This window comes from Ammospiza nelsoni, chromosome 4 (genome assembly GCF_027579445.1).
Source record: "Ammospiza nelsoni isolate bAmmNel1 chromosome 4, bAmmNel1.pri, whole genome shotgun sequence".
NCBI classification, from domain to species: domain Eukaryota; kingdom Metazoa; phylum Chordata; class Aves; order Passeriformes; family Passerellidae; genus Ammospiza; species Ammospiza nelsoni.
In genome coordinates this window covers 2,238,732-2,381,328 of record NC_080636.1, presented here as the reverse complement: position 1 = coordinate 2,381,328, position 142,597 = coordinate 2,238,732, and the positions used below count along the sequence as shown (strand labels likewise).

Below are 142,597 nucleotides of genomic sequence, written 5' to 3'. Positions count from 1 at the left end.
ATCTCTCCTCACCCAGCTAACCCACTCTTTTGTAGCACTCATCCTCACTGGACACAGCTGTGGCCTGTTAAGGGCAGGCCTGTTCCTAATCTTTGGTGATTAGCACAGCTGCAACTCCTCAGGTGTGAGATTTCCTTCTGCACTACCTTTATTTTCTTATATTCTATCCCTCCACATGGTGCAACTCTGAGCAATCTCCCTGAGGTTTTTAACTTGAGCAAAACTCTCAGATTCCACTTCTAGGAAAATATCTTGTTTGTACCTCAAGTTCAAGTGGGACAAGCTGACAAATTCCTTTAGAAAATTGAAAGAGTTGCAGAATTTCTGAGTCAAGAAGTTTTCCAAAATTGCTGGCATTCATTTCAGGTCAATTCAACACTAAACCAGACTCACAGATACACAAGGAGAGAGAACATCCTGAAGTAACCTCTCCCTAACAAAGGAACCTAACAGGTTCTAATTCCTGTATCATGGAATCACCTCCATCACACATTCAGTCCCAGGGCTCTGTGGCTTATCATTGACCCCAGGCAGGAAAGGAGGAAGGGGCAGATAATTTCAGGGTTGTGCATTATTTATTTACCCTACATTATGAAATACTCCCACCACTCACCTCAGTCAGCCTCTGTGAAGGCTCCTCAGAGCCTCGGGCTGCACAGAGCAAAGGCTGGATGCAAATCAAACAGCAATTCCCAGATATGCTCTTGCCTGTAGCCTTAATTTAACTGCACTCCCCTGTGCTGGGGCATAATCTCTGACAGAGAAATACAGTTTTAACCCCTTATTCAGTAACTCAGGAAAAACAATTATTTAACAATATGTCCAGTAGCATAAACCTAATTTAATTGCTACCGGAGTACTACAAGATGATGGCCAAGAGACTTTTGGGCCATCAATTTTTGTGTTAAAATTTCTGTGGAAGGCATCAAACCTGGACTTTTCCCTCTTCACCAGCTATTTCTAGCCATCCCAAAGCCAGAGGCTGTCTCAGCACCCCCAGCCCTGCACAGATGTTGTTGTCATCTTATTGTATTTCATATTTCTGGAGTCCCATCTTAAAGTCCATACCTTCTTGCTGGTCCTATTATGCAGCTCCTCTCTGCAGCACAGTTCCTCATGGCTTCCATAGGGGCTCCTTTATAACAATACATATATTCAGGCCCCTACATTTCCCCCCTTTTCTTTTAATAATTTTTCAATTACACAGTTACAATATCCATATCTGTCCCAGCTCTCAGGCTGCCACAGCTCTCAGCTGTCCTATCTTCCACTGTCCCAGCTCTCCGGCTGCCACAGCTCTCAGCTGTCCTATCTTCCACTGTCCCAGCTCTCCGGCTGCCACAGCTCTCAGCTGTCCTATCTTCCACTGTCCCAGCTCTCCAGCTGCCACAGCTCTCAGCTGTCTTTTCTTCTAGAGTCCCAGCTCTCAGGCTGCTACAGCTCTCAGGCTGTCCTATTCTCCACAGCTCTTCAGGCTGTCCTATTTTCCACAGCTCTTCAGGCTGCATACCTCCATCACGTCGGGGTCACCAATTGTTGTTGTCATCTTATTGTATTTCATATTTCTGGAGTCCCATCTTAAAGTCCATACCTTCTTGCTGGTCCTATTATGCAGCTCCTCTCTGCAGCACAGTTCCTCATGGCTTCCATAGGGGCTCCTTTATAACAATACATATATTCAGGCCCCTACACACAGATGCTCCAGGAGGAGCAGCCCACTGTGTACAACCCCCAGAACTGCTGCTGCCAGGCATCCACAGCAGCAGCACAGCTCCTTCTGCCACCCTCCAAAACCACCTGCAGGCTCCTGTCCTGTGCCAGACAGCCCTTCCCAGGAACAGCTGCCATCTAATCCTGACCAGCACCAGGCAGTGGGAGAGGGAAGGCAAAGGGAAACTGAGCACATAGTTAGGTTGGAGCACAAGATTTAATTCCACACTTTCAGCAATATTAAGGCTTTGGACACCACAAGTTGGGCATTGCCTTGAAACCACCAGCACAGAAGGCAGGCTGAAGTTCTTATTGAAATGTATTTCTCATGGTTCAGATCCTGGCATCTTCTGACACAGTTTGCATTGAGACCAGGAAATCCAGTCACTAGAAAGTGTTAGGGATCATCCAGAACCAAGTATTGTCCAGGAAGAGGAAAAAACCTAAGGGGCTCTACATCCTTCTCTCTTTGTTGAAGAAAATCAGCATGGCAATAAATTTCCCTGACCAAAACGAACTTACAGAATTCACCTCTCAAAAGTCAAAGTGATTTATGGATTGACACCACAATCAAGTGTAGATCAAGAAACACAAAAATGACTATTCCACAAAATATGGAAACACCAACATTGGCAGCATTTCTCTTGCACATAAAATCTCCCTGGGTTATACCTGGTTATAATTATCTAGGTTAACTACTACGTTATAAAGTAGCAACTGCTTTAAGGTTCAACACTAATTTAAGTTTTGCCTTTAAAAAAAGAATAAACAAACAATTTTCCAGATCAGATTACTCAAAATATTTATCCACAAGAACATATGGTACTAAACAGATGTGAACTTTTTCCAAAGAGATGCTGTCATTAATTAGCTGATATTTGTCAAGTGCACATTTTTAGGCAGGAAGAAAAAACTGTGCAAAGCAAAACTTTCTATCAAAGGTCAGGGTCCTTCTCCATCCTGAGGTGGATCAGTGCCAGGTTGGCACAAACTGTTGCCCAGGCTGGAGCAGATCCAGCAGCTGCTGAGGGACAGCCCTGGACAGCTGCAAACCTCAGAACCAGGGCTGGATTGCTAAACCCAGCCTCAGATCTCAAGGCAGAAGGAAACACTTTGTCAGGATGCAGCAATCATGGGAGTTTATAGCTGTCTTCCAAAATAGCTGGTGCCTCTAAAGGAGCAATCCCTAGCAGGAAACTCCCTCCACCTCAGCTGTCCTGGAGGAGCACCTGCTACAGGGATGAAATTCAGGCAGTTCATCACAGAGCACTGCCGTGAGTTACTCTGATTATCAGGCTCATAAGAATGCCTGCAGTTCCCTGACACTCAGTGCTGAGGAACTGCACTCTTGCACAGACTGAGACAATTTAGCAGTGCTGTCTCTAAGGGGCACCCATCAGTCATTCTGCTCCAATTAAAACAAGCACCACCAGCAAACTGAGCAGATCTAGTAAAAAACCCTTCTCTGCTGTCACAGGCTCCACCAAATGATGTACTGCTCAATGCTGCTTTCAGCTGCCCAGTGACAGGGTGTCAGGTTCATTTCAGTACATCTTGCCCAGGTGAACAATGCAGCACCTGTGTCCCAAAGCTGGAGCACCTGGCTGGTGCCAGACCGCACATCAAGTGCATGATTACACCTTTAGTGTGCAGAGATGTGACCTGTCCCTCATGCACCTCACCAGAGCTGCAAATGTCAGTAGTGACACACCTGCTTGCTTCAGGAAGAGAAATTCCACAGGGATTTATTTGAGTAGGAAAACCAAGAACAGTTTTAAATAAATAACAACGCAGGTTTTCGTAACAGCACCTTTATGGGACACAAGGTTAGCTTTAAACAAGTGCCAGCTTACATGAACTTTCAGTCCTCTACATAAAGCAATCTGGGGTTTAATCCATCCTGATGAAACTTGCAACATTTATAGGCACAATACTTGGGCTATATCCACAGTAAAAAAAAAAGGGGTATCCATTACAGTGCTGGGAGTGGTTAACAAGAAAGTTACCTTATTATGTTCTTTTCTAGAGAATAATAATTGTTCTCTATGTCCCATTGTTATTTGCATTTCAGAATACAAGCAGTGCAATGCTAGTTAAGATAAAAGTGGAAATCAGGGTAAAGTCAGCTAAAGACCAAATCACCTTAATAGTTACAGACAATTTTGAATATATATTTTGCATGAGAAATTATATTAATTTTTATCAGTAACAATTCCATTTTATACACAACAAACAGAACTCCTTGGCAGTAGAGGACTGCACTGTGCATGGCTAATCAGCCTTGAAGAGAAAGTCTGGACCTCAGGCATCTCCAGCTACGTGGATCAACACCAATCCCTCCAGATCCAGCAGCTTTGGTTTAATGGACGGAAACTTTGGCCTATTGTTCAAAGGTACTGGCCAGCAACCAACGAGCAGGACTGCACTTCTTAAAAATAAACCAGTGTGGTATGTGCATAAAGTCAGTGCCTTGATCCTTAAAAGCAGCCCTACAAGCAGCTTCACCTTAAAAAGGGGCAGTGCTTAAGTTACAAAAGATTTTGTTTATGATGACCGAAGAAATGGCTCTGCTTCAGGAATTCAAAGGATGGATCAGATTTAGTAGTAGGTTTATTAATTTGCTGTGATTTACAACAGGGTGACAATGTCTGAAACAAGGAGACACCAAAACAGGTTTAGCCAGGAGGTTTCTGGCTTCCCAGTCAAATTCATTGACCAATGTCAAGACATTGGGGCAACTGAAGATTAGCAGACAGAAGGTAAGCGGAGGCTGGGTGCTGCACTGGTGTTTTGGAGAAAGTATTCCAAAGTGTCTTCTCTTACAGCAATTTCCTTTTCTCAAACTCCTGCAAAGAGCACACAGATGTTACCAGCAGGGAAACCAGAAAATGCTTCTATTATTCTTTTCTATTTCAAATTACTTTGTATGTATCTTAGGAAACATGATGTTAAGAATTAAAAATTGGTATTAAAAATTAAAATATAAAAAGCATAAAGTGTGCAAGTTAGGGGGAAAGGAAACTGAGCATTCTCCCACCTCACATTAACAAGCCAGCTCTGGAAAGCCAGACTGTAATCACTGCCAGACTGTAATACTGTCAAGGAACCATTTGCACCCAGAAACAGCATAACAGGCTTGAAAAACACCAATTCTGCATCAGAACTGCAGCAGAATCCTTACAGTAAAGGACTCAAGCCAGGGAAGCAACAAAATCAAGACTTTCATTTCAGTAAAGAAAAAGCACAACAAAAGAAGGGAAGAATCCCACAGCAACCTGTGGAGATGCTGTACTATACAGTCACCACAGGAAACAAAAAATACCTAACAGAGCTGAATTATGCATCTCCTCTAGCTGTGAAGCAATCCCCTTTTTTGGATATGAATTAAGTAAAATGCAAATAATCCCAATTCCACACCTCAGTTTTTCAGCAGCATATATTCAACCATAACTCTGAATTATATACCAAGGCTCTTCTTCCTTCAATACCCTATTTAGAAATAATGTTCTCATATTTTACATTAATTCAGACTCTTTGCACCCAGACAACAATTTCGACAAGTAGCTACATTTGAAACAGAATGCAATCTCTATTTTGCTATGTTTACTTTTCTATAAAACAATATTAAATAAAACTGTGTGCAGATATCTTTATGTAATAATTTCAGCTTGTCCAGCCAAGAGAGTTTTTATTTTGAAGCAAGCTCAGAGCAGCAGTGTCTGGGTAAGAGATGGACTCCCAGCTCACATTCCCTCAGAAGTGGCTTCCTGCTCTAGATGAGCCAATGCCAGAGGAACCAACCTTGTAGATGGTGGTGCCCAGCTGAGCAGGGGACATGCTGACCACAACCCCTGCACTCTGCAGGGCTGCAATCTTCTCCTTGGCTCCCCCCTTGCCCCCAGCAATGATGGCTCCAGCGTGGCCCATCCGCCGGCCCGGAGGAGCTGTCAGGCCAGCTATGAAGGACACCACTGGCTTGGCATTGGGGCCCTGGAACAGATAAATGTGTTATGTGGAGGAGGGTGAGAGGAAAGGCAGTTCCAGGTGGCAAATTGCTCATTTTGTTCATCTTTATTTTGTTTGTTTTTTATTTAAATTGTTCATTTTTTTGTTTAAATACCAACTCGCCAGGCAAAGTTATTACACAGCTCACACAGCACAAAGAAATGTGAAGTACTTCCTCTCCTGATAATCATCATAAACCAGAAGCAAACAGAAACTTTAAGTCTTTCTACAGACCCAAGCATACTACAAAAAAAAAAAACACTGTGAATATTGTTACAGGAATAAAATTCCAAAGTTGACAATGCTCTCCCCTTCACAGAACCACAGAATATGCTTAGAAAGACCCCTAAGATCATTGAGTCCAACCTTGCCAACACTCTTAATTTCAACTCTTTTTCTTTAAAAAACCCATGACTGTTTGTGGTTTTTGTAAATAGAGATGAGAGACTGAAATGAGTTTTCATTGATGAGGCAAAAGAAGCTGGCTAACTTGTCCGGAAACAAGGTGTTTTAAGACTTACAGAATTATTTTCTTTTAAAAATGCTGCTGCATCTTCTTCAGCATTTCCTCCAATCTCCCCAATCAATATGATCCCCTCAGTGTGAGGATCCTTCAGGAAGACATCAAGGCAGTCAATAAAATTAGTGCCATTGAAGGGATCACCTCCAATACCTACAAAAAATATTAAAACCATAAGAAAAGAGTAACTCAGGATAAAGATATTGCACTTACAATAGAATTTAGAACTAAATTTCAGCATGAGGAGTATTCCCACAGGCTCATAAGACAGGCAGCTCTGAAGGCTGTACCCAAGTCAGAGCATGCCAAATTCCTGTTTCAAATACCTCCCCCACAATTCACACAAAGCTTTGATATCTGAGTGTTCACCTTTCAAACCATAAACAAAATGTTATGAACACAGCAGGACCAAGATGCCAGCTCCAGGATTTTGGTGTATGAAAACTAATTCACTTAACACGCCCAACTAAATGTCTAAGAATGCCCTAATCTTTGATAACTAAACTTCTTGGGACAGTCTGTTTCCAAATGCACATCATATTTGCTGGCAGTTCTCTGTTCAAAGCTGGTTTTAAGGCTTTTATTAACTTGATGTGGAAATGATAACACTTCACAGTACACAGGGATCTCACTTCCCAACACAACTGCCATTCAGCAAATTCTACACTTGCAAAAAGGAATTATTGTGGATTTATATTTGTGAAGGAAAAGCAGATTAGTCTAGGTGCAAGAGGCTGATTCTGAGGGAACCTACCAACACAAAAAGACTGCCCCAACCCAACTTGTGTTGTCTGATGAACAGCTTCGTACGTCAGGGTTCCAGATCTTGACACAATACCTTGAGGAAAGAAAAGAAGACAAACTTACCACTAACACAGCACATAACTAGGGGCAGCTGTTCTTTTAGTAATGAAAATCACCTCAGTAAACAACATGAGATTCCAGGTTTTCCAGCTGGCCTTGCCAAAACACTCTGTAAGATTCTTTCTGTACTATTTCTTGGTTTTCACCTTTTGACACTTAACTGTCAATGGACTAAAGCTGCCCAGAAAGTAAATAACATTTTTGTCATGATAAAGCCTTACCAGGAAAGAAAACTGAAAAGCAAATAAAAGAAAATACTTCTTATCTTGTATGTGAGTAGCTGATGCACTGTCTTGAAACAGAGCTGCAGCTGAACAATTAACAAAATAATTCTATTTATCACATCCCCAGTATGGCCAGGCACACAAGAGATCTTCCAGAATAGGAAAATGCTGCACAAATGCAAGTTATCACTATTAAGGTATTTGTTGCTTCTCTACACAACACACCTGGCATTTACATTACAATATCACAAGAGACCCAGTTTTACATTAAGGATGGAAGGTAGCACAGAGCTTTGAGCAGGGGAAAAATATTTGCATGGCTTTTTGTTCATTTTTTCAAGTCAAGACTTCTGTTAACACTACAAAAGAAAAGGTTTTCAAGAAAAACAGACAGCATCTTCCATCTACTTCAAGCCATACAACAAGGAATATAATGCACATTGCATGAACAGAGGAAACCTTAGCTTTATCAACTATTTATACTTTTGTAGAAACAGTAGAAACCTTAGTTTTATCAACTATTTATACTGTTGGCCAGCTCAGACGTGCTCTAGCACAGGGTTTTTTCCTTGCTATGTTTGAAAAGGCCTCCCTGTTTACCACTAAGATCAGATTGCCTCACAGGAGCTACAGATGAAAGTCCAAAAACTGTGGCTATTTTTGTACCTTGCATCACAGAATATTCAGATGATTATTGGATGCCTCACAGTAAGAGAAAGCTGGAGAGCACATCACCAAAGGTCACACGTTAGATGAAACTGGGAGGGTGGCAAATCCACATTTTTATTCCTTGATTCTTGGATCACCAATGAAAACATTTCCAGCAATGGCAGAGCTACTGGATTCAAGATGTTAAATATTCTTTTGCACTTGATGTGCCTTGCATTTGGATTCTAATAACTTGTGGCTGCAACACATTTCTTGTGTATATTTAGAAAATCAGAACAGAACTTTGATTCAGAAGGGAGCTCAGAGCAACAGTGGCTGATGTTCCCCTTGACAGCCATAGAGCAATGTCTCAGTGATTTTTACAAAGGGCATAATTGCAACCATTTGATTTTTCAATTCCAGGTTTATGAGTACTTGTGAAAGTTGGAGGTGGAACGTGAGTGCTAACACATCTTGGAGCATTCCTTAGGCGCAGTCTAGTCTCAAGCCAGAAGTGATTACATAGCAGAGGGAGCTCCTCATGCTAAAAAAAATGCACTGAGTCCCTGTAGTTCAACAGCACTGAACAGGCTTTCCCACAATAAACACATTTTCCACCCCAAAAAAAGGTAATGCTGCAAAGGGTACTACTGTGCACAAGTGAAACTGGTTACCTTGCTGACAGGCAACAGCAGTATGTGCTGTCTACAGCAATGTTTCTGAAGCTCTAAGTACAAATGGACATTTCAGAAGAAATTTCTCTACAGCTCTTGAACTGCATTATTTGAAAATAAAAAAAATCAAGTTGTTGTATCTATAGTTTACAACAAGGAGCTGACAGAATCAGGACAAGAGACTTGCATGTAACAAGGTGTGTAACTCATTACACACAGGGAGTGTGATTAACATTGAACAAATCACTGCCTTCCTGCCCTTTAGCACACTGCCTGAATATTGGGTATATTTGACACTTCCACTTGTGATGGTTTCATAGTTGTCTAAATTACGTATAAACTTCTCTGTAGTCTCTTCTCTTTGGTGTAGTACTGAGATCACCACAAGAGTAGGATCCCAGTCCCAAGCAGCCAAGCTGTTGGAAGGAATAATGTTGGAGAGCTTAATGCTCTCCAATTCCAAGGAAAATGGAAGTTTCCTCAAGGCCCTCCTTTGAAGACACCAGTCAATCACATTACCTACAGGAATTTCCGACTGCTTTGCCTCCACCATCAGCACCCAGTGTCTACTATGGAAAAATTCCTGATTTGGGCCTTCAGGATTGATAATGCTAAAATTCATGTACAAACTGAGGACAGACAAGCTGTAGCCATGATATTTTCTGAAAAATCCTTTCCTTAGGATTTTTTCTCCTGAGAAGCCGAGAGGCCTCAGGAACAAAATGTAAACATTAATTATCTGCTGCTGTGGAATGCAACAGGTGCATCTGGGATTGGTCTCATGTGGTTGTTTCTAATTAATGGCCAATCACAGTCAGCTGGCTCAGACTCTCTGTCCAGGACACAAGCTTTTGTTATCATTTCTTCTTTTTCTATTCTTAGCCAGCCTTCTGAGGAAACCCTTTCTTCTATTCTTTTAGAATAGTTTTAATATAATATATATCATAAAATAATAAATCAGCCTTCTGAAACATGGAGTCAAATCCTCATCTCTTCCCTCATTCTAAGACCCCTGCAAACACCATCACAACAAGCTGTCCCACAGTGTTATCAACTCTCTCCAGGGCATGATGTGCCTTGCCTCACGAGGAAAAAGACTAAAGCACCAAACTTGTGTTTTAGATGACGCATAAATATTCAAAAACTCACCAATTCTTCCTTTCTTGTGAATGTGACCAGGCATGATACCAATTTTACATTCTCCAGGCTAAGGAAAGAGTGGGAGAAGTCAGATGGACCATTGAAAGCAGCACTAGGAACAGCTGAGCCTTGGCCCAAAGGCAGAGCTCACTCACATTGATGACGCCGGGGCAGTTGGGGCCCACCAGGCGGGTCTTGTTCTGCCGCAGCAGGCGGTGTTTGACGCGCACCATGTCCTGCTGGGGGATGCCCTCGGTGATGCACACCACCAGGGGCATCTCTGCATCGATGGCCTCGTTGATGGCAGCAGCAGCAAACGGGGGAGGGACATAGATGACAGTGGCTGAAGCACCCGTTTGTTCTTTGGCCTGCAAGGGACACGAGAATAACACAGCGGGCGTTTAGCGGGGCTGAGGAGAAATCGACAACAAGCTGAAGAGAAACTGGCATCAAGGCATTTAAAATACAGCCATTCTCAGGCATGAATTAAGGATACGTATACCTCAATTATAACCTAAGCAAGTGTTAAATTCCCTGAAGATGGAGCATAACCAGGGAGCTGAGAACTGACCACTGTCTGGGAAGGATCTGCCCCGTGATCACCATCATGAATACTCTTACAAAACAGTTTGCTAAAAATTCATCGTGCACAGCAGAATCAATCAGAAACCAGCTGCATTCATAAAGCAAGTGTAGCCAGGCTCTGTGAACTTCACAGTGGAAGCCAAACTGGTGCCTGGGCACTCTGAATGCTCCCTCTTTTACAAGGCTTCTGTTTCACTCTGTGCCCAGGGACATCCACGGCTCAAATATTGTGAGCAATGAAATAAGGAGCCCTTCAGTTTTAAACTCTGTGCCCTCCAGTCACTGCTGCAAATTACCTCCTTCACAGAATTAAACACAGGCAGACCTAGATGAGTTTTTCCCCCTTTCCCTGGAGAAATTCCTCCAACTAGATTGGTGCCATAGTCCAATGCCTGCTGGCTGTGAAAGGTGCCCTATGAGAGAGAAAATAAGTAAAGTTAGAAGGCACATAATAGCAAATAAACTTAACCAAAAAGTTTGATGCTATCTATAATTCTGAAGGCAATTTATGTCACTGAAATTTGCAATAAGAAGGGAAGTTTTCAGTACACACATATATATAATCAGATATTTTGGAGAGTGCATCCACATGTTTTATATGCATTTGGAATATGCTAATATGTTCTTTTTGTTTTTCAATCATAGCACTGTAGTTTCATGCCCAAGGGTATTCTGTTGTGTGCTGCTAACACACCTGCAGACAGAGTTTCTTTCCCACATCAAGTCTGGCAGATGACAAACACTAGAGTGACAAACACTACAGTGAAATAGAAATTAGCATGCTCATCCATGACTAGCTCATAGTTTCACAAAAGCAGCCTTCTCTGCCTGCAAATGTGTAAAAGAGTGAATCTGAGAAAAATTATTAAATATCCTGAAATAAAACCAGAAATTTAGTTTATAGGCATTGATATTGACATGCATTTGTGAAAGAAGCACTTTGAAAATGGGTAGGTTTTTGCAGTTTTTTTGCAAATAGCCTTTTACAAAGAAACCCTTTCAGCTCTATACAATATGAAAAACAAAAATGAAAACCAGTATAATAGAGATGACTCAAAATTAACTTTCAAGCTTGTGCACAAGTATTTGGGCCAAAGAAACTACAGTGTAGTAAACTGTAAACTACAGTGCTGAAGGGACCTTCCTGATCGTGAAGGAAACCTATCAACACAGACAAAGGCAGTAGATAATCCATTTCATATATAACTATACTTCCTGAGCAATTAACTTTCTGACTGAAAGGCTGATAGAAAGAATAACTTCTAGACATACCTGTTTGCCTGTAAAACCCTGACAGATAACCTTTGTGTTCTTGTTAACATACAGGTTTTTCCTGGATGCTGTGTAGGAGCAGTGTCGGACTCCATTCTGTGGAACTGGAGAGAAAAGAGAAGAGAACCATTAATCCACTCCTCTGGTAGACTGTGAGTCAAAAAATGTCCCACCAAGTAAGTGCATAGCAATCAATGCTTGTATCAAAAAATCATGAGCAGCTCATATTTTCAGAAGCCTCATTCAGTGCTTGTCAGGCTAAGACATTAAACACCTGTAGCTCACCTATTATGCCAATTACTCCATTTACTAGAAATTAGGAGAAGTTTCTCATTTGAGTACTCAGTATCAGGATTCCTCCTGACAGACAGAAATACTTTCTTAAGTACTGCTTTTATTTGCAAACAAACACGTTTTTATCTTCTCAGTCATTCTGCAAAGTGACAAAGCAGAGCCAAAATCCTGATACAATCCTGAGGATGTTACAGTCCTGGTACTGTGTGACACCTCCTGTGAACAGAGCACAGTGCAGAGCAGACAATGAGAGACACTGAGGAGCTCGAGGGTCCCTCAGCCCAGAAAAACCTGATGCTATGTAAGACAGCAAGAGATCTTTTCCCAACAGATTCCTAGCTATGGCATCACATTTGGGCTCGAGAGGAAACACAGCTCTCCAGATACTCCACTAGAGTGATTTTCAATTTAGTTCTCACAGTTCTGGTGCTGAGAGAAGAAAACAAGACAACACAATTGTAGAAAAAGAGCACAGAGTGTGCTGGCAACAAAAAGCTGAGAGGAATGACTGCATCTGTGCTGAAGGGGAAGGAATGATGACAGCAAATGCACAGAATGTTACCACAGAAGAAAGCTTGAGATGAGAAGAAAATGCTTCTGATATAAATAGGATGCACACCTACATTTATTGCCATATGCTTTTTCACACACCACAGTTTTGAGGGGATCAGAACCAATTTATTCCCTGCAAGTGTTTGACATAAAAACCCTAATTTACACACAGAGTGACCCTGGGAAGGCACAATTCTAATACAAGATCTCCAGTGTATACATCAATATGTTACTATTTACTCCTTTAGCTCTTTTAAAACTTCAGCAACTAAGACTTAAGGAAGTAAACAGTGCATTTGAAATCAAAATAACAGATCCTGAATCATGGTCCCCAAAATATTCCATATACATACTCAGGCACATCTGAACAAAGGAATATTTTCTCCTTTTTCTATTTTTAGGAAGACAGTAAAAGCTTTTAAGGAGAAAGAAGCAAAGTATCTTTATGATAATGCACAGATTTTGTTAAGATGCATTATTAAATTATTATAGTAACAGCATTTCTATGAGTTAGTAAATATTCAGAAACTTTTTAAGATCCATATACACACACATTTCCATCAGAGCTTCAGGGCTCTCTCTTGCCAACTAAAGTTTAGTGCTACACTGCTTTTATGCTTCAGTTGTATTCAAAGGAGCGAGCAGAAAAACCAAACCATGCCAGAAGCAGCCTACACACATCAGTGCTACTGCTAAACATGAAGTCCTTACTCTGTTCTTAGAAAGTGCTGGCAAAGCCAGGGTTTAACTCCAGCCACCTTCTGCTGCTCTCTAAGGAGCTGCAGCAAATCCTCAACTTCACACAGACACAAAGTAAAACTCCATACAGAAAGGAACAGACTAGGATGCAGCAAACTTGTGAGCAAAGTGGCAAAAGTGGACTTGAGTTTAGTGACCTGCAGGGTTTTAACCTAAATCAGCCCAAATACTGCTGCAGAACTCGTGATGTCAGCAAATACAAAGCAGTGACAGACAAAATCCATGTGAAATCCTTAGGAAAAGCCATAAAAATGCCAATTATTTCCTGGGCTGCATCCAAAACAGCACAGGCATGGTGAGGGGGGTCTGCCCCTCTGCCCCACTCAGGTGAGACCCCACCTGCAGGGCTGTGTCCAGCTCTGGACCAGCACAGGGAGGATGTGGAGCTGCTGGAGTCAATCCAGAGGAGGGCAGGAAGCTGATGAGAGGGATGGAGCTATGAGGATGCTGTGAGGAAAGGCTGAGAGAATTGGGATTGCTCAGCCTAGAAAAGAGAAGCCTTTGGGGTGACTCCATTCCCTCCAGTACCTGAAGGGAACTTAGAGGAAAGATGGAACAAGACTACTGACAAGGGCATGTAATGACAGGACAAGGGGAAATGGCTTCAAAGTGAAAGAGAGAACATTTAAATTGGTATTAGGAAAAAAAAAATGTACTGTGAGGGTGGTGAGGCCCTGGCACAGGCTGCCCAGAGCTGTGGCTGCCCCATCCCTGGAGTGTTTCAGGCCAGGCTGGATGGGGCTTGCAGCAACCTGGTCTAGTGGAAGGTGTCCCTGCCCATGGCAGGGGGGTGAGAACAAGATGATCTTCAAGGTCACCTTCTAAGCCAAAGTATTTTGTGATTCTATGATTTTATGAGAATATATCTAAGGCTGAGATTTAATGAACAAGGCTACCAGGCTGGCTGTGGGAGAGAGAAGCCACTGCTACAGAAGACAGCACAGGATGGTCTTTGTCCTAGGCTGAGGACTTGGTCTTCCTAGGCAGGGCTCAAAGGCACATCTGGTGAGGAGCAGCCTGCCTCCAGCAAAGGAGAGGCAAAACAAAACCAGGAACAGCTGGAATGCTGGTCAGGAGAGCAGGGAATTATCTGCCTGAGCCCAGCCATTCAGGCAATCCCTCACTAGCACAAGATGTGCCTGGTGACACCCAACCCTGAGCACAGCAGAGGATGATTCCCCTTGAGAAGGAGCTGTTACAGTCCTTACCCCTAGTGAGGCCTTGGGGAGAACACTCCAGGCTCCCAGGAGAATGGCAATGACTGTTTGAAAATGGGCCTGCAAGGGGAAAGAACAAACAGGCAACAGAAACTGACTCAGATCTAAGTTTTACAAATCCTGTGCCCAAACACTGACAAATCCACCTGCAAAGTAAGAGAGGGATGGATGCTTGCTGGCCACCTATTGCCACTGAGCAATTTCAGTACTTTGGAAAAAATTAAAATCACAGAATGGGTCACGCTGGAAGGAATTACAGTGGGTCAGCTGGTCCAACCTCCCTGCTCAAGCAGGGTCATCCCACAGCACATTGCACAGGATTGTCCAGATGGTTCCTCAGTATCTCCAGTGAGGGAGACTCCACAATCTCTTTGTGTGTGCTGACAAACTGATAAATGTTTCTCTAGACCTTACAGCAGTTGCACACTCCCAGTTCAACTGTTCATTCCAGATCTATTCTCAGATATTTGTAACATTGCACAAGAATGTTTCTGAAAGCTCAAGTTTGCCAATCCTCCATTTTCAGAAGACAGCATTAATATATTTTTAAAGGATGAAAAGCTTTTGAGCATTTTCTAAATAATCAAAAAAAAAAAAAAACTTTAGGCACTGATATCTACACAGCAGCTTAACGTTTAAGCTTTGTATGGATTTACCCTTGAAAACCATGTGCTTCTTACATTACTGTATGCCCTTCCTTCAGAGAAAGGTTCCAAAATCCTGGCTATGGATTTGAGCCCTTTGCTGTCTCCACAGGCAGGCAGCTTGGCAGTTGTCTGGAGAGCAACATATTTTTGACGCGATTTATGGACAAAAACCCTAAAAATCACCTGGCAGTCTCTGGGCTGCATAAGTCTGAGTTTCTGGGGTTTTTCAGATGGCTTCATACAGCTGTGTGCTTGTGACACAGCTGTGTGCTTGTGCTCCTGCCCTGCCTGCTGCAGCAAGGCTTGCCCCAGTTATCAGCAGAGGGGGAGCAGCAGGGCCATGGGTCAGGATGAGCTCCTGCCCCACGTGGCACAAACAGCAAGCCCTGGGTGCCAGCAGCTGGCAATCCCAGTAGTTAAGACAGATACAAGATGAGAAGGAAACAGGTGGAAAGTGGAAATGGCATGCCCAAGTTCACAGCAGGTATGAGTCAGAAATAGAAGCCAAGTCTCAACTTCCACCCAGGACCTGCTTCACAACTTCCAAACCAGTCCAGACAATTGATTTTACTACCAAAACTACTGGGTGCTCAGGTGTAAATGCATGCTGCTTCATGAAGACTGGAGGAAAAAAAAAATTAAAAATGCTCTTCAGCTGTGAACTAGCAAGGCCAAACCCACTGGTGATGCTATTTTAATGCTCACATCTAAATTACAGGCCAAAGGTGAAGGCTGCAGATGAAGTCTTAGAGCATGAGGGCAATTCTTATCAAATCCAACTCTTCCCAAAAGCACAGGGAAAATGTTACATTTTGTCAAGTCAGAGTTCTAAGATAACATTAGAATTCCATGTCCAACAAAGGCCTGTAACAGACCTTTAACAAAATGTATTAAAAATAAAAAAAGAGACTGGACAATCTTTTCCAGGCACAATGTTCATTTCTGCCCCACCCCTGCTCAGTTTGTGGTTTAAAATAAAGTTATACAAATAACAAGATTATTTGTTTTGGCTTTTCAGTACTTTAATTTCTAGTTAGCTAAAAAGTGAGATGTGAGTACTGTGGCAAGAGCCTACCTTGGTCCATTGTACAGAAACACAGTTATGAAAAGTGCTCAAGTACCCAACCCCTGCTGTCTCAGGGGAGATTTGAAAAGCAGTCTCTAAATTTAGCAGTGGGGCATAAGCCTGTATGTGGAACAGCAGCTGTTTTAGAGTCAAGAAACCTCATTAGAAACTCAGGGACAGAGTCCCTCCAACACCACACACTGCTGCTGGCTCCTCTGGCATTCCCAGGCAACGAGGCCCCAGCCAAGAGCAGAACTCACTGCAGTACAAATAACTGGAAAATCCACCTCATTTACCTCTTAGGAAAAAAATCTCACAATCCCAAGGCTCCAGCAGGACTTAAAGCTCACATGTGCATTACAGTTAACAAGGCTTTCTAGAAAAATACTCTTATTATTTATCATGGAGTCCAAACAGGAATTTACATGTTAAAAAGAAAAGTGATCCATTTACAAGGTATGTTAAAGCACACAGGGTATTTAAATACCATTTACACTGAGCTTTCAGGCCCTCCTTGAGCAGCAACACAATGCACAAATGTCATTTGTCTCAGGCACAAATGTAATTTAAAACAATGCAACCCAAGCTGGATTTCATGGAATCACAGAATGGTTTGGGTTGGAAGGGACCTTTAGAGGTCATCCAGTCCAAGCCCTTCTCTATTTGGGTTGTGCAAACCAGGTGACAGCACAGAAACTAAAGGCTGAATCTCTTCTTCACCCAAAACATACAAAACTCAAAACTTCCTATTATCAGGACTTCTTGTAAGTTTTCCTATGGACACAAATCCAATCAAAGTGTCTCCTCCTTACCCATATTTACCCCAAACAAAAAAAAAGGAAATTTGGAAGCTGAGATAGCATCTGAGGCTGCTCATAAAACAAGCCCAGTATAAGAGGAAGGTGAAACAGCAGATTCCTCTCCACAAAGGGCTGAGCTGACACCTACATTGCCAGAAGACTGAAATTCTTCCTCTTTTACTCCTTGAAATACCCACAGAACTTGGAGACGAAGGAAGAAATTCCCTTTCTTTTCTATTACCTATTTAAGGAAAGAAGAATAAGTGAAATTCTTCCTCTACTGCTCCTTGAAATAGCCACAGAACTTGGAGATGATGGAAGATACTCCTTTTCTTTTCTATAACCTATGTAGGGAAAGAAGAAAGCCTTAGAAATCACAGGAGCTCCAACATAAGTGAGGAAAATGGAGGCCAGTGCAGGGGAAGCTCAGGGAAGAAGAGAAAAGGGAGAAAAGGAAAGAGGGAAAAAAAAAAGAGGGAGAAAAGCACTTTATTTTCCATTGTATGAGGAGTGCTACTTAAAATGCTCTTTTTTCCACACACACATCCCAACCCCCCCTCTTTATGTCCCATCAGTTATGGGCCTTCAGCTTGCTCCTCAGAGTTCCTTCCAATGTTTTCTACAAGTTTAATTTACATTTTGATGACCATCTCTCCTTCCTCTGCCAACAAATGCAAGGCCTGAGGAAGACACAAGAGGAACAGCTCTGGGGAGCTCCTGGCAGTGCAGAGGAGCAGCATAGCCCCATTCCCAGAGCTCACCCTGAAGTTTTCAGTTACATCAGCAGAAGGTGCTCCTGGATGACAAAGAAGCCTTCATGCTGTTGAGGGATTGTTCCAAATATCCTTTGTGTGAGAGGATTGTGCACTCCAGGATTCCTGTTTATCAGCCCCCAGGTTCTCTTCTCTCACCCTCCCCTTGCCAAATTCCTGTTAATGATGGAAACCCAGATCTGTGACCATGAAATAGGAGTTAAGGAATTAAGTAAATGAATCAGGCTGCAAAGGGCAGATGCAATGCCTCCACTACAGCCATCACATTAAAACAAATCTACAACCAGTGGGAAATGACATCCAGAGAAATTTCAGTTCTTTCAACAAATCTCTCTCTCCTAATCAGTCTCTCCTCAGCACAAATCCAGTACTTCCTGCAAGCCAAGCTGCTTTTCCCCAGGTATCCTCCACCAAGAATGTGAGCAGGTAAAGCTTTCTGAGCTTTCCTCCCGCCACACTGTTGATACAAAAACAATTAAGGAATTCTTCAGTTTGGGTCGTTATTTCTGCAGCAATCCTTTGCCACGCTTACTCACATAATTACTGTAATCTTTTAATCTAAGAGCTCTCCAAAGCCTTCTAATACATCCAGGACATAGAACCCCTAATCCTGACTCTCCAGTCAGTTCAGATGCCTACAAAAACTCTCCAAGGGTATGGACAAGCACAGGTCTCTCCTGGTCCTGTCCATACACCAGCTCTGAGCTGACCTTTGAACAGCACTCACCATTTATTGACAGATTTCATACTGCATTTCCACAGCTTCCCAATCTCAGCCTTAGGGATACACACCCTGCATGTTTCCCTCAGCAATGCACCAACAAAAACAAGGTTTGCATCTTTTTTGCAACAGAACACACTGGACACTCAGGATATCAAATCGCTCAGAGAAGCAGATGTTAATTGTTAGTGAAAATGTACATACAAAACCCAAATTTAAGGTTTCAGCAGTCTTTAAAGGGTAAAGAGCATCAAACCAATGATTTCCAATGAAGAACTATTTCATCTTGCAGGAGTTTCTGTAAAAGACTTCAGCAACAGCTGCCAAAAGACACTTCTTGAGCCATTTCCTCTTTTTTTTTTTCACTTTTTCCTTTCTATCCCTCAAAATGACTATTTTAATAACTATTCCCTGAATCTCTTACTGCTACTTGTAAAGGGAACAATGTGGAGTTTTAACACATAAAACTGCACTCAAGAGAAGCTTTGCTGGGTGTATAAATTAAACTAAATTGGAAGGTGCTACATTCCCATCTGTTCTACTCCATCAGAACCAATTCTTATTGGGCCCAGGGGAGCCAATTCAAAACGCTGAAGTGGCAGAAATTAAGAGCATAAATAGTTTTCCATTATCCTGCTTGTGGAGAACAAGAGGCAGGAATGGATACCCACCTGGACAGGAGGTATGCCACAGGAACCACTCAGACCAGCCTGGGGTTGTAAGATCACATTACCTGACCTGTAAATCACCACCTCACTGGACAAAAACACACTGTGTGCAGTCAAATGAGGAACCTTTGAGTTTGTTCATTCATTTTCAGCTACAAGAACCACAATAATGCACAAATTTCTCTGTTTACATTCCTAGTATCTCCTTTGTGCCTGGGCATACCCACACTGATCTCACAGGATGGTTTGGGTTGGAAAAGACCTTAAAGATCATCTCGGTCCAACCCCCTGCCACAGGCAGGGACACTTTCCACTAGCTCAGGCTGCTCCAAGCCCCATCAACCTGGCCTTGAACGTGTCCAGGGATGGGGCAGCCACAGCTCCTCTGGGAAACCTGTGCCAGTTTCCTCACTGTAAAGCATTTCTTCCTAATATCCAATCTAAACTTACTCTCTTTCACTTTGAGGCCACTATCCTTTTTCTATCACTATAAGTCTCCTTTTCAAGAGGATGCAGCCAAAGAAAAAGCACACTGGAAAAAAGAAGGAAAAAAAAAAAAAAAAGGAGGGAGAAAAGCATTTTATTTTCCATTGTGATGTTCAGAACAACACACATTAAATGTTTCGAGCTGAAGTACCAGTCTCAGACTGCTCGAAATCTCCAAAAAGGGAAATTACAACCTTTATCTTGGCAACAGAAGGAACTTTAGCACGCTGTGCTGAAACCACAGGGTAATTCAAGGCCCTCCAGAGGGCCTCCAGCCCCAGCTCTAGGGGCTCCCTCCGGCCCTTGCCCTTTGGAGCCTTTCCGGGGCTACGAGGCCGAGAAAACCAGAAACCCTCCCGGTGCCCCCACACGTGCGGCCGCCCACCCGGCACGGGAAACTTCCTGTCCCATTTACAAACAGCTCCCTCGCAGCCAGGCGTGCCCCTGCCCCGAGCGGGGCGATCCTGCCCCGCTCGCAGCGCCCAGCGATGCCGGAGCAGCGGCGGCAGCAGCGCGGGTTCCCCCGGGCACAGCCCCAGTCCCGCCCCGCTGCCCGCGGGCCGAGCGCGCCCGGCCGCGCTCCGCCGTGACCTTGCCCGGCCCCTGCCCTGCCCGGCCCGGCCGGGCCCCGGCGCTGCCCGCGGCCCCCGCGGCGGGGCCGGGAGGGCTCGTCCCGGTACTCACGGCGGAGGAAGCGGCCGAGCAGGCGGGCGGCGGCGGGGCTGCAGCGAGACATCGTCCCCTCCGCAATGACGGCGGCGGCGGCCCCGAGCTCGGCCCGCCCCGGCGGCGGAAGCGGCTCCGCGGGGCCTTCTGGGTGTTGTAGGCACGGGAGCCATGAAGGTGGGGAAGGACTCCGGGATTAGGGAGTCCAAGCCGCCACCTGGCACCGGTACGGACGCGGCAGTCTGGCCTCAAACACCGCCAGGGACGGTGACTGCGGGGAGCTGTGGACTCCATTAAAGGCAGGGAGGCCCTGCAGAGAGACCTCAGCAAATGTGAGGGCAGGGCAATCACCCACCATGTGAGGTTCAACAGGGAAAGTGCCGGATTCTGCCCCTGGGATGGAGCAGCCCTGTGTGTACGGACAGCCTGGGGAGTGCGGGGCTGGAGGGCAGTGCCAGGGAAAGGGACCTGGGGCTCTGGGCAGGGGAAAGCTGAAGGTGAGCCAGCAGGGCCCTGGCAGCCAGGAGGGACATCCCTGTGCTGGGGACATCAGGCCCAGCATGGCCGGCCGGGCAAGGCAGGGATTGTCCCGCTCTGCTGGGGCTGGGCCGGCCTCACCTCCAGTGCTGGGGCAGCTCTGGGTGCCACAAGGTAACAAAAACATCAAACTGTCAGAGAGTGCCCAAAGGAGGGCACGGGGAGGGTTCAGGGCCCTGAGGGGAAGCCGTGTGAGGAGAGGCTGAGGGCACCGGGGCTGTTCAGCCTGGAGGGACAGAGAGGAGACCTCAGTGCAGTCACAAATTCCTCCTGAGGGGAACGGGAGGGACAGACGCTGATCCCTGCTCTGTGGTGACAGTGCCAGCACTGAGGGAACGGCCTGAAGCCGTGCCAGGGGAGGTTTGTGTGCGATATCAGGAAAAGGTTCTGCCCCAGAGGGTGGCTGGGCCCTGCCCAGGCTCCCCAGGGCCGTGGGCACAGCACCAGCCTGGCAGAGCTCAGGGGGTGTTTGGACAATGCTCTGGGCACAGGGGGTGACTCTGGGGATGGGGCTGCGCAGGGCCAGAGCTGCACTGGATGTCCTTGGGGGTCCCTTCCAACTCTGCTTGTTCTGTGATTCTGTGACTCCATCACCTAACAGGACGGGTCAGGTTGGGAGGAACCACAGTGTGTTACCTGATCCAACCCATGCCATCAGCTACCTCCAGAAACATTCCTGTAAATATAGCCAGTACAAATAATTGTGTATTTATGGGCATAGATGGGGTGGGGAGGGCTATGGGAGTGGCTGGGAAGAGACAAAGTATTGCTTCAGAGCAAAAATAAACAAGCAAAGTCATACTCTGATTTCTTCCTGATTTATTCATTAATTGTGTCCCTAAAAGTGAGGCTGGAAGGAGGCTGTAATGAAGCATCCAAATGTTAAGCTTCTCATGAAGTATCCCCTTAGGAGGACACACACACACTGATTTTATAAGGAACATCTTCACTACTAAATGATTCATACCTGGATCCATTTCCAAATCAATTTTTCCTTGAGGCTTTCACTAAGACTCTTGGAGAGATTATGGAATTTGAGTTAGCTGCCAATGCATCGCCATTCTGTATAGAGAAACATTTCACTTTTTTAGTGTTTTTAGTAGGATCATGTCAGATGAGGGTAGGAGTTGTTGGTTTGATGGCTTGGTTTTTTTAAACCTCAGTAGCAGAAACATTTCTTCAATCCTTTGCATTCAAAACCTTTCAAAACCGATTGTGTATAGAGTCTTGATTCTGTAATTAATATCAATGCAAGGCATCGTCACTGTAACTGTTGAAGTTTCAGGGTATGGAAACAAGCTGTACAATATCTAATTGGCCAGACATACATGGAATTGAGGAAAAATAAACTTATTTTCAATTTTTTTAATGCTGTGGTTTGGTTCCTGTCAGAGAACACTCTGTCCCACCAACATTAATTTTGCTGATTTATTCAGCTGCCTAGAAAGAAACCATTCAGCCCAGGGAGAAACAATGCAGCAATTATCAACACTCAGGTAGCAGTGACAGGGGCTGCCTCACAAAGCTCAGGTCAGACCCAGTTCTAGTGGCCCAAGGACTGCTCAGTGTCCTAGGACTGCAGCCCCTTATGCCACAAACATTGTGGTGAGTTTCCCCGTTGAAGTGAGGGGAGACGACCATCCTGTAATGCATCGAACTCTGATTTATTGACTGATCAGTCACTTTAAATAACAGTGTTAATTAACTTCATGCATATTCCAAAATCCAGGTTTACGATAGGCTAACAGAGAAAACTCTAACCACTCCTTTTGTTTTACAATACCGTTGATTGTTTACACAAAACAAAACCAGTGTTCCCACTGTGATATGAGAGGTTCCCAAAACTTCCACATCTGTTCCCAGGGTGCCATCTTTTGCCAGAGAGGGTGTTTCACTTGTTATGGGAAGACTGCCTGAGAACCTTATTGTTTATAGAGTGATGCCTGAGAGAGTCTAATTGTTTATAGTAATCAGGCTGGGAACTGCTTTTGGAACTGCTTTGCAACTACCTTTTACTTTTCTCTCAATTGCATGGCTTCATGGCCTTTTTCTTTAAGCCATGCTTGAACTAAACTCCCGACATTTCCCTCCAGGCAGAAGTCCTTCAGGATAATCTTGTTGCCCAAAAAGCTGTGAATTCCCCATCCCTGGAAGTGTTTGAGACCAGACTTGATGGGGCTCTGAGGTCTAGTGGGAGGTGTCCCCACCCATGGCAGGGGTTGGACCTAGGTGGTTTTTAATGTCCCTTCCAACCCAAACCAATCGATAACTGTGTGGCAGGAGTCACCCACTTGATCCATAACATATTAAAAAACTTCAGGTTGTGTTCAGCCTGGCATCTGTACAAACTACACAGTCAGTACAGCCACAAAATTGGCTTTGTGGGCAGGTATTTAACAGCATCAAAAACACCCCTGGATTTCCATTCAGAATCTGAAGCAGGTTTCTCCTGGTGCTGGCCAGAGCTAAAAGACATCCCATCGACCAATGCAGGTTCCACAGGGAGGGTTTAGCAGGAAGGCCATCCTTGGAGGGGAAACCTGTATTTAGGGAATTGCTAAACCAGGGACAAGTTCTTGAACTGCTTTAGCCCTTACTCACCTCAGTGATGACTCTGGACCTACATTTCTGGCATCAGCTGATGTCTGATTGCTGTCTGATGTCTGATCTGAGCTGATGTCCAATCTTACCCCCAATAAAACATCCCAGCAGCCTGAAATCCTCATGAGTCTTGTTAACTGTTAACTTCACCACCTCCTATCACTGGAACTTAGGGATGTGCAAACAAATTGGTCATTCCCCACCATCTCCCTGGAATCAAGGCAGGAACCCAAGTGTGAAGCTAAACCCTGGCCTCACATCTATCCAGCTTCCAGCAGCTGAGGGGAACTGACCTTTCTGAAAACAGAAAAGTTTGTGGGTTTCTATACTTTAATTTATAGGCTGTAAGTAAAAATAATCCCAACATCTCAGCCCTGGAAAGTGACTGGGAGGAGCTGGACCACTGCTCTCCTTTCCTTTGAAAAGGGCACAGAGAAATTCAAAGCTGAGGATTCCCTCTGGAGGGATCAGCCACACTTGTGCTTTAACCTGCTTTATTTTTAACCTGCAGCCTGTGGTTTTCAGTAACAGAGCTATGGCTGAGAGCATCTGCTAAGGAATTGGTTAGAAATTAACTTTGCAGGGACTTCTGTAACTCCAGAGAGCAGAGATAAGGACCAGTGGAGAGTTATAGCAGGGAGGGTGTAGGTGGAGCAAGAAAAGGATCATCCAGCTTGCTCTGTTCTGTGCAGTCCCCATTATGCTTTCAGCAAACAAATTCTATATTTCGCTTCTGAAAAATCCTGCAAACTTTTGTGGTACTATTAGTATAGTTTGGAGGGCTCAATATTATTAATGCCAAATGAAAATAAAGCACACAAACCCTACCCCTCATCCCCTGAGCTGTGGCTTGGTATTTCTAAAGAGGCTGACATTTCTACAGTGCTTCACAAACAGGAGATCAGATTTCAGCTTGGCACCAACTGTGGTCACAACATCAACATCAGAAGCACTTCAGTGAGAAGTCCCAAGGATGGACACCTGCAGCCTGTCAGCCCCAAAATGATCCTTTCAGGTCCATCGTGGCTTGGATTTCTCCTGGAAGGGAGATGCTGCCAAAGACTTGTGGTGATCTTCATCTAAATGAGTTTTTTTTCCTTTGCTCTGTGATTTGAACCAAGTCTGGCTCTGTCACATATCAGAGGCTTATCAGAGCTTACTCATTTTATTCAGGAAATTCTGCCAGAAATGCTTCAGCAGCTCCAGGTCTTAGAGAAATACTTGACATTTGATGGGGTTTTGTGGCAGTTCACTGGGCTGCAGCCATTCACCTCTCACTGCCTTTGTCCCTGCTGGAGACAGAGCAGCCAAGCACAGCGATGTGGTTTATTGAAAACAGGGGTGTCAGACCTGGGGCTGCCCCACAGAGCTGGGAAAGGTCACACCCTGGAGACCTGCACGTCCAGATCATCAGGTTGCACTGCTGGTAACGAGGAGTGAAGCAGACCTGAAGATGGGAGGGGTTCACAAAGGGAAAACAGCAGATTGGGACAAATTCTGTTCTCAGAGACCCTGCATGGGGTTTTCCTGGTGTTGGAGCAGGATACAGGATCCTGCAAAGCCTCTGCCACACTGGAAGAAGCAGGAGCAGAATGGGATGCAAGTGCCTTGAAATGCACCTGCCAGAAAAGCCTCTGGCCATGGCTTGTCCCCCTGCTCTCAGGAAATGAGTTTGGCTGTTAATTATTTCATAGAATCATGGAATGGTTTGAGTTGGAAGGGACCTTAAAGGCCATTTAATTCCAACCCTACCTCTTTGCCCTGAAAAAGACTCCACTGAATACCATTGAATCTCTGTGTGATAAATAAACTCAAGTCTTCTTCCTGGGAGGCCACATTGGTTTTTAAGGTTTTGGGATTGTGGGGTGCATCTCAGCAGGAGTTAAGCTGAAAGCTGATAAATCCCTGACATCTAAGGGCCAGTGGAAATCAGAACATTCCTTTTGACCTCAGCATCCCTTAAATGCTGTGGTTCATGTGTCTGTACATAATTAGTCATGGAGAAAGGATTTTTTTTACCCCTGGGGGGTTTAAGAAAGCCATAATTGTGAACATGAGCATCAGAAAATAATAGAGTGGTGAGGACTGGGAGCACCTAAAAGCCACAGCCAAGAGGAAAGTCTCAAGCTGGCTAAATGTAGCACAGCCTACAACAGATCAGGTCTGGTCTGGTCTGGTGTCCCCAGAAGTCACAAACACATGGAACAATGTGTTCACCTTCAGCAGGGAGAGCAGTAAATCCAGTTCCTTCCCTTCTGCCCTGTTCCCCCATCACTGTCATCAGCCATTTCATAGGGAGATTGGTTGGGCCACTGCAGGACAGCTGGGCTGGGCTGGGCAGGGCTCTGGGCTCCTGCAGCAGCAACTGTGGCTTTTCTTATCCCCAGGTGACGAACTTGTCCCTCCAGCAGTCTCCTGGGGCTATTCCCTGAGTTCCAGTGATGTTCACCCACCTCTCCTGGAGACACACGCACAAAAGCACAAAGAGAAGCTCGGCTGCAGCTCTTATTTAACTCTGCATCATAGAGCCACAGAATGCTTTGGGTTGGAAGCAACATTTAAAGGCACTCTAGGCCAATTCCCTGTCATGAGCAGGGACAGCTTGCACTAGACCAAGTTGCTCAGAGCTCTGCCCAATCTGAATATATGTCAACACCTTAAGAAATGCTGAGCTGATAAATTACACATTTTTACTCCCTTTTACTGGATGCCATCAGCTTATTTTCATGGTCAGACAGGTCATGTGCAGTCTGGAAATCCCAGCTTCACAAACACATCTGTTGGAATTTTTTACACTAAAATTGCTTTTCTTTTCAGGCACTGTGGGATTGATGAAGAGTAGAAGTTCTCCAGAATCCACCATTTCTCTGGAGGCTTAACAGCCCCAGAATAAAATATGAATATAGGTTTATTCCATGGCAGGATTTGTCTTGCACCTAAAGAAAAAAAATATATTTGCTCTAATTTGTTGTTACACCAAAGCCAGCTTTGTCCTTGCAAAAGTAACTGACAACATTAAAAGAACCCAGATTCTTTCTAAAGGGAAGAGTTTTATTTGAGGTTTTTAATTTTGCAGAAATTGCAGAAATTATGCTGACACAGCAATGTCAGGGTGCAAAGTTCTGCAGGACCAAGTTAATGTTCCACTGAAATCCTTTGCTTCAGGACTAGTTCTTGAAAGTCTACAAAATGTATCCAAATGTCTAAACTAAATCCACAGGGGCTAATCCTCATTTCACATCCTTGCAGTTAAAGTTGGAGCAGCAGGGGTGAAGGCACTGCAGTGGCAGCACTTGGGAGCTTTGTGAGATCCCTCTGGCTGTTTATCCTTTAAAGCACAACATCAGTTTTCACTAAGTATACCTATTTTTCATTTTTAGTATTATTTAGTGTATATTTTTCATTGGCCAGAGAAGCTGTGCCTGCCCCATCCCTGGAATTGTTCAAGGACGAGGCTTTGACCAGCCTGGTTTAGTGGGAGGTGTCCCTGCCCTTAGCAGGGGTTAGAACAAGGTGATCTTTAAGGTCCCTTCCAAGCCAAACCATTCCACGATTCCCGGGTTTTTCCGTGCATTGTTACAGCCACAAACACCACTAGATGTCACAGCTGCTTCACTGTTCACAGAATCACAGAAGTTCAAGACTGGAAGAGACCTATAAGATCATCAAGTCCAGCCGATGTTCTAACTGTTCAGCTCCCTCCTGAACAGCCTCGGCTGAAGAACAACTTTTGCAGGTTTAACTAAGGAGCAAAATACAAAGACAACTAAGCAAAACCAAGGTTTTGTCCTCAGGAAGTGCAGGGTGCTATAGGACACACTTTGCTTAAAAAAAAAAAAAATCATGTGTTTATCAAATCCTCTGATTTTGGGCACAAAAAGGCTCTGCAGTTTGTTCAGTAGGAAGGAAATTAGTGTGCAGGACCACCCTGACCCTTTGAAACTACAACAGAAAGCTGTGGAGAAGAAGTGGATGTGGGACACAAACAACTGTGCTGGAGGCAGGAAAGCAAAGTGACCACAGGATATTATTTTTGCCTTTATTCTGATAATTTTGGTGCTGGCAGTGACTTTCCTGCACTTTCCCTGGGTGTAGCATATGGCATTTGTGTTGTCACTGTGGCTGTTGATGCTTGATGGTCCTGGAACACACAAGCAGCCACCCACCTCCTCCTCCTGAAATAGTGAAGAAATAGCAAAAACATCAACTGAACTTAATCAGGCCAAACTCGAGGTGTTTTCTGTTGCAGGAGCTAATTTTAGATGCCAAACTGCCACAGAGGCTGGCTCTATCTCTGCCCTATTTTAGCAGCTCGTGGCAGAGAGGCAAATGATTGGGAGGTGAAGGAGCAAGCACAGTTCCTTCAGCCCATGTGAAGGTCAGGGAAGATTATTCTTCCTCTGTTCCCAAGGCAATCTGATTTCTGTCTCTGCTGGTGTCATCCACAGGAACTTGTTCATCCTCAGGTCTTGGCACTGAGGTTGCCACAAAAGAAAAATGCATTGTTTTCAGGGGGAGGTTCGGACTCATCATCTCCCACAGGCTTTTGGAGAATTTTTCTCCCTCCCCTAAACACACTGTAGTCAGTGCACCAGCCTGTGCCATCATTATGTGCATGAAAATAATAGCAAAGCTGAAGATAATTAATTCATTTATTCACTCTCTCATGACCAGTAATTGCTCCTGTGGATTCCTTTTTCACTCCAGTGACAACAATTATTGCAAACAAAACCAAAACTGAATTCCTGTGAAATTGCTGTTAAAGCATTCCCTGAAGGTGAAAAAACAAAAACCAAAACTTAAAACCAATAAAAAAGTAAAAAGAAAAAGAAAGCAAAAGTGATTGTCAGAACAACAGCACCTTACAAGAAGCAGTGAGTATCTTGGTGGGAGTGTTCTCACTGTGCTGAATTGTGGAAAAACTTCTTTTTGAGGGGACACCACTTCAGTGGGTGCCACAGAGGAGTGTTAGCTGTCTGCTCTCACACTCTACTGAAACACCCAGGCACGTTTACCCTCAAACTGAAATATTTGCAGTGTTTAAATTCACTGGGATTATTGACAGGTTTAGAATGAGACAAGCCCAGGTCCTGCAGGAGACCACAGTGAAGCACCACTCATACACCTGTGTGTGACAAAATAGGATTTTTATTAGATTTGCCTGTGAGAAATATTTGAAAGGTGAGGTTTTAAGTGGCTGATTCTGGCTGTGCTTCCTCCACTTTGGGGTGGACTGCAGAGGAGGAGGTGGATCACGGAGCAGGGGTGGGCCATGGGTTAGGGCCCACATCTCTCCCCTGTAACAGGAACCCAGAGTGGCACAAAGGTGTGTGAGCTGCCTCAGGCCTGGGCAGAGGGTTCCCAGCCTCTCCACTTTCACCTAATTTGCATGACTTGCCCATCACAGGATTAATTATTACAGTGGCTTTAGTCAAATTCCTCTTCCTCACTTGAAAGCAATGTTTTGTTCATGTGATTCAGATGCAGCCTAAAACCAGCTGAGGCCAGTGAGTGTTCAAGCTGACAGGCTTTGCTAAATGAGCTTCTCTGCTGGACTCAGTGGTGCTTGCTTTTGAGATGCCACCAAACCACAGCTCTCCCAAGCCTGATGCCAGCTCCCTTTGTGACTGGAGGGAAGAGAAACTTTGCCCACAGTTTGCCTGGGAGAAAAGAGGGGAGAAAAGGGAGTAGAGAAATATTTTCAATCAACCCCCCATCCTCAATACGTAGCCCAGCTTTTTCTAAATCGATCTAACAAATCCTAGATGAAAACATTAATCATAGATATGATAGATATATATAGATAGATATAGATATATTAGATGTAGATAGATATAGATATAGATATAGATATAGATATAGATATAGATATAGATATAGATATATAGATATATAGATATATAGATATATAGATATAGATATAGATTGATAAAGAGATATAGCTATAGATAGATATAGAATATATAAATATAGATTAGATGTAGATATATAGATTAGATATAGATATAGATTAGACATAGATATAGAGATAGATAGATTTGATGTAGAGATATAGATATAGATATAGATATAGATATAGATTGATATAGATATATAGCTATAGATATAAAAGATATATATATAGATTAGATGTAGATATAGATTAGATATAGATATAGAGATAGAGAGATAAGATGGATAGATAGATGATAGATAGATGATAGATGGATAGATAGATAGATAGATAGATAGATAGATAGATAGATAGATAGATAGATAGACAGATAGATGATAGATAGATGATGGATAGATAGATAGATAGATAGATAGATAGATAGATAGATAGATATAGCCCCTCCTCTGCCCCATGTCAGCACCCTGTGAGACCCATGGAGGTTTCCTCCCTTTGGTGAACTTCCCAAGCTGTGCCCATTGGACCAGCCCATCCTCAGGGCTTGGAGCAGAATCAGAGATGCCCCAAGTGCTCATCCTCAAGACACCAAAGGTTCCTTGTGTGTTTTGCCTTGACTGTTTGGGCTGACCTCCCCCAGCATTGCATATGTTTGTCTGGAGAGGCCTTGCCTGTTTCCAGAAAAACAGGATGGTTTCAAACCATCTGTTTATCAGCAGGGGTGACAGCTACTATTGCCAGGTGAAAACTGAGACGCTCATCTCTTTTGTCTTCTTGGAACTGTATTGAAAAACAAACAGCCCCATGGCTGGTCAGGTTTGGTCACAGCCCAGAAATTCTCTTCAGCAACCTGGCTGCTGGCACCTGGGTGTGTTAAATCAGACCTTTGTGGGTGATGAAGGCAATGACAGGGCTGATATTGGATGTAGGGAGTGACTGGCAAACAGCCCCATCCCCAGCACAGCCACTGTCACCATCCCTGTGATGAGGAGAGAAACAACACAAATTTGAGTGTTTTTGCTTCATCTCACTCTTCAAAAATCACCTGCTGTGTTTCTGCAGTGACCTGGCTGGTTCCCAGAAAGCATCCCCCACTCCCACACATTTCCATGGAATTTTTCAGCACATTAATCTCCATTTCCTCCCCTGATCACACCTCTGCAGAGAACAAGCTCAGTGAATGTGTTCCATCAGGGATCCTTCTGTGAAACACCTGGATTTTTAAAGCTGCATTTCACTCAATCTTTCAAAACATCCTTCCCCTCCATCTGGGAATCCATCTGCAGCTGACAGTGATTTCTGGTTCATCAGCTCCACCCTTTCACTGGAGCTGTTCCTGCTTGGTGAGGAACCCTCACCATGGGTTGTCACCCTCTGATGAGAAGCCTTTCACTAGATCACGTTTTCCTAGCAAGTAAGCAACAGCTTGAGCCAAGGTACTTTGTATGCTTGAGCAGATCTGAAAAAATCTCTCTGCATCTTCAATTGAATATTCTGAATTCAGGAAAACCTTGTAGCCATCCTTTCCGCTTCTACACATTCCTCCTAGAATCACATTTTCTCCTCTAAGCAATGCAACACTTTGCTCAAATGTTATTACAGTTCTCTGGTGTTGAGAGACTTGTAGGCAGGAGGGGATGTGGGTTGCTTTTGTCTGGGGTGGGCTGCCCCAGGAGGTGAGGGGTTCTGCCTAAAATAGATGGGGTGAATCCATTTTGCTCTTTCCATAAGACTTCAGGTTTGTCCAAGCTTGTGTAGCTTTTGAGTGGGAAGTTATATGAGATAAATCCTTTTACTGATGTGGGAAAAGTAGGAATAAGTTGTTCCTGGTCCTGCTCTATCCATCTGTTTGATCAGCAAAATGGGTGCAGAGATGGATCAATAGACAAATAAACAAATTATAGCAGACAGCATTTGTCTGTGCTTGGCCAGCCATCTGGCTAAACAGCAATATTGATCCTGTAAATAATGACATCCCTGAAATACCTCACTTAGTCCTCAAGCAATAAATACAGGCCTTAGGGTGTGAATTTCTCCAGTGAATTTTTCTTGGGGAAGGCAGCTATCCAACACAGAGTAACTGCAACATGTGGATTCTCTTTCACACATTGGTTTTATCTTATCTATTTCTCTTAGATTAGTCAAATGAAGACTAGAAAGCATCAGGCTTTTTTTCTGCCTCATTTACTGAATATTTGGTAAAGAAAAAGCACCAGCTTTTCTTTCTGTCTCATTTACTGAATATTTGGTTTGGAGCTCCGAGTATTATTACTTATTACCCAATATTTGGTTTGGAGCTCCGAGTATTATTATTAGTACTCAATAAATCTTTGAGTTTTCTAAGCATTCATCAACTAAACAAAGCTTATTTTCCCCTTTGTGACCAAAATATTCCCAAACTGGATGACCGAAATAAGCTTCAAGAGCTCACATTAGGCACTTGGTGACTGCAACACTTTTGGGCAGCTGAGTGGGGGAGCTGAGTTAAAAGACAGAACACCTGCAGGAATGATCCCCTATGTGAGCTGCCCCCATCAAGGCTTGCAGAGGAAACAGGCTCAAGGCCAAGTCAGTCCTGATCCAGAGGGATCCAGGAGTCCAGAGTGAGGGTCTGGTGGGATCAGACCGGCCAGGGGCTCTGAGGGGAGAGCAGGGGCTGGCCGGTGCTGGGTGGTTCTGTAGTTGCCGGGGTGTCCCTTTGTGACAGTGTCCTTTGTGTCCCTCTGTGACAGAGGCATGTTCCAGGGCTCTTTGTGACACAGGGGCCCTGCTGTGCCCAGAGGCCATTGTGACCTCTGGGGGGTTTTTGGGCACAGAGGCCTGGGGTGCCACTGCCCCAGAGCGCCTTTCTCAGGAGGCAGCAGCGGCCTGAGAACCTCTGCAGGACAGCACGACAGACACACCCAGCAGGGAGAAGGTGAATGCCAAAGCCTTGCCCACCCAGGGGCTGCTGAGCCTGAAGAGGGGAGGAATGAGCAATTGGGTAGGATGGAGAGGCTGGTGGTGGCACAAGGCTGGGCTGGAGCTGTGCCGAGACAGCCCCTCCACGCCATGCCTCCTCTGTCCCACAGATGGAGTTCAGGCAGCCCAAGAACGAGCCTAGAACGAGTGTCCCTTTGTGACAGTGTCCTTTGTGTCCCTCTGTGACAGAGGCATGTTCCAGGGCTCTTTGTGACACAGGGGCCCTGCTGTGCCCAGAGGCCATTGTGACCTCTGGGGGGTTTTTGGGCACGGAGGCCTGGGGCGCCACTGCCCCAGAGCGCCTTTCTCAGGAGGCAGAGAAAGGTTCTCAGCCTGAGAACCTCTGCAGGACAGCACGACAGACACACCCAGCAGGGAGAAGGTGAATCCCAAATCCTTGCCCACCCAGGGGCTGCTGAGCCTGAAGAGGGGAAGGATGAGCAATGGGGCAGGATGGAGAGGCTGGTGGTGGCACAAGGCTGTGCCAAGACAGCCCCTCCATGCCACGCCTCCTCTGTCCCACAGATGGAGTCCAAGCAGCGCCAGGACGAGCAGCACTCCCCAGATGCCCCTCCTGAGGCAGCAGCCCTGGGCGAGCAGGTGTCCCCGGCAGGGCCACAGAGCCGTGTCCCGCCCCTGCAGAGCCCCTGCTCTGCCCCAGGCCCCTCGTCCGCCCCGGCCCTCAGCGGGCCCGGCTCAGGGCTGGAAGCGCCAGAACCCGGCGAGGGCTCCTGGTCCAGCGAGGAGGAGCAGAGGGAAGTCTGCTATCCTCTCCGGCCGTGCCCGGGGTTAAACTACATCGAGCAAGAGCTTTCCCAAGGGGAAGTCAGCAGATCATGCCAGGGGGGAAACAACAGCAACAGAACATCCCCGCAGGAAAACCTGCGCCGGATCACGATCAGGACAGTCTGGGTCAACCCCGACTACCCGGAGCTCCTGCGGGACTCCTTCCAGGAGGAGGAGGAGGCGACTCCTTCTACCTCCGACGAGCAGGTGCCAGCGGCAGGGACACAGAGCCCCGGCCCGGGCAGCCCCCGCTGCTCTCCCTGTTCCTCGGGGAGCCAGCTGGCGGCCCAGAGCCTGGGCCAGCTGCGGGGCATGGACAGGCAGCCCTCCCGGCGGGCTCTGCAGGCTCTCTGCACCCTGCTCTGGTGCTCCTGCCTGGAGCTGCAGCTGCATGATTAGTGCCCGCTGCCAGACTCAAAGCAGTTCGCTTGGGATACTTTGGTGGTCAATAAATTTTTTAATATTTGCAAAGGGCTCTGGAGAATTGTCACTGTCTGTGGGATTCACACCTGAGAGAGGCAGTGAGAGAAGCAGAGAAAAGAACGATCAAAACAATTCTTATCTCATTCGCTGCTCCTGTGTTGTGCCAAAGTGGAATGCAATATGGAGATTGTTTACCCAGAGTGATGGTGTTTTGTTTCCTTGGCCTGTCAGGGCCAAGCACGTGTCCAAACTGTCTGTCAGCAGACAGTCACAAGATTCTGTGCAGTTGAGTTGGGTGCTTTGTGCAGATTCAGTTTAGATGTAATGTAATATAGTGTAATATAATATAGAATAATATAGTACAATAAAGTAATTAATTAGCCTTCTGATAATATGGAGTCCTCCTCATAATTTCTCCCTGCCACGGGGTCACCTTGTTTACTATAATTGTCCCTGGTTACTGCACAGAGACTCAAGGCATCCAACACCTTTCCTGCAGGAGGACATGCCAAGAGAAGATGCTGATTTGCCAGCAGTGCTCAGTGAGCCACCTCCGGACCCAGATGGGTTCCAGCAGCACCAGAGATTTGAAAATCAGTGTTTTCATGATTTTGTAGCCAAGACAGCCACCAGTCACCACCTCACCCATGAGAGCCTCTCTGGGAGCAAGTAGCAAAGCACAGAGGGCACCTCTCCACATTACCTCCCTGAGATCCTCTGCCAAGAAGTTGTCATGCAGGTGTCTTGGGAATCTCCTGGACCTGTCTTTTCCCAGTTAACATATGCCCAGTGGAATTGCCCCACAAGGACAAGGGTGGTTGTGTTGGCAGTGTCCTGAGAGTCCTTACAGAATAATTCCAATATGCCACGTCCTGGATGGAACAATAATGAACAATATCCCCTGACTGGTGTCCAGAATTCTGCGCACTTGAAGTGAAGAAATGTCACTCTGAGATAAAGGAGCTTGGATGAAATATACCCTGCTGACCTGGAATATGGGAGATGTAATCAACTTTACTTTCAGTTCACTGTCTCTAGATCATCCATGATTTTTAAGGCTCAGGTATTAGATTTACTCCAGGGAAAAACATCTCAGCTAAGTAACCAGATGGGTTTTCCTCTTCCCTCTTCACAACTCAACACAGGCCAAGCTCAGCTGTGGAGAGGGAACATGGAACTGTGCCTGCCTGCCTGGGAGCTTAAAAACATGTCCATCTGATTTAAAAAAAAAAAAAAAAAAAAATCCTACCTTTTTTTATCCTTTATACATGGCCCAAAACTGATTTAGTTGAAAAACAGAAAAGGCAAAAAGAAAAGGAAATTTCCCAGGCAGGATGGATGAAATGACACTGAACCTCTGAGTAATATTTAGATGTGACTGTCACATGTGACAAAACTCCAGCTGTACAATCCAATGAGCAGAGAAGATTTTTTTTCAAATTATTCCACAGCTGAGGCTGTTCAATCTGCTACAAGTTTCTTGCTGATTTGCTTTAAAAGCGATAAAAGCTCTTGGCCAGCCTTGCTGGTGCTGAGGCCATGGTGTTGGTGGGGCAGAGCATCCCAGGAACTGGAAATGAAGCCCATTGGGCATTTGTGGGCATCAGAGATGTGAATTACAGCAAAGCAACTCCTTGAGCAGCTTCCAAGGATCAGATGAGGGAGCAGCAATGGCCCTGGGCTGCTCCTCTGGAAGGAGGCTGGAAAAGGCTGTTGATATCCAGGGCTGTCAGCAGCACATCCACAGGAAAACACAGAGCCTGAGCAGGAACCCCCAGTGCAGCCCCAAAGCCCAGCCAGGGTCAGCATGTGCCGCTCGAGCTCTCAAATATGCATGAAAGAAATGTTTCATAAATGATAAACCACAGCCCAACTGCAGAGAAAGCTGCAGGTGCCCTGTCCAAGAAGGGGTGGCTGTGGCAAAGAGGCTGAGTTTTCCCAAAGTGCTCATATGCAGTGGGTCATACCCCAAAAACCCTCTCAGTACAAAGTGTGATTATCTGCTTGCTCTTCAATTAAACAAGGTTTTGGTACATTACTTCTGAGCTGTCGGATTCGACTCTTCACTCTTCCACCCCTCACTAAATTACATATAAAAGTCAAGGAAAGAATTATAATCTCTTCAAAAACTAATACTCATTTAAGGGTTAAAGGAAGGCAGGACTTTCCTTTTTTCCCTGCAATAAATTAAGATAGTACGAAAAGCATTCCAGTGTATCATCTAGATTTACAGCAGGGTTTTTCAGTTTCATTTGTCATTGCCAAATACATTACATTGGGATTAAACTGTACAGGTTATTAAATACTGATTACAAGAAGCCAGCGTGCTGTGGCAGGCAAATAAAACTAGCAAGTTACTGAAATGAGGGCTTTGAAAATGTTTTAAGGGAATTAATGTTTAATTAGAGATTTTGATCTATAAGGCATTCTAGTAATAGCTTCAGTAGGAGATTACACAAACCTGTGAGACATTTCTAAGTAGAAAAGATACTTGATGTAGTATTTTCTTTAATTAATCCTGTGCTGGAAGACCACCATGAGGGAATTTGGAGTTTGGTGTACAATAAAAAAGATTCCAGTCAGCAGGCACTTCAGCTTCTGTAGGGTTTTTTTTTCATTATTAAATTCATGTGCACATAATTTTAACAATACAGCATGAGATGAACTTTGAATTTAGCGTGATTAAGAATATTTTTAACTCTACATCCCCAAGGGAGCTTGGATATTGACATGTTAGGAGGTTTAAGATCTAAGCTATTTGGCTTAATAGTCACTTTTTTCTCCTGCTGAATTTCATCTTTCTGTTAGTGACTTCCAGAAACAACATAAATCATCAAAAGCATTTTGCTTTCCAACATGATTGATGGTTTTATCTTTCACTCAGACATTCTTGTACAAAGTCTTCTGTTTCCACTAAAGAAAACAGTTTGTTATTTCCTCTAGTCAAACCCAGTGACTGATCCTTTTCTGTTTTGCTCACTACATTTAATGTGGATGGTCTGACATGACTTTCACAAGGCTGGAAGTGTCATATAGGGAGTGTAAGAGGTGTTTGTGTTGGTAGGTGTAAAAATACAAACAGAAAAGTCTCATGCTCTGAAAAAACATTCCTGGTCCCAGCTGCCAAGGTTATGGAGTTACAGGGATGATAAAAGTCCCATTAAAGTTACTGGAAGGGGAAGGAAATAAATTTCACAAGTTTTCAGTACAAAACCCCAGCAGTTTTAGGTCTTTAAGTTCATCTTTAATCTGAAATGCATCACCTTTCTGTTGATGAACTGAGTGAAATAAAGCTGCAAAGACATTTTTGAGGATTCAAAAAGCTTGACAAATTGGAATAATCACTTTGAAAATGAGGACATCTTTCCTTTTCCTCCTCCTTTCCAGGTGCAGCTGAACCACACACAATGTCATTACACCATTTTTTGTTAAATCCATACAGTTAAAAAATGGATCAGGCTTTATGTTTAAAATATATTAATACATATTACAGCTTACTAATATTCCTCACAGCTAATTTTTATCACTGGTTATGCTATGCTGATTTTCTCCTCATCACTTTAGCTGTAATTGTTTGGTTTAATACCCAGAGCACACATCCTCTATGCTGCCTGCTTAATTATTTTCACCTTTTTGTGTCACATTTCTCAGATCAGTAATTATGTCAGATCATAAACCCCATCCTACACTGACTATAACAACTTGACAAATAGTAATACTTTCTATGTAACATGGAATAAGGTGAGTTGGTTTAACAAAACACATAATTTCTTTCTAGTTAGTTTAATTAATTTATCTTAATTATTTAACCTATTAACCACAGGTTAATGAAATCAAATCTGATGCACTCTTTTACTATATTTATATTGCCTTTTTTTTTTTTTCCCTGAGTGGAACTAGTGTTTCATTACCTCAGTTGCTCATTAATTTTAGTGCTGCTGTTGCTCTTTCTTGAAACGTTTGTTTCCTCCAGGGCCAAGTTAATCCATAATTCAGAGTTAATGGTAAATCTCCCTGCATTACCCACCATGCACAGCCCAAAAGGCAACGGGAGGGTGGGCTGGATCACATCAGGTAACAGAACCCACTGCAGGAATGCACCCTGAATAGCCACCACCAGCCTGCCTTGGCTGTAAAAGGACACCTCCTCCCAGCTGCTTTTGATAGCAATTTTTATCCCAATGCCATCTTCTAAAAATATATCCCTGCTTTTCCACCCAAGGTGCAAGGGAGCAGGGTGGGAGAGAAGTGTGAGCCTGTTCCTAAAGGCTTCTGAAGGCTCTTCTGAGGAGCACCTTGAAAACGAAATTCCAGAGCAAATGCCACAGTGAAACCAGCCAAGGTGGTAAAATCAAATTCAGCAAACTCAGGTGCAGGAGCTCTCAGGAGCAGCTGCACTGCTTCCACCCAAGGAGGTGACAGGGAGCTGCAGTGCCTGCCCTCAGCTGGAGATCCACCACAGCATGCCCATCTATGAACTGTTGTCTCTCCAAAAACATATTTAATAATGGTGACAGCCTGGAAAAGCAAGGACCATGGACTAGAAACACACTTCACCTTCAAACAGGCTTGTGGCAAGGCAGTGAGCAGCAGTGTAAGCAGGCTGTGCTGGTGACAGGGCAGAGCCAGGGCACAAAGCCACCCCAGGAGGGGATGGATGGACTCCCTGCACCACACCTGGATGTGCTGGCAGGTGAAGATGAGGATGGCCATGACAGACGAGGGAGCCTGGCAGCCTCCAAGGGAAAGGACACGACCATTCCCAAGAGCCCCTTAAGTCAAACCCCATCTACTGACTCTGCAAATGTCAGCTGGGGGAGCTTGCACAAGGATTCAGACTCTGAATTTTCCCCAGGGGTTTTAATTGCCCACAGACATTTTAATTCCAGCTGTGTAGTGCCCATAACCCCAAAGTCCCACCCCAGCAGGGGAATCTGCTGCAAAAGCCCCCCCAGGATCTACCCCAGCACCCAGAGCAGCCCAAGAATCAGAGCTGCCCATCTCCAGGCCATGGAGCCCCTGCTAAGCACAAAGCTGAATGAGATCACAGCTGGTGCAGGGCCAGAAGTAATGGTGCAGTAATGGGTTTATTGGCTTTTTGAGAAGGAGCTGTTTGATTTCAGGCAGAGGAGAGTCAACAGCAGCGTTCACTCCTGCTAATCTCATTTCCAGCAGCACACTGAGTGAGAAGGCACTTGGGCACAAAGCTGTGCTCGATTGTTCTCTGTTCATCCAGGATTACATTAGGAGCCCAAGAGCATCTGAAAACAGCCCCTAGCCAGAGCCAGGGCTTTGCAAATGCCTTCTGGCTTGTGGGAAAAGAAATCCCAGTGTTTCCAGCAAGCTGCTGGCAGTTTGCTCAGTACAAGAGCTGGATTTAGATGCACAGGTTTTAGGTGTGCAAATTGAAGACAGTGTCTGTTGAGGAAAGTACAGCAGATAAGAAATGTTGACCAGGTAATTTGGTTCATTTTAAATAATTCATTTACCTTAAGCAAAAAGAAATCAAATGCAGAAGGGTGGGTTCGGCCAGGGTGAGGGATTCTTGCAAGAGGGAAGTTAGCAGACCTTGGTCTGACCACGATCTGCCCCATTATCCACAAAATAAGTTACTTTGAGAACAAAATTACCACCAAGTCTGGTATAAGAGCTCTTTATTTCAGTGTCTAAAACACAAAGAGAGGGCTTGCATTTCGACATCAGAACCATGCAAAGCACCTACACACCAAAAATGAGATACTGAACGAGTGTCTCTCTCCTGCTACATGTGGAAAATTTAGGCAGGAAGACTCCATTTTCCTGTGCGTTCTGCTCTATCCTTCCACAAATCAACCAGCTGAGGGGTGATAATTAACCTTCATTGCAAACCAGATCATTTGCCACTGAACACTGTTCCATGCTGCCCTAAGCTGCTAAAATATGCTCCTGTAAGTTCATCAAGCACCCAGTTCTGCTCTTGGTCTAAAAGGACAAAGTCCCAAACGTCTCCAGCTACAGGACAGACTTTAATCAGAGGTACTGAATTAAATGACAGCAGAGTTTGGCTCAAAGGATGAATGTCTCCTCCACACAGAAGCCCAGAAAAGGCCCTTATAAGTTTCCCAGAGAGGGGATGTAGAGACCACCCTAGGCTCAGAGAATTGTCATGTACACAGAGGACAACCAGACATCCCGAACTATTAAAAAACAGTGGTATAGAAAAATAAAAGGCATAAAATACTGAACCAAAAAGGTTCCAAATAAGGCATCAGCAGGTCCCAACTGGATGTGCTCCTGTTACATACATCACCCTCCCAGCCAGGATAGTTAGGAACGATGCATTAGGATTGTATTTCTGACTTCCACCATTAAGTGCTATGAGCAACCAGAAGGGTTCAAGTTCTCTTTGAAAAAAAGAAAATAAAACCAACCAAACCTCCAAACACAAAACCAGGGAGTAATGTTTTTGGTTAAGTATTTCTTAGAAAAGAAAATAAAAACGTTAAAGCAATTCATTGAAATGACTCATTAAAAAAAGACAACATTCCTGTAAAGTAAAAATATATATATATATAAATAGAATCTATTTTTTGTTTGTTTTCTTTAAAAAAAGAGACATTCAGTATCACATCAGCAGATCCTGATGGGCTTTCCCGCGGGTCTCCTGCGACAGCCGCCGCTCCTTAAGGCAAACGTGGGGTTGGCACGAGTGGGACAGCCTGGTCCCCATGTGGCAGGGGCTGTCAGCAGGGCGGCTTCTCCCTCACGCTGACCGAGCCGTCCTCCATCCCAAAGTACACCCGCTGCGCCATGTCGATGAACAGCCCCGTCTCCACCACGCCTGGGGAACGAGAGATCGCTGTTACTGCCAGAGTCACCATTCCTGCATCCTGTACAGCACTGATATCCTGTATGGTTACTGCCAGAGTCACCATTCCTGTACCTGTACAGCACTGATATCCTGTATGGTTACTGCCAGAGTCACCATTCCTGTACCTGTACAGCACTGATATCCTGTATGGTTACTGCCAGAGTCACCATTCCTGCACTCTGTACAGCACTGATATCCTGTATGGTTCCTGTACAGCACTGATATCCTGTATGGTTACTGCCAGAGTCACCATTCCTGCACCCTGTACCGCACTGATATCCTGTATGGTTACTGCCAGAGTCACCATTCCTGCACCCTGTACCGCACTGATATCCTGTATGGTTACTGCCAGAGTCACCATTCCTGCACCCTGTACCGCACTGATATCCTGTATGGTTACTGCCAGAGTCACCATTCCTGCATCCTGTACAGCACTGATATCCTGTATGGTTACTGCCAGAGTCACCATTCCTGCACCCTGTACCTGTACAGCACTGATATCCTGTATGGTTACTGCCAGAGTCACCATTCCTGCACCCTGTACCTGCACAGCACTGATATCCTGTACAGTTACTGCCACAGTAACACCTGCCTTTAAACTCACCTGAAAGACTTCCCTGTAAGAGATCACCTGCCTGACATTTGTTCAAATGTTAAAACTCAGCAGCTCTGGTGCTACCTCTGCAACTTGTAGCCCATTTGTAAATGTGCTTTTGATTGCATTTAATTGTGGGGTGCTCTGCCACCCTGTTCTTCTAAGCCTCCTGATGTTTATATTTTTGTAAGGGAGTTTCTCATGCACTTTTCATGTAAATAATGATTGCTTTGCAGTCCTTTCTGGAGGAGGAGAGAATTGATGGTTTGCTGGTTTGACCAGTGTGGCTGGAGAGGTGGCAATTTCATCCACGGTCACTTTTGAAAGTCTATAAATATTGGAGTTTGGAAATAAACTGCTCTCTTTTTACCTTGGACATCCCAGCTTGTGTGTGTCGTTCATTTTGTGTCCTATTGTGACAGTGCTCCTAACTTCACAGTGATCACTGAGACAAAGCCAGAGGCCAGGAAGGTAGATAGAAATGGAGACAAGGGCTACCACAATCACAAGGTGGCCAAAACCCTTCTCCCAGCACTGCATTTAGGCTTTAACAGCCACACATTTAGGCTCATCCACTTCTGGGTAGAGAAGAAGCTCTTCTTCCCTGAGCAGGTCCATTTCTGAGCAGGAAACAGGTGCCATTATTTACTATTCCTTTCTCAAACAACAAGAGATGCAGGGAAGAAGCTCCTGCTGTGCACAGCAAGCAGGCACTGTCTGCCTCTTGCACAGGCACAGCTTTAATGGTACAGAGATTTGTACAGCCACGAGCAGCAACTGGGTTAGGATATGGAGCACTGCACTGGGGCAGCCCAGAGATCCCTTCCAACCCCAACAATTCTGTAATTCTCTAATAAGCACTACTGAGGGAAGCAAAATCACTGACGAGAGCCTCTGCCTGGCCTGGGGTTTCAGTTGTGGAGCCAGGACAATACACGGCTGCTTTGTGGGGATGTTGGCAACTCAGTTTGTGCAACAAGATCCCAACCTGTTCCTGCATGTTCTGTGAAGGCAGCTGTGTGAGGGCAGGACTTGAGGGACAGGCTTTGCCAAGATAACCAGAAAGGCATCCAGCTGCTGCTTCCCTGAAGCTCAGAGAGTGCCAGTGCCCTGGGTGGTGCAGAGGCAGCTCTGGCCTGGGCAGCAGGTCTCATGCCAGGCAGGGGTCCTTGCAAAGAGGCTGCTTTGTTTGCAAACAGAGCACTCAGCCACTGCTGCTCGAGCCCAGCAAGAGCTTGAGTGCACTTCATCCTCACAGCAAGGCCAGTAGGGAGGGCTTCCCAATGGGAGTGGGATGCAGAGCTGTAAGCAGCTCCTGGAAAATACAGTGCAAACCTTCCCTCCAGAGTGCACTGGTGTTTCCACTAAAGTTCCTCTCTAAAGGGGCACAAGGAGAGTAAGGAAGAGGACAGGACTGTTGTGCCTAATGGGAAACAGTGTCAACATCAACCAGCATCACCCCAGGTTTTCACCACCATGTGGGAAAACCCCATGGGCACAACTGTACCAACTGAGCTGACTGCTCTCTTGAGTAGAAACAAATGCAGGGACCTGCAGGAGGGCAGCAAACACACACACACACATTCCCTCCTATCCAGGAGAGAGCTGCCACAGTCCAGGTTACTATCACACACCAAACCTCAGCCAGCTTTTGTGGCTTTTAAAAAATGAGACATCACCTGGTATCATTTTGATGGCAGAGTTCACTTCACGCCACTCGTGAACCTTGTCAAACTTCCAGTCCAGGATGAAGTTCCCATTGTCTGTCACCACAGGGCCCTGGAAGCAAACCCAGCTGTCATGGCATGAGCTCTGTGTCTCCTGATGCCAGCCAGGGACTGTCACAGCCCTCACAGTGTCCCCACTGCAGTGCTTTAGAGTCATCATTCATATAAATTGTAAGTGAAACAATAAACCTGTCAGTGAAACCATCACCCCCAACCTGAGACCCTCTCTGGCAGCTCAGGCTGCCCTGCAGCCCCCCAACACCCCCAGAGCCAGGCTGGCAATCCCTCTGCTCCCTGCTCCACGATGCTTCTTTAGGAGTCACAGCCAGAGAGGCTTTCAATGAGCAGCCTGAACACATAGACACCCAATCCAGGAACCAAAGTACAGTAAGGAGGAATTACATGAGATGTCACTTGTGGGAGTGAAAGCCCAGGTGTCACCAGATGAAATCTGGTCCTCCCTTTGCCCCTTTGTTCAGGAGGGTCCCCAGGGAAGCAGGGCTCACAGGGACACTCACTGCTTTGTTAACAGCCATCCGCAGCTCCACGACTCCGCCAAATTTTTTGGTCAGGGCTTTGGTGACAGGGACATAAGCCATGGGGATGACCTCAATAGGAACTCCCTTCTTCCACTGCTCCCCAAGGCTGTCAGATTTTTTCCTGAGGGCACAGTTTGACGTGGGATTAGTGCTGGACATGACACTGCTGACACCATTAACATCACCCCAGGCCCTTGGCAAACCCCTCAGGCACGAGGCTCAGGAGCACACAGGCTCAGTCCATGTGGCAAGAGCCAGTCTAATGCACAATGCTCCATCCCCTCAAAAGCCCTGTTTTGACACACTTTGGACAAGCAGAACAGGAGTTGTTTTTTCCACAGCCCCATGGCTGGAAAATTTATCCCATGCTGACAATCACTGAGCGCAGAGAGCAGAACTGCCACTTCCCCACAAGCTCTGCTGACTCCCAAGCAGGCCTGCTGAGTTGAAAATTAAGAAAAAAAGATAAATTGAATTGCTGAAATACTGGGAGCCAGGCTCATTTCCACCCATTCCTGCTCTCCTGTAACCATTGGAATGACAATGAGGGCCTAGCACAGCACCATCTGAAACCTCCCATGGAGGAGAAAGGTATTATGAACAGTAATATCTTCACCTGTAATCAGCAATAACAATGAAGCACTTTGCAAATCCTGCCACTATCTTCTCCTGTGTCAAGCAGCCACTGCAAGGGGGAAAAAATAAAAACAAAACCAGAAAACATCAGACTGCTCCTCACTGTGCCTAATGGCCTTGAAACCCAGTGCCCTCTAATATGTTCTTGGTGGTTTTGGTGCTGCCATTGCCCCACAGCCATCCCTCACTTTGTGCCCCTTGTCCCTGGCCAGGAGCCATCTCCCACTGTGGGTGCACACACAGCTCTGCACAGGATCCCCTCCAGCCCAGCCCAGACACACCCAGAGCCACACAGGCATGCTCAGAGCCCCCACCAGCACTGGGACAGACAGACAGACGGACAGACGGACAGCAAGGCTCACCCGCCACCTTTGATAAGGTTGAGGTCAGAGTCCACCTCATCTGCTCCATCGATGGCAACATCAAGCTGTGGGGAGAGCAGCAAATGGCTGTGGGAACCCCTCTGTCACAGACATCTTTTCATAAAAATCCTTTCTTTAGGATTTTTCCCCCTTCTGAGAAGCTGAGAGGCCTCAGGAACAAAATGTAAACAATGATTATCTGCTGCTGTGGGATGCAACAGGTGCATCTGTGATTGGTCTCCTGTGGATGTTTGGATTTACTGACCACTCATGGCAGAGCTGTTCTTGCTTTCTGCCTGGACACAGAACTTTGTTATTCATTCCTTTTTTATTCTTAGCTTAGCTAGCTTCTGAGAACTTTCTCTCTATTCTTTGTAGTATAGTCATAATGTAATATATATCATAAAATAATAAAATCAAGCCTTCTGAACATGAGGTCAAGATTCTCGCCTCTCTCTTCACCCTGAAGACCCTTGCAAGCCCTGTAACACCCCTCCCCTCATCCAGGCCCTGCTCCTGCTCAGCCCCAGGGCTGGGGTGTCCCAGGCAGCAGTGGCAAATGTCACCAGAGCTGGCACCACCTTGGTGCAGCCTGAGCAGACACAAGTGTGTGATGGGCCAGCCAAGGACACCCTGAGAGCACCCAAGCCCCTCCAACAACCCCAGGCATGTGAGAGGAACAGAAACCCAAACCAACTGCTGGCCTGCAAGGCACATCTCTTGAGCCTCTGGTGTTCTTTAAGGACCAGCATGAAAGATTTTACCAGGAAAAATCTTTGACAGTTCAGCAACACTCCTGTCTCAAGCCTCATCTTAATAGACATGCCAAGCACCTGGAGGCAACACAACCCAGCAGCCTCCTGTCATCTAAAGGGACAAGAACTAAGAAACAACTTGGGGGGAAAATAAACTAAACCCGTTCAAATCATTAAGGTTAGAAAAGACCTTTAAGATCACTGAGTCCAGCCATTCAACAAACCCTGCCAGGTCCCCACTAAACCATGTCCCTGAGCATCAAATCTACATGTTTCTTAACAATTCCAGTGATGCCGATTCCACCGCTGCCCTGGGCAGCCTGTTCCAGTGCTTGACCAACCTTTCAGTGCAGAATTTTTTCCTAATATCCAATCTGAGCCTCCTGTGGCACAACTTGAGGCTGTTTCCTGTTGTCCCAGCTCAAGTTCTGCAGTGTGGCTGCCCAAACTCAGCCTCAGGGAGGACTAAGGAGCCTGGACACTTTCTGAAGCACCAGGTGAGAGGAAGGTGAGCTAAGGTCTCACCTCTGTGGTCCCACTCACCTCTGGATTTCGGTCCAAGTCACTCAGGGTTAAGCCATTCTGCAGGATCAGCTGGCGAGCCTGTGCACCAAGAAGAGAACAAACAGCATTTACCAGTGGCAGGAAAGGAAAACAGACTCCTGGTGTCCTTCCCTGGCTGCAGCAGGAACACACAGCAAGGAGAAAATGATGTTTCCACACCAGAGCTGTTTAATCAAAAGAAAATCCTGCTGCTGATTTGAACTAAAATGCTCAGGTGGTGCAACAGAACTCCTCGGTTTGGGTGTCTCCATACTAAACTGCAGGAGGCCTCATCAGCTTGGTGGGAATCACCTGTATCTAAGCACTAAAGCAGATTTGGAATTTTGAAATCCTGTGTTGTTTCAGCTTGGACATCATTCTCCCTCACACCCATCCAGCCCTTCTTATCTCCTTCAGCTGAAAAATGGGACCAAAAAAATTAAGTATTTACACCACAGCAATGTGGAACTAACAGAGAAAATATTTTTCATATTGGAAATAAGCTAAAAAATAAATAACAAATGCACAGCTCGTGGGAAAAGCGTGGGAAGCTGCTGACACAGCAGCTGGGTGGCTCTGACCTGCAGTGGCCATGTGTTTCCCTCTAGTGGCAACACAACACAGGGCACCCAGAGCTGCCCTTGGCTCAATCCCTCAGCTTGAACAGGCAACCACAGAATTGTTTAGCCAGGTTTGCTAACACCGAGTGCAGCCCTTAACCCAGCACTGCCCAGGCCACTGCTGAACCATGTCCCCAAGTGTCACACGTACATGGCTTTTACCTCCCTCCAGGGGTGGTGGCTCCACCACTGCCCTGGGCAGCCTGCTCAGCGCCTGACCACCTTCCCAGTGAATAAACTTCCCTAATATCCAATCAAAACCTCTCCTGGCACAGCCTGGGGCCGTTTCCTCTTGTCCTGTTATTGTCACTTGGGAGAAGAGACCAAGGGGCTGCCCCTCCTGTCAGGGGGCTGTGGAGAGTGAGGAGATTCCTTTTCTCCAGCCCCTCAGCTGCCCCTCATCACACCTGAGCTCCAGACCCTTCCCCAGCTCCGCTCCCTCCTCTGGACACCCTCCAGCCCCTCAGTGCCTTCCTTGCCACGAGGCACAAAACTGAACACAGGATTCAGTGTGGCCTCACCAGTGCCCAGTGCAGAGGGACAATCCCTGCCCTGGTCCTGCTGCCACTATTGCTGACACAGGCCAGGTGCCCCTGGCCTCCTTGGCCACCTGGGCACACCACGGCTCATGTCACCAGCACCCCAGGGCCTGTCCTGCTGGGCCACTTTCCACCCACTCTGCCCCCAGCCTGGAGCTCTGCAGGACGTTGTTGTGGCCTAAGAGCAGACCCAGCACCTGGCCTTGCTGAAGCTCAGACCCTTGGCCTTGGTGTGTCCGTCCATCCATCCATCCATCCATCCATCCATCATCCATCCATCATCCATCCATCATCCATCCATCCATCATCCATCCATCCATCATCCATCCATCATCCATCCATCCATCCATCATCCATCCATCCATCCATCATCCATCCATCCATCATCCATCCATCATCCATCCATCCATCCATCCATCATCCATCCATCCATCATCCATCCATCCATCATCCATCCCTCCATCCATCCATCCATCCATCCATCCATCATCCATCCATCCATCATCCATCCATCATCCATCCATCATCCATCCATCATCCATCCATCCATCATCCATCCATCATCCATCCATCATCCATCCATCCATCCGCTATCCATCCATCATCCATCCATCATCCATCCATCATCCATCATCCATCCATCCACCATCCATCCATCCATCCATCAGCTATCCATCATCCATCCATCATCCATCCATCATCCATCCATCCATCATCCATCCATCCATCATCCATCCATCATCCATCCATCCATCCATCCATCCATCATCCATCCATCCATCCATCCATCCATCATCCATCCATCATCCATCCATCCATCCATCATCCATCCATCCATCATCCATCCATCATCCATCCATCCATCCATCCATCATCCATCCATCCATCCATCATCCATCCATCATCCATCCATCATCCATCCATCCATCCATCCATCATCCATCCATCCATCATCCATCCATCATCCATCCATCCATCCATCCATCCATCATCCATCCATCCATCCATCCATCCATCCATCATCCATCCATCATCCATCCATCATCCATCCATCCATCCATCCATCATCCATCCATCCATCCATCATCCATCCATCATCCATCCATCATCCATCCATCATCCATCCATCCATCATCCATCCATCATCCATCCATCCATCCATCCATCATCCATCCATCCATCCATCATCCATCCATCATCCATCCATCCATCCATCCATCCATCATCCATCCATCCATCCATCCATCTCCATCCATCCATCCATCCATCCATCCATCCATCCATCCATCATCCATCCATCCATCCATCCATCCATCATCCATCCATCCATCATCCATCCATCATCCATCCATCATCCATCCATCATCCATCCATCATCCATCCATCATCCATCCATCCATCCATCCATCCATCCATCCATCCATCCATCCATCCATCCATCATCCATCCATCCATTCCCTGCAGACCCTTCCTGCCCTCCTGCAGATCAACACTCCCACCCAGCTTGGTGTCATCTGCACAATCTCTAACTGGTTGAACTTTCCATGTTACAAATCATCATTCAAGTGAGATTCCCTCCTTGCACAGACTCTGCTCAGTCTGAACTTGCTACCATGCTGCAGCTAGACCAAGAACCCCATTTCAGTAGCCTGGATCAGCTGATTCCCCTGAATTCCACCCACTAACACTAACAAAGTGCATCAGTCACAGGTACTGGCATCCCAGAAATATTAGAATTAGTAGGTGGCACTCCTGGCAATGAGATTAGAATAGTTTATCATGGCATTTCATAGCATGCAGTTTTAACACCCATGGGCTGTGGGGCCCTAAGGACTCACAAAATGATAGGAATAAAAATCAGTGGGTTGGCATTCATCACATGGTGTCCACAAAAGGAGATTTCAGGGATCTGGGAAACTCAAAGCATTGAAAACACCGTGCTGCACATGCAGGCCAGACCCTGAACAGGCTCAGTCAGCAGTGTGGCAATGAGGTGGCTTGGCTCCCTGCAGCTCTGCTTGCCAGGCACGGGGAGCAGTGGGAATCAGAAGCAGAGCTCCCATCACTGAGGGAGGAGTGAGTAACTGCCCAGCCCTGGACAGGAGCAGTCCCAGGGAGCACACTGAGTCCCGGTGAGAAGAGACAACGCAAGGCCAGGGACAGATACTTACCCTGCTCTAGCTTTACTGCTGGAGATGGATTAGTGCCCTGACAACAGGGGAGGGAGGAGTATAAAAGCTCACTGAAACCAACTCTTCCTTGCCATGACCTCAGGCAGCCATCTACACCTGTACACAGTGAAAATAAAATGCTGTTTTGCTGAGCTGGGAACGCTCCACTCGGAATTGGTTGAGGTCTAAGGGACTGCAAGAGATACAAGGCAGCCCCACGTTGGGAATTTGGCTCCTGCAGGTGTACAATCCCTCTCTGCCCTTTAACAGCAACTTTTTGTTTTACTGGTAAGAAACTCCATGGTGTTAAATGAACTATGACAACATTTCAGGGCAGGACAGGCTCCAGTCCACGCTCAGTACAAGAGCTTCATCAATATTTTGTTTAAGAACTAATGACTGAATTCAGAGCACTTTTCCTAAATTCCAAGCGGACATGGCATTTCAGGGTGGGAATCATTTGAGACAGATCAAAGACAGACTCTCACCACAGCCTATATAATCAACAGAAGTACCAATATAGGTTAATTTTCTTTTTTTTCACTTTCTGGCCTTTGCAGCACCTTGCACCATACCCCAGTTACCTGCAACAGCTGGGAAGAGAGAGCCCTGTCACCCCCACACCTAAACAACTGCAGGGAAAGAGGATGTTTGGTTTTCCTAAGATTCTAGGCTAATTCAGGTTGGTCTCTATCCATCCAACCTCCAGGTGAAAGCAGGGTCAGCTCCCAGGTTGCTCAGGGCTGTCTCCACCCAGTCCCTGCACACCTCACAGGACAGGCTGTGCCCCGCCTGCCACACTGCCTGACTGCCCTCACGGTGACAGGAGTGTGACAACAGCACAGTCCCCAGGCCCGTGGGAAGGACACATGCCCAATTCCTTGCCTGGGGCATTGCCACCTAGCCTTGAGGACCCTTCAGGTGGTCCCCACTGTGTCACCTCTGCCTGTCCAAAAGGAGGTTCCCACCTCAGGGAGCAGAGGCAAAGAGACCAAAGCCAGTTGCCAAAGGCATGGGAGATGCTCAGAGGCTTCCCCAGCAGATCTGTACTCCATCACCAAGCCAGGCTCTCCCTCTCCCTCCAGCCCTCTCAACATCCAGCTTGGTATGAACCAATTCCTGCAAACAAGAGGTTAAGCCAATTTCTCTTCTGCAGTTTCTTATCAAATCCAGCTGATGCATGTGAAGTTCCTGCTGAAAACACAAGAGTTTCCCATTATTCTTTACAGCTGTCAGGGCTGATACAGACTCAAAGGAGACAAAGTGCCTCCAGTGAGCTCTGCACTAGGAGCCTGGTTCACCACTGAGCAGCATTTTCCTGCAAGTGGGATCCAGAGGAAGCCACACACCAACCCTGGCACAACCAGCCTCTCCACACTGGCTCCAAATACAGCTCCCAGCCCCAGCTCAGGTCAGGGTAACACAGCACCTTCACCTTCCTTCTGCAGGCTGCACCACGACTGCTCTCTCTGGTGCTTTTGGCTCATTCACACCACTGTGAGCCAGAGAGGGGCAGGGTGGCTCCCACAGCCCAGGGGGAGATGCCCTGCAGGAGTGTTTGGAGTGGCAGGAAGCCAAGGAGGAAAGCAAAGCACTCACCTGAAAGGATGTAGGGATGCAGACAATGGTCAGGTTCTCCTCCTTGACTCGCTCAGCTGCAGGCAAAAAGCAGAAGCCTTGGTTAGTTCATTGCACAAGGCAAAACCACAGCAACTTTCTCTTTAAGAAAGCTCAGTTTTCAGCCCCCCTGATTCACTGCAATTACTTGCTTGGCTTGCAAATAACTCAGTCACGCTCAAAATGCAAACAGGTGCCCCCTCCATAGGCTGAGGCTCAGTGTCAACACAAATGTTTCAACACCAGCCCAAGCCACCATGAGCCATTAACCTTTATGTCTCCAGCAAGAGAGGAGCCCCAGCAGCAAATCCTCACCTGGAAAAGGGGCCCCATCCCCTCTCTCACTCCACTAGACAGGTTTTTGCTGCTCTCCATGTAAACACAGAGTTCCAGCAGCTGTCTGAAAGGTTTGCTGGCTTGCTGCCCTGGGGACATCACATTAATTTATTATAGAACATTTAAATATATAGCAGGGAAAGAACTAATAAAGTACAGTATTCCATTAAATTGAAGGAAATATTTCCTCCCCCAGGCTAACCTCAAATGACTAAAATCTATTACTAAGATATCATTATGGATAAAATGTTATTTTAGTAATTACAATACCAGGCACAAGCCAACAGCCTAGGAGCCAGCAAGAGCTCATGCACCAGAGCAAGCACATGAGCTACATGCTCCAAGGTAGTGCTGCTGCTGGAAGGATTGAACATCCAGTTCATAAGGCTGATGTTCTTACAAGCCACATCCCAGTTCTAAAGCAATCAGGAGACATGGAAAGCCAGAATTTGCAGCCTGGAACAGCCACTCCTCTTCAAATACAATAGGCATTTATTTAGAGACTGATTCTGTGCTCAAGGAGGGAGTGGTTGCAGTACTGAGCCAAGCCCAGGAGGCTGAACAGCAGCTCCCAGACAGGGAAGTGATCACACACAGAGTGGGGAAATGGTGACAAGGGACAGCCCCAGCCCTGCTGCGCCCCTGTGCTCAGAACTCAGCTTGCTCTGGGCTGCAGGACAGCTCTGCCCAAGGGAGCTGAACAGGCAGAGCCACCCAGGTGGGACACACTGAACGGTGCTGCCCAGGGAAGTGGTGCCATCTTCACACCTGGAAGTGTGGATGTAACACTTGGGAGTATGGTTTGGTGGTGACACAGTGGTGCTGTGTGGGGTTTGAGGATCTGGGGGGTGTTTTCCAACCTTGATGATTCTGTGGTTCCCCCTCTGTACCCAAGCAAGACCCCAAGAGCAACAGGGCTGATCCTGCACTCCCAACCCACCATGGCCCCACAGCTGCTCTGCACCCAAGGACATCCAAAGTTCAGCACCTCCACAAGCAGGGCTGGGACTGCCCTGCAAAGGAACTCTAAACCTCTGCACCCTCTGTAATGAGCCATAATTACCCTCACACTCACTCTGCAAAGCTGCATTTGCCTCACTTGAATATTTTGCTGAATTTTTCTGAATCACTCCCTGAGCAAAGCCCTGCACCTGGAGCAAGCAGGTAAACCTGGCTGCAGGGTACATACATAAAATGCAGCAGGATTTCACATTCCTCATTTTCATTTCACCTCAGCAGGGCCCTCAGTGTGAATCCTGTGGATGTGGGGAGCAAAAGGAGCCCCAGGCACACGGGTTAAAGGAAGCAGAGCAGCTGCATGGCCCCGAGCCACACAGCAAGCCAGCACTGGGCAAGCTGGCAAAGCTGGAACCAGACCAAGGAGCTCAGCTCCAGTTTGTGGTGGGTGCCAGTGCAGAGCTTTTCCTGGCTGTCAGGAACAGCTGGCAAATCATTACCTCCTTAGGACTCCCAGGCTATAAACTTGGAGCCCAAGGCTCAGTTTTAACCTTCAGCTTCAAGCAGGACACAGCAGCCAGTGAGCAGACCCAAGGCATCAGCTCTAAGTCAGCACACAGGTGATTTTGGGGTGTTTTTGAAGTAGTTGGGGCAGAAGGAAAGGGGATTTTTGTGGTGGGAGGGACAGGAAGGGGAGCATCCTACCTAATCGCTGCACCGCGTGTACAATCGTAGATCCGCTCCCGATCCCAAGAACTTGATTGTTCTGCAAATCAAAGACAGAGGAATGCTGTCACTGGAGGCTCCAGACTCCACTTCCCCAGCAAAACGGGCATCATGAGCACATGCAAGAGGAGCCTTGTCCAGGGATGCCCATGGACACAGCATCTCAGCACTGTGCAGGCAAGGCAGGGAACACGCTGTGCCAGCGAGGGCACGGCCGTGGTGTGCGGCCAGGGGATCTTAATCAACTCTGCCTCTCATTAAAGGACATGTGCTTGCTAATTACCAGCACGGCCCCATCTCAGGGCGTTCAATGCACACTCACTGGCGGTTGCTGGCATTCCATGAAAGCTCTCCTGCCGGAAAGCTGTGAATTTCAGACAATACCACAGAGGAAGAAGGGGAAACAACCTCAAGATAAAATCTTCCCAAGGAAGCCACACAGTAAAAGGCTGCATTTGCTGCCAACCATATCATTAGTAAACAGCACAGATGCACCAGCAGCCAAAGCAGAGAGCACAGCAGCTGTTCCTGTGAATAATAAAGAATGTTTTCCAAAACAAGAGTGTAAAGCTGCCTATAGGAGAGTCCAGCAAAACTTGGAATGTGGGTGAGCCTGGCAGCATGTGCCAGGAAGAGGATGAAATTTTGTGAAGAGGATGAAATTTTAACCACAGCTCAATCCTGGCCTTTCTGTGTGTACTGCCTGATTCAAAGATCACTGCCTGTCACCTGTAACACAGATACACTCCTAAAAGGTGCTGCAGGCTGAGGGTGGATGGGTGCTCTCGTGTTACTTGTGCGAGACATGTTCTCTGCCACGTCAGTCTCTGTTTATCATCAAGTCAGTTTGCCATCCCCTGTAAGTGACCTGCAGCCTTCTGCACTTCCCATTTTCAGTGCATTTCATTTTCTTTGGATGGGATCCAAAGCTTAAATTGACTTAAAGAGGCCCAGTATCACCACAGAGACTTCAGATGAGGAACATATGCAGACAAGCAGAGACGCAGGCACAGAGCTGTTGTGCATTATCTCTTGGACATTAGACAGATCTGGAGCTCTTTCCTCGTGTGCAGCAAATCCAGAGCTGGGCAGCTGTGGGAAAAGCCACGCCTGCAGCACTTCAACCAGCTAAAATCCTGCTGTCACTCAAGTTTACCTGGAAAGGTGGAGTTCAAGATAGGTCACACTCCCCTAGGATTAGTCATTTCTCTCGCTTCTGCAAGTTAAAAGCTCAAAGAAAACAGAAGTTCTCCAAAACCAGAGGCTCGGCTTCCATCCCAGCCCTCACTAAGCACTGTGACTCTGCAGAAGCTGGGCACAGCAGCAGGTCACTGCAGCGTGGCCAGCAGGCCCCGAGAGCTCCTGGTGTCCCCAGGCAGCAGGCAGAGCCAAGCAAGGCCAGCCAGGGACGGGGCAAGCCAAGCTGTGCACAGGGGGCAGGACATGGGCAGTACCAGCGTTCCCAAAGCCTTGTTCTGACCCAGGAGAGGCAGTTCCTTCTCTTTGCCCTCATTTCTGTAGGGTGGGACAGCTTCTTGCAGCGGCTGAACCCTAGAGGGATGGGGAAAGCTTCAGCGTGGGCAACTCTCCTGTAACGAAGCAGGAAGAGCTCACAAGGGTCCCAGCCCATCCATTTATCAGTGGTTAGAGGTGAAGCAGCACTTTCAATCAGCCCAAACTGTGCTGTCACAGCCCCTGCCTTACATGACTCCCACCTCTCCCTCCTCAGCTCCAACCCCAGCCAGACCAAGGGCAAAACCAACCACAAAACATTTTAAAACCAGGGGCAGGGCAAACACTGGTGAGAAGCAGAGCACCCAGGAGCAGCGCCTCATGCAAAAAAAAAAAAAATTACATTTCATGTTGTTTACCAGAAACCCACCAAACAAAACCCAGGCACTGAGCCACAGCACAGCTGAGGACCCTTTTGGGTGAAGCGGGCAGTGTTTTAACATTTTAGTAATTACAGCATTTTCCCAGCCAACCCAAGGGCCTGAAGACACTGCCCAGCACCACAGAAGCCAGCAAGGCAACACACACAGAGCAGCACCAGCAGCACACAGCACTGGCCAGTCCCACCTGAGTTTCCAAGGTCAGAGAGCAAAGAGCTCCGTCTAAAAGCAGCAGATAAACAAAGAGCAAAGCCCAAAGTTTGCTCAGTCCCCTCTGGGGCAGTAGGACATAGGGCAGCAGCTGTATTTTCATTTCTAACAGGGTGCTCACGGGGCCTGCCCTCAGAGGTGTTGTATAAAGGCAAAGCCAGCTCTCCCCAAGCAGCTTACAGCTCTAAAGCCCCAGCCTGTGCCAGCCCCACTCCCCCAGGCTGGCACAGCCCCACAGCCCGAAAATAAAATAAAATAAAATAAAATAAAATAAAATAAAATAAAATAAAATAAAATAAAATAAAATAAAATAAAATAAAATAAAATAAAATAAAATATAGAATAAAATATAAATAAAATTTTAAAAATAAAATAAAATAAAATAAATTAAAATAAAAATTAAATAAAAATTAAATAAAAATTAAAATAAAAATAAAATAAAACCAGAAAAATTATCCTGTCCTAATGCCCCCTCCCACAGCCAGGTTTACATGTGGCACACAAGGAGCTGCTGTCCTGGCAAAGCAGGGATGGGTGTGAAGGTGGATCCAGTGCCAAGCTCCCGGTGCCACAGATTTATGGCACAGTCGTTAAGCAAGAGAGATTTGTCCAGCAGAACCAAGCCCTGGTGTCTCCCACACATCCCTGATGTGCAGGGGAAGCCCCAGCTTTGCTTTCAGAGATAACATTGCCCCCCCCCCAAGAGCTCTAACAAGCAAACACAAACCTGTCCATTACCAACAGCAGCTGCCCCCTGCCAGTGCCAACTGAGAGCTGAGACCATCCAGCTCCTGGGCAGTGACTCTGAGCTCCTGCTCCATTATTTCCTGAAGCTTGCACAACCATTGGGGTGTTACCCCAGACACTGCTAATTTACTTAACTGGCATCACAAGCTGGACATTGAACTTTCATTAGCTGGGAGACAGCCAGAAACATTATCCTGGCCATAAAACAGCACAAAGGCCAGTGATTTCACTAATAAAGTCCAAAAGTACTGGTTTTACCCCTAATCAAAGGAGCCCCCATTTATGACATCTCACAGCAACAGTGGTGTCTTGGGTCCATGCCTTGTGAGATGAGTCCTTCCTCCCATGACTGCTCAATGCACAATTTGGGGCTTCCCTTGGGTAAGAAAATGGATTTTTATCAACTGCCAGAGCCCCCAGGCTCCCCCATCTCATAGACTGATCACTTTTGATGGTGTTGGCCTGGCAGGGCTGGGTCTCACACACATGTGGCAGAACTTCCATGGGACACAATGGAAGCCATCAGCAGCTAAACCTCAAAACACTACTCCAGCAAGGGGAGAGCAGGAAGGAAAAGGGATTTTTTTCTCTCCCCTAACTGCTAATACCTACACTCTTAGCAGGAACTCCTCAGCCCGCTTTCAGCACTGCCATTGCGAAAGGGCTGGCACAGAAGCGATAAAGCCCTGCGTGACTGGAACCGTTGATCGCTGAGCTCCCCAAGCAGGCGGTGCCAAAGCTCAGGCAGCTCCAGCCCTAGCTGACATTCACGGGGCTGACTCAAGCCCCTGGCTGCACTGCCCTCCCTGCAGAGGACAAGGCAGAATCCCCTGCTCAGGGACTGTCGCGCCTTGCCTGGGTGCTCACAAATGGGGTGTAGCAGCAGTGCAGCCTGGATTTGGAGAAAGGAGCAGCACCTGGCATTAGCCTGAACTCCCACCACAGCCCAGCTCGCAGGAGGGTGCACAGTGAAAGTTTGGAGGTGCAAGACATTACCCCAAATTCGGTATACACAGTGCTGAGCTGGATCAGGCATGAAGCTGCTGCTGGGGAGGCACACACTGGGGAAGGAAAAGCAGTTTTCTTCCTTTGCCTCAGCTAAAAGGAGTGAAGTCCAAAGCAAAGGAGAAAGAGGCTCAGCAGGACCCATCCATGCACCCCAGGGTCCCTCTCTGCACCCAGGACTGTTCATGCTCCAAGCTGGAGGGGGTATTCTCAATGCCCCCCACTGCATCCATGAGCCTCGGCGCTGCTCTGTGCACTGCAGGAGTCCGTGCCCATCCGTGCCCGGGGAAGTTCAATACATTCCATGGCCATTCCGTACACTGGGGAGTCCCGGCACTGCACAGCCTGCCCTGCACCTGCAGCTGCCTCACACAGCCCCGGGTCTGCCCGTGCACTGGAAGGCTCCGTGCACCCCTATGTTTTGCGGCCACTCTGTGTTTTATGTGGTCCCGGCAAAACCCCAGAGTTGCTCTGTGCACCCCAGGGTCCATCCATGCACCAGAGATTCTGCGTATTCCACGGCCCCTCTGTGCGCTGCGGGGTCCCAGCACCCTAAAACCTGTCCCTGCCCCCGGAGCCGCTCCATGAACCCAGGGCCATCTGTGCTCGGGGAGAGTCCGTGGCTGCTCTGTGCATTTGGGTGTCCCTGCACCCAGAGCGGCTCCATGAACGGCAGGGTCCGTCTGTGCTCTGGGAGAGTCCGTGGCTGCTCTGTGCTTTGGGGTGTCCCTGCACCCCAGAGTCGCTCCATGCGTCCCAAGGTCCGTCCGTGCACCGGGGGACTCGGCACTCCCTGTGGCCGCTTCGTGCCTTGGGGAGTGCCGGCACCCCAGAGCCTCTCTGTGTGCTGGGGGATCCCGCAGCCCGTCCATGCACTGGGAAGCTCCGAGCACTTCACTGCCATTCCGTGTACCAGGGGGTCCCGGCACCCCAGAGCCTGTCCCTGCAATCCAGAGCCGCTCCATGCGCTGCAAAAATCCGCGCACCCCGCGGCCGCTCTGTGCTTTGTGGAGACCTGACACCCCGGAGTTGCTCCGTGCACCGGGGAGCTCCGTGCAACTCTCGGCCCCTTCGTGCATTCCGAGCCGCAGCACCCCAGAGCCTGTCCCCGCTCCCGGAGCCGCTCCACGCAGCCCGGGACCCGTCCGTCCCTCCAGACACCCCGTGCACCATGCGGCCGCTCCGCGCATTAGGGGGTCTCTGCACCCCGGATTCGCTCCGTGCACCCCGAGCTCCGTCCGGGGATTAGGCGGAAGTCTCTGCACCCCAGAGTTGCTCTGTGCACCCCGAGCTCCGTCCGGGGATTACGGAGAGGTCTCTGCACCCCAGAGTTGCTCTGTGCACCCCGAGCTCCGTCCTGCACTGGGAGCCTCCACGCACCCCGTGGCCCCTCGTGCACTGGGGAGTCCCGGTACCCCGGAGCCTGTCCCTGCACTGCGGGATCTCTCAGTGTACTGGGGGCTCCGTGCACCCCAGAGCCTCTCCATGCACTGGGAAGCTCCCTGCACCCCATAGCCGCCCAGTGCACTGAGGGGTCCCGGTACACCAGATCCTGTCCCGGCACCCCGGAGCCGCTCCGTGTACTGGGGGTCCCGGCAGCCCAGAGTTTGTCCCGGCACCCTGAAGCCGCTCCATGCACTCCATGGCCACTGCATGCATTGGGGAACCCCTGCACCCTGCAGCCACTCTGTGCTTTGGGGGGTCCCTGCAGCCCGGAGCCCCTCCGTGCACTCCGGGTCCCGGAGGTTCCGCGCACCCCGCAGCCGCTCCGCGCCCCGGGGCTCCGAGCCCCCCGCGCCCCGCAGCACCCCGGGCTGCCTCACCTGGACGTGCTTGTCCACGGCGGCGAAGGCGGCCCGCTTCTTGGCCTCCTCTGCCATGGTGCCGCCGAGCCGCCCGCGGGAGAAGCCGCGCCGCGCCGCCGCCCGCCCCGTTCGGACCCTCCCTGGCGGCCGGGCAGCCAGGGGCGTGCTCCGGAGCAGGGCGAGCCGGCCGGGGAGCCGCATGCCGGCGCGGCCCGCCCCCGGGGGGCTCTTCCTCACGGGCTGCAGGCCTGGGCCGTGCCGGCTCCTCTCCTCCTCCGTCTCCACCTCCTCCACCTCTTTCTCCTCCGCCGGGAGGCTGGGACTTGTAGTGCAGCGAGAGGCGAACTACAGCTCCCACAATGCCAGACAGTGCCGGAGCCACTTGTTGCATCGATGTGTAAGTACTGAGTACTCGCCAAGTCCCGAGAAACCCATTTCCAGAGGCTGCAAAGGTTCAGGCATTTCCACAAAGTGCAGAGGGATGCGGGGTGTCCCACCGGGAAGTGCTGGGGAGGAGGAAGGATGGTGGCGGGGAGAGCCCCTGCAGGAGGCCAGGCAATGCACTGAGCTCGGAGTTACTGCAACTCTGGCCGGGCTGCCACAGCTTTTGAGGAAGAGCCTTTCTTGGACTTTCACTCAAAATTTAGCACGATCTCCCTCGAAATTAGCAAGATGGACATGAAAAATGCCAGGGGTCCTCTGGGCACATGGTATCAACCAGCACTTAGTCCTTACTCCACCCTGCAGGAGGGTCAGGACAAAACCCCACGGAGATCTCCTGTCCTGAAGCACACAGAGCCGTTTTTTATTTGCCATCTTTTTTCCCTCTAGCCTGGGCTGACCTTTGATTAAGTTGCTTCTGAAACATACTAGAGAGGCACAGCAACCTTGAAGTCCCTCTACAGCGGCATTTTCACTCCTGTGAGTGACATTAGGACCATTCACAAGCACCTCAGTCTCTCTCCAGCTGCAATCCCACAAAGAGGGATGAGAATTGCAGGTATTTACCCCTTTACTACTCACTCCAAGGCCAGGCCACAATTCGTAGAGAATAATCTTTTTATTTGCTCAACAGAAAAGCTGCCGCTGACTTCTCTTTTTTACTTCTGTGTATGACTGGCTCGCTTTTGCTGCCAACCTCTGATTCTGCTGTGATTTTCAAGGACTAGAAACATTTCCTTTTGTTCTCCCTGGGCCGGCTCATCAGCCCTTGAACAATGGGGTGGGATTTCAACAAAGGCTCTATTATCATTGCCCGGGCTTATCTCATCTCGGTGAGGCCTTACCTTTCTGTACAGAGCAGGTGACTCGATTTTAAGAGCTGCACGTGGTTCTGTGCAGTGGTTCAGTGTTTTTCTGCCAGCCGGCAACGATTTTTCCTGCAAGTTACCCATTTGAAAGGGTAAAAACACTCATCTAGTGGGATATATATTCAGAGGGAATCAGACCCAAGCACTGTGCTCTTCCACGATGCAAGAAGGGTAAAACTGAAGGAGCAGCTGACTGAGCTTGGGGAGACATTGCAAGAGCAGGTAGTGACAGGACAAGGGGGAATGGCTTTAAACTGAGAGGAGGTTTAGATTAAATATTAGGGGAAGAAATTTACTGTGGGGGTGAAGCACTGGAACAGGTTGCCCAGAGAAGCTGTGGCTGCCCCAGTGTTTAAGGCCAGATTGGAAGGAGCTCTGGGCAACTTAGTGAAGTGGAAGGTGTCTGCCCACAGCAGGGGGTTTAAACGAGATGATCTTCAAGGTGTTTTCCAACCCAGGCCACTCCATGATTCTATGATGATTCTGTCCAGTATCCTAAGTATTCGACTGAAATGAAGAACAGTCACTAGGGTTTTGTGTTGACTCAGGAACCCCATCCTGAGAAATCCCACTGTTGTGGGGAGTGTCAGTGCAGAAGTGTGGGGTGATAAACCTGTTGTACCCTCAGAGCAATGGCTGATGGCTTTGGCTTGAAAAACATCTTGCAGTGCCTGGGGAAACACAAACATTTCCACTTCTAGATAATGACCTTTCTGTTAGCAATTTATCTGAATCTGTTGGTGAGCTACAGCTCCAGTGAAAGCAGAAAATCTTTCATTTATGCTGTGCTGAGCCTTGCCTGTGCACTAAAAATTGGTATTGGGCAGTTTAGAAACGTATTTTCTGTGAATTTCAGCAATGACCAGCTCTGTTTGCAAACAGCTCAAAGTCCTTTTGTACAAGCCTGGTTTTGTCCCATGTCAAAGCTTCTCCAGGAGCCAACTCACCCTGTGTGCTTCAGTGCCAGGAGGAGTTTGAACCTGCTTTGAACAGGCATTCCACCTTTCAAACAGCAGCTAGGAGGTGTTAACCCTGACAAGAACCACGCTGAGGAACTGAGGAAAGGAGCAGCTCAGCCCTTCCAGGCTGTCAGGGCGACTGCGTGACTCCGGGTGCTGAATTCTGCATCTGAGGCTGAAATTACATGCTAGGAAAATTACATGGTAGCTGAGATAACAGCTTGCTGTTGACAAAAAGGGAAGAGCCTGCTCTTCACTGCCTTCAGTCACCATCCACACGCAGCCTGGCTGCAGTTTATGCTGGTGCTGGCACTGCCACCACCCTGTGCTGATTCACCTTGCCATGAAGGCAAGAACAGGCAGTTTCTTCTTGCCAGGTGAGTGAGGTTGGATTGGGTCAGCCAAACTTAATATATCTCTCTGAAAGGGAGTTTTGTAACTGGCTTAAGCTGCCCTGGTCTAAGACAGGAAAAAAAAAGGAGCACTCCCACCTTATGGTCCATCACTTGCCAAGTTTTCCTGCTATTTCCATGTGTTGGCAGAGAGCTGCTCTTTCTGAAAGGTAAAGCAACCAAAAAATCAAGGTCAGTTTTCCTTGACCTTTCCTGAGGAAGGCAGCAAGATTGATCAGTTGGGAGAGGGAAGGCTGTGGGACCATCTCCCATGGCAGGCTTGACCCAGCCTAAACCAGCTGGAAAAGTGCATTGTAACCCGAGTGAAATCCTGGTGAAGACACAGCCCCCTGCGTGGCAGATGGGTTGATCCAATTAACTACTCCTCTCTCACTGATTAGGCATGAAACAGCTAAAATCCAAGACCCATGAAAGTAAAACTTCACCAACACACTAGTGGAACCAAGTGGGAGATGGAGATTTCCCAGACAAACTCTCTCTGGTTGGCAGCAGCACTCCAAGCCTGTCACATCCCTGCAATGTAATTTTTTATCCTGCAAACTCCAGTTCAGTGACATTTCGGGAGATAAACCTTCCTCACCCAGCGCAGGTGCGACTCTAGTCACGAATATCCCGATATTCTGGAAGTTTCTGGCGTCTGTGGTTGTGTCTCTGAGTCCCTCAAATGACCGGTGGGACAAGAGATGAGTTACTGTAAAAATGGCATGGAATCAGCTTTTCTTCATTGTCCAGGAATATAATGGAGTTTAAAATGTAACTAATTTTACCCTTCAGTTTAGCTGTTCAAAACATCACCATGCAAAAAAAAAAAAGAATTTAAATGGAGACAGGTGCAAGGGTGGGCAAGTCAGAGCAGAGAGCCAAATGTGTAAGAGAAGAATAAAAGCCTTTGGCTTGGTTTGCCCGGAGAAACAAGGAATTTGATTGCTCTTTATAAACATTTGAACGGGTAGACACTCAAGAGAGAGGAGTTACCTAAATAAAGAAAATAGTAGCACAAGAACATATGGGTACAGTAATAAAATGTCATTTAAGTTACTAAAAATGACATGTGCCATTTGGCAGGTGGCACAGGGTAAGTTCTTTTGGACTTTGTTATAATTACTCGGTTTTATTCTGCTCGGACAAGGCATCAGCAGGGGTGCCGGTATGCTAATTACAACACATGTGCCGGTATGCTAATTACAACACATGCAGATTTTGGGAGGTCTGCATCCTCCTGGGCAAGGGAGGCGCTGGGAGCGGCCCTGGGCACAGGGCAGCCGCGAGGTGGCACGCTGGGCTTTCACTGCCGCGCCTCGCTCTTCCAGGAGCAAGTTGTTCGGGAAAAGCAGGCAGATCTTCAGTGCAGTTATGTAAAACATCATTCCTGCAAGAACAGGCTTTGATTTCCACACAAGTGGCTAGTTAGAGCCGAAGTTATTGTCATATGACTGAAATAGATCTCTTATGTCAGTCAAAACAGAATGGAGGATGTGAGTCATGCTTTGCAAAAAGCAGGAAGTTTGGTTTTGTTGGCAAAAATTTTTAATACAGAGAGAAAATTATAGGGCTGCATTGCCACGTTTGTCATAAGGATTCGAGAATAACGTTGTCCATCCTTTGGAGCAATGTTTCCAAAACAAGAAAAAATAATAGCTTTTTTGCATTCTGATGATTATTCGTTATTCCTCGGTGCCACGGAATGTAGGAGGAGTCTAGAAGGAAACGTGTGCTCTGGTGAGAAGCGCCAGATCCTCCCCAAAATGAAAGGCTGCGATTGGGAGGCTGCTCCTGCTCGGGGCGGGGGTGGGAGGGAACGCGAGGGAATGAGGTCATGCTGTGGCGTTTGTTGTTCTGCCTCAGGGGAGATAAACCTTCCTCACCCAGCGCAGGTGCGACTCTAGTCACGAATATCCCGATATTCTGGAAGTTTCTGGCGTCTGTGGTTGTGTCTCTGAGTCCCTCAAATGACCGGTGGGACAAGAGATGAGTTACTGTAAAAATGGCATGGAATCACCTTTTCTTCATTGTCCAGGAATATAATGGAGTTTAAAATGTAACTAAATTTACCCTTCAATGTGACTGTGCAAAACATCACCATGCAAAAAAAAAAAAAAAGAATTTAAATGGAGACAGGTGCAAGGGTGGGCAAGTCAGAGCAGAGAGCCAAATGTGTAAGAGAAGAATAAAAGCCTTTGGCTTGGTTTGCCCAGAGAAACAAGGAATTTGATTGCTCTTTATAAACATTTGAACGGGTAGACACTCAAGAGAGAGGAGTTATCTAAATAAAGAAAATAGTAGCACAAGAACATATGGGTACAGTAATAAAATGTCATTTAAGTTACTAAAAATGACATGTGCCATTTGGCAGGTGGCACAGGGTAAGTTCTTTTGGACTTTGTTATAATTAGGGAAGTAAAAAAACCCAAACAAAGATCCCTGGATTGCAATTCAGTGGTTGGCTGGGGTGCAGTGTTTGTGACCTGGGTTTGCATACACCTGGTGCTCTAAAAGAGATGTATTTCCAAATCATCAGAAAATAGGAGTGCAAGCAGGAAGAAAAAAATAGGTAGAAGTCTAAAAATTACAATTATGAGCTCTTTTTAAAGAATTCATTGGGCAATCAAAGAGCCACAACTTCAAGAGAGAAAAAACATTGACAACTCTTGTTTTATTAATGGACTGGAGAGTGTGAGTAAAATTAAAAAAAAGAAATAGCCAAAATGGAGAAAGCAGGAAATAAGGAAATGTTGATATAAATGAGAAACTGAGTCGTTATTGGAAGTGAAGCACATCAAAGGAAATCCATAGCTGGCAAGGCTAAATCCCAGAAAACTACAAGTGAATGGTACAGGCCCATTACTAGATGGACATGATTAAAATGTCAATAACAATGCAGAAGTGTTCATGGAACATTTATGATCTGTGTTTGTAAAGAAGCAGGAAGATCCATGTGTGGGGCTCACCTGACAGGGATGTGATTCATTTCAGTGCATTAGTGACCAGTGGAGCTCTTGTCTTCCAGGGATAACTGTGGCCCAGGAGGTTGGAAACAGCTGACTGCAGACTTGTGTGCTGACATTCCTCCTTAGTGAGCCTTGATTGACCAGGGCAATTCTAGGGGGCTGAAAAAGTGCCAGGTTGGTGCCTGTCTTCAGGAGAGGAGGCTGCATGATATGGAGGAAATGTAGCTTTAATAACATCATATCTGTGGATAATGTTCTGGATAAACAGCAGAAAAGGGTGTTATGTCACTCATTAAAGAATTAGTAATGCCAGTCAGAGTCTAATAGAAATCTCATTTCATGCTTCTAAAAGACAACAAACAATTCAATTTCCTCCGAAAGGAAGGAAAGCTGTAATAAACTTTTAAAAGCATTTTTACTTAGAACTGCACAATGTTTTAATTAAACAGGGTAATAAAGCATCAGTGAAGAATACATTAAACACTGGTCACAGAGATTATTTTTTTATAAGTGGTTATAAATCACTATTGAATAAGGCTATGTCTGATAGGACCCTCCAGGATCATACGTGCTGTACTGCACACATACGTAATCAATATTTTCATTAGTCATTTGGAAGTAAATACAAAATCAGCCCTAATGCAATTTGCAGATGACATCCTCATCAGTCGGGTGCTAGCATCAGGATGACAAAGGACTGTTCTTCAATATATGGTAAACTGATCTGGAAAAAACTGGGGGAAAACTAACCCTGAAGGGGGCAATTATATATCATACATATTGTTTATATCAAGTATACAATGCTCACAGAATGACTCGGGTTGGAAGGGACCTCAAAGACCATCTCGTTCCAGCCCCTGCCATGGGCAGGGACACCTTCCATAGCCCGGGTTCCTCAGAGCCCCATCCAGCCTGGCCTGCAACACTTCCAGGGATGGGCCATTCGCAATTTCCCACGACACATCTCTGAACACATGGAGGGAACAGGAGTTCAAGGTACCACAGGGGCTTTCTGGGGCTGCTACCACACCTGGGGCTGTGTGTGCTGGGGTTGGGGGGCACAGAAAGCACTCACAAACCTGGGCTCACCTGGGGTGAGGTCACCTGGGGTCAGCGAAGGGGCCATTTCGGTACCAGGGTTAGGGTTACGTGTACCGGCCAAACAGCCGGGGGGCACCACCGAATGATAGAATCAATTCGGCTGGACAAGACCGGTAAGCCGACCGAGTCCCCGGTCTGTCCCACGGCCCCAGGGCACTCAGCGCCGTGTCTGCTCGGCCCCGGCCGCCCCGGGCGCTCCCTCCCTCACGGCCCGTTTCCCGCCCGACGGTTCCATTCCGCTCCGGTCTGGGGGGAGGCGCTTTCTGCACCGCTCCCCCCGCGCAGGGTGGTGCGCGCCGCTGGCCCCGCCCTGCCGGCGCCGAGGAACAGCCACGTCTCCAGCCCGGCCGAGGAAGGGGCGGGGCCGCGCCGCCCGCGCGCCAGCCGGCAGCCAATCGGCGGGCGGGCCGGTGAATCATGCGCTCGGCGATTGGCCGGCGCGGCGGTAGAGGAGGGGGGAGAGAGCGGCGTGGCTCCGATTGGCCCGGCGGGCTCTGTTGACAAACACCCAGCTCCTCCCCGCCTCCGGCCGCCGAACGCACCAATCAGAAGGAAGCGGCGGGCTGAGCGGCGTGGCGGCCGACCAATGGGGTGCGTGTCCGCCTCGCAGGGGCGGGTGCGCGCGGGGTGCCGGTACGTGGCGGGCGGGCGTGGCGCGGCGGGCAGGGCTGCGCGCGCGGCGGGCGCCCATTCTGTGGCGGCGACAGCGGTGACAGCGACAGCGGCGTTCATGTCCTAACGGGTGGCGGCGGCGGGCGAGCCGGGCCCCTCCATGCGGGGGCCGCGGGGCCGCAGCGCTCTGGCCGCCTTTGCGTTGCTGGTGCTGCTCGGGGTAGCGGCGGGCGGCCCGGAGCCGCCGCCGAGCGATGCCGCGGCTGTGGAGGCCGCGTTCGGGCTGGGGGCGGCCGCCGCTCCCGCCGCTCTGCCCGCTGGTTCCGCGGACGTGACAGTGGAGGACGATGAGGGCGGTGTGGCCCCTGCAGGGCCCGGAGAGCCGGACGCTGAGGGCAGCGGAGAGGCCCGGACCGGCAGCAGGTGAGCGGAGCAGGGCGGTGACTGGGATGGGGAGCAGTACCTGGGGCTGAGGGGGGAGTTCAGTGCCCGGGTGAGAGTGCGGGGTCGCTGTCTGAGGTGAGGGTCATGCCTGGGGTTGGCTGGGGAGAGTGTCGGTGCCTGGGGTGGCTGTCGGGGACTGGGGTTCCTCAGGGGGGGGTCGGTCGGTGCCTGGGGTGGCTGTCGGGGACTGGGGTTCCTCAGGGGGGGGTCGGTCGGTGCCTGGGGTGGCTGTCGGGGACTGGGGTTCCTCAGGGGGGTCAGTGGCTGGCTGGGGGTCAGTAACTGGGTGGGGGTCGGTGTGGGGCGGCTGAGGTGCGGTCAGTGCCTGGGGAGGCTGAGGAGTGTCGGGAGTCAGTGCCTGGCTCTGGTTAGAGGGAGTATCGGTGGATACAGGGATGGGGGTCAGTGTCGGGACTGTTGAAGGATGTCTGTGACTGGGGTGGGGGCCAGTGGTCCCGGCTGGGAAGTGCTGGGGAGGGGATCGGCTCCGGTGTGGGGGTCAGCGCCTCAGGATAAGGGTGCAGTGTCCAGGGGGGACACCATTGTGTCTGGGCTGGGAATCAGCAGCTGGCGGTGTTGGGGAGGGGGCAGCGCGTGGGGAAAGGGCTGCAGCGTCCCGGGGGTCGTGTGTGGGGAAGGGCCCGTGCAGGAGCGGCCTTGGACGGGGATGGCGCTGGGATGGGTCGGGAGTGTCGGCGCGGGAAGAGGGGAGGAGGCAGAGTTGTGCTTGTAGGGTTATCGCAGATGGATTCGTGCTTGGGAAAGCGGTGAAATGCGGGTGTCGCAGGCTGGTGCGTGGGGCTGGACTGTGGGACACGCAGGGAAGTGTCCCCGGGCCGGAGAAGGGCTGGAGGGGATGAGTCCCGCGCTGGCGCTGCAGGAGCGCTGCAGGGATGGATGGACAGGCTGGACCGAGGGGGAGGCAGTGACAATGAGGAAAAGGAGCTTCGGGACCTCACCAGCGCTGAGGTGCTCGTTCTTTGCGCCGTTGTTAGCAAGGAGAAAGGGTGTCTTAGTTCTTAGACAAACAAGCTGCCGGATGTCACGCTATGTGACATCTGGCCCGCCTGCTTACTCTGGTATTACCACGTTCGATCCCTTCCTTGCCTTGCTCCCATTCTGTGCCTGCGGGAAGGAGACCCTAAAGCATCTGCAGTGTAAACTCTTCCCAATGCCCGCAGCTCGCAGCTGTTCAGAGCACGCTGTCCTTTTCTGTCATCGTTTTGTTTTAAAGAAAACGCGGTTCCCCTGAGTACTTAATTGTCTGTTCAGCGCAGCCACTGGGGTGTGCCTGAGGGGAAGCCAAACATGCCAGGCAAATTGATGAACAAGTTTCAGAATATAAGAAAGGGAAATAAAATTCTTAATAACTGCGTGTGGCAAGAAGCTCCGGCAGAAGGAAGACTTAGATGAATGACTCAAGTGCAGAAATGTTAGTGAGCTGATTCCAGTCTGCTTCTGAATTGGCTGTTAACGAAGAGATGACAAGCCACAGCCAGAGTGTAAAGGAAGAACAGCATGACTAAATGCCTGCTGTATTTGAAAACATGAAAATGAATAGCCCAAAGCTTGTTCTTAGTATGCCCAAGCATTCACTTCAAACAAGAAACCGGCTGATAACTTGGCACCCTGTTTTCTTGGAGGACAGTCTCACCAGTTAGCAACAGGATCATTCTTTTGTGTATGAGGTGATCAAAATACCACCTGCTTTATTGCAATTCTGCTGTATTCAGTTTTTGATAGGACCCTTGTTTGTTTAGCCTAGGAAAATTTTAAAAATATATTTTCTGTTTGTCTTCCAGAGCTAAGTAGAATACACTAAAGATGTTCAATGTAGTAAATTAAGCCTGAGATTAAATGTAGCTGCTCTGTAATTGATTAGCATGTAGGAACAGATTTGCTGTCATCAAATAAAAATAGAATGGCTGCCTGGCCATAGTGTTTGTGTGCATTTATTTTTTAATCTCTGTTTCTGAGATTTCCACTCATCTCAGCTAATTGTTCTTCAGCAATACACAGGCAATACAGAGGTCAATATAATCTGAAAAAAAAAAAAAAAAAGAACAAAATCAAAACCCCAACTGTCTCTGCTGTGGGCAGATGAATATCATCATCTTGGTTTGAAGATTTCTTTTGTTTTTCTAAAAGAAAAGAGGAGGATTAGTGACTTACTGTGCTCTTTACATACAGACATGCAGGGTTTGCTGTTCGAATAGCTGCTCAGAGTGCAAGTTTAACTTATTTGCAATGTCCCAATGGACTTTTGAGGGTTTGATGATCCTTTTAAACTGAAACAGGAACAGTGGTAAATGTACCACGATGACCATGAGTTCTGCTTTGTTTTTCTAACAAAAACAACTGACTTGAACAAATGCAAAGTTTGGCGCAGTGAAAGGGTGTGGGTGAACTGAAGAATTGTTCCTCCTCTGTCCTGTTCACAACTCCCCTGGCTATCTTGGCCCTTTTGTTGGTGGGTAAATCACACCTTCACTTCTCTGAGGTAGAGCAGTGCTGTGCTCAGGCTCCTGATCTCCCAGAGTGGGCTGTGATCCCTGTGGGCACTAACAAAGGTTCCAAGGCCCAGGGCTGGCCTTTTGTCAGTGTCTGTGCAAGTTTGCAGTAGATATTTTGCATCTCTTAAAGGGGGAGACATTATCACTGCCCTGGAATAACAAGTTGCTGTCTGTGGGCAAAAGAGGATAGCAAGTGGTAAGAAAACATTTTCATTCAGCCCCAGAGCTGGTTTGAGGTGGTTGGGGTCAGGGAGATGTGTCCAGATGTGCTTCCATAGTACAAAGTGCACATACACCCTCACTGCACAGCACTGGCTTGTTCTGTGCCAGCTGCTCTGATTTCTGTATCTCTGCATGCTGCATGAACTGGCCCCTTGCTTTAGTCCTGCTCTTGGCCATCTGTAAGGGCCCAGAAGGATTTTCTTTTTCTCCATCACAAAACATTCTGCACCAGCAGCTCAAGGCAAGGAGAAGTGCAGGTTTTAATTTAATGATGTTTACTTTTCAGGTGTGGGATCCCAGGATTTAAGTGACTGCCTCATTTTGAGTAATTTCTTTTTGTATCTTTTTTATTCTGGTCCAGGTTTGTGGAGACTACTGAAATATAATTTTGTGGTATTGGTCATAGGTTTGTTTTTTTCCTTTCTTTAGTATCCCTGTGATGTGATTCACTCCCTGATATAGTCTGAGACTTAGTGTCAACAAGGATTGACACAGCCTTGATGCTGTCTGTCTCTATCCTTTGTGTTAAAATTGTGATTTTTTGACCTGAAGCTGGGTAATATTTTGTGTTTTCCCTTCTCAGAAGGGAAGGGTTAGGGTTAAGTACTGTTCTCAGAAAAGCTGTACGTTCTGGAAGATGCCATCTTGGGTCCTTCAGCTTCACCCCAGTCAGGAAGTGATGTAAATAGAGCCAGCAATAAGTGCTGTTTTTCAGAGAATAAGAGTTTATCAGGCCCAATCAAAATAGAAACTGAGTCAGGAGTTCCTTTTGCTTTCTGTTTGTCCATCAGTTGGCCCAAGGACACATGAAATACACACTTTTTGATGTAATGGAATTACAGGAATTGCAGCCCTGACAAAGGCTGGCAAACAAGTGGCTGAAAGGACTCTGTTCTGCAGCTGTGGCTGCATTCATCTCATGTTTCTAAGATTTTGATGTAAGAATTGCCATAACACACTGCAGTAAGCCACAGTGGCACTGTGGGGTGACAAAAAGCAAGCCACCGGCCTGTTTTAAAGCTCTGAAATATTTTCTTGAAGTGGTTGCCTAAATTGCTTTTATCGTAATGTGTTAATTTAGTGCTTGACTAGACTACCTGAGCAGGAGAAAGATCTCTTGTCACCACTTCGTGCTCCCAGTACACAAAGCTGCAAGCACTGGAAGCTCACAGAGAAAGGGAAGGGAAAATGTGACAGTGAGAAACACCAGAGAGAGTGTTGGGCACAAATTTCAGCTCTTGCACCAATCAGAGTTCAAGTGATGGGGTTTAACTTCCTGCAGTCCATCAGAGAAGAGGAAAACAGGTACTGAGATTTTAACTCACACCAACAGAGTAAGGAATGAAGGATTTTATCAGAAAAGTGAGGAGTTTTAGCTCTTTTTTCCTGGTGTGTTGTATCACTGAAGAGCAAGATGAAGCTGTAACCAGAAATGTGGCTATTTAGTTGAAAATGAATCAGTTATTTCAAAAGCAGAGAGAAAGGGATGTTTTTCTTACACCTAGTTCCAGTTCTAAAGGTAGCCACACCTAAGATTTAGATACAGCTGGGCTGGATCTGTTCCTGTGTCTCATGAAGTGTGTGCTCAGTCAGTGGAACAAAGTCCATTCCCCAGCTGGGGACTAACCCTGAGTGCCCCTGCACCCAAGAAAAGCCAGGATTTTTACACTGAAGCCCCAAAACAGATAGCCTTCAAGAAATAATGAGTTAAAACATAGAATGTGAGGCATTTGAAGAAGGTATATGTCGCAGACATTTCTCCACAGAAATCCTTTCTTTCACATTTCTGCGTCTTCCGGAGGCCAGAGGCCCCCGAAGAGAAGGTAAACAATTATTATCAGCTGCTGTGGAATGCAACAGGATTCACCTTGATTGGCTCATTTTCTATGTTTATAATTAAGAGCCAATCACCAGTTCAAGCCAGGGGACTGAGTCCTTGGCCACAACTTTGTTGTGGGTTCTTTTCTATCTCTTCTTAGCTTAGCTAGCTGCTCTGCAAAACCTCTCTCTATATTCTATTTAGTATAACTATAATGTATTATATTAATAAATTCAGCCTTCTGATTCAAGAAACAAGATTCACCGTCTCTCTCTCACCAGCCGCGACCCACACAGGTCGCAGTAATAGGTATAGTATTAGGAAACACATAGAGCAATTAATTAGCTAAAGCATGGAACACAATGACAGGACAGAGATAGGGATAGGGGAACTGATGGGCTAAGCATGTTCAGAGCCAACAATGTCAAACCAACCCTAAGAACTCTGCCAAGCCATAGAGACCAAGCCAAGTACACCGGGAATTGACCAAATTAGGGAAGAGGTTCAAAAGTTTAAAGAGGAAGACTCATCAGGAGACCCCAGCCCATGATGAAGGCAACCGGAACGACCACCAAGATGATCCTCAAAAGAAATGCCCACGCCCACGCTCCACCTACACCACGCCTCATATGAATATTCATGCAAAGATGTAATTACGTATATGATCTGATGTAATCCTATATTCAAAACTGTATAAAAGAGCTTGCTTTTGTTACGGGAAACTTGGAAATCCACTTTGTGATTTCCCCGACGCGTCGCAATAAAATACCTCCTGCTTATGAGACTTAAGCTGAGTCTCTCAGGCAGTTATTCTCGCCTTTTGGGGCAAAATTCGGCATCAGCACTGTGCAGAATTGGTTAAACCAGGTCCTCCAAGCGTGTGCTGCTGGCACAGAGGTTCCCCACACTCCCTCCTCTTTCCCAATCAGCTGAAGCTAAACTGAAGAGTGGTTACAGCACCCTTTGTGTGGCTGGAGGCCGGGGGGCAGTGCAGATTCCAAAACCACTGTCTGGGTGGTGGTGGAGAGCCTTAAACAGTGAGGGAACTCCTAGGGAAGGCTGAGGTTTGCGTCTGGTGGGGGAAGATAACACAGAAATGTGGGATACAAAGGCATGAAACATTTGTTACTTGAGGGAGAAGTCAAAGAGGAAGAATTAGATAAAGGAAAACAATGGGAGCACAAGGGAAGAAAACATTTCACAGTGTGATTTCAGGATTTGTCTTCTCTGCCAAAATTCCCTTCATTCTAGCTGCATTTCTACCTCTTTTTATAACCTAGTTGTCAGGAGGATCAACATAAAATTTAAGTAGACCCACTTGGAATAATATTTTCTTATGCAGTGCTAGAGGGTTTCAGATAAATTGCTTTACCATAAAGCAAACAGATTGTGTTAAATATGTGTCCAAGGCCTTCAGTGTGTGAGCACTTGTTTACAGTACTTGAAAATAGTCAATCTCCTGCAATCTGGTTTATTATTAACCCAGTCTACGTTTCCATGCAGTTGGAAAAAGCGTTTGTAATCGGCTTATAAAAACTTATGTCTCCTACTGAGCAAATATTTGCACAATTGGGATTTTTCTAACAGTCTCTTAAACTTAGCTTTTTGAGGAATGTGATGTTTGGTCACCTTCAGAAGTAGGAGCTGCTCTGGCATTTTTGGAACAGGTTAAAGACCTCTTTATTTTTCTCTTTATCAGTAGGGTAGTGCTCTAAGCATTATAAAATCCTATAAATGCTGTGGGTTACTTTAACATGTAAACCAGCCCTGTTTTACATGACCTTTGTTGGAGGTGATGCCATGAGCCACTCTCTCTGAACATGTTTCTAGATCATGATTTCAGTTTTTTCCATCCTTAAAGCAAACTAATAACCCCCATCATTCCTTCCCTAAATTCTGTGTTACTACACCATTAACTTTGGACAAGTGAAAATATTTGGCCAGAGCTCTAGACAATAATTTATTGTCCCTTATTGTTTAAAGTAAAGATTAATACACGTGTCTGTGTGTGCACCACCAGCCCCCTGCCCTTTCACCCTCACCTGAAAGTGGTTAATCTCCCATCACTTTATTTGCACAGTTTCTTGTTCTCATTGAAATCAGTGCCTATAAAGGTCCTTCTGGGTCACTGGATCCAGCCCCCCTCAGTGCAGGCAGCCTGAAAAGTGATCATATTCTACTCCCTCAGCCTTTGAAGATTGAGCTGCTGCAAGCCAAACTGACACCACAATCTCAGCTTTTTCAGGTCAGAGAGAAACAATCTTCAAGGAAAAAAAAAAAAAAAAAAGCCCTTCAGAAATGCCTTGTCAGTGCTTTGTCTCTGATGTGTTGTTTATTTTGTTTGTTTGTTTATTTTAATGCTGGGGCTCTAGCCCAACCAGAAATGCTTATTCTAATTGTACAGCTGTGTAAGGAACAAGATTTACTGAACCTGAGGAGCTTCAGGCACTGTGGAAATCAGCAGCCAGCCTGCCATGGCCCTGTATCCCAGACATCAGGCTACTTAAAGCCCAAGCTGCAAAACCCACTTTCATTTCTTCATGGTCTGCAGGTGCTGGAAGTTTTTTGTAGTGCCCTGTGTGTGCCTTTGGAGGGACTTTTTTTATTCAGAGACTTACAGAATGTCCTAGAAATTTGATGTTTAATCCAGAATTATTGAAAACTTAGTTGCAACTTCATATTTCTTACATCCTGGTCGGTTGGATTAATAGGTTTAGGTTGCTTTGAAAGCTCAGTTTGGAAGGGAGTGGAAGAAGTGAGATCCATACTGTTTGTATAAATATCTCCAAAAAGATGATCTCATTCAGTATTTTAGTGGTAACATTTGCATGCAGGAGCAAAAAGTCAATTGCCTTCCCCTGAATCTGAGCTCTGAAAGTGTCTTACAGCATGGAAATTGGTGTATGACATCCAGCTCTTCTACTCCATTGTTGGTCTGGGTAGACCTACCCAGTTGAATTGCTTTTCTGCAGAATACAGAGACTTAACTTAAGGGTTGGGGTTGGCTTTTACTGAGCATAAAAGGCAGCTAAAAGGGGAATTCCACCCTGCTGCAGTTCTGACTGTGGCTGTTTCCACCTTGCAGGTCTCTGGTAATTATCAGCACTTTGGATGGACGGATTGCTGCACTGGATCCAGAGAACAGTGGCAGAAAACAGTGGGATCTGGATGTGGGATCAGGTTCTCTTGTGTCATCCAGCCTCAGTAAACCAGAGGTAAGGCTTAATTTCCTTCCTGACTAAATATTCAAAAGTAGAGTTGTCTATAAGAAAAGGAATGCAGTTTTCTCCCTGTTTGGTAGCTGTTAGATAATGGAACAAACACTTACAAAACTTTGTCAGTACTATTCTCAAACTTTTTTGTTCTGAGTGCTTACATCATGTTGCCATTTCAAACTGGAGTGTGTCAGCATTTCAGCCTTGGGACTGATGTATTTGATAACTATCAAACCAGATGATGTAACTGAGTTGGGGAATTGTGTGTAATTGCTGATTGAAAACAAGTTACTTGTAATTTCAAGCAAATGAAAGGATCATCTGCCTTGTATTACTAGGCTGTGTCTTGGCAAGTACTGGCTTTTTTTTCCCTCTAGAAAAGCAAAAGTCCTTGTGACTTAATAAATGAACAAAGGATTGTTTTGGGTGTTTTATACTAGATAAGCAGGCTGCCTGTGAAATAGAATGTGTTAGCAATTAAACAGAGTGCTGAAGGTCACCCTGAAGTACTGAGTGCTGGAGGGTTGCATCACTTCTTTCTGATGAACTGTAAGAAGAAAATGTAGTTCAGTTTCTTGTTTGGTGCCATTGGCCAACATCAGTTTCAATAAACTAGGCTAAAAATTAGAAGGAAGTTGTTTTGTTTTTTTCCTTTTTTTCCTTTTCCTGCACTGGGGAGATCTCTGATTCATTCTTCCCTAGAATTAGGAGGAACAAAAACCCCAAGAGGTAATTTGGGATGATAACACACCACAGAAGTACACAGTCCTTCCCTGCCAGGGATGGTTGGATTTGATGAGCTGTCCTGCATCATCCTTTGCACAGTGAGCATCAGAGAATGAGAGTTGACTTCAGGATTATTCAGGCTGCTTGTGGATTATTCATTCCTGCTTTTGTGGTTCTCTGTTGCTATCTGTGGCCATGACCTCTCTTTTGGTGTCAGGAAGGCAAAGGAGAGATGTGGACTGTTGCTCTGAGAGCTGCTGATGAATATCTCAGATTGCAGAAGTAATACAAATTATTACTCACATTCCTTTGTTTCTGAGAGAGAATTTTATTTATGGATGCAGCTTTGTGAGATTCATTCAGGTGTATTTTTGTGGTTTAGAAAAAACCCCGTAGGAAAGAACTTTCCCCCCAAAATACATTTAAGAGCACTGAATTGTTTAAGAGAATTGAAAAGAATACAGGAGAGCTGTGAAGAGCTCTGTGAGGTGGAGGATGTCAGTGATTGTGTGATCCTTCACAAATGTTCTCAGCAGCAGATACATGAAATACTGGCCTGTCACCTGTTGCTGAAGTCGTTTCTGCTGACCACATGAAAATAGAACCAGTGGTTATGAAAAGCACACGTTTGAAATCTGTGCAAATATAACTTTGTTTTTACACTACAAGTTAAGTCACAAGCCCATGTTTTTAAAGATTTTGGGAGTGCAAGCATTTCTAATGATAGAAGTGTTTTTGCAAGTATAGATTCTGTCACTCAACTGTCTGTCCAGGGTTTTGATATTTTTCCAACATGGTATGACTGTAGAAATGAAAGGTTGGGGCTTAGACAACAAAAAATGTAGTTTGTCCATGTGGTGTTTAATTCCCTTGTGTGATTACAGGTCAGTAGGGTGTAATTTCTTTAAAAATTACATTTTTAAAGAGCACTTAAAATGGATAGAGGAAGTTGGACTTTCAGATGGGCTTTCAAATAGTTTCATTTCTACAGCTGTGGCCAAAGACACTGAGGGATTTTGGCAGAGCCTATGAGAGAACTAATTTTGGAAGGAAAAGGTCATTTTGGCCTTTCAGAAGCTGTTAAGTGTTATGAATATGGGCCTTTTTAGACTTCTTACTGTCATGTAAACAAATGCTGTTAAGACAGAATTTAACAAGAAACATGATGAAAAGTGATGAATACTCTGAATAAACTGCATTTAAATATTTAAATATTTAATCTGCTGTCAGTAATCAGCTGAAAGACTTCATGCAGTGAATCTAGATACTTACTTGAGTAATTCACCTCATTAAAATTGCTGTGAAAATTCTGGTTTGGGTCAAAATACTGATGTGGGTATGTGACCTGTTGAGTTTTAGTCTCTCAAACTGAGTCTTGAGACTTTTCCCTCCTCTTCCAGCATTTCTGAAGTAACAAAGGTTTCTGTGCTAGCAAGCACAGTGTTCATCACAAAGCAGTAACATTATGTAAGCTGTTAAATTACATCTTCTTGCAAGAAATGGCAGATGAGAAACTCTGTGTTACACTTGCAGAGACAAAGATCTGTGTTCTTTCAGAGCAAGGAAAGTGTGCTGCTGGCTCTGAATTGTTTTGATGAGGTTTTTTTAACTATCTCAAGTGTGACTACAATGAACTGTAGTTCCAAGTCCTGGTGCAAAAGCATGAATTTAATTCCCAAGTGCCTTTTAAGAATAGACCTTAGATCTTCAAACTTTCAGTGTTTAAGAGAACTGTATTAACTTCCTTTACCTAACTGTAAAATGTCAACCTGGCTGTCTGGAGCTCGTGTGTTAATTAGGAAAGTGAGGCAGTGAAATTTCAAATGTTCCAGCAGCTCTGTCAAACACTTCAGTTCTTGAAACTACTGCTTAAGACACTGACAAGTGAGATGTTCATCATTTGTCATATGAACCAGATCAATTAGAAAGGAAAGGCTGCTGAAGTATTAATTGTGTGTCTGGGTAACTAAAATGCTAAAATTCTTTCCTTGGCTCTAAGCTCCAGCATAAACAAATCATGGTCAGGGTGTCAATGCTGAGAAGTTGACTCTGCAGTTCAGGCTTGTGTGTGAGAATTTAAAAACTTCCCTGTCCATTGTTTTAAAATGGAAAACCTTTTTTTATAAAAGCCTGGTTACAAGTCCAAGTTTTCCTGTTACCTGCACGCAAAGATTGCCTGATGAAATTCACAGTAAAGTCATGGAATCACAACTTTTCTAAAAGGGGGCTTAATTTTAATAAAAACACTTTGCTCTTTAAAATCTGGGTTTGTAATTAATACACTGTCCATACTTAGACAAGAATACTTTGGGGAGAAGCAGCATTTTGAAATAATGATGGTTAATTATAGTGAGAGAGAGATCTGCTGTAGAAGCAGTGGGAAAGGTTCATAGCACAGTTTGTTGATGAGGATGATTAATTCTTTTACCTGCAAGCTTTAATACTAAATTACTTAATGAGCACCAATCAGAGTTGTTTCAGTGCTCTGGACAGAGGCTGCACTGGACTCAATAATCACTGGTAGGCTTGGGCTGTTCCAGACTAATCCCTAAGTAAGCACCTTATTTCCTTATTTGAGCCATTGAAGATCATGGGAAAAATCAGTTTCAGCTCCCAAGGCTGACATTTATAGCAGAGTAAACATACCACTGTATCCTGGAAAAATGGAATCATTTGATTATGCCATGTCACAAAATCTGTCAACATCCTTGTTCCAATAAAGACTCTCGTGACCTTTGTATTTCATTATGTGTATGCATGAATATAGAGATGTACATCTAAATAGATCTTTTTATTGTGATAGCCACATAAAACCAACTTTTCTACAAACCTAGACATCTGTGTCGTCTTTTTTGGACATAGAAGTGGCATATTTTTATGGAATAGCCTTGTATTATGGTTTTTTTTCTCCAGAGAAATATGGAGAGGTGAAGAAGTTTTATACTGAAGTCATCTGAAAACTCACTGCATTGTTGATGAAGTGAACCCATAGAGACTTGGAGCAGATTGTTCCTTTTTTGCTTAGAGCAGTGAGTTGGAAAAGGATTTTGAAACCTTAAAAAACTCCACTAGTGACTGAACTTAATGTACAGTATAAGTGTATCTTCTTTCTTTTTCCCTCCCTTTATCTGCATCATTAACTCTTCCCAATTTTCAGTGCTTTGATTTCCCAAAAGAAATACAGAATTCTGCTGTGAGGTGTCCAGACACCTGGGATTCACTTTGAGGCACAGACTTGCCTGCACTTTGGATAAGGAGCCTCTGTGCCCACACAAGGCAGAGAGGAGCCCAGATCTGTCCTGGGTTGCTTTGGGAGCACAAGAGGAAACTCAGCAATTCCCATCCTTTGACCTCTTACACTCTGGAATAGAAGAAAATGCAAAATCCACATTGAAATGGGTCAGGGCAAGGCAAGAGGTCAGAATGCCCTTTGAGGGGCTTGAATTGTGAGTTCTGTTGTGTGCCCTCCCAGAGGTTCAGGGAGAGTAAATAACTGAACAGTGGCTTTGAAAGAATTAGCAAAGTTTCACCAACCACTTAGAGCAGGATTTTATTAGTTTGAATAAAACTTATGTGTTTGTTTGGCTCATGGCTTTCTATTATAGTTATTTTTCGGTTGAGTCACTGTCTGTAAATACCATCCAAGGAAAAGCTGATAGTGTTTGTCTTGGATATGGGTAGGGAACACTTAAGACTGTCAGACACTTGAGTGCTTTCACTGAAGAGGTTATTACAGCAGCTGTTAAATGCAGTGATGAATATTAGGAATTTATATTAATCCTGCATAAAAGTGTTCTGACTCTGCTGACATTCACTGGCCAAACAAAAAGGAGATGGTTTTCAAACTACACAGACATTCTGAGAAAATGTCTTTGTTCTGAATTCTGCTTAAATTTGCATGCCTCTATCCAGTTCACATAGTGATTTGAACTCTTAATTTTGGGTGCATCTTGAAAGATCTGGAATGGGACACACCAGCAACAGAAAGATATTTCCTGCTTAGTACTTGGAACAGTCTCTGTGCACCATCCAGGAGAGTCAGACTTCCGTGTACATAGAATAGCAGGTTGGTTCTCTGAGGTGTTTGAGTGGGTACAAAAGGGTTTTAAAGGACAGTTTTACTCAGGAAAGAATAAAAATTTTTAAAATATATATCTGTGCTGTAAAATCACTTTCTGGCTGTGATATGTTCTGAGCAGATGTAAAGCACTGAATTGCCACTGTGCTCCAGCAGGCAGAGTGTAAATCAGTGGTCTGGTTATTGAGGTGACTAAAGTGGGGAAAATGCATTTCCTTGTAGGTAAACTGGTATCATTTTAGTTGTCTGGAAGAGCATTCTAGTGTCCTGTAGTGACCTTTATTTTTCTGTACTGCTGAGACCTGCAGAACCACCAGATGCTTAGATAGTTGGAGGTGTCATTCCTGCAGAGAAAGACTGGCACATCAGCTGGCTCTCAGTCATACAGGTTTTCTATAACAGACACGAAATTAAACTGTGCTAAATGAAATACAAGATGTGGGGATTGATAACAGTCGTTTTGTTGTTGAAGGCTGGAGGTGAGCAGTTTAAAGCTGAGAAAACTGTGCACTGAGATATCCCGTGACAGGGAATCAGCTGCCATCTCCGTTCCACTGCAGGGGAAGGAAATGTGATTCCCTGTTGCCTGCGGGTAGAGAGAGACAGATCAGTGTCTTAAATGGTCCTGGAAAAGCTCATCATGAATAAGAAGTGAATGTCCAGAATTGTACTTCGAAGGAAGATAAATTGTAATTGCAATTGAGGCAGAGAAGGCTCAGAGCCATCACGGGGAGTGGAGCCTGTGTTTGCAGGAAGGAATGGATGTGACCACTCCTTAACTGCATGGATGGATTAGCATTCCTGGTGGCACAAGTGGTTCTTTGCAGTTCTGTTGCTGCAAACACACACATGTGCAAGAAGAGGTTACAGGCTTGGGAAACTTCACTAGAGACACCTGTGGATTTCTGAGTAGAGATTTTTGTTGCTTTCTTGGTGAAACTTAAAACATAATTTACAATTCTCCTGAAAATAAACTTCTGATGTTGTGTAGTGGACAAAAAGTCATCTGCAAAAGACTTAATTGTTTTAAAGTACCCTGATAGCTGAAAGCTGTGCTTTTATAGGAAACACAACCAACTTTTTTGAGTAGGGAATGGTAAAGCTGAGGAAAAGGAGAATTGCTGACAGCTGCCTGAGGTGAGCTGGTGGTCAGTGTGATGCAGACCATCATACCATTATCACAAGCAGGGCTGTTGCTTAGGCAAGTGATGTTATGTATTTATCCAAACTGCACATCTTCAGTCCTCTAGTTTGGTGTCCTGCTCAATTAAAAAGCCCAAAAGCCTTCCTGTATCTGCAGCTCGGTGGCTGCCTTGATGACACCTGGAGTTAGCACAACAAAGCCCTGAGGAAGTGCTGACACGTGTCCTTTCACTGCTCTGAGGACCCTTTGGAGGATGACAGCTTCCCTTAGGGGACACGTGAGCAGCTGCAGAGCAGGATGTTGTGGCTTGTGTGATACCAGAGCTCCCAGAGCACTCCTCAGGTGATGCTCTGCCTTGAGCAAAGCCAGGAAAGTTTCTCAGAGTGCTCTGTGTACAACCAGCTTTCATCTCATGCTCACAGCCATAGTCAAAATGCTCCAATATTGGAAAGGCTTTTTACCATCCCCATTGCCTTTGGGTTTTTATTCTCTTTACAGTAGAATAACAGAATGGTTTAGGTTGGGATACCCCTCTAAGATTACAGAATTAGAGTCCAAGTGTTGACCCTGCAATGCTGAGGTCACCACTAAACCACATCCTGAAGTGGTACATCCACAAAGCTTTTACATCTCCCCAGGGATGGTGACTCCACCACTGCCCTTGGCAGCCTGTTCCAATGCTTAACCATCCCTTCAGTGAAGAAAGTTTTCCTTACAGCAAATCCAGACCTTCCCTGATAGAACTTGAGCCCATTCCTTCTTGTTCTGTTGTTTGTTTCTTGGGAAAAGAGACTGACTCCTCTCATCTGGCTAAAACTGTTCAGGGAGTTGTAGGGAACAAAAAAAAAGGGAGCCTCCTTTTTTCTTCCAGGCTAACTAACTGCAGTTCCCTCAGCCTTTTCTTGCAAATCTTGTGGTCTGGACCCTTCACCGCTTGGGTCTGGATAAGGGCAGGAAGAGAGCTTGTCATTCAGTTGCATATGGCCCACTGCAAATATTGTATTGGCTGTTTAAGGGTTCTGCTGTTTACAGATAATAAAATTGATCAACTCCAGTGCCTAGACAAATAGCAGTTTCAGGTAATGGATAACTTAGTTGGAATTCAGCTGCCCAATACACAGAAGATTAATTTTTCTGCCCTAGAGCCTTTTTTAACTTTCAGGCTATATCTTTATCTATATAAAGAAGGGCCCATTTTGAGGGTTAAGCGATTTGGACAGTTTAGCAAATCATTCCTCTAGCAGCACAGCCACTGACATCTCATTTCCTAATTTCTTCTGGACTTGGTGCTTCATAAGGAGGTAACTATTAATCTTTGTCAAACTCACTGCATGTTTCGTGCACTCTCTCTTTGCATCCTTGAAAGAGGAGGCTGTGATTTGCCCTGTTCTGTTCTCCTCCTGTTTTGGGCTCTTTTCCTGTAGGAGTTCCTCTGTGCCTTAGTGTCTCACATGGACTCTGTGTCCTTCTCTACAAAACCATCCTGTCCATGCAGGGTCAGGGGAGGAAACACACAGGGTCCAGCAGAGATCACTTTGAATCCTGGTCTCCTTAAGTGCCACAAGAAGCTTTGCCCCTGCATGGATGCCAGGTGCCCACCGAAGCCACTCTGTCACCTCCCTCCTAAGCTGGACAGGGGAGAGAAAAATCTGTTGAACGGGTTTGTGGGTCAGTATAAGGGCAGGGAGAGATCATTCACCAGGCACCATCATGGACAAAGCAAACTTGACTCAGGAAAACCAGTTTTATTACCAATAAAAGCAGAGCAGGATAAGGAGAAATAAAACCAAATCTGAAGAACACCTTCCCTACCCCTCCCTTCTTCACCCTGATTTTCTCTCCCTCCACCCCAGAGTGTTGCAGGGGGAGAATGGGGTGTGTAAGTTCATCACACCTTGTCTCTTGTCTCTGCCACTTCCTCCTCCTCAGGGCAGGACCCCTCACACTTTTTCCCTGCTCCAGTGTGGGTTCTGCCCACCCCTGTAGCCCCCACCACCAAAGCCTTGCCTTGCGACCCACATACAAGTGCCAGTTCTGCCATGGTGGCTGATGGACTGTGCAGGGCCTGTTTCTGGAAAGGCAAGGCTTTGGGAAATGTTTTTTTGCACTAATCCACTCCCTTAGGTGCTGTTAGTTTCGAGGAGCTCAGTGAGGGGCTCGGTAGCAGCAGCAGCAGTTTCTCAGTGTCTCAGAAAGCACCACTCAAGTTTCAGAAGACTTGCAGTCTTATTAATAAAACTTGCCATGTAAAAGAGGGGGATGGAATAATGTCAAAATAAAGTCTTTCTTAAAGCACTGTGCAGTTGGGTTTTTTATTATTATTAAGGAGAACAGTTTTTAAAAGTCTGTTACCATGGCAGCAGAGCAGGCTGGCATCTCTGTATCTCAAAACCCCAAGTCTTGTTTGACTGTGATTAAAGTAACCGTGGTGTTTCAGTTTGCTTGTCTTCAGAGGCAGGGTCTGTGTGATGGCACAGCAAACAGTATTGGGTTCCTGATCTCTTTGAAGCTGGGGTGGTCTAGCACTCTGCAGTTCCTCACATTTCCTTTATGGCCCTTCAGGGGAGGGCAGAGCAGTAATAATTCTTTTAAGGGCAAACTCAAGCTGAACAAGGTGGCGTGCCCCTGACATTGGAAAGGAGAGTGTAAGTCTCAAGCTGCTGTGCTGCTGTCATCTGTTGCTTTTTATACTGTTTGTGTAAAAGACAGTTTTGTTGGGACCCTGGTGCTTACACCTGATCAGATTTAAGATTTGAAGTGTAGAATCATGACAGAGATATCAGCTCCAGTCTTTTATTAAAGTTGTTGGGAGGATGTTGCAGGTGTTGCTTTGAAGAGAGAGAAGAAAGGAATTTTGAAATGAGTTCTCTAGTACTCATCCAGACACAGGGTTACAGCATCACTTCACACACTCATACAGAAAATACAGGCCCACAGAAGTTGAATTTATTACTCTTTTCTGGGTATTCATGAAAAATGAAATAGAAGCTAGCAGCTTGTGGAGCATGGGGGATGATGGAAGGAGAAGAAAGACAGTAATAGATATAAACTTGTGTCATAAGGTACTTAATGCAGGCAGAGTCAGGGACAAGGTTTTGTCACTTGCTAGATGCTGTGAACTGTTGCTGGGTGAGCTGTACAGCCTGATGGTTAAAATCAGCCTGAGCTGTGAGAAACATCTCTGCTCACTGTTGCTGTGCAGACCTGGTGTGCTCTTTCAGGCTGTCACAGCCCAGCTGAGATGAAAGCTATTTCCATGGCTCCTCTGATGTGCCGCAGCTCAGCTCTGCAGGGGAGCAAGGCCACCAAACCCCACCTCTGTAAACAGCTCAATAAATTCTGATTATCTGGTGTCCAGGTGCAGCCTTTCTCACAGCCCTGAGCCCGGAGATGGTTTGGGCATGTTCAGTGCTCAACAGGCAGAGGAGGTGTTCAGGACAGGTATGCCCTTCAGAAACAAGTGTAGTGCTGAGATCAGAGGTAACGGTGCTCACAAGAAGGAAAAATTCTCCAGACAAACAACAACCTGTTGGTATTTCCTGCCTCAGCTTCCTCATTGCCCTTGAACATGTCTTAGGTTGTTTTACAAATCTAAATCAGGGACTTCCTTTCGCTGTCAGTTTTCTTTTTCCTGGCTGGTTGAACAGTGAGTGTTTTGAAGAATACTTTGCTCTTTTACCAGTGCTTTAGGCAGTGGAATCTTTTCAAAAGGTTGTGCTTGTGTCTGGGTCTTTGTTCCCTTAAGGAAGTGGGGATGTTGGGGACCTTGCAGAAGTTGGAAGGCTCTGGCTGGCCCCTTCATGCCCGTGTGCTGCTGTTTGATATGGGTTTGCCTGTTAGTAAGAGTACACTGTCATCCTTGTAGTGCCCTGTGCTTCAGGATTTCTGCAGGTCGCTGGAGGCAAAACAGATGAATCAGCATCCTGAAATCTGAGGTGAAGAGAAGAAATAACCTCTTCTGTTGAAGTTATAAACTCATGTCTCTGTACAGATAACCTTCCTGCATGCATAGCAAATAAAGAGCAGACAATAAATCAGTTCCAGACCAGCCCAAACTAGGGACATCTCAAAAACTGTGTGTATATGTATATCTCAATATGTATCTATATCACCTGAAAAATCTGTAAACAATTACAGTAAGAATACCTGTGTTACAGTCTATGGGTTTGTGGTTTTGTTTGTTTTTCTAATGTGGAGCATACCAGCTAGGTTTCACTTTCCCAGATTTCTTTGTGCAGACTCTTGTTTCTACCCTTCAGAATAAAGCTGCCATATGTGACTTTTAATATGTTGCCTAGATTAATTTTAAAGAGGCTTAAAAGACATAGTTCTCAGTGAGAAGTAGCTTTACTAAGACCATGCTTGATGTTGGCTTTGATCCTGTTTATTACAGTGATCCTATTGTAGGGATAATCATAGAGGGGGAAAAAAACTGGTACCTTTATCACTTAAGATCATGTAGGTTGATCTTAGTTAATTAGTAATTGGAATGAAGCTCTTGCAGCTTATAGTAACAGCAAGATTTGAAAACTACAAACAGAAGTGTTAGAAAAACATAAAGACATCAAATCCTATTTTAAGGAGAATATTTCACTTGTGCGTGGTTATTTCCTTGGAGTCGGTAGATAGCCCGGCCCATCTGTAAACAATAATATTGACTGTTCTGGCACCAGACTTGGCTCAGATGTGTCTGCACGTGAGCAGCCTTGATTTTCGTTTCAGACGATAACGAGCGGTAGGAAGGGGGTAGAATGTCACGCTTGCTGTTAAACAGCTCCTGGAAGCTTTAGCACTTCAGCTTGTTTTGATCTCTGTTTACACAATTTTCCCTTTCCTTTTTCTCTTCTCTGCGCCGCTGTAAATCAGCGGCTTCCTGCACCGACCGACCAACCTGCCGTGGCACCTGGCGTACGGTGCCCTCCTTTCCAGTAAAGAGTCTAGACAGCAAATTCCCTGGAAGCGTGTGCCGCTCCGGATCGCTGTGGCTTTCTGCTTTTTTGTGGAGGCTTTTTAGAAACTGCATTACCTCACCCGTCGGCCTGGAGATTGCGCAGCCCGCGCCGCTGATAGGGCTGCGGAGCCCCGCGCGGGGCCAATGGAGAACTTGCGCTGCAAACTCTTAATGAGCAAAAGAGCAGCGGCTCGTTCCGGGCGCCGCAGTTAACGTGGGGGCTTTTTTTGAGTGTTACTTCTGAAAGACGAGCCGCTTAACAATTATGTGCCATATTGCTGACCGGTGAAGCTGAACAAATAGCTATTTACATTGACAGATCAGAGGAATGTGTAAGTGCATGGTGGTAACCTACATTTTCTGTGCCAAGAGATTTGCAGCTGACTGCCTGGGTGACTCACTCCTTGGATTAGGAGATGAGGTAATGCTTTTGAGATACAGGGTGATGTCATTCCTTTACCTGAGCTGCATGCCGATGCCAGTTGCTAGTACTTTCAAGGAAAGTCCCTTTTCTGCTTCTCATGTGCTAGAGAATGAGCTGCATAATTCAGATAGTTGTTATTAATGTCCTTCCGAAGCCTCTGGCTGAACTGCTCTTTGAAAACGGGTGTCACCACAAGTGGCCACAAATGCCTTTTGTTACACATGTATGTGGGCACCTGCGAGTGGCACATTTGCATACCTGTCCCATTCTTCAAATAAAGCTATTTTGTTAAAAGAAGACCTTCATGGTAATCAGGTGCTACCTCTTGTCAGCACTGTGTCATGTAATCCATTTGTAAATAAATAAAAGAAGGTGATTTTTTCCTGCTGTTCTGTTTCTGTAGTGAAATAGCTCATTTGTGATGGTAAGCAACCAAAATGTCTCACTTGCACTTAGGGTCAGATTAACCTTATCTAGCATTGTCCTTCACTGCAGCAGGTCTTCCTGCCGTCCCTGCTGCCTTGGCTGATGTGTTCATGGACAGCAGCTGTGATTTTCTCAGCTTTTCCCTCCCAGGACGTGCTGCTCCTGTGGATGCCCTCAAGGTTGGGAGCACAGACAGGTGACACAACAGTGTCAGCTGTCCTCTGCAGTTTATGGGGACTGAGGCTTCAACACTTGAGCAGAGAGCCACTGTCAGGGAATTCTCAAAGCCATAACCTGATTTGGTCCATATTTTGGGTGTGTGCTGCTGAGTCAGCTTCATGCACCTTGGAAATTCGGGCGTGGTTCCTAGAAATGGCCAATGTGTCTGTGTTGTTTGCTGGAGGAAAATTTCCTACCCGGGCCCTGGAGTGAGAGCCTTGGGACAGGGCAGGCACTTAAGGTGACATGTGTCACACTGTCCCCAGGGCTTTCCCACAGACAGTCTTCCTTGCTCAGCAGCAATTCCTGGGCAGTTTACAGCACTGTCTGCATTCTTCACAAACCATGGAACGGTCTCCAGCCCCTGGAGCAGAGTATCTCATGCTGCCTGGCCTTTCAGACTGCTTGCATGTGTGTGGATCATGTGCAGATGCATTCAGAGGATTTGTTAATGCAAAGGAACAGCTGCACAGGCTAAAAGTTGTCATCAGAATTATTATGGGCTTCTGAAGGAATATATTACAGAAACGTTTTGTGGCATTACTCCTCTGTGTTGAACAGAGTTTTAACAAGGTACTTCCAGCATGGTTACAGCTGCAATTTTGGCACTGGCAGTTTGGTTTTAAAAATGTGTTTTCCAAATCATCTCAGTCTCTTGTTTCTCAAGACTGCAAGATTGCTCTTGAATATGAATGTTTATATAAACCTTGTTTACTTTATGTGTCCACCAGTCAGGTGATCTCTACAAATGGCATGCCCCACTCCTCATGGAATATCTCCTTTTTTGTGGGTTTATTTCTGTGTGTGTGTATAGAGCTGTGTGTGTTTATTTTTCCTCCCCAATGGCAGACCATAATGCAACATTTGTGTGTCACGTGCAGTGTCTTTTCAGGAGGTTTGGCCTTTATTGCCATAAGGTAAATCTCTGAGAGGGCAAGAACACCCCTAGTTTTGCTTTGTAAGAGCTTCACGGCTAATCTCAGGAGCTTATTTTTATCATCTCTTCAATTACACATTGTGCTCCTGAGAGGAGTTTTTATTTCCATTGTCTCTCATCATGAGGCTTTTCAAAGCTGGAAAGCTTTGGTGTTGGATCCTTTAGGGACCTTAAATACCAGCACTGTGGGGTAACTCACCTGAATTTTCTCTGGAAATGAGCTGTGTGGAACAGTGTATGAGGAGATACTGCTCATGTCAGGCACACATCTACAACATCTGTCTTTCCCTCCCTGTTCAGGTGAATCCCAGCTTTCCTTAATGCTGTTTGCTCGATTCTGACCCAGTTAGAGGAATAAAAATTCCATGTTACATAGAATTTGAGTCATGCAGAAGATGTGGTTTCACATCCTCACAGTAGCTCCAGAAATATTAACAAGAAGAAACCTTCCTGCATCTTTTGTACCACTTTGTAATACACATCTGTGCCTTGGAGTCTGAGCAGGAATGGTTTTTTTCCAAGTGACTAATACACATGTACCAGAAGCAGTCTTTAAAAGAATTCCTAATGTGTCAAGTATTCAAATTAATGTAATTATGTTGTAGGATATTGCCCAAATGGACAGAGGTTCTGAAATAGCAGTAAAAGCTCCCATGTTAATCCATATCCTCAGAAGCTAAGATTATGTGGATTACAGTTTCTCAGTGTTCTTGATGGGCACAGCCTCTGTGGCTCCACAGCATTAGTTATGGTCCATCATGCTGATAATGAGTTTCTTAATAAGTCCCTCAGTACTCACTGACAGTGACTCATGCCTCTGAACTAGGATCTTCTTCAAAATCTCTCTGTAATGGGTGAAATACTGGATCCCAGTGAAGATTTTTTTCCTTACTTGTGTTTTTAGGGAAAAGCCAGGCAATTTTTAAAGGAACAACGTGCTTAAAGATAGGAAATTCCAAGGAGAAGTCAGATTTAACTGTCTGCAGAGGCAAAGGTGAAAATGTGAGCTCTGATCTCAGTGATAATTGCTCTCTCTGTTCTTTACAGAAAGTCGGATATTCTGAACTAGACATTAATCATGAAAACAGCCTCAGTTGTACTTTCAAAATTACTCTATTTTGAAACTATCCCAAATAATCTGCAAAACTTTGCACTTTAACCAGTGCCTGTCTCTTGGAGAATGCTTCAACTCACATCATGTTTTCTGCAGTTTTGGATGAAACCTGTCAACTCATCGAGCTTTCAAATGCTTTGAAGAAGTGTCACACACTGAACTGTTTTTAAACTAAGAATAGAGAAACATGGGTTTGATTTGAATGCCTGAAAGTTTTCTGTCTTCACTTATAACTTTGAAAAATAGGATGCTGAGATATAAAACCAATAGGACTCTGAGATACAAAACCATTGGGACACTGGAGCATAACACACTAGCCTTGCTTACACAGCATTTCTGTTGCCATTTGTGGTCTGTGTGCTTTTAAATTACGGTCATAAATAATTAAAATTATGGTTAAATCATAGCTAACTGTTGCTGTAGGACATGAAATAAAACAATGTGGACATGCAACTTTTTAAGGTAAAATAGAGGATGTTTAATTTCTGACTCTAATATTTATAGATTTTTAAAAGTGACAGTGGATTGGAGGATGACAGTGCTACTTCTCCAATGACACTGGACAAACCAATAGTTCATCAAATTTTTCCTCCTCTATAAAAAACACAAAACAATAAGTTTTTTACATAAAGTGCGTAAGAAAGTTCGTTATAAGAATGTAAACATCAGAAGGCTTCGAAAAACATAAAAAAACAACAGCTAACCTTGAATTCACTTACTTCAGGTGTTTGGAAACAAGATCATTATCCCTTCCTTGGATGGGGACCTGTTCCAGTGGGATCGGGATCGGGGCAGCATGGAGGCCGTTCCCTTCACGGTGGAGTCTCTGCTCGAGTCATCCTACAAATTCGGCGAGGACGTTGTCCTGGTTGGGGGGAAGTCTCTGACCACCTATGGGCTGAGCTCCTATTCAGGGAAGGTAAGAGCCTGGAAAGGTGTTTTGTGGCTGTGTGGTTTGAGCTGTGCCTTGCAGACAGGTAACTGCTGAGGTTTAGCTGTGGTGCAGCTCAGGAGTTTAAGTGCAGGGCACAAAAGGGAGAGCCTGAGCCTCGTGGGCTGCAGCAGTGGCATGGCCCTGCAATCTCCTCCTGCCTGGGAGCTCCTGCTCTGCCCCTGTGCTGCCTTTGACCCTTGTCTCACTGTTTGCTAACCCAGCAGAGCACTGCTCACTTTTGACTGGATTTGTTTTGTGCTGGGTTAGCTGTAGCAGGGGATCAGGGAGTGCAAGAGCCAGCCCAAGGGAAGGGACGGGAGTTTTGTCACCAGTAGTGAGAGGATAAGAGGGATGACCCCTTTCTGTGGGAGGTCTTCAACTTCATCATCTGGCTCTGTTTGAAGGAGACTTTGCAGTTCAGCTCACTGTGGATCAATTAATGCTTTAGGTGACACCTTTTTTAAAACTAATTTCAGATTTTCAAAACTACTGAGAACAGAAAAAATTCAACATATGCAAAAGTTAAGGACTTTTAGTTGTTGTCAGGGTGCTTACTATCAGTTCTACTCCTTATAAAGTCTTATTTCAAAGTGAAGTTAAATGACAGATGTCATTAAAGTGCTTGTAAATACTTTGTGTAGTGAAGAACAGACATTTGATAATTCAGAAACATTGCATTTTAAAACAAGTTAAAAATAGATTCAGTTAAAAAAAATAAAGTTCCTAGTGTTTGTTTTCAACAAAATCAGGGTGGTTTCTTGGTTTTTTTTTAATTTTCACCATACATTTTAATGTGGAACACTTCTGTGGTGTGGTGTGGAATCATCACTAATGATAAAGAGCACAGACCCCAAACCAGAGTTCACGAATTCCTTTTAGTTTCCTCACTGGTAGCAGAGGGCTCTGTGCACTAACAGGCTCTTCCTCCTCCTCCAGTGCTCAGAAGAGGAAAGTTTCATTTCTGTTTTGATTCCTGGCTTGTGCTCACAGTAGCAAAGCTGCCTCTTAGAGGAAACAGTGCCTGACTCTCCTTCCTAAGAGTTTGGGCAGTTTTATCTCTCTGGCATTGCCCATATAATGCAAGTTCTGTTTGAGATTGGCACTGTTGGAAACTGTGACTGTGAGAGTTTATTGAGGTTTTCTTCTCCTTTTGATAACTGAAAAGACAAGGGGGGGGGGCTTTGTGGTATTTTATATAAATCAATAGTACTTCATTTGAAGCTGATAGAGTTATGCTGAGATATGAAATATGACATGAAAGCAGAATTATGCTGTGGGTCTTTCAGGAATGTTCTTTTGATGTCCACAGAAATCGTGGAGAAAGATAGAGCTCAGAATTCTTTTTGTTAGAAGTACATGCAAAATATAGTCAAATGGTAGTCAAAATACCACAGACTGTAAACTTTCCAGAATCCTTTGAAAGTTTTTGTTCTGAAAAGCCGTTATCTCTTAAACCAGGCTTTTTGACATCCCTCCAGCCAAACATCTAAAGTCACGGAGTTCCAAATTGCCTGCCTGCCAAGAGCAGGCTGTAAGGGTTGTTAGATTTGAGTGCTGCTGTTGATGGTGTTTGTTTTGAAGCCTCACATGTGAGCCTGCCTCGTCCCTCAGGTGAAGTACATCTGCTCGGCCGTGGGCTGCCGCCGCTGGGACGATGAGGAGAGCGAGCAGGAGGAGACGCTGCTGCTGCACCGCACCCAGAAAACCGTCCGGGCTGTGGGGCCGCGCAGCGGCAACGAGAAGTGAGTGTGACCTGCTCAGGGCACTCCTGTGGAGGTGGGGAGGCAGAAAAGATGGGAGTCAGGTCACATTGCCTCCCTCGTCCTTGCTCAGCTCTGTCGCAGTAGGACACGAAATGAGCGACGCAAAAGGAACAACGCTCGTGCTCTGAGGTGTTTAAGGCAAAAAGAGCACGTTTGTTTTTCAACTCTGATATTTATAGAATTCCAAAGGTAACCATGATTGGAGAATGAAATTGCCACCTCTGCAACCACACTGGTCAAACCAACAGTCCATTAATTCTCTCTTCCTCCAGAAAGGGCTGCAAAGCAATCATTATTTACATGAAAAGTGTGTGAGAAGCTCCATTACAAAAATGTAAACATCAGAAGGATTAGAAAAACTTTAGAAGAACAGGGTGACACACCTCAGGAAAGTTTGTCACTGCTGCACTGCACAGGGCAAATGTCACTGTAATGTTTGTTCTAACTGCTGCTTTTGTACAAGAAGAGAGTTTAAAAGTCTTCTTATTATCTACTCACTTCAAGATTCTTTACCTACTAATGGTAACTGTCGCTGGGGAGGGAGGTTATACATGATGCCTTTTCATTTTAAGTTGATATTTTAATCCATTCTTAAATTTATGTTTTCATTCCATAATGTAGGTGGTCTGTTCTTTCTGAGAAACTGATTCAATCTGTGATTTTTCTAACGCTGTCATATTGAAGTTTTAATACATCAAAATTTCTGTAAAATTACAAACACGTATTTTCTGGAAAAAAAACCCAAACCCACTTCAGAAAACAGACTTAAATAGATGGGTTCTGTACATAGATACAAGTAACTGCCCAGCAACATAGTGGAGAATCAGTCATTCCCTGTTCCCCTGCTCCCTCTTCTGTTTGCAGCAGGATGTGACAAGTTGTGAATTTGTAGCCTATCTGAGAGAGCCTAATGAGAACTCAGTAACAGATCAGATGTCTGAGAGGATAAATCTTGGTTTCTGTGTTTCTTGGAGACAGATATTAGCCAGGAGAGGTATGTCAAAACCATAGTATTTAGTCTTGTGTCCCAGAATCCTCCTGTCTTTGTGGTGAGAACCAGAGGTGCTTTCCTGGTGACACGGAATGGGTAGGAAACATCTGGGGTTTAATCCAGAGCAAAAAAAGTTTTGCCTTTAATAAATCAACTGAGTGTATAAAATATGCCAAACTCTTACCATAAGGGTGTAAATTCTTTAAAGAGCCAGTTTGGGTTCCTGGTGGTTGCCAGACTGATAAGAAGCTTTAGGCAACCAAATATACTGTTCAAGAAATATTTACCCCTTCATGCTGTCCAAACATGCCACCCTTTTCCTGTCTGTATCTTTGTAGGTTTATAAGAATTGAAGAGTTTTTTGCTGTGCAAGAAAACTGCTCCTTACACATTTCATTATACATTTGTCTTTTTTTGGTGTTAACCTATGGGACATGAGCAGTCCTGGTTTCAAGGGATCTGTGTTCGGTTGTATGTGGGGTTAAACAAAAAAAATCACAGTCCCTTTTCCAGTTTGAAAAATCTTATGTTTCCAGTTAAATCCACTTAATTAGTGAAGAGAAAAATGGTTTGTTGGAATGCTGCTTCCTAACAGCTTTGTACTTGCTGCTTTCATCAGCTGCAGAATGTTTTCTTAATAGGCAGACCTAGCTCTAGTACTTAATGATTTTAGTTTTCCCCTTCATACACTAAACCTTTAGTGCCATTGGCCCCTGCTTTACCAGTTTTTTTCTCAGTTCACCCATCATGTTGGAGAATATTTCTCAAATATTTGATTTGTGTTCTGGATTAGCACTCCCCTCCTGGTACAGTTTGGTTCATTTGACACTCTGTGAGTTTACTGTGAAAATATGGGCCAAATTCAGGTAATTCAGTTTAGAAATCTTCTGCACAGGGCACTCGGGACTTCCTTGGAGTATAAAAGCTGTTTCTACAAAGGTTTTCTCTTTTTCTTTGAGGTGGAATTTCAGTGTTGGTCACTTTGAGCTGCGCTATGTCCCAGATATTGAAACTAGAGCAGGATACATTGAGAGTGATTTTAAATCAGCTATGAACAAAGAAGAAACAAAAATTATTTCAGAGGTGGATGAGCAGGAAGCTATGATGAAAGACACAGTGATAAAGGTCTCTGTGGCTGACTGGAAGGTGATGGCTTTTAACAGACGAGGAGGACATCTGGAATGGGAATACCAGGTAGGGGGAAAGAGAATATTAAATATCACAAAAGTAGATGTTTTGAAGATGCCTTTCATCTTTGGTTTCAGGCACTGTCTTTGTAAAGGAGCACACATCTGCTTGTAATTTTTTAACTGAAGTTCTGACTTTGAGCTGCTGCATCTGTTACAAAAATTTAAACAAGAAATTTAAGCACTTTGGTTTTTATTCTTATTTAATAGCTCATTAATACAAAATTCATTTTCCAATTACCTCTCTCCTCTTCAGTTTTGCACTCCAATTGCTTCTGCATGGCTGCTTAAGGATGGCAAAGTAATTCCAATCAGTCTGTTTGATGACACAAGTTACACAGCAAATAATGAGGTACCAGAGGATGAAGAAGATCTTGTGGAAGCTGCCAGAGGGGCCACAGAATCCAGTGTCTATTTGGGTGAGACACCAAGTGCAGCATTTTCTGTAGTAAACATTACTCATTTCTCTGTTGAGGCTGTAGTAAAGCAAATCTTTTTGTACTGGTAGGTTTCAAACCCATATCTCTTTTCCATCTTGATTCTGAAATGTTTGTTGCTTTGTAGTTTCAGTACATTGGAGATGACTAAAAGTCTTGAAACTTTATAAGACAGGTTGGCAGCTAATAAAACAGCCTTCCTGCCCATTAATTTGTGCACTGATTGCAGTAACATACTGTGAAGAAAATTCAGATAAGATTTTACATGGCTTAGTTTTCATCCAGCTGTCAGGATCCATTGGATGAGGTGTGTGACAGTTTGAAATAGAGTGGCTGCAGAGCCTCCTCCTCAGCTGTCTGTCTCTGGGAGGTAAATGTGCTTTAGTTTCCTAAGACTTGGTTTGCCTTAAGCCTTTTTCTCTAAGTCTTTGCACCTTGTAGCTTTGCAGTTAATGGTTAGAATAACAGATAAAGAATAACACTAGGAAGAAGTTACAGCCTTCCTGGTAGTGGCTGTTTTGTGCAGCATTAACAAGGGTAGGCAGTTTGAATGAGCTCTTACTTCTGCAAATCCCAAACTCATTTATAGCTCTTAAAAATGTCTGGCATTTTCCTGTAGCACCAGCTTTCCAGCAGTATAAGTGAGATGTTCTGAACTCTTGCTTTCCTAGAGCAGAGGGAAAATATTACTTGAATTCATCCAGTTTAGCAATCACAGTCAGTATCTCAGGTTCTCAGAATAAGAAGGAATATTTTCAGAAATGTTGTTAACCACGTGTTTTGACTAGGCAGTTTTATTCCATGGCTGAAGAAAACCAAATCTAAATACTAATACACTTCCCTCTTTATTACTTAGGTATGTTCAGGGGCCAGCTGTATCTTCAATCATCAGTCAGAATTTATGAGAAATTCCCAACCAACCCAAAGGCTCTGGAATCCAGGAATGATAATGCAATTATTCCTCTTCCCAAAATCAAATGGAAACCTTTAATCCGTGAGTAACAATTCAGAGTTGAATTTATTCCCTTAGCTCAGAAAAGACAGGGCATCTTTCTGCTTTCCAGTATGTTTCAAACTAGTCTGATGTTTCCAACTGTAAACTACTTCAGGAGTATCTCTGTGCTTTATTAAGTGTTTATTTTTTTCTAATCAAATATCAAATATTTAATGTCAGTTTTCTTTTACTATGGATTTGACAGGGTCTTTGTTAGTAATTAAATGTTGGGTCTTTTAAATCAAATTTTTCAGCAAAAAGAGGAAGAAGTTTTTTGCAGTGATGTGAATATGCGTGAATTGACTTGTCAAGGGGGAGAATTACTAAGTAACTGTTACCTTAAAGTACCTTTCTTAATGTTTCCTTCTATGAAATTTACTTCTCATTACCTGATTCCAGAGGCATTTTGTAATATTATGCAATTTGAGTTCTCTTTAAATTAACGTGAGAACAGAATTTTACAAACAACTGACATTTTGTATACTCTGCAGAAATAGCAGTCTGTTCTTGAAATGAAGCTCAGAGAATTTTGTCTTTTCTGTGCTTAGAGTCCCCTTCCAGGACCCCAGTGTTGGTGGGCTCTGATGAGTTTGATAAGTGTCTCAGCAATGACAAGTATTCTCATGAGGAATACAGCAACGGAGCACTCTCAGTTCTGCAGTACCCATATGGTAGGTGAAGTTCCAGACTTTGAAGTGTTTCAAACACCCAGTTTTTATTATCTGGGAATTTCAATAAATGACCATTGGTTAGACCTTAAATATGTGTATTTTAAAAAATATTTAATGAACTAGAAAATTATTGCCCAAAGTAGAGTTTCCAGATTGCATTGTAGGTACGACAGAGTACCAGGAATTGCCACTGGAGAGCTGTTGTGTGTGCTGCTGTTGCCGCTGAGAGTTGTTTGGAGTGGAAGAACCTTGGGAATTACTTTTTCCAGAATTTACTGGCAGTGCTGGAGACTCAGGATGGTTGTCACAAGTTTTCCATATGGAAGATATTCTGATTTAAAGCTAGGGAGACCTGGTTGCTGTCCACAACCGTAATTAACTGAATTTGCTTATGTGCTATTTAAATCATGGAAATAAAAGCACTCCATGTCACATCTGTTGAGGAGACCTGTTAATGAGAAGGCAGGGTTGTTTTGTAGGCACCTGCAGGTAACTCTGTGTTCTCTCTGTGTGTTTTACACACAGATAATGGTTATTACTTACCCTACTACAAGAGGGAGAGAAACAAGCGCAGCAACCAGATCACAGTTCGGTTTTTTGACGACACGAGTTACAAGAACATTCGCAAGAAGGATCCTGTTCTGCTGCTGCACTGGTGGAAGGAGATTGTTGGCACCATTTTGTTCTGTATCGTGGCCACCACCTTCATTGTGCGCAAACTCTTCCACCCCCACCCTTACAGCAGAGTAAGTTTGTGCAGAATCAGAGTAATTTGCAGAGTCAGAGTAATTTTTTTCAGAATCCCAAATACAGAAGGAATTCTTTTAGCTGTTGCTTTCAGTTTGGGCTCTGCAATGAGTAATATTAATAAGTTAATAACTAATGGGATAACCAAATCAAAAGCCTAAATTTATTGTTTGATCTGTGTGTGAAGGCTGCCAGCTGCCACATACAATTTGCTTAACTGCTTCAGCAAGCAGATTAGACTGCTTCTGACGTATCTGGAGATATTTATTTAATGCCATATCTGGGGTACAAACCAGGCTCAGGCACTCAAGGAGTTGATTTTGTTTGTTTGTTTGTTTTGTTCTTGTTTTGGAAATCCTTGTTAGCTGCGGAAGGAGTCTGAAACACAGTGTCAGACTGATTGTAAGTATGAGCCCACTTGTGGAGACATTAAAGACAACAGCTGGAGTGATGCCAAGAACTCTGGATATGTGTCAAGGTGAGGTCTGTTCAACACAACATAAACAGGGTGTTTAATCAGTGTGGCTACTAATGCTGTCTGGAGATAGGAAGAGTAGGTGTTCACCTGTTCTTACCTAGGAACTCCCAGTCCTCTGACTTCCCAGGACAATCAGCAACTGGCTCAAAGGACTCTGTGACCCCATTACTCGTGGGAGATTGCAGTTATGATTAGTCTCAGAAATTCCAGAGAGTCAACAGGTTACATGTGATCAGAAGTATTGCTCTCATACTTCTTGCTGATAAGCAGAATGGGAGATTGATCCTTGTAGGTCTTAATCAGTGTTTACTCCATCTGTTCCTGTGTTTATGGTGTAAGGCAGAGAAAGGCAGCTGCAGATGGAAGCAGATGACATCTCATGTACTCTGCAGAATAAACAGTCTAAACTTGAAATAAAACCTTTATTGGTTTTACAAAGGAGTTGGTTAAGACAGAAGGCTTAATAGGGACATGCCATTATGCTCCATAGCAAATGTGACCATTTCCTGTACATTTGTAACTCAATGAATGTAAGAACTGGAGTGTTTAAAATGAGGAAGAGTAAGAAAAGTAGTGATATATAAGAACAGTGATGTTTTGGATGGGATATTCTGCTGGTTTTGCATTAATTGATTTGTGGTGAAGAGGGAAAAACATCAGAACTAGAAGGACTAGTTGCAGAAACAGTTACTTGGGGTAGGGTTAAAGGCAAATCATGATTTAGAAAATAGAAACATGGGCTGTATACTCAGGATCCAGCAGGCATGCAGCCTGGTATTCTGAAAACCTCTCCAGTTTGTCCAGTGCATGCAGAATGGATCCTGCTGGCCTGTGAAAGGCTCTGCATAAATACACATTTAGCAACTGTCCATTTCACAGATAGGGAATTGCTCACAGTGGGTGAGCTGGGAAAAAGAAGAAATTCTGCACATGTTTTTCCTGTACAAAACTACTTTAGTTGTGGTCATAAATGACTTTGGTTTTCTGTCTGTACTAATGCATTCTTCTCCTCTATCCTCCCTTCTTCTGTCCCTTCCTCACACCCCTCTCTTCCCAGATACCTGACAGATTTTGAACCAATCCAGTGTCTGGGTCGTGGAGGTTTTGGAGTGGTTTTTGAAGCCAGAAATAAAGTAGATGACTGCAACTATGCCATCAAGAGGATCCGATTGCCCAACAGGTACTTGTTGGGAATGGATTTGTTGGGAATGATGAATGAATGGTGGGATCCCATCCTACACAGAGCCATCTGCTCCTGAGCTCCTTTCCCAGACCGTTCATTAGGGTGCATGACACCCTTCTAACAGGGGGTGTCTGTGTTGGCACAGAGAATTTGGCATGTGCAGTCCCAGCAGAGCTGACCTGCTTGGCTCAAACACTCCCACTGCAGATCCCTTTGTGGGGATGCTGCTCCACAGGGATTTCCTTGGTGAATGGAGCCTTTGCTAACAGGACCAGTTACTGTAGTGCTGTTAACGTGCTTCTCTCCTTCCTCTCCTTACCTTTCTGCTCCATCTCCTCTTTCTTTTCTCTCTCCCTCACCTCCTTTTTTGACTCCATTTGCCCATTTGTTTCATTTTCTGGTCCCACCACCCCTTCCTTTTCTCTCAGGTCATAGGTGGTCAAGCCATGCTGCTGGATTACCCCACCCAGAGCTTGCAGCACTTCTTTTAGTGGGAGATGGGAGACACTGCTGCTGAAAATCTCAAGTTAGAACAGCCAGAGGGAGGGGGTAAAGCTATGAAATCTAGAATTACTATTTTGTTGAATGTATTAAATAAGCATAACTATTTAAGATTAAAGGTTTTGTTCAGAAACTTAAGGTAGCCAAAATTTGTCTTTTCCAAGAATATTCAAAGCTATTAAATAGAACCATCAGACTTTATTTGATCTTATGAAGAGAGATAAATTCCTTCAGTAAGGCAGGAGGCTGCCTGCTTTCCTGTCCACAGAACAGAAATAGTCCTTATGCAACCTCCTTACCTATTGCCAGTTAAAAAACAAATACTAAGGTATTGCTGTCTGTCTTGTCTGTCAGTGTCTTCTAAATCCCTGTAGAATGTTGCTCTTTAAAATCTTTTTTCTATTCTTGAGAACAGTTAAGAGGAAGATGAATTTCTTCTTGTTTTTGCTGCCTGTAGTTATGTGAAAAGGGAAGACTAAATATTGAGCCATTATGAGCACATTCTGCTGCTCCACGCTTCTAAGCTAAAGGAGTTACTCTGGGGAATTTAAGACACATTTTAGTTTTGATGTGAAAAGCAATGCTGCTGGCCTGGTGTACACTGGGGCAGCTTTGATTAAATTCCTTTGCAGAAAGGTTTGTGCTGTGCTGTTGCATTTTGTGACCATGTCTGTTTTTCTCCTCCCCCAAACCACAGGGAGCTGGCTCGTGAGAAGGTGATGAGGGAGGTCAAGGCTCTGGCGAAGCTCGAGCACCCAGGGATTGTTCGGTATTTCAATGCATGGCTGGAAGCTCCCCCTGAGAGATGGCAGGAAAAGATGGATGAGCAGTGGCTGAAAGATGAAAGGTAACTCATGGGGCTCTTTTTAACAACGAATTTGAGATTGTATGTCAGGAGAACTAGAAAACTGGTAGAGGATGCAGGAGCATGGAGAGACTATCTAGAAGAGAGATGGTTGTTACTTAGCCTGCCAACTTTTCAAATGAGCAGATAAAAATATATCACACTTCGGTATAAAGTTCTTGATTTATGGGTCCTCTCTTGTGTTAAAGTCCTTCTTTCAGCTTAGGAAACATTATGTGGTTCTTAGTTGAGCTTGTGTAGCTGAACCTTGCAGTGTTTGGAAGGTTGGAACATTGCTGCTGTGATTCATTTGCAAACTTTGGCATATCTGCCTTCTTTGTTCCTTTCTACTGTTTTCTTCCTCTTCATTGACTTGAGTTAAATGGACCTGATACAGTACTCCAAGAATTAAATAAATTTATTTCACTAGAAATACATGAGGGATAATCAGACTGAGGATTTGTGAAGCTTGATATAGAAGTAGGTTAAAAATGAAAAAGTAGATAAAGGAGAGAACGTGAAGAGAGAGGGAAAAGTGGGTGTATGCTGGCATTTACAGAATGAGGCCTAATACAAGACTGCTGGGTGGTTTCATAATAACAACTGAACATGCCTCACAATTTTTAGAATACAGCGACCTTTATATTTCAGGCATCAAATTAACATTTCACAGCTGTAATTCTTCCAAGGCACTTTAAATAGTCCTTGCAGTGCCTGTTCCAAAGGGCTGGATTTTTTCAAACTGAAGATGAGCCTGATTGCACATTAGGAATCCAGGCAGAAGAGCTTGTTAAATATTCCTTTATCAGCACTTTTGTCTCAATGAGAAAACCTTATCCTTGCTAAGACACAGATGCTAAATGCTGGTTATTGGTGATTCCCACATTGGGTAGTCACTCCTTGTTGCAGTGTGATGCAGGTGTCAGGGGTAGCAGTTGTTAAATTCTGGGCTTTCAGAAGTGCATTTCTAGTGAAATGATTGGAATCTACTACAATTTCTCTAGTATTGATCTCTCTTTGCCTTCCAGCACTGATTGGCCACTCAGTTCTCCCAGCCCAATGGATGTCCCATCATTTAAGATCACAACAGAGCCATTTTCAACAGAGGAGCACATTGAAGTTACTGCAGCTTCATCAGAGAGGGTGAGGTCTGTGGGGATACCCTGTGGTCAGTCAGATTCATCTGGAAGCCAGTTTTCTCCTCTGGAGTTTTCTGACACAGACAACAAGGATTTGCAGCACTCAGAAGATCCCCTGTTAAACCTTCAGGACAGTGTCCTTACAGGCTGTGATGTAGAAGACAGCACTATCAACAGTAATGAGCTGGGACACTCCTTGGAAATTTGTCCTTCAGCTGTTCCTGTTGTACATCTGAAGGAAGGGACCTCCTCCTCTATTGTGTTTGAGGATTCTGGCTGTGGAAATGCCTCCAGTAAGGAAGAGAAAGTTGATGTTTCACATAATGAGAGTCCTTCTGAGGATAAAGGGAAAAGTACAAAGGAATCTGATAACAAGAAATCTGCTTCAGGAAGTCCCCTCTCTGTTTCTCCTCCGAGGCCAACGAGTTTAAGCCTGGACCTTTCTAAAAACACTGCAGAAAAAGTGAAGCCCACCTCTCCAAAGGTGTATCTGTACATCCAGATGCAGCTGTGCAGGAAGGAGAACCTCAAAGACTGGATGAGCAGGAGATGCACCATAGAGGAGAGGGAAAGGACAGAGTGTCTGCAGATCTTTCTGCAGATTGCTGAAGCTGTTGACTTCCTGCACAGCAAAGGATTAATGCACAGGGATCTCAAGGTTTGTATCCATAGGTTGCTGTATGTGGGAGGAATGTGGCGCTGCAGGCAAAGCCTGCCAAAATAGCTGACTCCTCTCAGTGACCTCAGCATGGCTGTTAAAAAAGCTGAATTAATGTCTGTTCAATAATCTGGAGGTGCAGTGCTCCAGGAAATAAATATTCATCACTTGTTACTGCAATTAAAGTCTTTGTTACAGCAAGACTTCTTGTACCTGGCACAGATCAGTGGCATTTGTCCTGGGGTATTTTGAATTCATGTTCTTTGTACAGGGTTGTTCAGTGCTGAGCTGTGTGACAAAGCTATTTTGGATCCTGTTCTACTATTTCAAGTGAAGCAGATAATTGGCAGTGTGGAGCTTGCAGTTGGACTTGATCTTAAAAGTCTTTTCCAACCTAAATAATTCTGTGATTCTAGTTCTGGTATTTTCCTTCTTTCTATAGCAATGCAGCCTAAAAGGAGCAGTGTAACTCTTGGTTGGAGAAAGTAAAAATTAAGCAATGTTTCTCTGGGATTGAAATGTAAACTGTCCTGGAGCAGAATTGTGAGCCAGTGCCAGCTATGACAGTGAAGCTTTCTGAAGGATTCACAGTATTTTAATGTCTCATAGCATCCACACAGGGAGGGCTGGGAAAGGTGGTTTGCACCTCTGGTGTTTGTTTAGTGCAGCTGAAGTCAGGAGTAACTTCTGCCTTTTCTTTCATTTTGTTCATGGTCCTCCCATGCTAGTGCCTGATTTTGCTGTAACTTAAAGCACTGGAAGTGTCAGTATGTGTTACCAAATAAATAAATTTAACTGAAGAGCCCAGCCAAAGTTAGTTTTATTAGGCCTAGCTCTGAGAAATGGATCCCTTTTGCCAAATGTGGACAGTTATGTTTCTCTCTGCTTGTTTGAGGAGGCATTAGTAGCCCATCTCAGTGGAGTGATTACTGAAATGATTGTGGCTTCTCAGATGGTAATTTGGCATCAGCAGAAGCAAAAGCTAAAAAATGCCATGTCAGAAGTGGCAGGAAAAGGAGGTTCAAATTAAATAATCCCTAAAGGATATGTCAGAGTTAGAAAAACTCTAACAGCCCTTCCAAGTGTTTTCTTTTCCCATCAGCATAAGGCAATTACCTTGAACCATTTATCTGACAAATCTTTAGTGCTTGAGAAACTGACCATAAAAGTAATTAAATCCCTGTACTAATATGTTGCTAGACATGTTAATTAATAACCTTTCTTAACAATACTGTCAGGTGTAGCCCTCTGCAGTCTTCACTGGGCTCACTGTTCAGTAAACCTTATGTAGATCTCCTAAAACTGTATTAGTCTTAATCAGGTGTGGAGTGTTTTGTTGGAACATCTTAAAAGTTCAGTGCTGGCAGCAGTTTGAACAAGAGATTTAATTTTGTTTACTTGGTATAACCAACTTGGAAACAATCTCCCTGGATGAACACCTTCCTCCTTCAGGAAACTTTCTATGCTTGTATAGGTGTTATTCTTGGATCCCAAAGCTTATTTGTCTGTTATGTGTTAATTTGGTCAAAACAACAGCCAAACTATTTATTTAATTATTTTCTCTACTTTTCAGAAGCTCCTAGGAGGAGATCTCATCTAATTTTGTAATTTGTCCAGAGGTTGGTCATGCAGTCCTGAGTTGGTGCCAGCACAATAACCTGCAAAGCTGCTTGGCTTGGCTGCAGGCAGAGCTCAGTGATAGCAGAGGCCAGTTCTTGCTCCCATTGGCACCAACAAAAGCTGGTAGATCTGTGTGAAAATAAATTTCTATAAGGGCAAATTAAAAGATCCAAGAAGTAATCTAAATATGTAAATTACCAGTGCACATTAAAGTGCATTAATTAGGCTCCTGCTAATCAGGGATACTGCAATGTCAACATGGCAGGAATTTATGTGGGCAAGTGAAGAGGTCAGAGTTCAAATTCTTTTGAAGAAAATGAAGTGCAGAAACAAAAGTGTGCCTGTCAAGTGAATTTACTGTTATTCCTAGGATAAACTGTCGGTCATGCTTGGCAGCTCAAAAGAAATTATCAGTTTCACAGAACTGCAAGAACAGTCTTGGATACATTTTGCAGCATTAATTGAATTAAACAGAGTATTCCAGATGTATGAGAAGTTTATTCATGTGAAAAAATGAGAATTCTTATTCTGACTGAAGAATATGGAGAGAAATTTCTTTGTGCAGGTGGCAAGATAACCAAACTAGAGGGTGGTTATAGTTGATTGTACTCTGCTTATGATTTAAATCAAAACTGTGTGCTTCTTCCTTAGACTTTTTCTCCTCCCAAATCTGATCTTGATGGTTTCTTTTTGCTGGCATTTTGCAATAGCAGAGAGTCCATTCCCCTTATTTGTAGAAACTATGTGCAAGCCTGTTCAGAGACAGTCAGAGTCCAGCCAGAGAAGTATTAAAATAAACTTTGTTATGAGGAGTTTTTCCCCAGGAAGAAGACAAGTCTTGCCTTGTTTGTAGGAGGAGAATGGAGATCAAGGCAATGGGATAGAAACTCCTAATGGAGATGTTTGTTCCTTGAGCATTAAAATTCTCGTATCAAGACTTCTGATCATGTAGGTGTGCACTGAGGGTGGGTGCTCTGTAAATGCTTCAGCCAGAGCCTGGAGGCACTGTGGATTTACAGGGCAGTGGCTTTTGTGCCCTGAATGCACTGTGACTCCAAAGGGCTGGACACTCGTTACAGGGAAATACAGTGGGGGATAAGACCTGCCTCAGAAGGCACAGGCAGGGTGTGGGCACTGTGGAACTGTTTCTCTAGGGCTTCCCTCAGAAAAGAATCCTTTTCTCTGCCTTGTTTCTTGAGCACTCAGTGTGTTTGTCTTTAACTGAGGAAGTCAGGTGGACTTTGAAATATGGTCCTTTATCTTGTGGGAAAATATTGCCCTCTATCTGTGTGCCTGCTCCTGCTGCAGGGCTGATGTCAGCAGAGCACAGACCATGTTCTCCCAGCCTTGAGGGCCCAGGAGCTGAGAGGAGCTTGCCCAGCACCACCTGCTGTACAGCTTGGCCCTGTACATCATCCTGCTGCTTCCTTCCCCTTGCAGGATCAGTCTGTTCTCATCCCCAAACTCTGTATTTGTAACCCACCTGGAGTGGTTTTATTTCAAGGGAATAATCATTCTTTTGGTGGGTGCTGTTCTATCAGGCAGGAAGCAAATTTCTTGAAAAACTGTCTTGGATGTGCACCATTGGCCAAGGGACAGCTCTGTTCCAGCCTCTTTTATCAGTAGGCTAAGCCAGGGATGGAGGTGTGGGCAAACAAGCTAAAGGAGAGTTAAGCCAGATCATCACTATTGCTGCCTCTATGAATTGCAAAGTTCTTAAGCTTCTATCAAAAATAAACTTTTTAGTTCTGTTATGCAAACAGCTGTTCTATGTTAAACTGCACATTACACTGAAAAGCAGACCTTGTTCCCACTGTATCTGTAATTTAACACTGGGATGATGTGCTGTGGGCTGGTTAGTAATACAGCAAACTACTCTAGCATTTAGGGATTAAAATACAAAAGCACAGGAGAAGGAGCTGCAGCGTGTGGTGTGCAAGTGTCAGTGTGGCCTGGATCACTTACCTGTGCTGTTCCCAGCAGTGTTGGCTCTGTGTGTGTTCCTCAGCAGAGCTGTGTGCTGCTGGTGAACCTCTGCTGAGTGACAAGAAATGAGCAGTCTGAGCCTCAGGAAGAGACAGTGGTTAATGCAGGAGAAATTCCTTTTATCTGAATAGTTACAATTCTTAACTGCTGTTCTTCAGCTTTTTAATGATTGTTTTTAGCTTTGACAGCTTTGAGTTAGAACCAAGTGCTATAACCACTGAAACACAGACATCTGTTTGTTACTTACTTTTTCTTTTCACCTCTTTGTTTTCTCAGCCTTCCAATATATTTTTCACAATGGATGACATAGTAAAGGTTGGGGATTTTGGACTGGTGACTGCTATGGACCAAGATGAGGAGGAGGAATCAGTTCTGACCCCAATGCCAGCTTATGCCAGACACACAGGACAAGTAGGGACCAAACTCTACATGAGCCCAGAACAGGTTTGTGCTCTCTCTTCTCTCAAGCTGTGCTTGGCAGTGCCCAGAAGAGCCCTGAATTTTTGAGAGCTCTAAGATCAGGCATTCCTAGTAAACCATTGCAATCAAGTCACTTAAATTCTTTCTCATAAAAATAGAGTTTTGAGCTAAATTGAGTTCTAAAATGAATATTTAAATGTATGTATTTGTTATAGCAAAACCAGTGGCTAATTATTCAGACTGAATGCATTCATTTGTCTTGCTTTTAATGCAGTATAGGAAGGTAACTGTAAAAGATTCCACTTAATTGAGGAAGGACACACTCTTGTGCATGAGATTAAGTAAGGTGAAACATTTTGCTCTGCAGCACAGAGGAGCTGAGGATCAGACCCTTGCTACCTGGTGCTCATGGCTGAAGTTCACCAACGTGCCTGTGCTGCAGCTTCCAGCTCTGCCCAGGGCTGGTGACCTGCCCAGGTGAACTTGCAGGGGTGATGTTTACTTTGTAGATAATTGCATGCAGTACCTTGACTGCCCTGACCCTGACTTTGCCTTCTCAGATCTGTGGCAACACCTATTCTCACAAGGTGGATATCTTCTCTCTGGGACTGATTCTCTTTGAGCTGCTCTACCCCTTCAGCACACAGATGGAGAGGGTCAAGGTATGTGTGGTGTTGGGTTATCTTCAGTTTGAGCATTTGTTTAAAACTGCTATTTGCTTGGTGAAAGGCTGGCAAGAGGTTCCTGTCCTGTTTTCTTTGGAGAAAAGCCTTGCAGCCAGGAGCACAGCTTCTTTATCAGCCTTGTGCAGACCCCCCGAATCACTGAAAATAAACTGCAGTCTTCCTAATGTGTGTGGTTGAATTGAGGCTTTAATTTCTTTACAAAGCTCCTCTGTTGTGAAGCCAAGAGAAACTATTGAACTACAATATCCAAGAACTCAAGCAATAAATATAGCTTGTGACTTTAAGCCTACCAGCTTGGTTTTCACTCAAGAATTGGAGCCATGCTGTGCATTTTGATTATTTCTTCCTTCATTTGCATCTGCAGTGCTTTTTCCCCCAGAGCACTTGGTGAAAAGTGGCTGTTCCTTTTCCTCTGGTGAGTCTGAGCTGTGAGTCTCACTCAGCTTCAAGCACAATCTTCCCATAGCTGCTGCCATTCATTGCAGCAGATGTGAGTGTGGGATGTTTGATGTGAATTTGGGATGTTTGATGGTGCATTACAGCTCTTGCTTGCTGTTAAAGTGTGAGATCCATCTTGCTCAGGAGCAAGTTCATGGAGAACAGGGGATACAGCCAGAAAGGTCTCTCCTCTGTGACCACCAGTGACCTGTGCAGGAAAGGAAGAGTCATTAAAACTTGTATTTATCATGTGAATGTGCTTGGGGGTGTTACATTCTCAGCTGAAGATGGAGTGGGTTTAGCAGAGAGTAAGAAACAGCTTGAACAGCAGCCTGACCAAGTGCTTCATCTCTTGCATTCTCTTGATTAAGATGCTCTGGCTTTTAATGGCACAAACAGTACAGTCTAGAGGAGGAATTGGTATTAATTTGAACCTCTGGCACTGAAATCAGTTTCAATTTCTCTAAATCAGTTTTACTGAAACAAAATACCTGGGGAAGAGCCATCCTGTATTCTCAGATCTCTTGCAGCAGTGATTACAGGCTTTGCCCTTCCAGTTTCTCTCCTAAGAATAGAAGCAAAGCAGATAATCAGAATGAAGCCTAAATTCCATCTAATTCACATTTTTTACTTGAAGAGAGTGTTAAAAGAGTGCCCTGCCTTTCCAGGATTTTCACTGTCATTTCACTCTTTTTGCTAAAAAGGAAATTCCTGCCCTTTCATTGCTGGGTTCTGGAGTTTGGCTGCTTCACTGGCTATTTCTGAGTTGTTACCCTGAGGTTTTCTTTGGCCTCAGCCAAGCATTAGCACTGCTTGCTGAAGCAAAACATGCTCTGCCTGACCAAGTAACCCAGCAAATTCTAGGAATTTGTGACAACTGGCTGGAAAAATCCCCAGAGGTGGAGCGTGAGAGCTGCCTCTGTCTCAAGCTGTGAGCAGTTAGTCAGTAGCAGTGCAATTTATTTCCAAGTGACATGCTGGAGAACAGATCACTAAATGCAGACTGAACTGACAGAAAAGGAGAAAAGTTTCTGAAGAATTTTAATGTCATCAAACTCAGTTCTCTTGACCAGGAGTTTGGCTGTTGCCCATCACTATTAACTGGTCACTTTATATTTCCAGTGGAGTAATAGTGAAATGAATTATGATTTAACTTTAGAATTCTTGTATTTTGTGCTCAAATTTTTGTAAAAGGAGATCCTTCCAAGAAAATTGAAGTGCTAAATGCTGAACATGGGAAAAACACTGTCACTAGATGGAGCCAGTGGCCTTTGTATGAAAGGAGCACAGAAATACCCAACAAAACTGCTGATAAATCTTCTCATTCCTCCTTAAAAGTTCAACAAAGACAGGTGCTTATATTGGTAATGCAGAGAAAATAATTTCATGTGTCTTGATACTGGTGAAGGCCATCCTGGAGTTATGGGTGGTACACAGATTTGCTGATTTTGTGCAGCTAAAGTGAGAAAGTTCAGGTTCATGTATCTGACTGATTTAAAACTGCAGAAATCACAATTCTTGTAACACAACTCCTCCCAATGCAGGCTCAATACCTGGGGAAGCAGCAGCTCACCTGTTCAACTAGGTTGTGACTTTCAACCACTAAAGCAACACTTTAAAACAAAGGGTTTTCTTTCCAGCAGGCTCATTTCTTTGCATAATTTGCATGTTTTTGAAGGGTAGGTTGGTATTACTAAGGAATGATATTTTGGAAAAGCTACATGTCGTTCTTCATATTTTTGCAGACTTTAAGTGATGTTCGAAATTTGAATTTTCCACCATTGTTCACTCAGAAATATGCACAAGAGGTAGGTACAGCTGATGTGTTAATTACAGCCTTTTCATTAATAATTGTAGCTTTTTTCCTTTGCTTTCTAGTTGCTTTGTAGGTGAAAATGGAGAAACCAGGTAGCTTTCATGTTATTAAGGTGCATTTCCCTATCCCAGTACTTCTCTGCATTTCAAAGCTATAACATTGCAATAATGGGCACGATGACACTCCTGTCACAGTGTTCCTCCAGGAATACATTTTTACCTGGCTTCCCTTTGTCACTTACAGCCATTCATTTCACATACATCCTGTCATGGTTTCCTGCAACAAATCCATATTCCCAGAGAGAAAATGCAAAGCTTCAGACAGGTAAAGGAGAGGCTCTAGGTAGCACCATGGCTGGATGGGATCCCCTCCAGAACTGGACCTCCCAGGAGGGAAATCCCCATGATAAATTGTGCTGTGTTCTCATTAGTCAGGTCTGTAAAGTGATGTGGTGGCAGGTGAAGAGGAGGTGATGTCCAAAATCTCCCCAGTAAAAAGCTGAGGTGCTTTCAGATGTTCAGGGTAGCTTCAGACCAGTGGCCAAATGAGACCAGCCTTTCCTGCTTTACAGCTGAAAGCTGCCTGGGAGAAGGGGCTGTGCTGTGCTCAGCTGGAGCAGGACACTAATTCTGATTAAATTTGAAACAAATATTCAGACTACTTGTACATTTAAAGGAAAAATTCTAATTTGCCACGAGAGAAATTCAGTGTCGCTAAATATGTGATGGCTAAACATGAATCTAAAAATTACATGTAAATTATGTATCATATATTTAACTTTGATTGCAAATAATGTGAAGTTTTTTATAACCCTATTAAACCTTGACTCCGATGACAGTAAAGACACTTTTAAGAGATGCACAGTGATACATTTTAAAATATTTAGTGCACATCTACCTACTGAGCCAAATAACACCCAAATAACTCAAAAAGCAGCTGGGGTTATTTTCCACTACTTCACACGGCCAGGACATAAAATGAAGAGGAGTTTATGGATTGGTTCATGTCATTTGTGTTGTCTTTTCTTTCAGTACACCATGGTGAAGGACATGCTCTCTCCAAGTCCCACTGAACGCCCAGAGGCTGCAGCAATCATAGAAAATCCTGTCTTTGAAGACTTGGAGCTGCCCCCCAAGCCCGTGCTCAGGCAGAGGTCACGGACAATGAGCCTATCAGGAAATAAACATTCCAGACAACCAAGCAAATAACTATCCTCAGGATCACTTCTTCCACTCGGCAGGTTTCACAGGGATTGTTCAGCAGAAGGATCCTATGATGCAGAATGTTTATCTTGGGAATAGTTTACTTCAGCTTTTTTTGCCATGTTTAATGTATAAGACATGTTGGACAGATTTCTGTTTACTTTGACAGCCAAGGAAGCCCAGTAACCAAACCTTTCACATTCCATTTTCCTTACCTTTTCTCTCCTAAGCGAACAGGTCCAGCTGCTGTGCTTGCCAATGTTGTGCTCCATTATCCTTTTTTTGGGGGGTTTCTTGGGTTTTTTTGAAGCTTGTAAATGTCAGCTTGCTGGGTGAGTGAGAGATCTGTAACATGTAAATAGAATTAAAATACTGTATTTTTATAGAGCAAATTACAGTCTCTAAGCCTAGTGAGTGTCTATCCGGGTCACTTGCTCTTTGGTGAAATGAAGATGATTTTGAAATTAACTTTGACTCCATTTTTGTCCCTGGTGGGTAAACTGGGAATCTGCACTATTTTTAAAGCAAAAAAAATACCACAGTTGTACATATTGTCACTGTCCATAGCCTGTCATTAGAGGAAATCATTTCATACTTCTGCACTACAGTAGATCTTAGGGAATGCATCTTACACGGATGAAGCTGTAGAGAAGGAAAAGGAGCTTTTTGCCATTAAATGGGGGTTTTATAGGCAGTGGTTGGAAGAGCCATAGTCAAAATTATGTACAAAAATGTTGTGATTCTGAAAATTTAAACCTAATGAAGTCATACATGTCGTATGTAATCTTGTAGATTTGTACTTTTTAAAAAAATCAACTGGTAGGCATTTGTGTAATCTGCTAATTTAACTGCCTAATGCCATGCTTTTATTTCTCACTGTAAATATGTTAATTTTTATTTATAAAATACAGAATCAATCCATTTGGGTTGGTGGTGTACAGGATGCACTTGTTGTAATTGTTGAGTGCATTGAATTACTGTGACTTCTTTCAAGTCTAAATGATTTAATAAACTTTTTTTATTTATAAGACAAAATAGTAGTTGCTTCTGTTGGAAGCCTGCATCCTTGTGTGCTGCAGGTGGCAGCCCTGTGCAGTGGGAACAGGATGGGCTCTGCATTCCTGAAACTTCTTTGCTTCCCTGTCTCACACTGGCCACAGCATGTGTGATGACGCAAAACCCAATGTGCTGCTTGGAAGGGAGACAGGATCTGGAGAAAAAAGGGAATTGAGCTCCAGACTGGGTGAATTATGGATGCAATTGCTCACCAGAGAGGGGAGAAGGGATAATTCTTATGCTGTTACAGCTGGTCTTGAACAATTTCATTTCTCTCTTTTACAGACTTAAATCTGTTAAAGTGTCTGAGCTCAGTTTCCTAAAAAGATAATGGACTCAAATCCTCCTGGGGATTACTGTGCTGTGGTGTGACACTGTGACAGCAATCAAACCAGCTGACACCCTGCAGCTTTGTGATAAGGCAGAAGTGGATTACAATGATTGTCTTCCACATCCTCTTGGATAACTCTGCCAGATACTGGCTCGTCCAGGTGAAACCAGAATGCTGCAGTGAGTGTCTGATCAGGAACAGAATTTGTGTTTAGCTGGGTTACAGCAGGAGAGTTAAAGGTGTCCCTGTTTGCATCAGCAGCACAGTGAAATGGCCACGTGTGGAGCCTCTGCCTTCCCTGCCAGCTCAGTGATTACAGGTGGAGCGCAGGAAATGAGGATTAAGGTATTTTTAACTTGCTGTGTATCTGGATGTGGGTAGCTGCCTATTCCAAGGGCCCTGCAGCATTTCAGTACCAGAACTGGCATATGTGTTCACACCAGGTGTGTCTGCATATTCTGGATTGTTACATTTGCCCTCAAAGGGGTGGATGAGTCCTCCCCTGTGGGGTCCCTGCCCAGCCACAGAAGCATCTGGCCTTGCTCAGCTCTGAACTGCCTGGTCAGTCTTTGCTTCTCTCAGCACTGCAGTGGGTTGTCCCTGGTTTTGGCCCATTATTGCTCCAGGGTTTGACAGAGAAAGGCTCTTCTCTAACCTGGGAGGTTTTCCTCTGAATGATGTGTACTTTCCAGCCAGCTATTTGTGGAAGAAAACCCCAAACTGGAATAGCTGTGAGCTCACAGCCCTGCAGAATGGGCTTTGGCCTGGGGTTCTGCTGTGCTGTCCCATTGTTCCACAGGATATTGCTGTCCCTCAGCTCCTTTCCTCCCCCATAGCTCTTGGGAATGAAACCCCATTCCTTGTCCTATCATATCAAAATGACCTGGGTGGCAGCAGCAGGATTTCTGCCCTGTCACCTTTGTACCCACAGGATGCTTCCCCCAGAAGAACGTGTAGGTAGTTACCATTTCCATGTTGTTGCTGGAGTCTGGAACACCTCACCCTCTCCATGGAGAGTCATTTCATAGGAGAACCACTGTTGAACCCCAGGTCAGGGATGTTTTTTCCACCAGGCTCTTGAGACAGAGTTCCTGACCCTTGTGCTGGCATCTTCAGTAACTCAGCTGCTCCAGGCAGGTCCTACTGCATTTTGCTACCTCTGAGGACATTCCCCTGATAGCTTTTCAGAGTAACCCTTCAGTGAGGCACTTGTGGCTTTCCTGCAGGGAGCCAGTGCTGTTGGAAGTCCAGATGAGCACTTGGCAGTAGTAATAATAATTATTTCCATTTATCTTGTTTTTTATGTCTCTATGGTAGATACCACAGTGTACACACAATAGTTCCTGTTCACATCCCATCTTCAGCCACTGTAGCTTTGAAACTGCAGTGCTCCTCCTGTTACAGCAAGTCTTTGTCATCTCCTGGGGTCTGCCACAGGGAATGTCCCCTTCCAGAACTAACAAGGAAACCTACAGATAATTCACAGAAGGCCATGGAAAGTTCTGAATATCCAAATGTTGCAGAAGCCAGTGAGCTGAACCTTAAGCAACAGCCCAGGCTGCAGAGTGGAAGTGAGCACATCCCTCCTCTAATTCCCATACACAGACTGGCACAGGTGGAGTTATTAAAACTGGTCAAGTCTGTAATGAAACTTCAAGATGAAAAGCTACAGTGGCTTGACAAGAAACACTGTCCCACCTGACACAGATCACCAGGATGTGCACAAATGTAAGGTCATGTTACACCATACTGGTTTGTTCTTTTTACCCAACATGAAGGTTGAAATTTGTCTTAGAAAATGCTCATTAGAAAAATAATTATCCAGGAATGAATCAGTTCCATTAATATATAACAAATTGCCTCTAAAATATCTGAGTTCTTCATGTGGAAGGTGAAGAAATGCATCTTTGTTGTATTGTAATATTCCAGCCCCTGCTTCCCCTCTTTTCCTACCCTTTGTTTTTCCACTGGGACGTGCTCCAGCACTTTCTGTATCACCGCCTCCAGCGACTGCTCCTCCTATGACTTGGGTTTGCCCTTGGGGGCACCGTTGGGCACCGCTGCGCTGTATTCCAGCTCGGGAGCGGTCTTGGAAAAGGTGGCTATGGAAACCATGTCTTCCCCAACATCCACCTGAGACCTGCGCCTGCACAGGAGCAGCTTCTTGAGGGCGTGCTGGAAGTCCCTGTTGAGGAAGGCGTAGAGCAGGGGGTTGATGGTGGAGTTGCAGTAGCCCAGCCAGGTGATGATCTTGAAGGTGCCGAGCAGCGCGGAGCTGGTGGAGTCGCTGCCCCTGGCCGCCAGCCACACGTTCAGCACGAAGTAGGGCAGCCAGCACAGCACAAACACGGAGATGATGATGCTGATGGTCCTCGTGGCCTTGTTCTCCAGCTGCAGGTGGTTCTGCCTCTTGCTGTTGGGGTGGTAGTGGATCTCCAGCGTCTGGGACATGATGCGGGTGGCCTTGAGGCGGGAGGCTCGGTAGATGAAGAAGTACATGCTGCACATGACCATGAAGGGGAGGAAGAAGGCCAGGGCAGAAGCCACGATGGCAAAAACCCAGTTGGTGACAAAGATGCATTCCCTGCCCGCATCAAAGTCCACCCCGGGGATCTCATTCCAGCCTCGCATGACGGGAAGGAAGGAAATGAGGGAGGAATACACCCAGACCATGCAGGTCATCACGATGCATCTGCAAAAGGAAAGAGGGAGGGAGGGTCTGAGTAATTTTGGGCTGAGAACAAGCAGTACATTTCAATCCCCATGGTAACCTGTGTGGGATACCGCTGCTGAGCAGTCCAGCAGGGCATGCAGAAGGGAAAAAGCTGGACTATAACCAGTCCAGACTTGTGTATCTCTAACAACTGGGTAATTGGTCTGTAGTCGACAGAATTGGAGTCAGCTCAAGGAGTGCTCAGAGCTGGCTGAGCAAAGATGAGGTTAGGTTTCACACAAGATGTTTGTTAGTATTTGAAACAACAGCACGTAGATATTTTTGCTTTCAGCTTTAGTACCTGGCCATTATCTCACCCTGTGGGGCCTGATGAGGATGGAGCTGATGGACACCAGATGGCAGAATCTGCAAGGGGGGGACACAGAGCCCCTTCCTCTCTTTGCCTGTGATCCACAAATCACGCACAGCAAGAGTGAGAGTGGGGAAAACGTGCCTGAACCCACCCTGTAAAGCACTCCACTGCTGCAGTGTCCTCTCTGCCCTCCCTCACATGACTTTCCCCACCCTGCAGTCCTCATTTCACCCTTTCACATGAAACCCTCATGGGAGCTCAGGAACTCTCCTTGTTTTCCCTGAATATCACTTCAGAAAAGATGGTGAGTTTAAGAGGGAGGACTACTGCTACATGCATCCTTCTGGGTCTCCTTTCACCTAGTCCTTAAAGTCCTTCCCCATCTCTGCAAATGTTTAAGGCCAAGGCTTGAGCAACTTGGCTCAAGTGCTAGTGGAAGGTGTCCCTGCTCACAGCAGGGGGATGGAACAAGGTCATTGTTAAGGTCCCTTCCAACCCAAGCCATTCTCTGATTCTATGAAATTCCCGTCAAATGACTGCGCAGGGAAAAACCTGTAGGCCCATCTCAGCCCATATCACTGGTTTCTACCCCATTTTGCAACCCTTCCTTAGCTGAAAAATATTTTCCCTGGAGCACCATCCAATCCCCTCAGCTGCATCCACCTTGTTCTCTCCTACACCACATCAAGCATTTTCTGCAGTTTTAAATGGTGAGAGTTCCTTTCCCCACATCACTCTGCTTCTGGGCAGCACCTGAATGATCTGAGCTCATCCAGCCTCACATCAATGTAGGCTACTGTGGTATTTTCAGGATCCTCCAGATGGAGGAGGAATTGAGAATCTGACTCCATTATATAATATTATATATATTATATTATGTTATATATATTATATTATGTTATATATATTATATTATGTTATATATATTATATTATATTATATTATATTATATTATATTATATTATATTGTATTGTATTGTATTGTATTGTATTGTATTGTATTATATTATATTATATTATATTATATTATATTATATTATATTATATTATATCGTACTATACGAAAACTATACTAAATAATAGAGAAAGGATACAGACAGAAGGCTAAAAATTAATAATGAAAAACTCGTGACTCTCTCCAGAGTCCCAACACAGCTGGATGGTGATTGGTCATTAAGTCAAAACAATTCACATGAAACCAATCAAACAATGACCAGCTGGTAAACAATGTCCAAACCACATCCCAAAGCAGCAAAACACAGGAGAAGCAGATCAGATAATATTGCTTTCATTTTTCTCTGAGGCTTCTCAGCTTGCCAAGCCAAGTAATCCTGGCGAAGGGATTTTTCAGAAAATATGAGAGGGACAGGCCATGGCCAGTGACAGCCTGGAGGGAGCCAAAAGGAGGAGCAGCTGCACTCACCTGCCCCGGGACATCCTCCTGGAGTAGTGGCAGGGGGTGACCACGGAGCAGTACCTGTCCAGGCTGATGAAGCACAGCGTGACAATGGATGCGGTGCAGAACATGACGTCGAAGGAGATCCAGACTTTGCAGAACAGCTTCCCAAAGAGCCACATCCCTGTGACCTCGTAAATGATGCTGGGAGAGAAAACAGGTGGAAATCAGAGCTGGAGGGGCTCTTTGTGCAGCCCCTGCAGGTGTATGAGGCCAGGCTGGGGGAGCAGCCTGGTCTAGTGGAACGTGTTGCTGCCCAGGAAAGGAACAAGATGATCTTTAAGGTTCCTTCCAACCCAAACCATTCTGTTTCTATTTCCTTGTGACTGAGGAAATGCTGTATTTTATCACACAGGTACTAAAGGTGGGCAGCTCAGACAGCAGGGATTCATCCTCCAAGGACAACCCAGAAAAAGGAGCACCCTGTGGTATTTTCAGAGTCCCCAGGATGAAGGAGGAATTGAGAATCTGATTCCATGTACTTAGAAGGCATATATATTATATTATATTATATTATATTATATTATATTATATTATATTATATTATATTATATTATATTATATTATATTATATTATATTATATTATATTATATTATATTATATTATATTATATTGTATTATATTATATTATATTATATTATATTATATTATATTATATTATATTATATTATTATATTATAACCATACTAAAGAATAGAGAAAGGATACAGACAGAAGGTTACAAAGAATGATAATGAAAACTTGTGACTGCTTCCAGAGTCCAACACAGCCTGACTGGTATTGGTCATTAAGTTAAAACAATTCACATGAAACCAATCAATAAATTACCTGTTGGATAAACAATCTTCAACCACATTCCAAAGCAGCAAAACAGGGAGCAGCAAATCAGATAATATTGTTTGCCTTTTTCTCTGAGGCTTCTCAACTTCCCAGGAGAAAAATCCAGGGCAAGGGGATTTTTCCAGAAAATATGACAGTGACAGCACCCCACACCTAGAGCATGACTGAACAAGAGCAAAGCTGTGCTTCTTGCAGCCTAAGTGTCTTGAGAGAGGTGCTTTTCCCCACAAAGCTCCCCAAATTTACATCTGCACAGCTTTATTTATCGCAGCCTTTTCCCAGTGCCTGGCACAGCACAGTCTTTTATGATTTCTCCCCAATTCCTGGAGCATGGGACATCTCCGGGAAACTCACTTCACACCCCATCAAATGCTTCAAAACCAGGAAGGATTTCCACTCTTGGTTTAAAAAATACAAAACAACAGCCGAGGAGGAAGCCCATGCAGCCTGTACATTATGTGGCTCATAAATGCCTCAGCAAGGTAAACACAGCAGCAAAAACAGACACAGTACCAAAAATATTGCTAACAAAGTCAAGAGGGGCCTGTGAGAAGTGAGCAGTGAAGGAAGGAACATATGGCAGCTGTAGGAAGGCTGATGCATGTTTCTGTGGCAGTCACTGAGATGCCATTTGCTTCTTTCTTTCTCCAGCTTTCTGCAGCTCCCGAGGTGCTGCTGAAATCACCATTGTCAGGGAATTTAATGGGTAACTCCCTGGTCCTGCAAAGCTTTAATTATCCTGTAACTCCCCCAGTTGCTGGTAAAACACAGTGAGCCCAGGGCTGCTGAGCTGCAGTGCTCAGGTGTCCAGCAAGGAGGAAAGATTCACCCTGATGGCAGAAAGCAATGCCTGAGCTACATCTCATCACACCAGCTCACTAAATGGATTTGTGAAGGGTGTTCCAGAGCACAGCAACTGCTGTAGATGGGGACAGTGCTGCTCAAGGGTCCCAGCCCTCAGCAGCTCTTTGTCATGTGGGATTCCGTGCAAAAATCCAGGCAAGCTACAGCAGAGCCTGTCCCTACACCTTGGGCAGCATGGAGGATCCACAGCACGCTCATGGAAAGGTTCCATGGCTCTTTTACAGAGGGAAATGAGGCATTGAACTGGAGCACAGGTTCAGCTCTGGACTTAGGGGCTGCTCTGCCATTGCTCAGAGCCCTCCTGACCCCCAGAGATGCTGCAGGGCTATGGGGTGCCCTGGCCTCCCAGAGGGAGATGTGCTGCTGTGGGGACAGCCTTGCTCACAGATCCCAGGTGAGCAGGTGCCCAGTTCTCACCTGCACACACCTGGCCTGCAGACATCCTCACAGCGTGGGGAGATGGACACCTGACCCCTCTCCTCTGAGGTAAAAGGTCTCTGCAGCTTGGAAATGCTGCTGGAGAAGAAGAAGTTGTAAAAGGCAAAAAAAGCCCCCACACAATGAAGTCACCCCTGCCTTGCCCTTTTGCTTGCAGAGGAAAAGAATAGCTGGAAACATTCAGCCTGGAAATGACAGACTGGCTGGAGTACTCAGACAACGAGCCTAGCTCACTCCTGCAAACCAGCCAAGACAGGAACAAAAGAAAAATCTTACTCTTATGAAATTAAGACACCAAGGACAAATTTGTTTTTCCCTTCTGCCACATTTTCCTGAGCCAAACTGCCTCCTAAGATAATTTCTTTCCATTCCCTTTGGCACTTAATAACCTGCCAACCGAGGAGCAAACTGAGATCCAAAGGAGCAGCACAGATGTGAAGCCAAAGCAGTGGGAAAGTGTGGAACAACAGGAGCAGGGCAGGCCAAGGCTGATGGAGCCAGCAGGGTCCATTCCTCAGCAGGGCCCCACCAGGAGCTGCCAGGGATCCCCACCAGGCAGCACCAGGAGGGGCACAGAGCACCAGCCACGCTCTCATCTTTGCTGCCCCTTGTGTTTTTGTTCTTTAAGTAAAACATCACTGAAAGTAGATTCAAAATAGATAGAGGAAGATGTTTGTTACAGTGAGGATGCCCAGAGAAGCTGTGGCTGCCCCATCCCTGGGAGTGTTCAAAGCCAGGGTGGATGGAGCTCTGAACAACCTGCTCCAGTTGCCTGTGTCCCTGCTCAGTGCAGGGTTGGGTTAAATGACCCCTAAAGGTCCCTGCCAACCCAATCCACACTATGGTTCTGTAATTTCAGAACCTGAGCTTTAAGTTCATCAAGCACAGAATCTAAGTTAGTAGCAAAGGTCTTTCTAAAAGAACATCATTAGCTGCTTTTTTTTTCACCTGATACTATGACCTTTTAACTCAGTTTGTAATTGCTTGTTAGGACAATGTTTTTCAGTGCCAAATTCAAAGAAATAGGCAGCCCAATGAGAACTCAAGCATAGAAAATGGAAATAGTTCAGCTTCCTCATATTGCCCCATGAACTCAGGGTGCAGCTCCCTGATTTACACAAACCTCTGGCTGCTTTGCAGGACAAGACAGCCAGGACCACAAGCCAGCTGCTTTCTGCTTTTGTTTCACTGTTTTAGCCAGGTAGTGAAGCTCCCACAAATATAAACCTCGTGCAGGGACACCTGCCCTCTCCAGAGCCTCTTCCTCCATGAAATGTAGGGGAAGCCTAAATTACCCAGCTTATCTTGAATAAATCCCTTACATCCCATATGCAGGGCTGGTCCTGGAAGGGGGAGCAACGACTGGAGCTCCACATACAAAGCTGGAAATCAAGTTCAGATCAGCAGCCAGGGTCCCTGCGTGGCCAGCAGGAAAAATCCCCTTGGAAATTATGTCTGCGTGCATGACAAGGGATTATAACACAGAGCAGAGACAGGGAAGCACACACAGCCACCAGCCCACAGCTCAGCCCTTTGGAGAGCCCAGCAGGTGAATCCCAGCCCTGCTCTGTGGTGCTTGTGAGGGGCTCCAGGGCGAGGGAAGAGATTAATCTGACTCCATGTTCTCAGAGGGCTGATATATTAATATTATATTTATATTATATTATATTATATTATATTATATTATATTATATTATATTATATTATATTATATGTTATATTATATATTATGTTATACTATATTATGTTATGTTACACTATATATAATATTATATTATATTATATTATATTATATTATATTATATTATATTATATTATATTATTATATCATATCATATTATATTATATCATATAATATTATTCATACTATACTAAAACAATACTAAAGAATAGAGAAAGGATACAGACAGAAGGCTAAAAAATAATAATTGAAAACTCATGACTCTCTCCAGAGTCCCGACACAGATGGATGGTGATTGGTCATTAAGTCAAAACAATTCACATGAAACCAATCAAACAATGACCAACTGATAAACAATGTCCAAACCACATCCCAAAGCAGCAAACACAGGAGAAGCAGATCAGATAATATTGCTTTCATTTTTCTCTGAGGCTTCTCAGCTTGCCAAGCCAAGTAATCCCGGCGAAGGGATTTTTCAGAAAATGCCACGGTGACATTGCTCAGGGGAAAAGGACATTTGTGCTCCTGTGCTCCCAGGCATTCCTCACCTGAAGGGCATCACCAGGCAGGCCACCAGGAAGTCAGCCATGGCCAGGGACATGATGAACATGTAGGTGACCGTGCGCAGCCTCTTCTCCACCACGGGGCACAGGAACACCACGGTGTTCCCCAGCAGTGTCACCACGTCGATGAGGGTGAGGACGAGCCCCACCAGCACCTCCTGGAGCCCAACCCCTCCCCGTGCCAAGGAGGAGGCAGCAGAGGAGAAATTGGAGAGCCAGGATCCGTTCCTGTCCGTCAGCATCTTCCCGCTGCTAAAATCTGAAAATCTAAAAGGGCAGAAGCACAATTACCTCAATGATGGTTTGTAGGTGTGGGAAAGGGAGGTTGGAAATAATATTTATGCTTCATTTTCTCCAGGAAAAATCCACACACCCTGCTGTGGCTGTGTCCTGGGTTAGCAGCCCATTAGAAGTGTCTGAAATCCTGAGGGTGAGATAAATGTGAAGCATTGACTGAAGTCCTTCACAGCAATTAAAAGCTCTCCTGTGAATGAAAATGCATCATCAGATGAAGCATGAGACCAGGAAAAAAAAAATAGAAATGTACTGAGAGCAGAGAGAGGGAAAGAAAACAACTGAAATCAAAAAATGAAAGCGGCTGGGCTAAATCCCACTGAACAGCATGCCAAGTCCACATAATGTGGGGGCTGGAACTAAATGATCTTTGAGGTCCTTTCCAATCTAAACCATTCTGTGGCTCTATTCTCATCACCATCTTTGTCACCCCCAGAGCAGCTGGGGCTGCTTGCCCAGCCCCACTGCTCAGTCTGTGCCGTGCCCTGGGTTGTCCTGGTGCTGTTTCACACTCTGAATTTTGGGGATTTTTTAGTGCCACAGCTCCATCCTCCAACCTGAATGGCCAAGCAGGGCTGCCAGCAGCTGCACAGGGAGCAGAAGTGTGGAATCACAGAATGACTTGGGCTGGAGGATCATCACCCTGAGGTGTCTCAGGTGCAGCCCTGACCCCACAGTCAGGTTCCCTCTGTGCCCAGATGGGAGGTGATGCTCCCAACTCCTTAATTGGGGATTTTTCTGTGGAGGAAATCCACATGTTTGTGTCCACAGCTCAGTTCCCAGACTTTACAAAGTGGTGTCACAGGTAGGTGGGAATGATGCCCTGCAAAAACTCCAGCACTTCAAAGCTCACTGGTGTAGCTGAGGGAACACAAAGACAAAACTTGTGGGGAAAAGAGAGTTATAGAAATATTTCCTGATGAAAAGTTGCTATATTTAAATATCATCACTTCTCCTGTGACCAGGATCTGCTTCCACAGGACCCTCAGGTGAATCCACATCTTCTGAGTGCAGTGTGAGGGTGGGCCTGGATAACATCCCTGTAGCCCAACTTGCTTCACCTCACAGGGACCAGACTTTGTCTTAGGATGGGTGTAAGAACAAGGCAGCAAAATGTTCCCAACATCTCCTTGTCCTTCCTGCAGCCTATAGTCCAGAATTACCTCTTAAGATGGTTTCAATGATTTCTGAATCATGAAATTGTCCTGCTTCCCCTCTGGCCCAGCAACCTTTTAGCATCCATCACCTCCTACAGCAACAACTTCCACAGCTCAGCTCTGCACCCTGCAAAGAAACACCTCCTTGTGTGGGAATCCATGAAATCAGAGGGGTTTGGGAAAGCTGCAGAAGGCAGCCTCAGAGACAGCAGAGCTGTGATTAGAGATGAGCAGCAGCCATGAGATTTGTCAGCAGAAAAAATATGTAAGTAGAAAAGTAGGGACAAATAGAACAATGGTCTGTGTATTCACACTTGTCTAGAACAACTCCCTAAGCTGCAGAAGCGTTTATCTAGTGAGATATTAGGAAGTTCTAAGCTTGATAATGGAGCTGTGTGCATTGTGTTTGAAGGCTCACAAGCAGGTGTTGTATTCAAAATAAGCAAGCATTGTTTAACCAAAGGTACCTGTGCTTATAGTGGTTGGATAAATCTACTGTCAATGTGCTTTTGCTTTGTGTGATTGGTCATAAAGCTTTTAAAGTGAGTCTGTAAATATCACCATTTCATGATTCACAGTCTCTAGAACCCAACATATCCCAACCCCTATCATCCCTGTGAAGAGCATCCCTGACCTCACTGTGAAAAATGCTTTTTTTATGATTGGCTTTTCACAAATATGAAAATGAATATTATATGTGTTCTGTTAGAAAGTTATGCTGTATTAATTTCCTTAAGTAGTGCGTTGAATATAGTTTTAGGTTATAACATAAGGTTAAAATAGAAACTATCCTATGTAAGATACTGCTTTTAAAGAGAGGACTCGCACTGAGATAGCAGGCACAGGACACCTGAATCTTCCAGAGAATAAGAATTTATTGCTCCATTATCAGAAGAAATGAACTTCTTCCCACCTTGCTCAGCCCTGACGATGCTGTCAGGATTCAGAGGAAGAAGCTGACACCAGACAGAATCCTGTGTTTGAATGGAATTTATGCATCATGTAAGAGGTGTATGAATATGCAATAGGCTGTTGCTTTTAAGGGTTAATCCTCTCTTAACGTGGGTCCCTTTTCAGGCTTATTTTGCCCAGAAAGAGGTACCAGGACTGTGTGTAAACTCTTTGTTCTTATTGTCTCATATTGCCCCAAATTCTAATTGTCCAAATTATAATTACTCTAATTATATTACTATTTTTATAACCATTTTACTACTATTAAACTTTTAAGATTTTAAAAACGAGTGATTGCCGTTTTTCACACTCACCATGCACTTACGCTGCCTACATGTCACCTTTCAGACAAGTATTTTAATGTGGGAAATGGATTTGTAGATCTCTAAAAATCCATTTCCCACATTTTTTCCACACAGGGAACTTTCTTCTTAATTCAGGGCTATTACATGTCCTTAAAAGCCCTCACCATGAGGGATTATACTGAAAACATTCCAGAATTCCTACATCACCCAGGTGTTTCTTTTCCACCTGCTGAGCTCTTCCAAGCATTCCTACACAACTGTGAGGCTGGGCTGCATTTTCTGAAAGCAATAGTGCCCTTGTTCTTGGATGTAATTATGTGCTCATGCACCAACTCATCCTTCAAAATCCTCAGCTCCATTCCCTGACTTCTGTTTATACGATGGATTTAGTGGTTTCCTTTCTTTCAAGTAAAAAATAAAAAAAAAAATTAAAAACAAAATTAAGAAAAGAGTCAAGCTGTCTAGAAAAGAAAAAATAAAGAAGGAAAACCCTTCCTCATTGGAGCTGGGAGCCACTGGCTGAGACCTGAAGCTCTGCTGCTCCTCCAGCACTGAGAATAATCAGGTTTTTTGGACATCATGTCAGGCAGCCCCCTGGGCCAGCACTGCTCAGTCTGCAGGGTGTCTTAAGTACCTCAGTCCTAATGAAAATATTCCTTGGACAACATTCCACATCCTGGTAACACCCCATAAAAATAAAATAAAATAAAAAAATCCAGTCTCCAGCTCTCCCACAATTGCCAGGAGAGAGGATAATAATGTGTGCCATTCTTCCTAACTGCTCCGCCGAGGGTGGCATCAGGCTGGAGGAGCTCCTGTGGAACAGCTGGGTTTCAATGCAGCCACATTTCCTGGCAGAACGGATTGTTCAGGCTGTTCTCCTTCCCGTGTGTTCCACACAGACAGCTCGGGGACAGCGGGATGGGAAATGCACATGGACAGGGATGGGAAATGCACAGGGACAGGGGTGGGAAATGCACAGGGACAGGGATGGGAAATGCACAGGGACAGGGGTGGGAAATGCACAGGGACAGGGGTGGGAAATGCACAGGGACAGGGGTGGGAAATGCACAGGGATGGGGGTGGGAAATGCACAGGGACAGGGGTGGGAAATGCACAGGGACACGGGTGGGAAATGCACAGGGACAGGGATGGGAAATGCACAGGGACAGGGGTGGGAAATCCGCAGGGATGCAGCTGGGGAATCCACATGGACAGGGATGGGAAATGCACAGGGGACAGGGGTGGGAAATGCACAGAGATATGGGATGGGAAATCCACATGGACACAACTGGGAAATCCACATGGACAGGGATGGGAAATGCACATGGACAGGGATGGGAAATGCACAGGGACATGAGTGGGAAATCTGCAGGGATGCAGCTGGGAAATCCACATGGACACAGATGGGAAATCCACAGGGACAGGGGTGGGAAATCCACATGGACACAAGCAGGAAATCCACATGGACAGGACTGGGAAATCCACATGGACAGGGGTGGGAAATCCACATGGACAGGGATGGGAAATCCACAGGGACAGAGGTGGGAAATCCACAGGGATATGGGTGGGAAATCCACATGGACATGGCTGGGAAATCCACAGGGACAAGGATAAGAAATCCACAGGGATATGGGTGGGAAATCCACATGGACATGAGTGGGAAATCCACAGGGACAAGGATAAGAAATCCACAGGGATATGGGTGGGAAATCCACATGGACATGAGTGGGAAATCCACAGGGATATGGGTGGGAAATGCACATGGACAGAGGTGGGAAATGCACAGGGATGGGGGTGGGAAATGCACAGGGACATGAGTGGGAAATCTGCAGGGATGCAGCTGGGAAATCCACATGGACACAGATGGGAAATCCACAGGGACAGGGGTGGGAAATCAACATTGACAAGGGCGGGAAATCCACATGGACACAAGCAGGAAATCCACATGGACAGGGGTGGGAAATCCACATGGACAGGGGTGGGAAATCCACAGGGAAATGGGTGGGAAATCCACAGGGACACAGCACATGGCCACACGGGAGCCAGGCTCCAGAACGCGCCTCTCCAAGGGCCATTCCCTGCTCCACAGCCATCTTCCATCTCATCTCCCACACCTGCTGGTCTCCTCACACCTCTGGCACCTCGACAAGATCTGGAAAATGCCCTCTGACCCCACCTGGAGTTGACCCTAACCAGTTCAAACACTTGAGCACCACCCTATGAACCAGAAGTTCTCCAAGGAGAGCATGCAGCATTAGGATAGGCTCCTGAACAGGAACAGCAAAACATCAGGTTTGATGGAAAATCAGTGTTTAAAAAAACCCAAAAAAAAACTATGTCAAAAATTAAAGTTTAAAACATTCAGTCTCAGGTTTTTAAAAATCACTGTCAAATTTTTGTTCATGGGTAGATGAGAATGATGGATGAGAATTCTGGATGAATTATTTGAGGTTTTTTAGGTGTAACACCGAGACAAGAAGGTTTTGAAGTCACACCTTCCTGCAAAGAATGACTGCTCCCACACGGTCATTAAGTTTGTATCAGCCTTAGAATGACTCTAATTAAAGCAGATCATTACTCACAGTGCTCTGTGAACACACACCACTCTCAAACTTGGAGCAGAATTAGGACATGGTTATTAGAACTCCTCTTTGCCAGCTCTTTGTGCTCCTCAAGCACCATCTCAGCCTGGGTTAAAGGTCTGCTCCTCAGTCTGAAAAACTCACAGCAGCATTGTCCTAAATGCAGGACACATCCAGGAGTATGGCAGTGCACCAAACCAGATGTGTCCACACTCACAAAACCCCAGAGAAACACTCTTTTGTCACATTTTTTTTTTTCTTTTTATCAACACAAAGGGACTGAGGGACTGGAAATAAGGCTGTCTTTATTTGGCATCCGTGTCTCCAACTATAAAACCAAGAGATGATGGATTCTTGAAACTTCACGTTTGCACCTTGAACTCTAATTCAGGGTGCAAAAACAGGATCCTGCTGCTCCTGATCCCTTTTAAAAATCCCCTGTCAGAGCCCCTGGAATCTCATCCCCAGTCCCTGTCAGAGCCAAGCAGCCCAAGGTGGGTGTCTGGATCCTTTTGCCTCTGACTGAGAAGCCAACCTTTATCCAAAGTGTGCTAAATTAAATTAGTTAACTAAGAAATGCTGCTCTCAAACTGCCTGGAGAATTGTCATCACAGGGAACCCAGGGATGACACCACCTTAACCTCTCTGTGGAAATTATTGGGACAAATCAGGAAATGCCATCTTTCCCCACTTCCTCAGCTTAAAATATTGGAGCTCTTAAATACTCCTGAGAGCTGCAGCAGCCCCTGTGGTTACACTGCTGGGATAGCCCAGACTCTTTGTACATCAGTCCTTCAGTCTTTCCTGTAAGAGAAACCTTAAACCAAAGGGATAAATGCCCAGTTGTACCATGATGTGGGATCTTCCCAGTTTCCCTGGGGATCTCAGATGCTTTAGAGTTTTCACTGGTCTTTTTGTTGTTTTGGATTTTTTGGTTTTGTTTTGTTTGGGGTTTTTTTGTTGTTGTTTTTTTTTGTTTGGTTTTTTTTGATTTTATGGTTTTACCTCCTTTCAAAAAACCGACGGGTTGGATTCTGCTCTGAGGCTGCCTGAGCAAAGCAACTCCACCATTTCTGCTCCCCTTCAACATCCAGAAAGTTTGACCTAATGTATTCAGCAGACAAATCCCAAGCTAAAGGTTAATTTCATCAGTGAAAGGCGTATTTTGATGGCAAGAGAGGGAGAAAAAAACCCCCAACTCTGCAATCTCAAGGCTGACTGCACTTGAAAATCTTAGAGCAATGATGAAAACTGGAAATATATTAGTGGGAATTACTCGCTGCCAGGCTCTGCTGCTCTGCTGGATCAGGCACAAACCAGCAGGGAGCAATGCCTGCCCCAGGACCTCACACACCTTTCCTTCCTCCTCTTCCTCCTCCTCCTCCTCCTCCTCCTCCTCCTCCTCCCCATGGGAAAGCGGCAGCGCTCGGTGATTGCTGAGCAGCGCCAGCTGTTCGTCCAGCTGTGGGAGGCGGTGATAAAGGAGGGGAAATGCCTGGGGATGCTTCCACCAGTGCAGCACGCACTCGGAGCAGCAGTGACCCTCCTTCCCTCTGCACTGACCCTCCTTCCCTCTGTCCAACTTTCCCCTCGGAAGGACGGCGTTTACCAGGGCACGATTTCCTTCCACCCCCAAACCCGCGCTCCTGCAGCCTCTCGGAGAGCCGCGGGGTTGGGAACACAGCGAAACCCAATAAACCACAATAAACCACCATAAACCACAATGAACCACAATGAACCACAGTATCCTTACCTCGGGAAGCGTCGGCCGAAGCCGCCCCGCGGTGTCCCCAGCCCGGATCCCTCCCCGGGGAGCTGCTGCCAGCCTGGCTGCCTGGGGATGGATGCTGGTTCCTGCCCCGAAGCGGGATAAAATCCTCATCCACAGCTGGCACCGCGTTTGGGATCGCCCGCGGCAGACGGGAGCGCTCCTGCTCAGCCACGGCAGGTCTGCCTGCCCCGGGAGACATCGCAGCAATAAAACTCGAGGCGAGGGCAAAGCCGCGCTGCAAACACGGGGGTGCTCATGGTGCTTATCGGGAACTGAGCCGGGGTGCCAAAACCCCAACCCTGGGTGCCAAACCCCCAAACCCTGGGGTGCCAAAACCCCAAACCCTGGGGCGCCAAAACCCAAACCCTGGGTGCCAAAACCCCAGCCATAGGGAGGAAAAACCCCAAACCCTGGGTGCCAAAACCCCAACCCTTGGGTGCCAAAACCCCAGCCATAGGGAGGAAAAACCCTCACCCTCTGGGGAGCAAAAGCCCCAACTCCTGGAGTGGAAAAACCCCCAATCCCTGGGGTGCCAAAACCCAAACCCTGGGCAGACAAACCCCTCACACTCTGCGGAACAAAACCCCCAACTCCTGGAGTGTAAAAACCCCAATCTCTTAGGTGCAAAACCCCCAAACCCTGGGGTGCAAAACCCCCAAACCCCTGAGTGCAAAACCTCCAAATCCCTGGGGTGCAAAACCCCCAAACCCTAGGGGTGCAAAGCACCAAACCCTTGAGTACAAAAACCCCAAACTCTGGGGTGCAAAACCCCCAAACCCCTGAGTGCAAAACCCCCAAACCCTGGGGTGCAAAGCACCAAACCCTTGAGTACAAAAACCCCAAACCCTGGGGTGCAAAGCACCAAACCCTTGAGTTCAAAGACGCTACACCGGGGTGCAAATCCACAGCCCCGGGTGCCAAACCCACCCTTCCTGGGGTCAAACCTCTTGGGGTAAAACCCCCAAGCCCCAGGGCAGCAAAACCCCGGCCCCAGGTAGGGCAAAACGCCGAGGATGCTGCGGAGCATCAGCCCGGGGCAGCGGGGCTGGGGATGGGCAGAGGGGATCTGTGGTGGAGGTGGGGAGGAAGAGGAGGGAACCCTTCCCGAGGGGGAGACCGCGTTCGAAGGGGCTCTCCTTTGGGCAGAGGGCTCAGGACGTGCTTGGGGCAGCCACAACAGAGCGGGGTCCCACCCGGAGCGGGGAGCGGCAGCGGCAGCCCTGGCCGGGGAAGGGAGTCGGGATCTGCCCGGGGATGGGGATGGGGATGGGGATGGGGATCAGGATCAGGATGGGGATTCCGCAGGCAGCACTTACCGAGGCAGGCAGAGGAGCCGCCCCCTCTCTCCTCCGCCCCGCAGCGCCCGCTCCTCCCGCTCCAGCCGGGAATCCTTCCTTCCTTCCCCCGGGAAACGGGGCTCGGACAGGGAATCCTTCCTTCCTCCGGGAAACGGGGCTCGGACAGGGAATCCTTCCTTCCTCCGGGAAACGGGGCTCGGACAGGGAATCCTTCCTTCCTCCGGGAAACGGGGCTCGGACAGGGAATCCTTCCTTCCTTCCCCCGGGAAACGGGGCTCGGACAGGGAATCCTTCCTTCCTTCCCCCGGGAAACGGGGCTCCAGCCGGGAATCCTGCCCTTCCTTCGGGAGATGGGGCTCCAGCCGGGAATCCTTCCTCCTTCCCTTCGGGAAACGCTGCTCTCTGCTCTCCCGCTTCCAAACCAGCCCTCCCCACTCCCCCTTCGGCAGCCGCGGGTGACCCGATGCATGAAAACAACAACAATAATAATAATAATAATAAAAAATAAGAGGCGTTCCGTGGGTTTGGCTGCCCTGTTGCCAAACAGGGTGGTTTGTTCACAAACTAAACGGGAAAAATCCGAAAAATCCCGGGCTGGGAAAAGAACCTGGGGCAGGAGGTTGGTGAGATGTCCCCTGGCCAGCCCTGCTGTGCCACTCCACGAGGATGGGAGGGTTGGGGTGGATTTGGGGAGGGCTGGGATGGATTTTGGGAGGATTGGGAGGGCTGGGATGGATTTTGGGGAGGGCTGGGATGGATTTTGGGAGGATTGGGAGGGCTGGGATGGATTTTGGGGAGGGTTGGGATGGATTTTGGGAGGGCTGGGCTGGATTTTGGGAGGGCTGGGAGGGCTGGGGTGGATTTTGGGAGGGTTGGGATGGATTTGGAGAGGGCTGGGATGGATTTTGGGGGATTGGTAGGGCTGGGATGGATTTTGGGAGGGCTGGGATGGATTTTGGGAGGGTTGGGAGGGCTGGGATGGATTTTGGGAGGGCTGGGATGCATTTTGGGAGGGTTGGGAGGGCTGGGATGCATTTTGGGAGGGCTGGGATGCATTTTGGGAGGGTTGGGATGGATTTTGGGAGGATTGGTAGGGCTGGGATGGATTTTGGGAGGGTTGGGAGGGCTGGGATGGATTTTGGGAGGATTGGGAGGGTTGGGATGGATTTTGGGAGGGTTGGGAGGGCTGGGATGCATTTTGGGAGGGTTGGGAGGGCTGGGGTGGATTTTGGGAGCTGGCAGAGGGTTCTTTAGGCTGAGCTGCCCTGGGCAGGACCAGTCCTGGTCCCAATCCCATTCTCGGTCCAGGCTCCTCGGGGAGCTCAGGGACAGAAAATGAGCCCGGCAAGTTCAGGTGTAAAAATCGGGTTCTTTGGGCGCTGGGGGAATGTCACACACAAAGGAGGGCGGGGGTAACCCTCGGCCATGGCTCCTGCCATAACACAACCTCCAAATCCCGCTCAAAGGCATCAGCTCTTGGCTCTGAACGGCTGCCATCAGCATGTCGGGCTCCTTTTCCATTTGTTTGCCAAAGACTGGTGCAAAGGTTTTGAAATTTGGCTTCACCCACCCCCAAAAATGACCCTGGAGAATTTTTTCAATGAGTTTTTCAATGGATTTTCTCTTGATCAGGGTTGGTGGAAAGTAAAGAAACTCAGATTTATTGACCTCTCCCTGGAATAGCTCAGCTCCTGGCTGGCAATCGGCCTCTCAGGTTTCAGGCTTGTCTGTGATATTAACACCCAAACTGTGATGGAACAGCATGTTTGGGTCATTTTGTGTCATTTATTGCTTCAGAAATAGCCCTTTGAACATAATAAATTCTTTGATTTAAAATACTTTAAATTATGGATTTTCTCGAGAGAAGGAAAGGAAAAGGAAAAGGAAAAGGAAAAGGAAAAGGTAAGAGGAAAAGAAAGAAAGAAAGAAAGAAAGAAAGAAAGAAAGAAAGAAAGAAAGAAAGAAAGAAAGAAAGAAAGAAAGAAAGAAAGAAAGAAAGAAAGAAAGAAAGAAAGAAAGAAAGAAAGAAAGAAAGAAAGAAAGAAAGAAAGAAAGAAAGAAAGAAAGAAAGAAAGAAAGAAAGAAAGAAAGAAAGAAAGAAAGAAAAGAAAGAATTATTTTACAGCCAAACATACCCTCTTCCCTGTATTTTCCTCTAATAAGAACAAAATATTTTCTATAAAGCAGGAGAAATAAGTAATGTGTGAACCAGAGTTTTCTGTGAAGTTAGATTGATTTCATTACTTTAGTCAAAATAAGCTTCCATGTGTTTCTGAAAAAATCAGCTTTGACAACTTTGATGCAAATATTTTAAATTATTGTGTTTAAAGTTGTCTTCTAATTTACATTTAATTTTAAGAAGTTTCAATAAAACTTGAAATCTGAGCAAAATATTTTATTTCTGATCAAAAAGAACAATTTTCAAACCTGAAGGAAAGGTTTCCCATCCTCTTTGAAAGCTGAGCTCTTGAAGCCACCTTCTGATCTCCTTCCTCTCTCCTTTAATGCCACTGAACCAAACAGGAGCATCTGACCAGGGAAGATAAGCAAAAGGGGTAGAAATTTTACCTAAAAGCTTGTAGCATGGTCTTGTATTTCTCCATTTGATGACAAACATCAACAAATAGAATTAAAGTACATATATATACATATATATATATATATATATATATATATATATATATATATATATATATACATATAAATAAATTTTGTATCATATTAATATATTAAAAGCATAATAAATATATAAATATATTAAGTATATATATAATAAGATATATTTTTATATAAATATATAAATATATTAAATTGCAGAAGCAAGAAGAAACTTGTGATTTTTAATAATATCTAGTTTATGGCGGGTTTTGGTTTTGGTGTTTTTTGGGGGGTATTTTGATAGAACATTCCTACAACCTACTTTTTCACAGGCCCGTAGAATCACAGAATGGACCTTTCAAAGTCACGTAGTTGCAATCCCCCTGCCAGGGACAGGGACCCCAAACCCTTTTTGTCAGAGCTGCTTTCATTCTGTTCATCCCCCAGCCTGGACCGACGATGGGGTTCAGCCCCAGCCCCTGGCCTTGCCAAAACCCCCTTCTCTTCCCCTATTTCCCTTTAACTCAGGGTAAAAATCTAGCCCAAAACCCCCAAAGGAAGCTGCCTCATTTCCTAATTATCATTAATTGTGGGATCTCAACACCTCAGGACTGATGTGCAGAGTGGCCGAGACCACCCTTGGGGGGCTCGGGAGTCCTGGAATGCTGCCAGAAGTGTCTGGTGGCTGCACTTTGATCCTACACAGGAGACGACGCCTGTATGAGGACTGGGAAGGTTTCACTGGGTGAATGGTGAAGGGATAAGTTAGTTAAAGTGTAAAACACAGGGTTTAGGATTTCTGTACAGGGGGGTCTAAAGAAGTAAGATGGAGGAATTGGGGCGTGTCCTGTTCTTCTTCTTCTTCTTCTTGGCCTCCATCTTCTGTGGTGATGGTGGCACTTTGGGATTGGTTATTACTAGAAGTGCACCGGTTAATAAGGGTAGAAGGTATTGGGGAAAAATGATAAATATTGTACACGTAACTTTGGGTATAAAGATAAGTGACCGCCCCGGGGGCTTCGGGAGTGTGCCCATGGCTGACTTGCTGTGCAGACCTCTGTCGGGCTGAAAGAAAATCTTTTAGATAAACAATTAATAAACACTGAGACCGAGACAAGATCAGGAGTCTCTCCTCGTCCTTTGAAGCGCCGGCTCTTCAAGGCCATCCCTGGACCTAAACAGCCTAAACAGCAGCAGAAAACTTACAAGCCTAAACAGCCGAGAAACCGAGCAAGTGGCATCCCTGAGCTATCTCTGGTCATAAATCAGCAAAAGAGAAACAGTGAAAACAACAATTAATTGCCCGTTCCTGGGGGCTGGAGGGGTCTGTGCCGCCGTCTGTGGTACCAGAGCGTGGCACAGCTGGGTCCTGGCTTTCCTCTGGCTGGGCCCTGCTTCGTCCTCCTGGATCCCAGGCAGGCTGCCAGGCTCCAGTAATTGAGTTTTTGTGGAGTAGAGAATAATAGCAAAGAGCTGCAGCTCTTCCAAAGCACCAGTCTCAAAAGAAATGACAAAGGAGAGAGAAAACAGCAAGAAGTAGTCTGGACAGAGAGCTGCAAATGCTGTGTCAGCCACTCGTATTAATGTGATCAATTCACCTGCCAGCATGTCACAAACCATCAGAAAAAACCATGACAAACTTTAACATTTACTGGAAATTCAAGGATATTGTCAAGCAGGGATTCTGGGATGTTGTCTCAAGAGTTCTGGGGTTCTGGTTTTACATTATATTTACATTATATTTTTAATGCTACCTGGAAAGGGAGGAATGAGGGAAAATGGCGTTTATTTAGCTTTCTGACCTTTACAACAAGGAGGGCAATAGGAAATGCACATTTTGGATCCTTTTGCCTGTCAGATGCAGCTTGATCTTAAAAGTTTGAGAAGGAGGAGAGCTGTTTATGCAGACACTGAGGTGCAGCTCCTTAAACTGGCAAAGAAGGTGGTGGAGGGAATAGTCAGGAATGGTTTGAGGCTTCATTTACACTCTGTGGCCACTTGGACAGCATTGTTAAATCCCTTGGGAAGGAGGGAAGGAGCTCAGGCCAACGTGGCGTGTGTGGCCAAGAAGGACACAAGGAAACTTGGTGGGGTTTAGACCTCATGGCTCAGCAGTGCAGATGCTGCTGTGGCTGGTGATAAGCACACCATGCACAGAGATTCACAAAATGCACAGAGAAGATAAAATGGACCTGTAAATCACATGGCATTGGGCAAATAGCCCCAGAAGGGTGGCAGCTTTGGTGTTTTCCTTTGCCTGTTGGGGGGGAGCCTGTCCTGATGGCTTCAAACCGTCCTGACAGCACTGCTTTTGCTGCAGCCCCTTCTGAAGGCAGCAGCATGAGGAGGAGGAGGAAGAAAGGAGCATTTGCTTGCTTGATTTAGCCAGGTGTGGACCTGTACAAACAGCTGTCTGGACTGTCAAACAGCTCTTTCCTAACGCTGCTGACTGACAGGGCTCCTGAGCAGAAACCTCTGGAGGTGCCTGCTGACCACTTGTGTGGCAGCTGCAGGCTGTGCCCTGTGCCAGGCTGCTCTGGCACTCTGCATTGGGGCTGTGCCCTGTGCCAGGCTGCTCTGGCACTGTTCAATGGGGCTGTGCCCTGTGCCCTGTGCCAGGCTGCTCTGGCACTCTGCTCTGGGTCTGTGCCCTGTGCCAGGCTGCTCTGGCACTGTTCAATGGGGCTGTGCCCTGTGCCAGGCTGCTCTGGCACTGTTCAATTGGGGCTGTGCCCTGTGCCCTGTGCCAGGCTGCTCTGGCACTGTTCAATGGGGCTGTGCCCTGTGCCCTGTGCCAGGCTGCTCTGGCACTGTTCAATTGGGGCTGTGCCCTGTGCCAGGCTGCTCTGGCACTGTTCAATTGGGGCTGTGCCCTGTGCCCTGTGCCAGGCTGCTCTGGCACTCTGCATTGGGGCTGTGCCCTGTGCCCTCTGCCAGGCTGCTCTGGCACTGTTCAATTGGGGCTGTGCCCTGTGCCCTGTGCCAGGCTGCTCTGGCACTCTGCATTGGGGCTGTGCCCTGTGCCAGGCTGCTCTGGCACTGTTCAATTGGGGCTGTGCCCTGTGCCCTGTGCCAGGCTGCTCTGGCACTCTGCTCTGGGTCTGTGCCCTGTGCCAGGCTGCTCTGGCACTGTTCAATGGGGCTGTGCCCTGTGCCACCATCCCAGCTCTGCTCCCTGGCCGTGCTTTGCCAGGATCTCATGTGCTGCAGTGTCTGAGCCATTCCTTGTGCTTGATGAATTCTACCTGACAAATTCTCTCTCTCTCTTCCTTCATTATTTATATTTTCTTTTTCAGGTGGGATTTGTAATCTTTCTGCTTTGGCATAATCACTCCTAAAATGATTGCTCCTGCTGCCTGTGGCAGGCTCAGCTCTTCTGTGCTGCTTCCAATTGACCCTCAGACCCTAAAAGTGGTTTATCTTCTTTCCAATGGATATCTAGGGGGTATACACTCCTAATTTTTTCTGTCTTAACACTATGGAATTTATATTCTGGACCTAAATAATACAACTATTCCCACTACTTTTCAACAATGTTTATGCTGATTCACTTTTAACCCTGCAAATGCCTTCATGTCTCTGGGTGTGCCTCAGCTGAACAGCAGCCTGTGTCACACTGCTGAAAAATCAGGATCAAGGGAGCTAGAGAGACCCAAAACATTCTTGGTGAAGTCCATGGGAGTTACTGGAGGTTGAGATAGTTTATTAGACATTTATTATCATCACACCCATTAATTCAAGGCAGTAAGATGGATATGCAGTTACAGAATTACAGGAAAAAAAAAAAAAGAGAGAATCAATCCTCAAAATATTGGCCAATCAAGCCAAACAACCATCACCAGAGTCCAATTAACAAATTACTCTTGGTAAACAATCTCCATAACACATTCCACATGTGCCAAACAACAGGAGCAGCAGGTAGAAATGAGACTTGTTTTATCTTCTCTCTCTGAGCTTTCTCACTGCCTTCCCCAGGAAAAATCCTGAAAAGGAGAATTATGTCTCTCTCTGTTCAAAGAGTATGTGAATACCACACTTGATGATGAAAATGAGTTCCTAAATCCTTTTTTCTGTCACTCCCCATGAGTTTCCCATCGGGGCAAAGCAGCCATGTGTGTTTTCCACAGGGACCTCTGGTCGCTGTCCCCAGAACGCTGCTGACAGCCTCCAAACCGCAGGGCTGCAGGCACTGAACTGAGTTCATCAGAACGTGAAGGTTTGTGTCCAAATTCTGCTCTGTCATGGATTTTCCCTTGAGCTAGAGAAGAGTTGGAGGCTCCTGAGCTCTAAAAGCACATCCAGACAAGGAAACGGCCCAGCTCTGCCTCCTGAGTGCTCTGGAATGTCTGAGCTGTTCTTTGCAGCTTTGCCTCAGCCACACTCTGGGAGGGAGCAATTCCAGCTGAACCTTCCCCACTGCTTGGGGAGACCTCGGGCATTGCATCCCAGAGAGGGATAATGGATCTGACACTGAGAGCACCCTTTTCTGACACCAGCTCATAATCCGGCAGAGCAGAGGTATCCAGGGCTGCCAGGGAGCTGTCCCTGAGTTTTCCTGAAGGCAATCATGATTTTTACAGCTGTTGGACATCAGGAGACTCTCTGGGAGCTCTGGATAGCTCGCACTGCAGTGTGCACACATCTGCTGGGTATTCCCATGGAGTTGCTTGCTCACATCTCCGAAGTGGCCTGTTTATCTCCCTGTAGCTGTTGGGCAGATGACTTTTACTTGTGTGGGAGATCTCCCCAGAAGTTTGATGGCACTTCTAAGCAAAGTGTTTTTCCCTGCACAGGGCATGTCCCAGGTATCAGAGGGTCAGGGTTTCACCGTGGTCATGCTCCTTGCCGTGTTCACACCACGGCATTTTCACCTGAGGATTGTCATGTTGTGCAAACAGAAACCCTTTGTCCAGAAGGATCCCTGGTGTTTTTATCCTCAAACTGAAACCCAGTGAGTAACATTCCCCAAAGTGCTCTCTAGTTATGGGCTCCTCCATTCCTAAGCTTCCAGACTGGGCTGGGCTTGCAGCAGGAGTGTGCAACTGAGCTTGGTGTGTGCTTTGAGCTCCAGAAAATTCAAAGACCACCAGAAAATTCAAGCCCTAGAGATATGAAAATGCTCTAACTGAGTCATCAGAAATGAGTGGAGATTTTTTTAAGCCTTCACTGCCTGCCAAAAGCTGCACAATGACTCAACATCATGGTCTGAGGCAAAGCCTCTGGTTCTGTGTGTTACCTATCAGACCGTGTCGGATGTGAGGGATGGAGAAAATTATAAATCCAGTCAGAAATCCCACTGAGGAGACACCAGAGATCTGCTGCACAGACCACCAAGGAGAGTTGCAAAGGCTTTTGTTGATCTTGGAAGAAAAGACAGCATTGATACACAAAACAGTGTCCTGAGAGAGAGGAGAGCACTAAACACCCACACACAAAACCACTGGAGGACAAAACTCAGGATATCCTACATGCTCTATCAGGACACAGGATCTATTTGAATTGCTGCCATATTTTAATTGCTTCCAACGATCCTGGTTCTTGGCTCTGTTGTGTATTTCTAGCAACAGTGCTGAAATTATTGTATAACTCTGAAGAAAAAAGAGAAACTTATCAAGGGAACCACTTGTCAGGCTGAAATAAGTTGCCAAAGAAAATTTTCTTTTTCCTTTTTATTGCTCTCCAGACAAGCTGGACAGGGGCTCTTTTCTGTCATGCTGAAAAATCTAATTATATACATACATAAAAAAAATAGATAGCACTAACCATTTGTCTCGCATGACTCACCACTGTCTGCAAATGTCATAAATGCTGGCAAGCAAACTGCAATCACAGAACACATTAGTGCCTCACAAGGCTGCCTGGCTTGATTACAGGCTGGCAAGGATTAGGCTGAGTAATTGGGAGAAGATGGGAGGGAGATTTCACTGGACATCTGGGACTATGGTGTGCAGGAAGCATGGCAGGAGACAAACACCCAAGGACAATCCAGTGCCTTCAAGGGCAATCCCTGCTGCAGGCTGGTACCATTTGTACAGCCCAGAAGAGATGAAAAAACAGCGCCTGTAATTTAAATAAATGGCTGTGAAACCCTTTGTTCATTTATCACTTGGGCCTAGTGTTTTAAAGAAGAGGAGGCCAGGAAGATGCTCAGAGGGCTGGAGAACCTCTGCTGTGGAGACAGAGAGCTGGATGTGCTCACCTGGACAGGAGAAGGCTCCGGTGTCGCAATAGGACACAAAATGAACAACACACACAAGCTGAGATGTTTAAGGTAAAAACAGGGCAGTTTATTTCTGAACTCTAATATTTATAGACTTTTAAAAGGTGATTATGGATTGGAGGATGAAATTGCTACTTCTTAGTTACAGTGGTTAAACCAACAGTCCATTAATTCTTTCTTCTTCTAGAAAGGAATGCAAAGCAATCATTATTTACATGAAAAGTGCGTGAGAAACTCCATTTCAAAAATGTAAACATTAGAAGGCTTAGAATAATTTAGAAGAACAGGGTGACACTCTGGGAAGACCTTAGAAGCTCTTTCAGTGCCTAAAGGGCTACAAAAGAGCTGGAGAGGGAGTTTTGACAAGGCATGGAGCGGCAGAACAAGGGGGAATGGGTTCAGACTGAGAGAAGGCAGGGTTAGATTGGATGTTAGGAGGAAATTCTTTACTGTGAAGTTGGTGAGGCCCTGGCACAGGTTTACTAGGGATGTTGTGATTGTCCCAACCCTGGAAGTGCCCAAGGCCAGTTTGGATGATGCTCTGAGCACCCTGGTTTAGTGGAAGGTGTCCCTGCCCATGGCAGGGGTGTTGAAACCGGCTGATCTTTAAGGTCCCTTCCAACCCAATCCATTTTATGGTTCTGGGATTCTGTGCATGTCAGGGCAGACCAGAGCCACAGAGGAGTGCCCTGGGCTGAGCAGATGAGATCCAAGGAGTAAATCTCTGTCTCAGAACATCAGACATGATGGATCTGCTATAGATAGGCTTTAATAAGTAGGCAACTGTTCTAGATTGCAAGGCAAAATGTATTCTATTCCCACCTGTCAGAGGTGGGGCAGTTCTCTGCTGTTCATTGGGCAGTTTTCTTTATCTCTTCCACATCCAACCCTCCCTCCACGAGATCTCTGCTGTTCATGGGCCATTAATTATTAATTATCTTCTGTCCATGGCCAGTGAGTGTCCCTGCATGGCTGATCCAATTCCACCATCCCATGGGGAGATGCTCCGCCCAGGGGAGGAGCCAAGCATTCCTACCTGGATCCAATCTGAGCTTTGGGACACCCCAGCAGCCTTTGCCCCCTGCATTGCCAGAGGAGCAGCTTTCTGCTGCCCTGCATGGCCAGAGGGAGCCCAGGCCCATCTGCAGCAGCCCTGGAGCTGCAGAGGAAAACTCCCCCCTTGTGCAGGATCCCTGCTGCAGCAGAGCCACAGCTGGCACTGCAGGAGGGCTGAGCCCCCCTGGGATGGGGCTGGGACACCCCCTGACACACAGGGGGCAGGGACTGCTCTCACTCTGGCAGGGTTGTTTTGTATCGCTGCATTTTTAATTTTAATTTTACTTTCTTCCCTAATAAAGAACTGTTATTCCTGCTCCCACATCTTTGCCTGGGAGCTCCCTTAATTTCAAATTTATAACAATTCAGAGGAATGGTGTTTACATTTTCCATTTTAGGGGAGGCTCCTGCCTTCCTTAGCACACACCTGGCTTTTCAAACAAAGACAACAACTTTTTTAAAAAACAAAGCTACTTCTAAAACCCTGGAGAACTCTGAAGAAACTCATCCTTTCACAGTGAGATGGGCAATGAATTTCTGAAATATAGGGTTTCTAAAATGCTAGTACTCAACTTTCATGGCACTGATGGACCAGGACTTGTCCCAACAAGAGCCAGTCTCATTTCAATTTTACAGTCCCATTTGAAAATGCATCCCCTCTGTTTAATTTTTGAACTTTAGTCCCTTGATTAAACCCTTGTTTAGTCCCTGAAGTACTGCACTCAGTCCCATTCACATGCACAGCATTTCCTGGGCCAGGGACAGCTCCTGAGCTGTGAAATATGTTTGAAATGTGCAAAATGTGTGAAAAGAACTGTGTGCATTCCCCAGCTCCTCCGATGTGCCTGGAGCACAGATTTTATCTTGCTGGATGACACCAGGGCAGTGATGCCTGATTTTTTGAGAAGTTTCACAGTAAAACATGACAAATCAGGAGGAAATACTCATGTGGAGAGGGAGATTTTGGACAGGAAAAGAGCCACGCTCTGGCTGTTAAAATCTGAGGCCATCCTAGGCTGCGTTGGGAAATTGTGCTCTTCTCTACAAAAAGCTGTGTTGTGCTTTTTGCATTTGACAATTAGATCTGTGGTTTATTTTTAGCTTTACTTAAGTATTCTTTCAAATGTTATCACTTCCCACCCAGAGCAAGTGGAGTGGCATAAATACAGACACGATGTAGAGTATCTTATGCTGAAGAGCACAGCAACAGCAATTAATAATCTTTCTTTTTCCCAAGCATTTCATCTTGAATCCAGGAGAGGACTTGTTTACTGATCTGGTTCATTAGTTGAAGAATGAAATGTTGTCTGGCAAGGTTAATATTTCACATTTTATTATGGCTTTTCGCTTGAGGATCTAAAAATCTTTTACAAGACTCAAAGCTTGAACTATAAACTTTTTTTTTTTTTTTTTGTAGCAAATTGTGGCTGCCCTTTCCCTGGCAGTACTGAAGGCCAGGTTGGATGGGGCTTTGTGCGACCTGGTCTAGTGGAAGAAGTTTAGTTTGGCTTTATTTTTTAGAACATGATTTCCCTTCCCCCATACCCCCCATTACTTAAACTATCAAAATTTTTACATATAAAATCATAATTAGAGTTACAAAATAATTTAGAGCTGTATAACAAAACATCCCTCTCGACACTATACTTTTACCAAGTTAAGCAACGTGCATTTGCATGTAAAAACCATCTCACTGCTTGTCTTTTTAAGCTTAACTAAAACTGCAAAACACCTCACAGCTCCAGGGGTGGAAAGCTGATCAGAGCAGCCAAAGGCTCGCTGTCCCAGCGGGAATGGGGGGATAATTGCCCGCGGCTGTGCTCAGAGCACACACCTGACCTGAATGCCTATGGAGGAGTTGGTGCCTGGAGCAGCAGGAGGAGGAGCAGCTCCTCTGCGATGGGAAATCACTCTCTGGAAATGCTGCTTCGCTCCGGAGATAAGGGAGCTCCAGGGAGATTAGAGAAGCATGTGTTAAAATCAGGTGTTATTCTCCAAGGATTTTTCTCTTGGCAGGATGTGTGAATATTAAATCTGGGGATATAATATATAATATATAATACATAATATATAATATACAATATATAATATATAGTATATAGTATATAGTATATAGTATATAATATATAATATATAATATATAATATATAATATATTATATATTATATATTATATATTATATATAATATATGTTATATGTTATATGTTATATGTTATATGTTATATGTTATATATATTATATTATATATTATATATTATATATAATACGCAGTATATATCAATACTATATATATAATAACTAGATATATAGAATATATATATTGTATTATATATATAATATTATATCTATATTATATATCGATATAATATATATTACATCTGGATAGATACAATATAATACATATTCTATATAATATGTATATTATATAGTATGTATATGATTGATATGATGTGATATGATATGATATGATATATTATACATATATAATATATAATATATACTTGATCATATAATATATAATATATAATATATAATATATAATATATTATATGTTATATGTTATATGTTATATGTTATATGTTATATGTTATATGTTATATATATTATATATTATATATTATACATTATATAGATATAATATATCTGTATATATTATGTATCATATATAATATATATCTATCTATATTATATAGAATTATATAATATAAAATATAAATTATATATATGGGTATATCTTATATATAACAGATATTATTTTGTATAAATATATATATTCTATCCCTTTTCTCTGGCAAGGGAAGGGATAGAATATAATTGCAGGCCTGGGGAAGGCAGATGGAAAATTGGAATGGTTTGGGGGGCAGCAGGAATCACTGCACGTGTTGGGGGGTTGCTAAGGGCATGTGTTCATGCTGGCACCTCTGCTGGGGATGCCCAGCTGTGCCCAGCTGTGCCCTCTGCCACCCCACAACTGCACCTGCTGGGTCTCAGAAAGAGCAGGAGAGAGGGAAACTCATCTGTGGGTTGTGATATAGGAGAGGCTGAATAGAGGAAAATACAGCCTGTCTGCTAGGATGATGAACTTCTTTCAGCTGAATTACACAGCTCTTCAGGGGCAGGACAAAAATCCATCAAAAGCTCATCTTTTCCAGGGACAGATATAAAGAAAGTGGGGAAGGGAATGAAGATCCTCATCACGGATGAGAGCAACAGAAACTGGGGAGGGGGGTGAGAGTGTGTGCACATGGCCCTGCCAGACAGCCATGCCCACCCAGCAGATCTCTGCATCATCTCACTGCCTTCTCATATTTGCTTTTTTGCCCTTTCCCCCCTGTTCTCACAGCTCAGTAATTCTTTCCCAGGAATTCACATAAAATGGTGCACCAGGTGCTGTCCCCAGCCAACAGCTAAGAACAAAACCCAAAAATGTATTTCTGTTGACAACTGTGTCATACTGATTCTCAGGACCACCAAAATCCTCCTCTCCCAATAACAATCTGTCTGCTTTCCACTGCCTGCTCTGTAATACCAAAACTCATTTTTGGTTGTTCTGTTCTTCATGTCTGGCTTTGTACAAGCCAGGCTATGTTTGTTTATTTGACACTGACTTGTGCTGGATAAATATGATCTATGCCCAATAAATATAGGTTGGATTCAAAGAATTGGTATCCTGGCTATTTATGTTAGCAGCTTGCCTGAATCAGTTTTAACCAAGGTAAAGAGTAAAATCTGAATATGGAAAAGGAACCAGGTAATAAATAAGAGCAGCTTTCATGCATTTTCTTTTTTCAAAACTGCATTTTTCTGACCTTTGTGATGAGGTTGCCACTCACCCCCTTTAGATCTGACACCATCCATAGCCACAGAGCTGACATTTCCCAAGCCAGGGGCATCCACAAAAGCAGATGGAGGTCACAGTGACCTCCAGGCTCTGCTTTGCTCTCTGCTTTTGCCCACCCAGACTGTGCAAGTCTCCCCCTCGAAAAGCAGGAGAGGCAGCCCAAAGAAATCACAGCTGGCAGAGGCTCCCCAGGAGCCTTTGGGCAGTGAGCTGGAAGTGGCTGCATTTTACAGAAATTCATGGTCAAAAATCAGTGATTATCTATTCAAACTGTGGCTGAAACAGAGTCCTTTGGCTCTGAAGGCTGCATCCACATTATTCCAGGAATAAAATGAGGAAAACAACCTGATCTGAAGCCACCACCACAGACAGCAAAGACTTCCCAAGCAGCACAAGCAGGAGCTGCCAGCTTCTGGTGCTCCCAGTGATGGGCACAGCCCAGGGGGGCTCTGAGCACTGAATTTAAAACATTTCACATTCTCTGCTCCAGTAACTGGGAGAGATAAACACCTTCCTGCAGCCTGGGGGAGAAATTCCTTCCTGCAGACAAGGTGATGGGTGAAGGATGAAGGCAGGGGCACCTTCCACTGTCCCAGGCTGCTCCAAGCCCCATCCGGCCTGGCCTTGGACACTTCCAGGCTTGGGGCAGCCACAGATCAGATTTTGTGTACATTAATCAGATTTTACGTAGATTATTGCAGAAGATTAAGATACACATGAAAATGGTTTTTCTCTGATAATTTGGTTTTTTACTTTTTTTTTTTTGAAGTATATAGTTCATGTTGCACAGAGCATTGATGGAGAGCACTGTATCCTGTCCCTTTTTTAATGAGCACCCAGGGTGTGCCAGAAATTGCTCTAATTAGAGCAATTTTAATGCTTTCCAGTGAGGTCACTGCTTGGGAAGTGCTCCATTAAATAGAACAAAAAAATATCACCTAGAACCCCACTCACCCCCAAAAAACCCCAAACAAAATATAAAAACAGTTGTTGGGGGACAGAAAACAAAAGAGTTTCTGGCAAGAGAAAAAGCCTCCATGCAAATCAGATTCCTCACCACTGCCCAGCTCAGACTTTTGCCTGTTGGTGCTCTGTTAGAAGCCTTTATTTTTTGGGAAAGGAAATCCTGTTTTTCTGGCTTGTGCTTGTCAGGATGGCCCCAAGGGAGCTTTAAATATTCATTTACTTTACCAGAGTTCAGAAATACTTAGCTCAAACCAATTAAGTTTTTAATTAAAATGCATTAGAAGGAGAATCTTGCATATTAAATTTCTCCTTTTATTTTCTTTTATTTTTTTTTAAGAGACACAGCAATCAGTAGAGTTTGGCAGCCCCTGTATTACAACAAGGAGAAGCCCAATAACATTTTTAACCTTTGCTTGTGAATTGCATGAGTCACAGAATTGAAACCCACAGGGCAGAACCTTGCAACTCCATTTCCTTTTCCCAACGTGCTGGTTTATGTATTGACCATATTCCCCAGCTCCCTGGGACAGAAATGCTGTCATTTTAAAAAGAAGCAGGGTTTCATCTGTGGCCACCGTGCTTCTGTGCATTGCCAGGCCAATATCTGCAATTCTGTTAATGTAGGAGCTGCTGCAGTAATTGATCTGTGCCACCACTTGAATGATAAATCCGTGTTTGAAACAAACTGCTCTAAAAAACTGCAGAGAGCCTGGCAAAAAAAAAAAAGGCAAAAAATAAAGCCTGGAGAGAGCTAATAAAGGAAGATAATAAAATAAAATAAAATAAAATAAAATAAAATAAAATAAAATAAAATAAAATAAAATAAAATAAAGTAAAATAAAGTAAAATAAAATAAAATAAAATAAAATAAAATAAAATAAAATAAAATAAAATAAAATAAAATAAA

At 45.4% G+C, this 142,597-nt stretch overlaps 4 protein-coding genes and 1 long non-coding RNA gene across 5 annotated transcripts; 1 reads left to right on the top strand and 4 right to left on the bottom strand.

Annotated features, from left to right (window-relative positions):
- Nucleotides 1-3,505: 3,505 nt before the first annotated feature.
- Nucleotides 3,506-20,410, bottom strand: SUCLG1 (succinate-CoA ligase GDP/ADP-forming subunit alpha). Its single transcript, XM_059471441.1, has 9 exons — nucleotides 20,310-20,410; nucleotides 11,643-11,746; nucleotides 10,667-10,783; nucleotides 9,941-10,153; nucleotides 9,795-9,852; nucleotides 6,990-7,073; nucleotides 6,237-6,388; nucleotides 5,512-5,700; nucleotides 3,506-4,556 (listed from the first exon to the last, which is right to left on the bottom strand). The coding sequence occupies exons 1-9, from the start codon at nucleotides 20,359-20,361 to the stop codon at nucleotides 4,530-4,532; spliced, it is 996 nt and encodes a 331-aa protein (XP_059327424.1). The 5' UTR covers nucleotides 20,362-20,410; the 3' UTR covers nucleotides 3,506-4,529.
- An 8,149-nt stretch (nucleotides 20,411-28,559) lies between these two features.
- LOC132072890 (uncharacterized) lies at nucleotides 28,560-37,537 on the bottom strand. The gene is made up of 2 exons (XR_009418426.1): nucleotides 37,401-37,537; nucleotides 28,560-29,089 (listed from the first exon to the last, which is right to left on the bottom strand). It is a non-coding gene; the product is annotated as an uncharacterized LOC132072890 (long non-coding RNA).
- A 1,589-nt stretch (nucleotides 37,538-39,126) lies between these two features.
- On the bottom strand, nucleotides 39,127-58,393 carry RPIA (ribose 5-phosphate isomerase A). Its single transcript, XM_059471072.1, has 9 exons — nucleotides 58,140-58,393; nucleotides 52,442-52,502; nucleotides 50,426-50,481; nucleotides 45,497-45,556; nucleotides 44,199-44,263; nucleotides 43,817-43,885; nucleotides 43,180-43,321; nucleotides 42,614-42,713; nucleotides 39,127-40,309 (listed from the first exon to the last, which is right to left on the bottom strand). The coding sequence occupies exons 1-9, from the start codon at nucleotides 58,320-58,322 to the stop codon at nucleotides 40,212-40,214; spliced, it is 834 nt and encodes a 277-aa protein (XP_059327055.1). The 5' UTR covers nucleotides 58,323-58,393; the 3' UTR covers nucleotides 39,127-40,211.
- Nucleotides 58,394-65,624: 7,231 nt separating this feature from the next.
- Nucleotides 65,625-109,426, top strand: EIF2AK3 (eukaryotic translation initiation factor 2 alpha kinase 3). Its single transcript, XM_059471073.1, has 17 exons — nucleotides 65,625-65,887; nucleotides 73,548-73,677; nucleotides 88,421-88,615; nucleotides 90,242-90,372; nucleotides 92,344-92,578; nucleotides 92,828-92,990; nucleotides 93,865-94,002; nucleotides 94,551-94,673; nucleotides 95,199-95,419; nucleotides 95,786-95,898; nucleotides 96,956-97,078; nucleotides 98,280-98,429; nucleotides 99,455-100,223; nucleotides 104,106-104,273; nucleotides 104,810-104,911; nucleotides 107,119-107,181; nucleotides 108,221-109,426. Exons 1-17 carry the CDS (start codon nucleotides 65,625-65,627, stop codon nucleotides 108,395-108,397), a joined length of 3,264 nt encoding a protein of 1,087 aa, XP_059327056.1. The 3' UTR covers nucleotides 108,398-109,426.
- A 2,371-nt stretch (nucleotides 109,427-111,797) lies between these two features.
- On the bottom strand, nucleotides 111,798-125,909 carry LOC132072083 (histamine H2 receptor-like). Its single transcript, XM_059470080.1, has 5 exons — nucleotides 125,693-125,909; nucleotides 119,745-119,802; nucleotides 118,633-118,914; nucleotides 114,228-114,404; nucleotides 111,798-112,470 (listed from the first exon to the last, which is right to left on the bottom strand). Exons 1-5 carry the CDS (start codon nucleotides 125,907-125,909, stop codon nucleotides 111,798-111,800), a joined length of 1,407 nt encoding a protein of 468 aa, XP_059326063.1.
- Nucleotides 125,910-142,597: the final 16,688 nt, after the last annotated feature.

What these genes read in the sequence shown, in the direction of transcription:
- SUCLG1 (XM_059471441.1), bottom strand. Translation starts at nt 20,361, where the DNA reads ATGTCTCGCTGCAGCCCCGCCGCCGCCCGCCTGCTCGGCCGCTTCCTC. An exon ending in TGTTTAATTCTGTGAAGGAG is followed by an intron (nt 10,154 to 10,666) that starts GTAATTTGCAGC and finishes TGTCCCTTGCAG; the next exon opens with GCCAAAGAACAAACGGGTGC. An exon ending in TCACAAGAAAGGAAGAATTG is followed by an intron (nt 7,074 to 9,794) that starts GTGAGTTTTTGA and finishes TCTTTCCTCAAG; the next exon opens with GTATTGTGTCAAGATCTGGA.
- RPIA (XM_059471072.1), bottom strand. Translation starts at nt 58,322, where the DNA reads ATGCGGCTCCCCGGCCGGCTCGCCCTGCTCCGGAGCACGCCCCTGGCT. An exon ending in CCGTGGACAAGCACGTCCAG is followed by an intron (nt 52,503 to 58,139) that starts GTGAGGCAGCCC and finishes TTTGATTTGCAG; the next exon opens with AACAATCAAGTTCTTGGGAT. An exon ending in TGCCATCAAAATGATACCAG is followed by an intron (nt 40,310 to 42,613) that starts GTGATGTCTCAT and finishes CTCGTTCCCCAG; the next exon opens with GCGTGGTGGAGACGGGGCTG.
- EIF2AK3 (XM_059471073.1), top strand. Translation starts at nt 65,625, where the DNA reads ATGCGGGGGCCGCGGGGCCGCAGCGCTCTGGCCGCCTTTGCGTTGCTG. An exon ending in AACTCTGGATATGTGTCAAG is followed by an intron (nt 95,899 to 96,955) that starts GTGAGGTCTGTT and finishes CTCTCTTCCCAG; the next exon opens with ATACCTGACAGATTTTGAAC. An exon ending in CACAGATGGAGAGGGTCAAG is followed by an intron (nt 104,912 to 107,118) that starts GTATGTGTGGTG and finishes ATATTTTTGCAG; the next exon opens with ACTTTAAGTGATGTTCGAAA.
- LOC132072083 (XM_059470080.1), bottom strand. Translation starts at nt 125,909, where the DNA reads ATGTCTCCCGGGGCAGGCAGACCTGCCGTGGCTGAGCAGGAGCGCTCC. An exon ending in TTCGGCCGACGCTTCCCGAG is followed by an intron (nt 119,803 to 125,692) that starts GTAAGGATACTG and finishes GTGTTCCCTCAG; the next exon opens with CTACACCAGTGAGCTTTGAA. An exon ending in TGCCTGGTGATGCCCTTCAG is followed by an intron (nt 114,405 to 118,632) that starts GTGAGGAATGCC and finishes TTTCTCTCCCAG; the next exon opens with CATCATTTACGAGGTCACAG.